General features: G+C 41.1%; 3 protein-coding genes across 4 annotated transcripts; 1 reads left to right on the top strand and 2 right to left on the bottom strand.

The window, feature by feature from the left end:
* Positions 1-11,693: 11,693 nt before the first annotated feature.
* LOC110497790 (glucosamine-6-phosphate isomerase 2) lies at positions 11,694-18,126 on the top strand. The gene is made up of 7 exons (XM_021574154.2): positions 11,694-12,122; positions 12,428-12,575; positions 12,701-12,802; positions 13,526-13,708; positions 15,362-15,546; positions 15,772-15,946; positions 16,079-18,126. The coding sequence occupies exons 2-7, from the start codon at positions 12,452-12,454 to the stop codon at positions 16,135-16,137; spliced, it is 828 nt and encodes a 275-aa protein (XP_021429829.1). The 5' UTR covers positions 11,694-12,122; positions 12,428-12,451; the 3' UTR covers positions 16,138-18,126.
* Positions 18,127-60,093: 41,967 nt separating this feature from the next.
* Positions 60,094-73,576, bottom strand: gabrg1 (gamma-aminobutyric acid type A receptor subunit gamma1). 2 transcript variants are annotated; one of them, XM_021574153.2, is made up of 9 exons: positions 73,283-73,575; positions 70,558-70,721; positions 69,748-69,815; positions 68,911-69,131; positions 68,523-68,605; positions 67,818-67,955; positions 67,541-67,693; positions 67,214-67,413; positions 60,094-63,783 (listed from the first exon to the last, which is right to left on the bottom strand). In XM_021574153.2, the coding sequence occupies exons 1-9, from the start codon at positions 73,381-73,383 to the stop codon at positions 63,505-63,507; spliced, it is 1,407 nt and encodes a 468-aa protein (XP_021429828.1). In that variant the 5' UTR covers positions 73,384-73,575; the 3' UTR covers positions 60,094-63,504. The 2 variants fall into 2 exon arrangements, with proteins under 2 accessions (XP_021429828.1, XP_036810646.1); XM_036954751.1 differs by lacking the exon at positions 70,558-70,721 and having other exon boundaries at positions 73,283-73,576.
* Positions 73,577-80,017: 6,441 nt separating this feature from the next.
* Positions 80,018-120,292, bottom strand: LOC110497788 (gamma-aminobutyric acid receptor subunit alpha-2). The gene is made up of 10 exons (XM_021574152.2): positions 119,777-120,292; positions 119,309-119,394; positions 118,488-118,609; positions 107,320-107,387; positions 105,169-105,389; positions 104,765-104,847; positions 91,448-91,591; positions 90,993-91,145; positions 84,902-85,104; positions 80,018-82,633 (listed from the first exon to the last, which is right to left on the bottom strand). The coding sequence occupies exons 2-10, from the start codon at positions 119,377-119,379 to the stop codon at positions 82,328-82,330; spliced, it is 1,371 nt and encodes a 456-aa protein (XP_021429827.1). The 5' UTR covers positions 119,380-119,394; positions 119,777-120,292; the 3' UTR covers positions 80,018-82,327.
* Positions 120,293-134,859: the final 14,567 nt, after the last annotated feature.

The following is a 134,859-nucleotide window of genomic DNA, read 5'->3' as shown; positions in this document are numbered from 1 at the left end:
AGGTGCAGGGTTACATAACCGGAAGGAAGCTGCCTAGTGATGGCTATTTAACAGTCTGATGGCCTTGAGATAGAAGCTGTTTTTCAGTCTCTCAGTCCCAGCTTTGATGCACCTGTACTGACCTTGCCTTCTAGATGATAGCGGGGTGAACAGGCAGTGGCTCGGGTGGTTGTTGTCCTTGATGATCTTTTTGGCTTTCCAGTGACATCAGGTGCTGTAGGTGTCCTGGAGGGCAGGTAGTTTGTCGGACTGCCAGATGGTGAAGAGTGATTCATCCCTCCAGAGAACGCGCTTACACCACTCCAGCCGCTGCTCGGCCATGGAATCCCATTTCATGAAGCTCCCGACGAAAAAGTTATAGTGCTGACGTTACTTCCAGAGGAAGTTTGGAACTTGGTAGTGAGTGTTGCAACCGAGGACAGATTACTTTTACATGCTACGTGCTTCAGCACTCGACAGTCCCGTTCGGTAAGCTTGTGTGGTCTGCCACTTAGCGGCTGAGCCATTATTGCGTCTAGACGTTTCCACTTCCTAACAACAGCACTTACAGTTGACCGGGGCAGTTCTAGCAGGGCAGGAATTTGACAAACTGACTTGTTGGAATGGTGGCATCCTGTGATGGTGCCACGTTCAAAGTCACTGAGCTCTTCAGTAAGGCTCTCTTGACAATTTTTGTCTATGGAGATTGCATGGTGGTATGGCAATGGGTGTGGCTGAAATAGCAAAATCCACTCATTTGAAGGGGTGTTCACATACTTTCGTATATATAGTGAATCTTAAAAATGTAACCATGGTCCAGAAACACTGACATTGGACATAAGCTCTTCTTTGATACACAGCAATGCAGGGGAAAGCTGTAAGGTTGACGTCTAATGTGTCTCAAATTAAATAAAACCACTTTCGTATATTTTGATGTCCCAATAAATAATGGGTGACTTGGGCTGTACCTCAGTAGTCTTAAATATATGTTTTAACTGTTCTCTCATGACCACTGGTAGGGTCTAGAAAGCTTGGTAGGGTAGGACTTTTTTTAAATAAATTTTTATTTTACCGTTATTTTACCAGGTAAGTTGACTGAGAACACGTTCTCATTTACAGCAACGACCCGGGGAATAGTTACAGGGGAGAGGAGGGGGATTAATGAGCCAATTGTAAGCTGGGGATGATTAGGTGACCGTGATGGTATGAGGGACAGCTTGGGAATTTAGCCAGGACACCGGGGTTAACACCCCTACTCTTACGATAAGTGCCATGGGATCTTTATTGACCTCAGAGAGTCAGGACACCCCTTTAACGTCCCATCCTTTTAAAAAGTTGCATAAAGGCCTGATTGGTGAAGTGCTGCAGAGATGGTTGTCCTTCTGGAAGGTTCTCCCATCTCCACAGAGGAACTCTAGAGCTCTGTCAGAACATTGGATTCTTGGTAACCTCCCTGACCAAGGCCCTTCTCCCCCCAATTGCTCAGTTTGGCCGGGCGGCCAGCTCTAGGAAGAGTCTTGGTTGTTCCAAACTTCTTCCATTTAAGAATGATGGAGGGCACTTCTGTTCTTGCGGACCTTCAATGCTGCAGACATTTTTTGGCACACTTCCCCAGATCTGTGCCTCAACACAATCCTATCTCAGAGCTCTACAGACATTTCCTTCGATCTCATGGATGTTTTTTTACTGTGGGACCTTATATAGACAGATGTGTGCCCTTCCAAATCATGTCCAGTCAATTGAATTTGCCACTGGTGGACTCGCATTTAAGTTGTAGAAACATCTCAAGGATGATCAATGGAAACAGGATGTACCTGAGCTCAGTTTCGAGTCTCATAGCAAAGGGTCAGAATACTTATGTAAATAAGGTATTTCTGTTTTTTCAGTTTTATAAATTTGCAACAATTTCTAAAAACCTGTTTTCACTTTGTCGTTATTGGGTATTGTGTGTAGGATTTTTTATTAATTTAATCCATTTCAGAATAAGGCTGTAATGTAACAAAGTGTCAAAAAGGGAAGGGGTCTGAATACTTTCCGAAGGCACTGTAGGCATTATGGTCACTTTTTGCTGGCAATGACGTAGATCCAGGGATTGTAGAAAGTGGAGGACTTGGCAAAGAGAGGAGCGATGATAGCAATGGGGGCAGGACTCTTTTTTGGGGTCCTCAAATGATGCCCATAGACACATTATGGAGTATGGTGACCACGCCACCAGGAACATGACCATTACAATTGACATCTAGCCAGCAACGACAATTCAGAGAAAAAAGATTAATGTAGTTTTAATGGACTGTACATAACCTTCTGCCGATTGCTACTGCTTGTTATAACCATAGAATCCTATAATCAAATCAAATGTTATTTGTCACATGCGCCGAATGCAACAGGTGTGTAGACCTTACAGTGAAATGCTTACTGACAAGCCCTTAACCAACAATGCAGTTTTAAGAAAAATACCTTCAAAAATCATTAAAGAGCAGCAGTAAAATAACAATAGCGAGGCTATATACTGGGGGTACTGGTACAGAGTCAATGTACGGAGGCACCGGTTAGTCGAGGTAAATGAGGTCATGTGTACATGTAAGTAGAGTTATTAAAGTGACTATGCATAGATAATAAACAGAGAGTAGCAGCAGCGTAAAAGAGGGGGTGGGGGGGACAATGCAAATAGTCCCCCCCCACTTGATGAGCCATTTCATGAGCTGTTCAGGAGTCTTATGGCTTGAAAGATTATGTTGCGTGTTGGGGACCATACCCAGCAAAAAGAGATTGTACCTAAGTTAATGCATAGGAGTTCAGACTGTGTAATTTAACGCTTTCATGCTGGTTCAGGATGTGAAGTAGCACATTAAAGAGAATAACACTGTTTCAGGATGTGAAGATGCATGTTAAAGAGAATAACACTGGTTTCCAAATTGCATTTCAGATATGCTTCAGTGGTTAAGAATGTTGAATTACTGTTCATTGGAGAGGGGAAGATGTAGTAAGATGGCCCTTGTGGGTATCCGTACCTACAGTTGAAGTCAGAAGTTTACATACACTTAGGTTGGAGTCATTAAACTCGTTCTTCAACCACTCCACAAATTTCTTGTTAATAAACTATAGTTTTGGCAAGTCGGTTAGGACATCTACTGTGTGCATGACACAAGTAATTATTCCAACAATTGTTTACAGACAGATTATTTCACTTATAATTCACTGTATTACAATTCCAGTGGGTCAGAGGTTTATATACACTAAGTTGACTATGCCTTTAAACAGCTTGGAAAATTCCAGAAAATTATGTCATGGCTTTAGAAGCTTCTGATTGACTCAAATTATGTCAATTAGCCTATTTGAGGTATTACAAGGCCTACCTTCAAACTCAGTGCCTCTTTGCTTGATATGAAGTATTGGGGTGGCAGGTAGCCTAGTGGTAAGAGCGTTGGACTAGTAACTGAAAGTTTGCAAGATCGAATCCCCGAGCTGACAAGGTACAAATTGTCGTTCTACCCCTGAACAAGGCAGTTAACCCACTGTTCCTAGGCCATCATTGAAAATAACAATAGTTCTTAACTGACTTACCTAGTTAAATAAAAAATAAAATAAAAATATCATGGGAAAATCAAAGAAAAAATCTAAAAAATCAGCCAAGACCTCAGAAAGAAAATTGCAGACCTCCACAAGTCTGGTTCATCCTTGGGAGCAATTTCCAAATGCCTGAAGGTACTGCGTTCTTATGTAGAAACAATAGTACGCAAGTATAAACGCCATGGGACCACACAGCTGTCATACCGCTCAGGAAGGAGACGTGTTCTGTCTCCTAGAGATTAATGTACTGGTGTGAAAAGTACAAATCACTCCCAGAACAACAGCAAAGGACATTGTGAAGATGTTGGAGGAAACAGTTACAAAAGTATCTATATCCACAGTAAAACGAGTCCTATGTCGACATAACTTGAAAGGTCGCTCAGCAAGGAAGAAGCCACTGCTCCAAAACCACCATAAAAAAGCCAGACTATGGTTTGCAAATGCACATGGGGACAAAGATTGTACTTTTTGGAAAAATGTCCTCTGGTCTGATGAAACAAAAAATAGAACTGTTTGGCCATAATGACCATCGTTATGTTTGGAGGAGAAAGGGGGAGGCTTGCAAGCCGAAGAACACCATCCCAACCTTGAAGCATGGGGGTGGCAGCATCATGTTGTGGGGGTGCTTTGCTGCAGGAGGATCTGGTGCACTTCACAAAATAGATGGCATCATGAAAAAGGAAAATTATGTGGATATATTGAAGCAACATCTCAAGACATACAGTGGGGCAAAAAAGTATTTAGTCAGCCACCAATTGTGCAAGTTCTCCCACTTAAAAAGATGAGAGAGGCCTGTAATTTTCATCATAGGTACACTTCAACTATGACAGACAAAATTAGAAAGAAAATCACATTGTAGGATTTTTAATGAATTTATTTGCAAATTATGGTGGAAAATAATTATTTGGTCAATAAGAAAAGTTTATCTCAATACTTTGTTATATACCCTTTGTTGACAATGACAGAGGTCAAACGTTTTCGGTAAGTCTTCACAAGGTTTTCACACACTGTTGCTGGTATTTTGGCCCATTCCTCCATGCAGATGTCCTCTAGAGCAGTGATGTTTTGGGGCCATTGCGGGGCAACACGGACTTTCAACTCCCTCCAAAGATTTTCTATGGGGTTGAGATCTGGAGACTGGCTAGGCCACTCCAGGACCTTGAAATGCTTCTTACGAAGCAACTCCTTCGTTGCCCGGGCGGTGTGTTTGGGATCATTGTCATGCTGAAAGACCCAGCCACGTTTCATCTTCAATGCCCTTGCTGATGGAAGGAGGTTTTCACTCAAAATCTCACGATACATGGCCCCATTCTTTCCTTTACACGGATCAGTCGGCCTGGTCCCTTTGCAGAAAAACAGCCCCAAAGCATGATATTTCCACCCCCATGCTTCACAGTAGGTATGGTGTTCTTTGGATGCAACTCAGCATTCTTTGTCCTCCAAACACGACGAGTTGAGTTTTTACCAAAAAGTTATATTTTGGTTTCATCTGACCATATGACATTCTCCCAATCTTCTTCTGGATCATCCAAATGCTCTCTACCAAACTTCAGACGGGCCTGGACATGTACTGGCTTAAGCAGGGGGACACGTCTGGCACTGCAGGATTTGAGTCCCTGGCGGCGTAGTGTGTTACTGATGGTAGGCTTTGTTACTTTGGTCCCAGCTCTCTGCAGGTCATTCCCCTGTGTGGTTCTGGGATTTTTGCTCACTGTTCCTGTGATCATTTTGGCCCCACGGGGAGAGATCTTGCGTGGAGCCCCAGATCGAGGGAGATTATCAGTGGTCTTGTATGTCTTCCATTTCCTAATAATTGCTCCCAAAGTTGATTTCTTCAAACCAAGCTGCTTACCTATTGCAGATTCAGTCTTCCCAGCCTGGTCCAGGTCTACAATTGTGTTTCTGGTGTCCTTTGACAGCTCTTTGGTCTTGGCCATAGTGGAGTTTGGAGTGTGACTGTTTGAGGTTGTGGACAGGTGTCTTTTATACTGATAACAAGTTCAAACAGGTGCCATCAATACAGGTAACGAGTGGAAGTTACAGGTCTGTGAGTGCCAGAAGTCTTGCTTGTTTGTAGGTGACCAAATACTTGTTTTCCACCATAATTTGCAAATAAATTAATTACAAATCCTACAATGTGATTTTCTGGATTTTTTTTCTCATTTTGTCTGTCATAGTTGAAGTGTACCTATGATGAAAATTACAGGCCTCTCTCATCTTTTTAAGTGGGGGAACTTTCACAATTGGTGGCTGACTAAATGCTTTTTTGCCCCACTGTATATTCCAAATAATATCCATAATGTCCACAGAAACACGTCAAAGGTTTTTTATAATCAATCCTCAAGTTGTTTTTAAAATATATATTTGATAATATATCAACCGAGTGTGTAGCTTTTTCAACAACAGCGGGAGAAACAATGGCCGCTTTACTCAGTTGCGCAAAACTCACTCTGAGAGCCCCCACCTCTCCACTTATGCAATGTGATCCTTCACGCTCATTTTTCTAAATAAAAGCCTGAAACTATGTCTAAAGACTGTTGACATCTTAGGGAAGCCATAGAAAAAGGAATCTGGTTTATATCCCTTTAAATAGAGGATAGGCATGCATAGGAACAGAGAGGTTTCAAAATAAGAGGCATTTCCTGATTGGATTTTCCTCAGGCTTTCGCCTGCAATATCAGTTATTTTATACTCACAAACAATATTTTTACAGTTTTGGAAACTTTAGAGTGTTTTCTATCCTAATCTGACAATTATATGCATATTCTAGATTCTGGGGCTGAGAAATAGGCAGTTTCAAATGGGTACTTTTTTTAGCCAAAAACGAAAATAAGTGGTGATCCTAACTGACCTAAGACGGGGAATTTGTATTATGATTAAATGTCAGGAATTGTGAAAAACGGAGTTTAAATGTATTTGGTAAGGTGTTTGTGAACTTCTGACTTAAACTGTATATATGACATGCACAGACTAGACTAGTAAACATGCTGAAGCTAGAAGATCATTGTCGTCATCCTTATTTTAGATGATACTACACTGGCCATCCAAAAGATGTTCAGGACGGCATAGATCTGGAGCATCCCTTATTTCAGAATCTGTTTAGCAGGATTAAAACATTGACTTCATGTGGTCTGAAAACAAAGAGCAAGTGAAATTGAATGGATACCCACTTGGATTTTACTTTCTCATTTCCATTAGAGTCATTGTCAGAGGGGTGGCAACGGCCCCTCTGAAATATGGTTGGCCACCCTTAAGGCGTCCGCATGCTTCCCAGCCGAAACAGTTCAGAGGAGTTCATGCATATATTATGACATTTTGTGACGTTTTTGTTCGTTTTGCACTTCAGTAAGGGTTTTTCGTGCATATATTATGACATTTTGTGACGTTTTTGTTCGTTTTGCACTTCAGTAAGGGTTTTTCTGGCTGTTCGGGCGCAACACTGTTTTTCTAGAGGCAATCTATAGTTCGGAGCCGCAGTCTTTACCCCTTCTTCGGGGATTGGTCAACAGTAGGGATTCTTTAATAAAGTTGTCATTCAATGAGACAACTCCTTTTCATGCTATTTTTTTCGGTGAGAAATACTGCACAAAACATTTTAGTTTGACGTTAAAATTGAGCGACCAAGATCTCATTAGGTCAGAGCGGCGCTGTCAACACGCTAAGATTGGAGAGTAAAAAAAACATGTCTGCTATTATCACTATTAGCGGGTGAGACAAACAGCTGTTTCTATCTTCTTCATACAATCTTTGTCCTAACTTTTGAACGGTTAGAGCTATTCGCTATTATGACCCCAATCCTGAAAAGTAAAAATCTCAGGAACATGTAAGGGAGAACCTACATGTGTAGTTTTTTTCCTATTTCCTCATACACCTTTCAAACCAAGATGTTTTCCCACCAACTTTAGCATCCCAACAACCTTTTTTTCTTTATATATGAAAGTTATTGCCGGTGAAAAAGCCCTTACTTTTATTTCCGCCAACTGACCAAGTCATGATTGCCATAAAGTTCTACCTACAGTTTAGTATGGAATGTAGCCGGAATGCTGTGGTGGCATTGACCAGCACTAAGCTCTTAAACTCTTGATGGTTGCTAGGCAGCGCCCGTTACTACAATCATCCTGGCAGTTCTAAACATTGCTAGGCATGTCACTTTACCCATCTCTTCGCATAGCCCACCACATGTACTGTTTTCTTAACCACAACTAGATGGATCCATAAAGAAATACTGTGGGAATAAATATCACTGAATGACGAAAATATTGGAATAAAGTAGGCTAATGCAATTGATAGCATCAAATTGTTGCTTGCAAAGTCATCCAATTTTTATAATACCCAATACCCTAAGCAATAGCCCACCAGCGTGTGGTCAGCACCGTTTCGCGCTGCTTTGAGAGAAGCGTAGGGTCTTGATAAATAAATAAATGTCAGATTTGTATTTTCCATTTGTATTATCCATTTGGATATTGATTAGGTTACAATTAGGCTGTGGAAAGTTGGCTCATTCATTTGCACTGATCAGAACATTTTGCCAATATGTTATGTAGCTTCACAAGTGGATTATTTTGCTCTTCATTCGTAGTCGCTCAGTAGCCGAGGCCTACTCCCGACCAAAAGCCTGTCTTAATCAATGTGATTTTGTTTCACTGAATCTCCATCTGCATATTTGTTTATTTCTCTGGCTGGGCAAATAAGTGAAGGTTGTATAGCTCATCTATTCGTTTGCTCATCTATCACTGATCAGAAACATTTAGCTTGCAATAAGTGTAGACCTATTCTTTTTTTTTTAGATTAAATGACAGATTAAATGTGAATCAAAAAAGCATGGGCTTGCCTTGGCTTCTGTTTCAAAATATAACTTGGTTTATATGACAGCGGTTCCACACATTACCATGACACAAGTTGTGTGGGGAAAATCAGGGTAGCCTAAGTGTGTCTTGTCTGTTTAATGAACAAAATAACTTTTGATTTCATGTGCATGGCGCAACCATATAGGCTGCACAGACCAGTAACAAAATATGCCATTCTATTCAGTTGAAAATACATTTTATTAATCTTAAAATGTTTCTTAGGACCTGCTTAAAATGTATTAATAATAGATTTCTTTGTGATGGTGAATATTCAATGGATTTATTCAAATAGACGTCCACACACATCCACCCACGTCTACTCCGCTTCTACACTGGCCGGCATCTGCAAGGGAGATATAAAAGGTTTATCCCGGCAAGAATGTGGTAAACATGGGACTGTATGAATGGAGTGGTGAGGAGGAGGCGCTCAGCCACTCTACGTGTCCAGAAGTAATTTAGCCATTCATTGTAGCCATTGGTGCTCTGTAGAGTTTCTCGTGTAAATGACTCATTATACTAATAAAGTCTGATTTAAAAAGATAACTATTGTAAAATACATTGAGTCGATACATCTATATAGTGTGTATAAACTGGAAGTAGAAGTGTTGTTGTCCATTAGTTTACTCCAATTAGGAGAGGGGTGGTAGGGTTAGGGGAAAATAATAAAGGAACATAAAAAAATATGTAAATACACACACAGTACCAGTCAAAAGTTTGGACATCTACTCATTATAGGATTTTTCTTTATTTTTTACTATTTTCTACATCGTATAATAATAGTGAAGACATCAAAACTATGAAATAACACATTTGGAATAATGTAGTAACCAGACAAGTGCTAAACAAATCAAAATATATTTGGTATTTTAGATTCTTCAAAGTAGCCACCCTTTGCCTTGATGACAGCGGCTTTGCAGACTCTTGGTATTCTCTCAACCAGCTTCATGAGGTATGCATTTCAATTAACAGATATGCCTTCTTAAAAGTGAATGTGTGGAATTTCTTTCCTTCTTAATACGTTTGAGCCAATCAGTTGTGTTGTGACAAGGTAGGGGTGGTATACAGAAGATAGCCCTATTTGGTAAAAGACCAAGTCCATATTATGGAAAGATCCCCTCAAATAAGAGAAACAACAGTCCATCATTACTTTAAGACATGAAGGTCAGTCAATCTGGAAAATTTCAAGAACACTTTGAAAGTTTCTTCAAGTTCAGTCGCAAAAACCATCAAGCTGTATGATGAAACTGGCTCTCATGAGGACCGCCACAGGAATGAAAGACCCAGAGTTACCTCTGCTGCAGAGGATCATTTCAATAGAGTAAATAGCCTCAAAAATTGTAGCCCAAATAAATGCTTCAGAGTTCAAGAAACAGACAAATCTCAAAATCAACTGTTCAGAGTATACTGCGTGAATCAGGACTTCATGGTTGAATTGCTGCAAATAAACCACTATTAAAGGGCACCAATAAGAAGAGGAGACTTGCTTGGGCCAAGAAACACAAGCAATGGACATTAGACCGGTGGAAATCTGTCCTTTGGTCTGATGAGTCCAAATTTGAGACTTTTGGTTCCAACCACAGTATCTTTGTGAGACACAGAGTAGGTGAACGGATGATCTCTGCATGTATGGTTCCCACCGTGATAAATGGAGGAGGTGGTGTGATGGTGCTTTGCTGGTGACTCTGTCTGCGATTTATTTAGAATTCAAGGCACACTGTGTAAGTGTTATTTGACCAAGAAGGAGAGTGATGGAGTGCTGCATCAGATGACCTGGCCTCCACAATCACTCGACCTCAACCCAATTGAGATGGTTTGGGATGAGTTGGACCGCAGAGTGAAGGAAAAGCAGCCAACAAGTGATTAGCGTACGTGGGAACTCCTTCAAGACTGTTGGAAAAGCATTCCAGATGAAGCTGGTTGAGAGAATGCAAAGAGTGTGCAAAGCTGTCATCAAGGCAAAGGTGGCTAATTTGAAGAATCTAAAATATATATTGATTTGTTTAACCCTTTTTTGGTTACTACATGATTTCATGTTATTTCATAGTTTTGATGTTAACTATTATTCTACAAAGAAAAACGCTTGAATGAGTAGGTGTCCAAACTTTTGATTGGTACTGTATATATCAAAGGAGTGCCTTTGATTTAACGGCCTGCGCATGTGCAGTTCGATGTGAGATGACCGTTAGACACGATGACGTGTTTGTACGTATGAGCTTTGATAGCCACGTCGCCATGACATCGTCTACAAGTCTGATCGGGGATTTCTACTGGTGAAGCAGTTATTTATACTGTACTACTTTCTTTGACTCAATGTTGTTACGCGCTTCTACATCTGCATTGCTTCCTGTTTGGAGGTTTAGGCTGAGTTTCTGTACAGCACTTTGTGACATCGGCTAATGTAAAAAGAGCTTTATAAATACATTTGATTGACTGACTAACAAATCCCTTGACCAGTTATCAAAACTCAACTCAGCCTCGATATAAGAGAACCTTGAACGTTCCTCAGCTAAAATGGAGGCAGACATTTTGATAGACATTTAGAGAAAATGTGCATATTTTCAAACACTAAACATACAAATATGTATTTACACTAATAAGGAAGATGGAATCTTAGTTTGTCCTTTTATAATTTGATTATACTATATTTAAAAGCATATACGTCATTTCAAGCCTTATCATCATATGGTTTTGTTGAATAGAAAATACATCATAAAATATTTCATATTTTTATCATATTTGTAAGTTACTGTAATCGAGTTTGTGCCTTCAAAAGTGACTACTAGAAAAGTAATATTTTAACCTTTCTTGGAATATGCAGCAATTGTTTATGGCCCTCATGATAAATAATTACTTTTGGGGATTACAAAGATTATATTTTAGATTACATTTAGTTACATTTAACTGGTTTAAAAGTTTTTAAACCATTTAGCAGTATTCTCAATGATAACTTCTCGTTCTTCGCATATCGTTTTTCCAATTCATAAATCCCTCCTTCTTCTTTGGGTTTTATGGTGGACTACAACCCCCAAAAGGTGTATTGCCGCCACCAACTGGACAGGTTGAAAGGTAAAAATAAAATAAATATGTAATTTATGTAACTTCATTTTTTCATCATTCACCGCACGATCACTCCAGGAATATTTTTCATCTCTTCAACATCGACTTCCCACAAGAGGCCAGATACTAACACCTTCATGGGTTCCCTGTTCCGAAGAGACATACACGACACGTCAAACTTCTCAAAGCGGGTGAGACGCAACACACGTTCCTTATGATCAGAGAAGTACGAAAACTCAACGCAAGCACGCCTATCGTGATCCTCACAGCTTTCACTACCCAGCACTTTGGAAATCTCAGTTTGGACATTTGAAATAGATTTTTCAATATTGGTAATCCGATCAGCTGCTCCTCATTAACAAATTGTACAAGATACGAAGGGATATTCTCAGAACTGTACATTACTTCGCTCCGTTCTCCATTCTTTTGGACAATATTCAATATATCCTTGATTCTACCGCCATTACATTCACAATCCACACCAGCTTCCGCTTTCTTTTCCTCCAGAAGTCCCCCTTCACTAAGTAACCAATGAATGAGCACGTACTGGTCGTATGAACAACCGGAGGTGAATAACGTGATCAGTACAGTGTGTTTACATTGTGTCGCCAGAAAGCAAGAAAAAACGGTAAACTTGAAATAGCCCAGATTCACAACGAGACCAAGAGGGTGAGCCTATTTGCTTAATTATTTTACAAGTTCTTCACAAAAAAATTGCTTTTCTGGTTATTTCGTTTTAATGAATGCCAGCACATGTTGCTGATTATAGCGACTGCAAGATGTAAGTTACTGTTTTGGTCGCTAGCTAAGTTAGCTAATACAAGCCAAACTAGCTAGCTAATTAGCTTGTTAGGGCAGATGCTTAACGTTAGCTATCTATCAAACTGTGAGGACGACATTTTATGTATGATTTGGATAGCTAGTTAGCTATATGAATTAGCTTGCCTTATTGGTCCTTGTTGATTCCCTGTTAGATCTCTCCATTCAACACCTCCAAAATGAGACTGGTGATCCTGGAGGACTATGACCTGGCCAGTGAATGGGCAGCCAAATACATCCGCAACAGAATCATCCAGTTCAAGCCCAGTGCTGACAGATACTTCACTTTAGGATTACCCACAGGTAAACTTTGGTTGATTTGCAGGTAAAATAAGTGTATCTGGTAATGATTGTAGCTTGCCAGGGACTAAATGTTAGTTTGCATGTCATGTAGGTATGTAAGTATCATCCATGTCCCTCTCTTTTAGGAAGCACTCCTTTTGGCTGTTACAAAAAGTTGATAGAGTTTCACAAGAATGGGGACCTCTCTTTTAAATATGTGAAGACCTTCAACATGGATGAGTATGTGGGTGAGTTTGAGCCTACAGGTACAAATTACACTCCCAACCACAGATGGGATGAGATTTTTTTTAGCCCAAGCCAAACCCTTAGTAGCATCAAAGGGTCAAATATCAAACAGGGTGTATGATTGTATGATTTTTGGGGAGTAATAGAAGTAGTGATGTAGAATCAGAGTGGTGTAGCCTTGCAGGAAGAAAGAATCTGTCCACTCGGCTCATTTATAACCTGAGGAAGTGGGAGGTGACGCTGGCCGCTACTGGGAGTTAAGCTGACTTGGCTGGATTTTATTAGCAGCGTGATCGAAACTGGCATTTGTTTTTGCTTTAGTCTTTAAATGCAAGAATGTCACATCAAGTTATGGCCCTCTGCCTCAAAAGTCTGAACTTTCTCCTGTTTTAGCAAATTGGTAAGGTGCAGGCAATTAAGTAGAAACAACATTGCCTACTGATTCATCCCCATCTTATTGCATATGCCTTTATACTCCCTTTCTATCAGCAATGATGAGAAAATGTATTGCTCTAACCTGTCTTTCCTACCAAATCAAAGCTTATTTAGTAGCCTATATGCACACAGTACAATGAAATGCTTACTTGCAAGCTCTCCTCTCAAACAGTGCAACTGTTTAAAAAAAAATATATATAAGTAAGTAAGTAAAGCACAAAAGAACACTGTTATAAAATTTGTAAGTATATAACTATAGTAAGAAAAACAATTACTTATATTACTTATAGGCCTGCCCCGGGCCCACCCAGAGAGCTACCACTCCTACATGTGGAACAACTTCTTCAAGCACATTGACATCGATCCAGCTAATGCCAGTATCCTGGATGGCAATATCACTGACCTGGAAGCAGAGTGTGAGGCCTTTGAGAAGAAGATCACCCAGGCTGGGGGAATCGACTTGTTTGTGGGAGGTCAGTTTTTATACGTGCATGCATGCCTGTGGCTTAAATTGGTTTTAATGTGTTTTAACACCCTGAATACAGACTAAACATTCAGAGATGACCCGTAGTGTGTTTCTATTTTATCTTCAATTGATTGAATTTAGGTCCAAAGTCTCAGGGCTACCTTTATGTTAATGCAACTGTCATCTGGTCATTAATCAATTTGTCAATGGTCTATGTTCATTAAAGGAGCTAATGTCTTAAAGGAAAATTCCACCCTAAAACGATATTTTGGTATTTGTTTAATTAGTCCATTGTTGATATAGTCCCAAAATGTTTTGCAATCAAGTTTTCAAGATACACTACATGACCAAAGTATGTGGACACCTGCTCGTTAAACATCTCATTCCAAAATCATGGGCATTAATATGGAGTTGCCCCCCCCCCCCCCCCCCCCCCTTTTGCTGCCAAAACAGCCTTCACTCTTCTGGGAAGGCTTTCCACCAGATATGTTGGAACATTGCTGCGGGGACTTGCTTCCGTTCAGCCACGAGCATTAGTAATGTTGGGCGATTAGGCCAGGCTCGCAGTTGGCATTCCAATTCATCCTGAAGGTGTTCAATGTGGTTGAGGTCAAGGCTCTTTGCAGCCCAGTCAAGTTCTTACACACCGATCTTACCATACCATTTCTGTATGGACCTCGCTTTGTGCACGAGGGCATTGTCATGCTAAAACAGGGAAGGGTCTTCCCCAAGCACAGAATCATCTAGAATGTCAACATATGCTGTAGCGTTAAGATTTCCCTTCACTGGAACTAGGGGGCCTAGCCCGAACAATGAAAGACAGCCCCAGACTATTATTCCTCCACCAAATTTTACAGTTGCCACTATGTATTGGGGCAGGTAGCGTTCTCCTGGCATCCGTGTTTCCGCTGCTCCAGAGTCTAATGGCGGCGAGCTTGACACTGCTCCAACCGACGCTTGGCATTGTGCATGGTGATCTTAGGCTTGTGTGTGGCTGCTCGGCCATGGAACCCCATTTCATGAAGCTCCCGACGAACAGTTATTGTGCTGATGCTGCTTCCAGAGGCAGTTTGGAACTCGGTAGTGAGTGTTATTCAGACTCGGCGGTCCCGTTCTGTGAGCTTGTGTGGCCTACCACTTTGCGGCTGAGCCGTTGTTACTCCTAGACATTTCCACATCACAATAACAGCACTTACAGTTAACCGGGGCAGCTCTAGCAGGGCAGAAAGTTGATGAACTGACTTGTTGGAAAGGTGGCATCCTATGACAGTACCACGTTGGAAGTCACAGCTCTTCAGTAAGGCCGTTCTACTGCCAATGTTTGACAATGGCGATATCATGGTTGCGTGCTCAATTTTAAACACCTGTCAGCAACGTGTGTGGCTGAAATAGCCAAATCCACTAATTTGAAGGGATATCCACATACTTCTGTGTATCTAACTTTCAAAATAGAGAAATACAGCCGGTATGATGTATTTCGCATCATATGTGTTGCAAAACATAAACAAAACATATGATGCAAAATAGCATACCGGCTGTATTTTGAAAGTTTTATATCTTACCTTGATTGTGGACATGCAAAACATTTTGGAACTATGTCAATAATGAACTAATAAAACAAATACCAAAAGATAATTTGAGTTATTAATTCTCTCTCAAGGTATCGGACCAGACGGCCACATTGCCTTCAATGAGCCAGGCTCCAGTCTAGTCTCCAGGACCAGAGTGAAGACTTTAGCAAAGGACACCATCGTGGCCAATGCCCGTTTCTTTGGCAACGACCTGTCAAAGGTCCCCACCATGGCCTTGACTGTGGGTGTGGGGACAGTCATGGATGCCCGAGAGGTAAACTAGGTCTTAACACGATATTCATCTATTTCGTATATTTTCATGGCACAGATATTTTTACACTATGTAGACAAAATAAACTTTTTAACCTAATGTAGATGTACTAATTTTCTTTACAAAAGCTAACTTGTGTTGCAATTTTGAATGTGTTCATTATGATTCTTGTGTCAATAGATGTTTCAATTATAATGATTTTATATTGATTGTGTTTGTTTGTTATAGGTTATGATTCTTATCACTGGAGCCCACAAAGCCTTTGCCCTGTACAAAGCAATAGAGGAGGGGGTCAACCACATGTGGACCGTCTCAGCCTTCCAGCAGCACCCACGCACCATCTTTGTGTGTGACGAGGACGCCACACTGGAGCTCAGAGTCAAAACAGTCAAGTACTTCAAAGGTAAGCATGGAATAGGACAGGGTTTATTATAAAGATAATTGGTTACAACAAAGGTAGTGCACTTTGATACTGGCCAGTTGGTAATTATTACCCACCTAACATGTTTACTATTAATTGTTAATTTCCCTCCAGGTTTGATGCATGTTCACAACCGACTGGTGGACCCAGTACTCAGCATAAAGGACCAATAATGGAGAATAAAACCAAGTCAGAGAATTACAGACCTCAAAATGGTGGATGGACCCAGTTGTTGGTAGGCTACAACCAGCATGACAATGTGCCAGAGAGATTGTTTGTCAGCACTTCAGTTGAGGGGCTGTGGTTTAAGGCTGCCATAACAACTAACCAAGCATTACAGTGCATGAGATTTTCTCAGTTTGTTACATTGCATTAGGATACTATGAAGGCTAACTGTAAATGCCCCCTCAGCTGATATGTTAAAGATGCCATGAATTCTCATATACAACTGTTACCAATATATTATGAGGTCAGAATCTTTGCAGTGTTAGTCTCAAACAGATTTATTTGCCTTCTCGACTACTCTTCTTTCTTCCTTCCTTCTGCACAATCTAGAGACGGGATGGATGAAAGCAAAATGTTTAGACCAGCTTAGATGAAATAAATCCCGTTTGGGTTGTTGAGACCTGTTTAACAGGGAAACATACAACACTATAGTTCCTTTACACTCCATGTCATTTGTAGCTTTGAACACTCCGTAGGTTGGTTTACCTGACAGTCAGTTCTACTTTCCAAGTCGCCACCGCAGTGATTTACACTCAATATACTGTCTTTTGTATCCGAAATGTCATTCTTGGCCATGTTGTATGCTCTCACAAGATTGTATCGGCAATCATTTTATGTCAAGGCATCATGTTAACTTTCAAGCATCTCTAATCAGTCATTAATTTACCTTTTTTTTGTTGTTGTTTTGTAGAACATTCTACCAGAACAAGTATGTTTTCATTTCAATGTAACTCAATTTTTCCCAACTACTGGGCTTACAAGATTACCGAGTCTTTTAGAAATTAATTGTGCACATAATGTACTGTAACTCATAAAAATGCTTCATACCGGCTGTATTTGTACTTTGAAAGTGATGTATCTTGAAAACTTGATTGCTGATATGCAAAACATTTTGGAACTATATCAGCAATGGACTAATGAAACAAATACCAAAATATAGTTTTTCTGAGTTATTATCTCTCAAGGTATCGGACCAGACGGCCACATTGCCTTCAATGAGCCAGGCCCCAGTCTAGTCTCCAGGACCAGAGTGAAGACCTTGGCGAAGGACACCATCGTAGACAATGCCCGTATCTTTGGCAACGACCTGTCAAAGGTCCCCTCATAAATGGTTTAGTTCTATAATTTCAATGAAGATGCTTCTTGTAAAGAAATGTCATTTATTTAGTATTACTTATTCAGAGTTGTATACTCAGGAGTCAGATTTAGGGGGTTATTATTTTATGGAAAGAGGACATATTATCTAGTGCAAATATTGAGTTTTGTTACATTCATTTTTCTGAAATGCATGATACACATGGGAATGAAGGCAACACTATTGGGAGTGAAATATGAATTTCTAGTTTCACTGTTGTACACTAGGTGTCACTCTCTACTAAGATACAAAATCAGAGGGGCCAGTACCAATTGATGAGAGGAATAGTATACAATTTTTCGCATGTTCGTGCTCATCTGAACTGTGCTGGCTCAGATATTTTTAACATTGTCATTCCCAGCATGGCTCCACAAACTTTAGTGGATGCGAAACCAGGCCAGCACTGTACGGCTTGGTTCATTAGACATTTCCTATAGCTTTTCCTTCACTTTGAAAGCATGGAGTAGATATTGTTTACATCTTTCTTTTGAGATTGTCTTTCTACACAGCTTTAGATTTGTCTGCATTAGTTCTATCCAATTTATGCTTATTACTAATGCTTCTGCTAGCAAAACAATACGCTGTAAATGGATTACACCACCTCTTCTGTTTAATTTCTTCATTCATGGTGTTGTTCGGATCTTAGCTAGAAACCTGCCGCCACTAGCAGAGCATAACCTTGACAGAGGGAGACAATCTGGTTTTCACAACTGTAAAACTACCAGACAGATTCCAAGCACAGGTTGATATTTCCTGTTTACTGATTAAGACATCTCTGCTGCATTAAAATTGCTGTGGCTAATTTGATTTAATCTGGTCCTACATAAAACACTAGTTCTGTAAAAATACAAATACAAATCAGTCTGCGTCACAGTTCTAAAGTAGCCCTGTGGCAACTTTAATTATGTCATTTCTGATGTTGATTAGATTTGACATGTAAATACAAAGTAATTGCTTTGTTGATATTATGCAGAGCTTAATTACCCAGCCTGCAGAATGACAAGACGGAGTCAACCTCCTCTGCTCTTTGTTTGTGTGCTAATAGAATGATCTGACAATTTGTTCTGCTTGATGTTAATGGTTTTTCACTCAGTATGCAAAATTAAGGCACTGTTAACCAGTAAACTTAACCAAAACCCCCAAGGAATTGACATAATAGAGAAGCCTAAACTGTATCCATTATCAAGCAGTGCCATCCCTCTGCTTAAACAGTCCCACCAGTCCCAGTACCGTGAGATTATGATGGAGTCTGTTGATCCTATGGATTTAGGCCTTTCTACCCCTAACAACTGGACTAGAGTCAGTTTTGTGGTGCAACTCATAATTTCTTACATTCGGGGAGCGAGTGTTTAGGAGAGGTTTTTGTTCAAAGGGAGTTGGAAGAATTGACCCTAAATCAGTTGTTAAGGGCCACAAATAACTCCATTGAAGTCCATGACAGGATGAGGATCTCCTGATCAAATGCCCACCTAACCGCCCCTTTCATTACTGCCACCTCTGGTGCCGAGTGGTTCTTTTTGCACAGAATATCATGTGATACCCAATGTTCTAACACCCATTTGGGCTTTAGGTCTTTGCTTTGGCAGTAAATGAAAATAAACCGCCACAAATGGAGAGGAAAATTGCCTGTCAGTCGCTAGCCGTCGCTCTTAGTAAAGCAAGTGTGCTAAACTACCCAACGGGGGCAGAATAGCAAAGAAAGCACTAATCAATGCAATCTGAAGACAAACAGTGATACCTTTGCAATGTGTGACAGCTTGTCAGTAGCCTGTGGACTACTTGTTCTGTCAAAATGACTAAAAAAAACCTATTCAGTGTATGGGACTTGCCAGGTTTTCCCTCTAACCTAGTGTAAGACTATAGAAAACACAGAGGACATTTGGGCCTTGTTTTTCCTCCGATGAACATTGACTTTGATACTTGAATGCAGCCCACATAGCTTCCCTCACTCTCTGTCCATCTGCAAGGTTTCCAACACCTCTAGACTGTAGACAGCTTCAGTGCTGTGTGGGAAGGGCTGCCTAATCCATTTCTTAGGGTTCAGTGTACATCCAATCAATCACACCCACCATATAAATATGTATGCACTATCTTTGTGTACTATTAAAATCTTAATTCCTGAGTTAATTGTGTTTGTGTTCATGTTTATGTGTATTGGTGGGTAGTGGGTAGTCAAACTTATTGGATGTGACCACTGGTTAAAAGATCCAAAACAAAGAATGGGGCAATCCTCCTATCTGTCTGCAATGAATCAAGGCTCTGACCGGACAGTCTGTTACTGCTCCAATGATCAAAGACGACACTGACCGTATCTGACATAGCAATGAAACTCCTCTGACCCGCACTCTCCCTGCTGCTACCCCAACACACCGATCAATACCTACTCCCAGGGAGATATTTGATGCTTGAGAACCCCCAAAAAGAAAAATACAGATCCACGATGTAAAGTATTCAATAGAAAACCAATGTATTCTATCTCTTGTAGAAATGTTTCACCCTGTTCAAGCTTCATCAGTGTCAAGCAATAAATTGTTGCAAAAAGACATTTCTCATTATAGCTAGGTGATTATTGGTTTGTATGACCGACTTATGGTTTGAAAAGAAAAGTGAGAACTAAAGACAACAAAAATTGAGAAGCCGTACATAGCCGAGGGTCAGTTTGATCTCCCTCTTAAGAACTGACTGCAATGTGAGGCCTTCAAATACCTTCACACCTTTTATTCTCTCAAACCGCCAAGCTACTGTAGCCTCCTGAGACCCCCCCCCCCCCCCCAAAAAAAAGATTAGAAAAACATTTTATTGTTCTTTTATTGCAAAATGATTCATATTTTAAGTTGAAATTGTCCTCTATAGTGGTCATTAGGACTTAAATATGGAAAAAATTAACACTACAGTCAATGGGCACAGTAGGTAAAAACATAGTTGCAGCATATGGGTGGTCTCTACAGAGGCGATTTCTTGATAAGCTCTTATTTAGCTTTTATTTAATGTGAAAAAAATATTACACAGTCCTGACAATTCACTTAACAATTCTTGAGATATTAATTTCCATGAAATGTACTGATTTGGACGGCAGACATTTTTTTAAGAACCAGGAAGATAAAGTTGGAACATAACACGTGATATCATTGAAAAGCCAAGAATTTCCTCTCAAAGGGACAACAGTACTTAATACAGTGGCTTGTATGGCCTCAGAGATACGGCCCAAGAACTGATGTCCACTAGAGAGGACAAAATTGTCTTGTGTCTCAGGAGGGTAATGACAAAAACGGACAGCAAACTTTTATCTGTTCTTAAAAGTTCAAATTCTTTGTGCTTCTAGGCTTGCAGTTCAGTTGGATCCTTTAAAACTTGTTACCAGAGTGACAAAGGCTAACTAAAGGTGGGTGGGAGAGAAATATCTTACACTGTCAGAGTTATTAGAGGTAAGAAAACAACAGCCATGGAGACAGATTTACAAAGATGTAGGATGGGAGAGGGTCTATGCATTTATCTGGGTGAGATTGAAGCACAAGTTAAAGCTCATCATTTCATACAGGTTGTGTTTTTTTTTCTTCTAATTTGCTTTCTATGTGAATTACATTTAGATGGAATGACAGTTGCCATAATAAATTGGGAGCTACTGAATATTGCTGAATAGTCAAACTAGTTTACTGAATATAAAACATTTAGTTCCTGAATATCTTTATGATTTGGATGGAACATCCTTTGTCCTTTGAAATGAACCATCAGCAAGTAGTCTAATTCCATTGCATCTTAGAAAGGGATGAATGTGGTGACATTCATAAGTGACTCAACTGTGTCCTTTTTTAAAACAAATCTCTTTGTGTTCAATAAAGGCACAATTCTCAACTGCATCTTCCTACTTTGATAGTAGAGCTGGGACTATAAACCAAAAATGATTGACACTAACCATACCGATCACTTATCGCAAGCATTTTGCTGATATCGTTCACTATGATAAGAAGCCTATACTCAGGGGATGTCATGCACCCCCAAAATCTGAGGGGGCACAAAGAACGTGAAGATGGAAGGGGTTGTCTGGAGACATCCCTCCCCCCATACGGAAGTTGGAGGGTTTAGCATTTTTCAAACACCTGAAACTGCCTTTTCATGCAATCTAGAGCCGTAATCATTATGCTTAATTCTATGTCAAAAATATGTTTATGTTTCTGCATATATAAGCATATGTGTTGAGCTGTCTGTATCCTCTTGAATAGTGGTTCCTTTTTTTAAACAAACTAAATGTGCTCTGCATCTCTGCTAAAACCTGGGTAAAAGATTGAAAGGAAGGTGAGTCTTATTCAGTAATTGCTTGCTTTTCTAAAGTCTACCAACCTTGCCAGCAGGCATACCAGCTAAGATACAGTAGTTAGACAAGCTAGATACTCTAACTTGATTAGCTTTGAGGTCGGGAGATTGGGAACCTATGTGCTAGCTAAAGCCAACTTAAAAAATAAATAAAACAAAAATATACATATGTACAGTGGGGCAAAAAAGTATTTAGTCAGCCACCAATTGTGCAAGTTCTCCCACTTAAAAAGATGAGAGAGGCCTGTCATTTTCATCATAGGTACACTTCAACTATGACAGACAAAATGAGAATAAAAATCCAGAAAATCACATTGTAGGATTTTTAATGAATTTATTTGCAAATTATGGTGGAAAATAAGTATTTGGTCACCTACAAACAAGCAAGATTTCTGGCTCCCACAGACCTGTAACTTCTTCTTTAAGAGGCTCCTCTGTCCTCCACTCGTTACCTGTATTAATGGCACCTGTTTGAACTTGCTATCAGTATAAAAGACACCTGTCCACAACCTCAAACAGTCACACTCCAAACTCCACTATGGCCAAGACCAAAGAGCTGTCAAAGGACACCAGAAACAAAATTCTAGACCTGCACCAGGCTGGGAAGACTGAATCTGCAATAGGTAAGCAGCTTGGTTTGAAGAAATCAACTGTGGGAGCAATTATTAGGAAATGGAAGACATACAAGACCACTTATAATCTACCTCGATCTGGGGCTCCACGCAAGATCTCACCCCGTGGGGTCAAAATGATCACAAGAACAGTGAGCAAAAATCCCAGAACCACACGGGGGGACCTAGTGAATGACCTGCAGAGAGCTGGGAAGTAGCCACCCTTTGCACACGCTTGGCATTCTCTTTTTAATTTTTTTAATTTCACCTTTATTTTATCAGGTAGGCCAGTTGAGAACAAGTTCTCATTTACAACTGCGACCTGGCCAAGATAAAGCAAAGCAGTGCGGCACAAACAACAACACAGAGTTACACATGGAATAAACAAACGTACAATCAATAACACAATAGAAAACGTCTATATACAGTGTGTGCAAATGGCGAGGAGGTAAGGTAATAAATAGGCCATAGTAGCGAAATAATTACAATTTAGCAAATTAACACTGGAGTGATAGATGTGCAGATGATGATGTGCAAGTAGAAATACTGGTGTGCAAAAAAGTAAATAAAAACAATATGGGGATGAGGTAGGTAGATTGGATGAGCTATTTACCGATGGGCTGTGTTCAGCTGCAGCGATCAGATAGCTGATGCTTAAAGTTAATGAGGGAGAAATAAGTCTCCAACTTCAGCGATTTTTGCAATTTGTTCCAGTCATTGGCAGCAGAGAACTGGAAGGAAAGGCAGCCAAAGTAGGTGTTGGCTTTAGGGGTGACCAGTGAGATATACCTGCTGGAGCGCGTGCTACTGGTGGGTGCTGCTATGGTGACCAGTGAGCTGAGATAAGGCAGAGCTTTACCTAGCAAAGACTTATAGATGACCTGGAGCCAGTGGGTTTGGCGATGAATATGTAGTGAGGTCCAGCTGACGAGAGCATACAAGTCGCAGTGGTGGGTGGTTTTGGTGACAAAACGGATGGCACTGTGCTAGACTGCATCCAGTTTGCTGAGTAGAGTGTTGGAGGCTATTTTGTAAATGACATCGCTGAAGTCGAGGATCGGTAGGATAGTCAGTTTTACGATGGTATGTTCGGCAGCGTGAGTGAAGGAGGCTTTGTTGCGAAATAGGAAGCCGATTCTAGATTTCATTTTGGATTGGAGATGTTTAATATGAGTCTGGAAGGAAAGTTTACAGTTTAGCCAGACACCTAGGTATTTGTAGTTGTCCACATATTCTAAGTCAGAACCGTCCAGAGTAGTGATGCTGGACGGGCGGGCAGGTGCGGGCAGCGAACGGTTGAAGAGCATGCATTTAGTTTTACTTGCATTTAAGAACAGTTGGAGGCCACAGAATGAGTGTTGTATGTCATTGAAGCTTGTTTGGAGGTTTGTTAACACAGTGTCCAAAGAAGGGCCAGATGTATACAGAATGGTGTCGTCTGAGTAGAGGTGGATCAGGGAATCACCTGCAGCAAGAGCGACATCGTTGATATATACAGAGAAAAGAATCGGTCCGAGAGTCAGCCTGGCTTTCAACCAGCTTCACCTGGAATGCTTTTCCAACACACTCTAAGGAGTTCCCACATATGCTGAGCACTAATTTTCCTTCACTCTGCGGTCCAACTCATCCCAAACCATCTCAAATGGGTTGAGGTCGGGTGATTGTGGAGGCCAGGTCATCTGATGCAGCACTCCATCACTCTCTTCTTGGTCAAATAGCACTTACACAGCCTGGAGGTGTGTTGGGTCATTGTTCTGTTGAAAAACAAATGATATTCCCACTAAGTGCAAACCAGATGGGATGGCGTATCGCTTCAAAATGCTGTGGTAGCCATGCTGGTTAAATGTGCCTTGAATTCTAAGTCACAGACTGTGTCACCGCCAAAGCACCATCACACCTCCTCCGCCATGCTTCACTGTGGGAACCACACATGCAGAGATCTGTTAAACAGTCGTGGCTGAACGACGACACAGATAATATAGATAATCCGTGCACTTACTCTGAAAATAGATGTTCAGCGACGCTCTCATCCAACCTAACAGAGCTTGAGAGGATCTGCAGAGAAAAATGGGAGAAACTCGCCAAATACAGGTGTGCCGGGCTTATAGCGACATACCCAAGAAGACTCGAGGCTCAAATCGCTGCCAAAGGTGATTCAACAAAGTACTGAGTAAAGGATCTGAATAGTTATGGAAAGGGGATATTTCCATTTAATTTTTTATAAATGTACAAACATTTCTACAAACCTGTTTTTTCTTTGCCATTATGGGGTATTGTGTGTAGATTGATGATGGGGGGGGGGGGGGGGGGGACGATTGAATCCATTTTAGAATAAGGCTGTAATGTAACAAAATGTGGAAAAATTGAAGGGTTCTGAATACTTTCCGAATGCACTGTATATTTTAAACAGGATAAATCTGAGAGGGCATATGCCCCTGTGCCCCCTATGGACATGGCATCTCTGCCAATACTAGAGAAATGTGAAGTTTGAAATGAAATAACTTTGCTATTATAGGTGATTGTTAATGGGACAATGGATGGCTACAATTATCAAACTTGTAGTGGTAGTTTAAAGCAGAGGTGCCAAACTCATTCCATGGAGGGCCTAGTGTTTGCGGATTTTAGTTTTTTCCTTTCAATTAAGACCCTGACAACCAGGTGAGGGGAGTTCTTTACCATTTAGTGACCTTAATTAATCTCTGAAGTACAAGAGAGGAGTGAAAACCCGCAGACACTAAACCCTCCGTGGAATGAGTTTGACATGTGGTTTAAAGAATAATTGAATAAAACAGTGGTGCACATTAATGTTATAAACTTATCGTTCTATTTATCGTTATCGTATCAATTCAGGAAATGTATTGCAATTTGGATTTTTGTCTATATCGCCTGTCCTGAAATCTTTAATTGAAATGTCTGTAATCCGTTTGAATGGTTGAGAAAAGTCTGTAGTTGGATTGATCTTGGCAGATAAAGGCCTAGTGTCTATTCTCACAGACACAGTTCACTGTGACTGGATCTTTATTTCAGATAACCACCTATGTAAGGGACGGGAAAATAGTTTCCATAGTAACATGCCTCACCTTAAGATAGCGACACAGCAATACACATGTAGCTATAAAAACAGGTGTATGTCCTTCTGTGCATTATGTATCAGTTACCTACATGTCCTGTAGCCTCATATCACAATGCAAGACCTCACAGAATATCATTGCTTTATAATAACTCACATTTGTAGGCTGTCTTTGTTGCAGATCACATCACTTGACATCACAACCAGAGGAGGCTGGTGGGAGGAGCTATAGGAGGATGGGCTCGTTGTCATGGTTGGAATGGAATAAATGGAAACACGTCAAACATATTAAAACCACAAGTTTGACTCCATTCCATTGATTCCATTCCAGCCATTAAAATGAGTCCATCCTCCTATAGCTCCTCCCACTAGCCTGCTCTGATCACAACACATGTGTGGCAGTATGTGGCAGTGTTCTTCAATCCTGGCCCTAGTGACCCACCCTTGGTGCATATTTTTGTTCTGGCACTGCATTACATCCATTAATCAAGGGCCTGATCATTAGTTGATTAGCTGCATCAGGACAAGGAATGTATTTGTTTAGAGAATGACTATCAATGGTGGAATGGTATTGTTCACAACAAAATGCTGGATAAAATATTCTGTTACATGGTTTTACTTTTTGAAGAGGCTAGCCTCCATTCAGCATTCAACTGACACTGATTGTTAGGGGTGCCCTTAAAATAAAAATGGAAACATTTGAAATGCTAGCATGGTAGCCTACATTCATATTTTTAAGTTAATGTGGAGTGCCCTTATTTTCTTTGGGAGTTCCTTGCAGCCCTGCAATTTGACCCCTCTCTCTCTGTAATTATATTGGGCCAGGAACTGAAAGGTTGCTGGTTCAAATCCCAGAGCTGACTAAATGAAAAAACTGTTGATATGTCCTACAAAGTAGTCATCATTGACGTATCTAGCATTTTCATTAAATGTTATTATTGTCATTATACAGGTACACTCCCTCTCATCACCAGGGGGTCAATGATGTAACCAACGTCATAACCACTCCTGTTGTGTCCCATACCAACCAAATGTAGATAATGTACCTATTGAGATAAAGACTTGATTCACTGAGTTATTTCAAATGTGTGGAAACTGCCTCTTCCTCTTTGAATTTGGGGGTGGCTACCAAAGAATTCAAACCAATCTGTGACATTTAAATTTGCTCAAACCCACCCTATAGTTTACAAAAACAAATACTTATGGCTCAATATTAAATTGACAGAGATTGCCGAGTGTGGCTTTATTAGGCTGCTAAATGATGCTGTAGCTCTTTATCCCCCTCCTCTCCCCTGTAACTATTCCCCAGGTCGTTACTGTAAATGAGAACGTATTCTCTGTCAACTTACCTGGCAAAAAAAATATTATAATAATTGACTGACAGTACTACATTCTGACCCCTGCGCTTCTTTCCCTAACACGTATGATAAGAATTCCCTTTGGAAATGGGGTTGGAAATCCCTTTGGCAGAGTGTGGGCACTGTCATCATGGAAACTGTTAGTCGTACCACTGTGATGAGCCCCAGACAATGTTGTCTCAAACTCTATGGCCATGTGTATCAGCCGTGATAGCACTAGATACCGTAATAATGTTAACGCGTTTGCTTTGAAGAGAATCACTGGAGAAGAATGTCAGTCACAAAAAAAAGCAGAACGTAACAATGTGAAAAGCCCCCCAAATGTTTTGTTATAATTACGTCTTGTCATTGTTTCTGTGTCGGACATGCGTAGATTCTCTGACTCGACATCCACTGTACTTCTATGCTTGTCATGGCCTTGCTGGCCTCCCTGCTCATGGAAACTAAGGAACTAGTTTGATATGAGAAACATGAAAAGAGCAGTGGGCGTGACAGTATAAATAAGAGACAGAAAAAACACAAGCATAATCTATATTTCACAGGAAAATAACAGTTGAGTGACTGTAAGCAAATGTAACTTATGAGTTCTGACCCTCTGAAGTCGACTACTTCTGGTCTCCGAACAAAATAGAACTCTTTCCTATGAAATTAAACAATGAATTGCCTCTTCACAGGGCTACTGTGAATTCAGCTGGAGTTTAATTCCAGCTATTGCCTCACAACAATCCCACATCCGCATTGTATATCTCCTGTGTCCCTCTCAGATCACACTGTCAGATCAGTGAGACTTACTGACCTCAGTGAAAGGTGCTGCTTGACAGAGCATGGATGAAAATGGAGCCGGGAGACAAAACATTAGCCTAAGAGTATATAAGAATGCCAAATCATTGCCTTGGAACGCACACCTGAGGTTCAATCTCGAATTGTCCCAGGAGCCCAAAATATTTACTATTTGTGTTTAGTCCATAGAGGCTCACTATCCTCCCCTGCATATGGTTCTCTACCGTGGCCATTTTAGCATGTAAATCTTGGTTGGGCAAACTCACAAAAAAATAGTTTTTGACGCATGCCAGCAAAGCCACTACACAACACAACACTAAACAATACATTAATTGCACTATAACAGTGAACACAAACTGTTAGGGCCAACATAAAGATTCCCCAACAGCAGTCCCATCACCTTACCACTGCTACACCTGGCTATCAGCGGAGCCTTGTCTGACAAGGAAACAGTTCAATCAGCCTCATTTACTGCCTTTAAAAAAACATTATTTGCTTAAAGAAATGTGGTTTCTACTGACAACTGAGATGTACAAACTATGGCATTAGGGGTCGACGAGCAGATAAGAGGCAATCCGTAATTTCGATTAAGACATTAATGAGCGGACTAGGATGTCCGAAGTCAATATAACTATTTGTTCAGCACTTTTGAGATATACAGCGACAGAATTCAGAACATGGGCCGTTCTTACAGTATTCTCCCTGTACACCAAGTCAGAACTGTAGGATAAATAAAGGGGGTATATAAGCAGACAATGAAAGCTCTTACAATATTCAAAGATGACATTTCTAGGCTACATGTGCACCACCAAGTCAGAACAGTAGGCTACGTTATGAGAGGGATAAGGGACCAAATTATTAAGGTGATGCACATGGGTTACTAACAGTTTACTACACAACATACACTTAGTATTACTTAGCTACACTATACATATCTCCCTGGCATATTACATCATTTATGGAGCAGCAAACAAGACATTTTTGGACTCATCTTGTTGTGCTATGCTCACTTGAACAGGAAGGTGGAGAGTCAGTCCGTTGTGGGCAAATAGCCACCCTTTTTCCAGATGACTACCTGAATGAAGCTGGTTAAGACAATGCCAAGAGTGTGCAAAGCTGTCATCAAGGCAAAAGGTGGCTACTTTGAAGAATCTCAAATATAAATTATATTTTGATTTGTTTAACACTTTTTTGGTTACTACATGATTCCATATGTATTATTTCATAGTTTTGATGTCTGCATTATTATTCTGCAGTGTAGAAAATAGTAAAAGTAAAGAAAAACCCTTAAATGAGTAGCTGTGTCCAAACTTTTGACTGGTACTGTATATATATATTTTTTTAGCTAAACAGTTGGGGCTCAAAACAGGTGGGCCTTTGCCCTAAATGACAGGTTCTCTGCGTCAACCAGTGGCCTCTGCTGTGGAACATTGGCTGCATTTATGTCATAGGAAGACACAGATGCAACTTAGTAGCATTAATGTGAACGCAAGGTGGAAATCTAGGTAGAACATTGTGAATATCAACAACTAGGCATGTATATGAACCAAAGTTAGCTGGCCAACTTATTAACCCTGCTTTGTGATACACCTCCCTGTGTTTTTCTTTTTTGTTTAGTTAAAAAGAAAAACTGAGGCCTCCAATGATACTGTGCCTTTGCAGTGTATGGACTCATTACATTTTTATAGGATTTGATGGAGAGGGATATATTTCACTGAGAATGTCACAAAGGTCAGTTCTCCTACAATGGCTGTAGGGTACAATCAAGGCTACACACACAGAACTCAAATCGGAGCAGGATGGATGTTAGAGCCTATAGTAATGGACTTCAGTATTGGGTGTGTGTGTGCGCATCACAGGAGGTTTGTGGCACTTTAATTGGCGAGGACGGGCTCGTGCTAATGGCTGGTTTCCATGTGTTTGATGCCATTCCATTTGCTCTGTTCCAGCCATTATCATGAGCCGTCCTCCCCTCAGCAGCCTCCACTGGCACGGATTTGTGTGGCGTGATTGATGTTTCCTTGACAATGGACCATAGATTTCCCTTAGTCCATCTCTGAGGTGACTAACAACGATGTCTCAGCGTGTCTGAGGTCTATAATCTGTTATCATTGTGTGTATCATTGTACGCAGATGTTTGATCAGCAAATCCATATTTGGAGCATTGTGGCACAGGCTGCAGGCCATATTTGTGTACAGCATCTTGATTTCAGGAGATTGAACAGGTTGAGCGTATCTTTACAGAAACAGAGCAATAATAGTAAGACAATTGACATCAGTCATGTCAAGACACGTGCTATAGGCCCTTTTTGACAGTACAGAATGTCAACTGCTAAAGGGGGAGAATCTATTGATTTTAGACCGTACTCATCCTGGTATGCCACCGCATATTAATGGTACCTCACCTATGTTATACAGGGCAGTGTCCCCATCACTGCCCTATTACATTTGATAGTAGAAGAAGTAAAAGCAACAGACTAGCAATCATAGCAATAGCAGTAGTAGTACCAACAGTAGTTGTTGCAGGAGAAGGACCCCATGGATCTCCACCTTCTATTGTCGGCATAAAACCTGTCACATCTAAGTCGTGCACCAGCCGTTTCCGAAAGAGGACAAGTGGGAATTGATATGTCATTCCTGCCACAGTAAGGCATTGTAATAATTGATCATTGTAATCAATGCTTGACTTGGACTGAAAGAGGTGTCAGTACTTATTTCAAATCAAATCAAATGTTATTTGTCACATGCTTCGTTAACAAAAGGTGTAGACTAACAGTGAAACGCTTACTTGCGGGCCCTTCCCAACAATGCAGAGAGAAAGAAAATGGAAAAAGTAATAATAATAGAAAAGTAATAACACATAATAATAAATACACAATGAGTAACGATAACTTGTCTATATATATATAGGGTACCAGTACCTAGTTGATGTGCAGGGGTACGAGGTAATTGAGGTAGATATGTACATATAACTACTTGGAATAAAGCAACTAGGCAACAGGATAGATAATAAACAGTAGCAGCAAAAAAGTTAGTGCAAAAAGGGTCAATGAAGATAGTCCGGGTAGCTATTTTGTTAACTATTTACCTAACTATTATGCAGTCTTATGTCTTTTGGGTAGAAGCTGTTCAGGGTCTTGTTGGTTCCAGACTTGGTGCATCGGCAGGAGCAACACAACAATATTGAGCTAATATTCTTTAAGAGGCACAGGAGCTCAAGCAGTAGATGATTTGACGTGCCCGTATTCAGCTCCGGTGAGCTCCTGCCCAAGTCAAGCACTGATTGTAATTACAGATAAATTGTACTCCAGGCAAAAAGTGTAAGCTCTTTCCTTAAAACATGATATGTCTTATGAAGTGAGCCTACAGTCAGAGAATGGTTACAATACACAGTCAAAGAATGGTAATATGGCCACTAAACCACATCATAATAAACCCTTACATGTTCTGTATTTATGTGATCAATAGATCATTATTAGCTGGGTGGTTCGAGCCCTGAATGCTGATTTGCTGACAGCTGTGCTACATCAGACCGTATACCACAGGAATGACAAAACATGTATTTTTACTAATTCATTTGGTAACCCATTTATAATAGCAATAAGGCACCTCGGGGGTTTGTGGTATATGTCCAATATACCACATCTAAGGGTATGTATCCAGGCATTCCACGTTGCATCGTGCATAAGAACAGCCCTTAGCCTTATTGCTTAAATAGAACTGTATGGGATTCCATCAAAACATATTTTTTGCTTCTAATAAAATCTATTCATATTTTCTTAATGCCGGCATAACATCCACTGACTGAGAAGCTTTGTATTCATATTATATTGCACCATGGGGGGTCAAAAGAAGCAGCCAGAGTTCATTCAGACTGTGGTGTGATCTCAAGGCCTCAATTTCACCCACACAATACATTATGATGCCACTATATTACTAATGACTTTTGGTTCTGGATGAGACCCCTGGCCAACCTTCCCATTAAAATGCTGCATTTTGCACAAAATCATCTGCATTTTTATAACTACCCTTACCACTGCACACGATGCACAAACACTGCTGCAGTACCAGCCTTCTATGTGTTTGTGAAGATTTGTTATAGCTGTCGTTATATACGTACAGTATATGTGGCCCTACACTGCTGTTCCTTGAATGTATTATCTTTTATAGTTACCCTATGTGTGAGTTTGTTTGTGTGAGTTTGTTTGTGTGAGTTTGTTTGTGTGAGTTTGTTTGTGTGAGTTTGTTTGTGTGAGTTTGTTTGTGTGAGTTTGTTTGTGTGAGTTTGTTTGTGTGAGTGAGTGTGAATGGAAGACTGATGAAACAAAGAAAAGGCAAGCGCTTGTTTGCGCCTGCTGCAGTTGTGCTTTTGTTGAATTTCCACAAATGGACTAATTTATCAGTCAGGGGTAAGAAATCTCTTTGCATTCCCACAGAGACTGTAGGATAATGACTTGCACAATGTGAGGTCACACGTACAGCAGAGATAAAAAAAAGAAAGAGGCCAATATACACAAAGAAACAAGATACAATTATCTTCCTGACATTACTGTGTTGAAAGCAACGGTATTACCATTTCCAATAAAGTAATATGAGCAGGAAAAAAGGCATGTGAACATACAGCATAGCAAAATACCCTGCCAAACAAAATATCACTTCAAAGAAGAAAGAGAATCCAAAGGAGCTCTGCTCCTGCCATTCATACATACAGTATATCATACATTATTCACTAGGTTTTTCGGTATAAGACAGCCTGGTTTAACTTAACCAAGAACCACTTGAAGACAAACATGGAGCTCAGGTTTAACTGCTGAATTTTTTTACACTTTAAATAGGCTGCTGCTGAGATTAGGTTATTATTTATTAAAAATGACAGATTCTGAATGTCTTCACGAAAAGGCCTCATATCTATCTTTAGCCTTGTGTGTAGAGAAGCAGTCATGCGAGCACAGCACTCGAGGTACCATAGGCAAAGCAGCATTGAGTCGGAATAGACCTCAGGGCCATAGGCTTTTTTCACACGCTTGGGTGCATCCATTGGTCAAGAAGCAAGATTTTGCCAATGTTAAAGATTACACAGTTAACCATCAGAATGTAAATAGAAAGCCACCGTATACTGTTCTAGTCTCACTTCCCTTTGTCAGTGTTCTTGAAGAAAGTTATTCTTTAAAGAGCAACTGCCCCTAAAAACCAAATTCTCATTTAGAAATCGGCCTGTGTGGCATCGATATGAAACATTTATTATACTGACAAAATTTACTACAAAGTGTAAATATGGTAGGATAATATCAGTCTTTTCAAAAACAGAGTTTTATGAGACTTGTAGTTGTGACTGCATCACAATGTAAATGAAGGTCGGTTTTGCTTCAATCCTGCCCACATGCCCACAGCTGGCAGCACACAAGTATGCGACCCAATCGCTGCATGCGACCCAATCGTAATGCCCATGGTAAATTTGAGTTGACTTTGGATATCCCTATATGGCTAGTTAGGGACCATCAGTAAATTACACAATGTACATGGAAAAATATGTTAAAATTCAAATAGCGCCAAATTTCAATGACTTAAAAACCTCAAAACAACTTTAAATTGTGGAAATGTATATACAAATATTGAAAGCATTTAATAAGAAACGTAAAAGGTGTGCAACATTAAAATATTGTCTCATTTACATTGTGTAATTTATTGATGGTCCGTAAGTCAAACCAACTTTGCCACGGTCACACACCAGCTGGCTGAAGCTAATTGGCCAAATCATTTGGCTAACATTTCCCATGTCACGTTTGAATTCAGTCATGGCCGCTAGCATTTCTTAGTGAACTAAATCTAAAACGAGGCCAAATCAGGAAATGCAGTCGCCCTTTCAGTTTGACAATATGCTCTGTTAATTCAGGTTTGAGAGGTAACATGTTTTTCTATGTGTTTTTTTCTCTTCAAAGTTGACTTTCGGGGAGTTCTAAGCTGTTGATAACATCCAATAAATTAATACAAAAGCTAGGGACAATGTCATAATATCTGATTTAAAAAAATTGTCCCAAAAGCCTAAATAGTCCAGAGAGGCCTCTTATGTGACACATACAGAAGTTAACTTTCATAATGAAAAAGTTGCAGAATTATGCAAGATATTCATGATAAACAAAGCTTATTAGAGCTGGGTTTCAATTTTAATTACAGTGCAAGGCTGAGGACACGCCATCAACCACAGTCCCCTTGGGCACAAACAATGTGGCGGTCAGCCTTATCTCCCTCATCAAACACGCTATTTCAGCATAGCAGACCATTGAACTCCAAAGCACTCAAAAAGCCACACAGTCTTGTATGCTCCCAAATGAGCATGCAGTATATATAATGAAAAGTGTTTTTTCACGACAAACCAAATATTAGATTAAACATTGACACGACCTTGAAGACTTAGCGAGAAACTCTTCATCGCGGTGTTCCTGCAGTGTTGCTGTTGGCATAGTGTTGAGTTTTTGTCTGTGGTTCTGTTGCTACTCTGTTGGCATCTGGGTCTCTTTTCACTCCTGTCACATTGACAGACCACTGACTGATTTCTCCTGGGTGAAAAAAAACGAACTCTGTTGTTTACCATTGGGGTTATTACATGGCAACGTTAGAGCATGGACGTCCAAATCTACTCTTCTGAATCAACAAACTTTCAAACAAGATTTGTTTAAGAGTTGTTATTTTCATTTTTGCAGATGGCTTCTTTCCTGAGTTAAATCAGCCAGCTGTAGTTTCCACCTGAGCAGGCCGGTCCAGAATACATGATGCTGAGACTGATTAGGCACATTGACACACAGGCAGTGATATCAACGTATCAACTGAGATTGTTACTGAAGGAAGATAGAGATCCCTGGGGCCAAGAGGATCATGATATATGTACCTCAGCTAGAAAAAATACCAGTCTGTGCTGTGATGATTCAAGCCAGGATTGTGCAGGATTAGTAACTGGAAAACAGTCTGCTTGAGGAGAAGCAAGGGGTTGTTGTCCTGCATATTCCTTCACATTTCCAACAGTGTGGACTTTATGGGGTATTTAACTGTTAAAACCAGAGGATCTACTGTGCCTTCGGAAATGATTCAAACCCCCTCATTCTACATTTTCTACAAATCCTAAATGTATAAATATACTTTTTTTTCTCATCCATCTACCCACAATACCTCACAATGACAAAGTAATATCATGTTTTTATACATTTTTGCAAATTGAATGAAAATGAAATACAGATAGTATATCTTATTTACATAAGTATTCACACCACGGAGTCAAGCGATTACAGCTGTGAGTCTTTCTGGGTAAGTCTCTGAAGGCTTTGCACACCTGGATTGTATTTACATTTTTAATTCTTCAAGCTCTGTCAAGTTGGTTGTTGATCATTGCTAGACATTTACAAGTCTTGCCATAGATTTTTTAGACGATTTTAAGTCACAACTGTAACTAGGCCACTCATGAACATTCAATGTTGTCTTGGTGAGAAACTCCAGTGTATATTTGGCCTTGTGTTTTAGGTTATTTTCCTGCTGAAAGGTGAATTTGTCTCCCAGTGTCTGTTGGAAAGCAGAATGTATCACGTTTACCTGTAGGATTTTGCCTGTGCTTAGCTCTATTCCATTTATTTTTATCATAAAAAAACTCTGTAGTCCTTGTCGATGACAGGCATACCTATAATATGATGCAGCACCACCATGCCTGAAATTATTAAGAATGGTACTCAGTGATGTGTTGTGTTTGATTTGCCCCAAATATAACTCTTTGTATTCATGACATTAAGTTTGTTTCTTTGCCATATTTTTTGCGCTTTTACTTTAGTGCCTTATTGCAAACAGGATGCATGTTTTCACTCTGTCCTTTAAGTTAGTATTGTGGAGTAACTACAATGTTGTTAATCCATTTTCAGCGTTCTCCTATCACAGCTATTAAACTCTGTAACTGTTTTAAAGTCACCATTGGCCTCATGGTGAAATCCCAGAGCGGTTTCCTTCCTCTCTGGTAAATTAGTTAGGATGGATGCCTGTATCATTCTTGTGACTGGCTGTATTGATCCAAAGGTGTAATTAATAACTTCACCGTGCTTAAAGGAATACTCCAAGTCTGCTTTTTTTTAAAAATTACCCCTATTTTGCAAGGCATTGGAAAACCTCTCTGGTCTTTGTGGTTGAATCTGCGTTTTTAAATTCACTGCTCGACTGAGAGACCTTACAGATAATCGTGTGTTGTGACTTGTTAAGCACATTTTTACTCCTCAACGTACTGTATTTAGGCTTGCCATAACAACATTTCAGCTTTCATTTGAATTCATTTGTAAACATTTACCAAAACATTTGAGATTTGAGATTTCCACTTTGAGATTATGGGGGTATTGGGTGTAGGCCAGTGACACAAAATCTAAATGTAATCAATTTTAAATTCAGGATGTAACACAACAATATGTGGAAACAGTCAAGGGGTTTGAATACTTTCTGAAGACACTGTATTTCTTCTCTGTTGCCAAGGAAACTGGGGTGGTTGTTCTCCCAGATTTAGCTTGACATCACGCTAGGGCCGGCAGCTCAGGACATATAGGCCAGGGCTTTTTCATTATCCAGAGGTGTGTGCTTGATTTTTTTGTTGTGCTTTTTGGCCTGGAACACTCAGGAACACTCAGGTGCCCTGAAAGGACAGCATAGACAAAAGTAAACAAGAATGTAAACATTTGTTTGAATTAGACACTGATAAGAAGATGTTTGTTGAATGCTTTGTACAGCAGACAATTTGTCTTTGCTCTGTAAAATGGAACTGAAACGGATTTGGCATCTCCTCCGTTTTTGAAAAATTTAATATTTCATGGTTAGGATATAGAATAAACTAGGATATACAAATAATTGTTTAATTAAATATTAAAGAGATACCAAATAGATGTTCAGATGAGGAATCAGCTACTATAATTAAAGTCAGTCTGATGTTAAAAGAGGTATTGTTTCACCATTACATACGTGGTTCACGTAGCATACAAGCCTCAAAATTATGTCAGTAAACATGGACAATGTTGACAGTTCTTTTAAATCTCCAGTGCTAGCCTCGCTTCGTTTTCTGAGCTCAGAGCCAGTAACCTGGGGGTGAGTGGCAGTTGTCTCTGCCTGCAGCCCAGGCTTCCTGCCATGAAGGCCTGGAGAACCAACACATGGCAGCTTGGCTCGCCTAAGTGACAAACAGGAACCTCAGCAAGTTGGCCCCTTCAAAGCCTTTCACAACTTGGACATTTTGTACAACCTTGTTAGTGCTACTCTGTAAGTATAGATGTCTTACAGGCTGACTACACCGATTGTGTCGTATGCGTGAGCGTTGCAAAATACATTTAGAAAACTATATTATTCAATTGTTGCACCCACACTGCTCGCACGCGCCAACGGCTAAAATAGAAGTCAGTTCTATTTCTGATGCAGATCGCGTTGCAAGTCCTGCCTCTCCCATCTCCTCATTGGTTTATAGAAGCAGGTACCTACGTGCCATATCCTCATTGGTTATACTCACGTGGGTGACTGAAAGAGGAACGAGGTCGGTGGCGATAATGCACCTAATTTAAAAAAGTTGCCAGTCGCAATATAAAGTCAAGAGAAGAAAAATCGTAGAAGGAGGAGAAATTAGTAGAAACAATTCGGTTGACCGTTTTCTGTGTGGATTAACTGTCTGAGTAGAGGACCTTGTGCTTTACAGGTAAACTAACAACTCAATGTTTATATCCCAGGACAAATGATCTAGCAACAGCAAGCTAGCTAGCTAAATTACCATAAAGGTTTAATGCTTTTCGACCTGTCCCCAAATGAATGTAATTGGTTCAGAGTTTGTTTTGATATTTTAACCTGCGTGTCGTGATGGCGTTTGGTGTGGGGGGACAAAATACATTTATGCACGATGGCGCACGACGGAGCACGATGGTGCACGCACGCAGCCGGTTTGGGTTCCGTGTTAGTATGCACTTATGGAGACAGAACTAAATGTATATATACAGTACCAGTGAAAAGTTTGGACAAGCCTACTCATTCAAGGGTTTTTCCCTTTTTCCCATTTATCAATTAACCCGTTTCTCTGTTTCTGATTGTGTGAAGCTGAGGGATGGATAATTTGCATATAAAAATATGCCTGGCTGAGTGAATGGTGCCTTAAGATAGTTTCTAGGCGACACTGTGTCATCCTGAAACACCAATCTGACAGCCTAATCAAATGGCTTCATACTTTCTCCAGCGACTGTATTTACATAAATTGGAACAGGATACACAACCACACGGTAGCATGATAATACATTTCCACTCAGTTATTATTTATGCATACAATAAAGCCCCTTTTCAATTAGATCTAGGGGAAAAAAACGTATTTCCTTTTGATAAGTTCAAACAAATGTTTATTCAAGAGCTTGTGCGGTAAACAAACTGAAGGCACTTACACAGTTCTATCGGGAATCAAGGTAAGACCCAAGTGCAGAATGTGTGAAGTAACAATGTTTATTGTAACAACAGGGGCAGGCAAACGACAGGTCAAGGCAGACAGGGGTCGATAATCCAGAGTAGAGTCCAAGGTACAGGACGACAAGCAAGCTCAGTGTTAGGCCAGGCAGAGGTCAGTAATCCTGAGGTGGAGCAAAGGTACGGGACGGCAGGCAGGCTCAGGCAGAGTGGTCAGGCGGGCGGGTACAGGGTCAGGAGAGGCAAGGATAAAAAGAAACAGGAGGCAGAGAAAACGAGAGACTGGGGAAAACCAGGAGCTGAGACAAAACGCTGGTAGGCTTGAACAAACAAGACAAACTGGCACAGTCAGACAGAAAACAGGTATAAATACCGAGAGGATAAGTGGGGAAGATGGGCAACACCTGGAGGGGGTGGAGACAAGCACAAGGACGGGTGAAACAGATCAGGGCGTGACAAGTTCAGCCATCAAATGCCAAACATGTCTGATTGTTTTGCTTCTCTGTGTTTGTTGGCGCTTGTCTGATTGATTCACTATGCTCAATAGGCATTTGTTGTAGTAACAAATCTGCCCAACGGACCATGATTTAGTGCGCCCCATTTCCACAACAACATGTTTTTATGGAAAAACAGCAACTTGTTGGGTAGTGCTTCTGACTTACTGAGTTTGGCTTTAAATCATGCTAAAATAATACAGTCAAGCCATGCTAAAACAGATCGACCGGAGGGATTATGAGTGGTTGTAATTGCAGTCCAAAATCAAATGTCCAATGCCAATCAACCATGCAGGCCTAAGACAATGATAATTACCCTCATCACTATTATGTCTGCTGTCTGACTCCGTTATTAAAGGTGAATCCGTGGATAAATCAATCACCACTCAAAACCTAGGAGAACAGTCGAGCTGTCGACTCAGAGAACAAACAAATTGTCATGAGAGTAGGGGACGGGCCAACCAGAGCAGGCAGAGCCAAAGGCCGCTATAGGGCTGAGGCCCCACTACTGCTCTAAACCCATTTAACCTGAACACAGTGACAAGAAATCCGCCTTATATGTTGGGTTAGTTGATAAGAAGGTTACAATAGAGGCAGAGTTATCTCTTCAATTACATAATGTATGAAAAGTACTCCAATCCTGTCTGTGTCCCAAAAATGCTGACTGCTCCTGACACAAATACACGTTTTGCTGGCTTTTCATAAGGAGACTTATTTACTGTGTTGCAGGGTCATTTTGTCCTCGGAATTATGGCACATCATTTTCCCATCTTGCTGATGGTTTGAGGACGGCATCTAAATCCTTACACATTCACAGCACCACTGTCTGTCTTTCTTTCCTCTTTTCCTTTCACTCCATCTCTCTTCCATTTCTTTCATCTCTTTATTGGACTTTTACTTTTAACTGTTGTTTACACTGCAGACAAAAACAAACTGCAATATAATGGAATTTAAGTTGTATTGGCTTGTTTTATTATTTTATTTTATTTTATTTTATTTCACCTTTATTTAACCAGGTAGGCCTGTTGAGAACAAGTTCTCATTTACAACTGCGACCTGGCCAAGATAAAGCGACAAAAACAACAACACAGAGTTACACATAAACAAACGTACAGTCAATAACACAATAGGAAAATCTATGTACAGTGTGTGCAAATGTAGAAGATTAGGGAGGTAAGGCGATAAATAGGCCATAGAGGCTAAGTAATTACACTGGAGTGATAGATGTGCAGATGATGATGTGCAAGTAGAGATACTGGGGTGCAAAAGAGCAAGAAGATAAATAACAATATGGGGATGAGGTAGTTGGGTGTGCTATTTACAGATTGGCTGTGTACAGGTACAGTGATCGATAAGCTGCTCTGACAGCTGATGCTTCAAGTTAGAGAGGGAGATATGTCTCCAGCTTCAGTGATTTTTGCAATTCGTTGTGCCCTTGAGCCTTGATTTAGGTTGCTTGTTCTATAGGCTATTACAACAATTACATATCAAATATAGGTACTTGAAAATTCAGCCAAGTCAATCAAGAGTGACGTCGAAATTGGACTTCTGTCCATGTCCTGAGGAATGTCGGGAAATGCCTTCAAAACTGGCCACTTGGGGCAACAGTGAGCGCTATTATCATCAAGTAGGCTTGGCTTTTGCTAAAGTTTCGTTGACAGTGGTGGTGGATGGGTGTAATCCAATGACACTGGATCAGTAGGCTGCGTGTTCAATCCAGTTGCGGACACTTCTATTTTTTTAAAATCCCAAACCTCCTTTTTTAAAATCCCAAACCTTAACCGCTACTTTAACCATTTGGAATGAGTGCCTAAATTTAATGTTTTAATCCCTCTCCCCAACCTTAATCCTTAATTTAACCATTCAGAGTGAGTGCCTCCTAAACTTAACCCTTAACTTCGAAATTTAACCTTTGGAATAGTGGAATGATACAGATACAGAAGCAACAAAAACACTTTGAAAATGGACGCTTGGAGCAACTTTGAAATTGGACGTTTGGAGAACATAGATGAAAGTCTAATTATGCAGTGAGATTGTGAAAGCTTGTTTTGAAAATGAAAATTACACTTTAAGTGCTTGAAAAAGTACTTGAAAGTCCTTGAATTTGCCATGCCAATGCCGGTATGAACCGGGTGTAGGGTAATCTCTCAGCCCACAAATTAAAGATACAATCACCTGCTGTTGGAAATATGCACGCTAAGGTTGGGTGGTATTCAGATTTACATATTGTCATACCATCCTTCATTCATCCCGAAATGTACGGTATTACCAGTTTAGTACACAAGGGGGCTCCAAAAATAATACAATTCTGCGTCTATTACCAGAACGCTAACAAAATTAGCACAAGTAATAGTACATTTCCATGGAGACTGTTAGCTAAATATTAAAAGCATCAAACAAGCTCAGTAGCCTATATATAGTTGATGTTATTAACACAATGCAAGCTTCAATGGTGGAATGAAGACAGCAGTGCAGAATGCCTCAAGATATAAAAATGTAATATTCAATATCTGTACATTTGACTAAATATTAGCACTTCACTGCATGCAATTGGGGGCAATAAGTCGATAAATGATAAATTGGGCATACTTGAACTAGTTAATAAAGATATAAAGGAGTTGAAGGCAAGCCTTGAGATGAGTGATGAAAAAGCTGCGACAATGGAGATAGAAACAAACAAGCCAAAAGGTACAGTCAATTGTATTGAAACTGTCGTTAAAGAACTTAACAAGGAGAACATGTTTCTGGTAGAAGCCTGACTTGGAATACAGACTATATCTATGCAAGAACATCTCGTACTTACTGGTATTAAAGAAAATGGGGGTTATGATCCTGAAAGTGTGGTGAAAGAATTCATTTTTAAAGTGCTACAAATCCCAGGTCATACTGTTGACAAAATCAAACTCTAAAGTGTACACTGTTTCGGGCAGAGAGGACAGCAATACAAGAGCCCAATCGTTGCCAAATTTTAATCCTTTAAAGATAAAATAATGGTTAAACGCCTGGGCAAAAGACTCGCTGGCATGAAAATAGGCATGAATGATCAGTTCCCAAAGGAAATTGGAAAACAGCGCAAAGTTCTATACCAACTCTTCAAGGTGAATAGGGAAATGTGTAGCTCTCGTAGTTGAAAAACTGTACATTGATAACCAAATGTTTTGAGACACCAAGACTACTCCATGGCTATTCTAAATAATACAAAGTTCCCATTGAGGAGTCAAATAATGGAACACGAAAATACTATCCATGGTAGGGATTGTAATAATAAAAACAGGAAAACGATCAAATACAACAATTGATGAAGAAATAAAATACAAATACAAAATACCCTTCAAGACGGGGAATGTTGTAAAATAATTAGTATTCAGCTTTCTATTTATAGTATTTTATAAATAGACAAGACAGCACTAGAAGAAAGGATCATTATTAAAATAATACATCTTCAACTATAAGGAACAAAAAAGTACTCAAAAGCCTGAAATTAGGTAGGAATCAACATGGTAGAGATAAAAACTCAGCAAACAGAGGACATAGAAGGCATGGAAGGTGGGGTGTGTTTTTATGTTGGGGAAAGTGTGGAGTTAAGTGGGTGAAAAGGGACAATGTTTGCAAATGCCAGAGCCCATGTGTGTCTGTGAGCAGGAGTTGTGACAGAGAGAGCTTTCAATTTTGTGCAGATATGGAATATACATTTTAAAATCAAATGTATTTATTGTCCTATCATGATGGAAGGATCCCCAAACCTAATCCCTAAACACCCACCTGAGTGACCCACACATTAAGAAGAAGTCCTTATCTGTTTTATAGGCCTATTGCAAGTAACCTATACGCAGCCAAGACTGAAATATAAACACAATCAGAGACAGACTAAAGCAGCACTGCCCCCTCAAGAGACTGAGTCTGCCTGGCAGGGTTGGTCCAACAAAGCCAAAGCCCCCGAATGGGTGAGTATAATTTCTCAAAGCTGCTAATGATAACCTTGACAACCTTATACCTAGCCGGTGGGAATGGCAATGGCAGTGTTGGCAGCACTAGCTGCAGTAGCCCATGGGGAGGAGGTCACACTCAGACAATCAGAGAGGAGGCAAATTATTGTGACCCTGGTGGCACAAAATAATCAAAAGGTCTGACTGCACAGAGATGCTTGAGAAAATCTATATTTTAGATTTTAGATTCTTCATAGTAGCCACCATTTGCCTTGATGACAGCTTTGCACACTCTTGGCATTCTCTCAACTAGCTTCATGAAGTAGTCACCTGGAAGCATCCCGGAGTCGCCCCTTCACTGTTGACGTTGAGACTGGTGTTTTGCGGGTACTATTTAATGAAGCTGCCAGTTGAAGACTTGTGAGGTGTCTGTTTCTCAAACTAGACACTCTAATGTACTTGTCCTCTTGCTCAGTTGTGCACCGGGGCCTCCTACTCCTCTTTCTATTCTGGTTAGGGTCAATTTGCGCTATTCTGTGAACACAGAATAGTAGTAGTACACAGCGTTGTACGAGATCTTCAGTTTCTTGGCAATTTCTCTCATGGAATAGCCTTCATTTCTCAGAACAAGAACAGACTTTCAGAAGAAAGGTCTTTGTTTCTGGCCATTTTGAGCCTGTAATCGAACCCACAAATGCCTATGCTCCAGATACTCAACTAATCTAATGAAGGCCAGTTTTATGGCTTCCTTAATCAGCACAACAGTTTTCAGCCGTGCTAACATAATTGCAAAAGGGTTTTCTATTGATCAATTAGCCTTTTAAAATGATAAGCTTGGATTAGCTAACACAACGTGCCATTGGAACACAGGAATGATGGTTGCTGATAATGGGCCTCTGTACGCCTGTGTAGATATTACTTAAAAAATCTTCCGTTTCCAGCTACAATAGTCATTTACAACATTAACAATGTCTACACTGTATTTCTGATCAGTTTGATGTCATTTTAATGGACAAAAAAACATGCTTTTCTTTTAAAAACAAGGAAATGTCTAAGTAACCCCAAACTTTTGAATGGTAGTGTAGATACAGCAGATGCCCTTATTGTATGGTACACTTTTAAATGTGCCTTTAGAAGCCATGTAATTCAATACTCATCTTTAAAGCAACTGCAATGTACAGTAGGTCAAAAGAGTTCATATTTACAAAGTAATAAAAACTGTACCATAGAGGCACAGAATATGTTAGAGGTAAAACAAAAACAAATGTAGGAACTTATTCAAGAAAGATCAAGTTGTAATATATTATACAAATAAAGTAAACTAGATGAAATATGGGGAAAAATGCATAAAATTATTTTTATATCTTCAACATAGAAATACTACCAAAAAATAATATACTGAAACTTGTTACAAATGATGGAGTCACCCATGATTCACCCCATAAAATTGAAAGAGGAAGCAAAGTACTTTAAGCATATGTTTTCGTTTCATCTCCACTTTCATGTTTTCCTCCATCTCCACTAACCGGAGTTAAATGTAAGAATTTCTTTCTATTAATAATGTAAAATGAACTGCTGTACAGAAAGACTCATGTGAAGGCCAAATTACAGAGGAGGAACATCTTGATGCAATTAAAGAATTTAAGTCCCGGAAAACCAGTTGAGGTATACCAACAACAAAAAAATATGTACTGAGAGGACCGCTATTAGCATGTTTTAACCACTGCTATAAAAATGTTAGATTATCAGATACTCAACCAGGTCTGATTTCATTATTACTGAAACAGGACCCAAGTGGTAAATATCCAGTCCATTAAAAAAATTGGAGGCCCCTTACACTTCAGTGTTGTGATGCAAAGATGTTCGCAAAATGCAATGCGCATGGAATTTAAAAGGTATTGTTGGATATTATTAATCCAAATCAGACAGGTGTTTTACATGGACTATACATTGGAGATAATATAAGACAAGTAATGGAAACATATGAACACTATCAAAAATCTGGGAAACCAGGCCTGGTATTCATAACTGACTTTGAAAAGGCTCTTGATAAAGTATGACTAGAATTCATATATAAAAGCCTGGAATATTTCAATTAAGGAGAATCTCTTAAACAATGAGGTAAAGTTATGTATAGTAACCCTAGGTAAATTCATAAATAATGGCTTCTTCTCAGAAAGTATTAAACAGTCATGAGGAGTAAAACAAGGGTTGTCCACTATCAGAATATCTATTTATTATGGGCAATAATATCATGGGGCTAGAAATTCAGGGCTTATGAACAAAGGTGTCATTGTACGCTGATGAGTCATGTTTTCTTTTCAATTCACAATTTGGATCCCTCCACAGCCTCATAGAGGATCTAGATCATTTTTCTAACCTCTCTGGATTACAACCGAATTAAGATAACGTATTGGATCACTCAAAAATAAAACTTTTACATTACCGTGTAGTTTACCAATAAAATGGTGTGACGGTGAAGGAGACATACTCTGTATTCATATCCCGAAAGTAAATTCTCTCACTACTATACATTTTAATTGAAAGTTAACAAAAATAGATAAGGTATTGCTACCACGGAAAGAAAAATACCTGTCTATTTGTGTAAAAAAAAAACGCCCTGATTGTAATGGTTTTCCTCCTCTTCGTCTGAAGAGGAGAGGCGAGAAGGATCGGAGGACCAATATGCGGCGTGATAAGTGTCCATAGTTGTTTATTTAAACACATAAACTGAACACTCCATACAAAAACAATAAACGTAACGTGAATAACCGAAACCGAAAACAGTACCGTGTGGTGTAAAACACAGACACGGAAACAATCACCCACAAACAAACAGTGAAACCCAGGCTACCTAAGTATGATTCTCAATCAGAGACAACTAACGACACCTGCCTTTGATTGAGAACCATACTAGGCTGAACACAGAAAACCAACCTAGAAACACAAAACATAGAATGCCCACCCACCTCACGTCCTGACCAATTCAAACAAACAAATAACACAAATACTATGGTCAGAATGTGACAGTACCCCCCTCCCAAGTTGCGGACTCCGGCCGCAAAACCTGAACCTATAGGGGAGGGTCTGGGTGGGCATCTGTCCACGGTGGCGGCTCTGGCGCTGGACCCCACTCCACCATAGTCTTAGTCCGCCTCTGTGGTCTCCTAGGAACGGCGACCCTTGCCGCCGACCCTGACCTGGGAACCCTAAACAACAGGCCCACCGGACTGAGATGGCGCTGGGCAGACGGGCGGCTCAGATGGCGCTGGGCAGACGGGCGGCTCAGATGGCGCTGGGCAGACGGGCGGCTCAGGCGGCACTGGGCAGATGGGTGGCTCAGGCGGCGCTGGGCAGACTGGCGGCTCAGGCGGCGCTGGGCAGACGGGCGGCTCAGGCGGAGCTGGGCAGACGGGCAGCTCAGGCGGCGCTGGGCAGACGGGCAGCTCAGGCGGCGCTGAACAGGAGGAAGGCTCTGGCAGCGCTGGACAGAGGAGCTCTGGCGCCTCTGGACTGAGGGGCTCTGGCGGCTCTGGACTGAGGGGCGGAAGCTCTGGCAGCGCCGGACAGGCGGGAGACTCCGGCAGCGCTGGAGAGGAGGAAGGCTCTGGCAGCGATGGACAGAGGAGCTCTGGCGCCTCTGGACTGAGGGGCTCTGGCGGCTCTGGACAGGTGGGCGGAAGCTCTGGCTGCGCCGGACAGGCGGGAGACTCCGGCAGCGCTGGAGAAGAGGAATGCTCTGGCAGCGCTGGACAGAGGGCCTCTGGCACCTCTGGACTGAGGGGCTCTGGCGCCTCTGGACTGAGGGGCGGAAACTTTGGTAGCGCCGGACAGGCGGGAGCACCTGTATTGATGGGACAGAGAGACAGCCTGGTGCGGGGTGCCGGCACTGGTGGTACCGGGCTGGAGACGCACCACAGGGTGAATGCCTTGCATACTATGCCAAATCAACAGCTCTCTCTCTTCACTCTCCTCCAATTCTATTAACAACTCCTTGAGTGTCTCCTCATCTCCCATCCGTTCACTCTCCTCCAATCTGTCCAATAACTCCTCGACCCTCTCAGACTCAGCCATCAGCTTCGCCAACAGCTCCAAGTGCCCCCGCCAATAAATTTTTGGGGCTGCCTCTCGGGCTTCCTTGCCAGTCGCGTTCCCTCGTATCGATGGCTCCTCTCTCCGGCTGCCTCTGCTCTCCTCAATGCCTCCACCTGTTGCTGCTTTTGCTTCTGCTGCTGCTGCTTCTTCTGCTGTTTCTGTTGCTTCTCCTGCTGCTGCTGCCGCTTCCTCTGCTGCTTCTGTTGCTTCTCCTGCTGCGGCTTTTGCTGCTGCTGCGGTTGCCCCTGCTGCTGCTGCTTCTCCTGCTGCAGCTTGGGACGGCGACACTCCCCTGGCTTTGCCCAGGGTCCTCTCCCGTCGAGGATTTCCTCCCACGTCCAGGAGTCTTGTGTCTTCGGCCGCTGTTGCCGCTTGGTCCTTGTTTGGTGGGTGATTCTGCAATGGTTTTCCTCCTCTTCGTCTGAAGAGGAGAGGCGAGAAGGATCAATATGCGGCGTGGTAAGTGTCCATAGTTGTTTATTTAAACACATAAACTGAACACTCCATACAAAAACGATAAACGTAATGTGAATAACCGAAAACAGTACCGTGTGGTGTAAAACACAGACGCAGAAACAATCACCCACAAACAAACAGTGAAACCCAGGCTACCTAAGTATGATTCTCAATCAGAGACAACTAACGACACCTGCCTCTGATTGAGAACCATACTAGGCCGAACACAGAAAACCAACCTAGAAACACAAAACATAGAATGCCCACCCAACTCACGTCCTGACCAATTCAAACAAACAAATAACACAAATACTATGGTCAGAACGTGACACTGATGAACTATTTAGTCATATCCCAGTGTACCTATTTGCTTATCCCCTTGCCTACACCTCACAACTTGTTTTTTAAATTTTATGAGCAAAAATATTTGTTTAGATTTGGAACGGTAAGCCAGAAAAAAAAATTATGGGCCTATTTATATAATGATTATGAATTCGGAGGGCAGAAATTATTAACTATTAAAGCATTAGACCTCGCACTAAAGGCTTCAGTCATACAGAAGTTATACTTAAATCTGGAATTCTCTAGCAGATGTATTTATTTTTTGATAGTAGAATGGCGCCGGAGAGGATGGCTGATGTTTTACGTGCTACTAACCAACTGTGTTATTTTGTAAAAAAAACTTGCCTTGTTTGTAACTTATTTTTTTACTTATTTTGTACATAATGTTGGTGCTACCGTTTCTTATGACCGAAAATAACTTCTGGACATCAGAACAGCGATTACTTACCACAAACTGGTAGAAGCTTTTCCTTTAACGAGTCCGACGAGTCCGACGTGAAGGATATACTGCTTTTCCGGGAACAGGCCCAAATCCCCATCATTTGCGTAAAGAGAAGACGGAGAAAAATGGGGCGGAGGTCAGACAGCCTTCTGATTCGTAGGCGAGTGAATAAAACCCCACTAGCAATCCGTTCTATTGGCAAACATGCAATATTTGGAAAATAAAATTGATGACCTGCGAGCAAGATTAAACTACCAACGGGACATTAAAAACGGTAATATCTTATGTTTCACCGAGTCGTGGCTGAACGACGACATGAAAAACATACAGCTGGCTGGTTTTACACTGTATCGGCAGGATAGAACAGCAGCCTCTGGTAAGACAAGGGTTGGGGGTCTATGTATATTTGTAAACAACAGCTGGTGCACAATATCTAAGGAAGTCTCAAGGTTTTGCTCGTCTGAGGTAGAGTATCTGATAAGTTGTTGACCACACTATCTACCTAGAGTTTTCATCTGTATGTTTCACAGCTGTCTACATGCCACCACAGAACGATGCTGGCACAAAGACCGTACTCAATGAGCTGTATACCGCCAAAAGCAAACAGGAAAACGCTCCTCCAGAGGAGGTGCTCCTAGTGGCCGGGGACTTTAATGCAGGAAACTTAAATCCGTTTTTCCAAATAAATGTAAAAGTGGGAAAAAACTCTAGACCACCCTTAGTCCACACACAGAGACGCGTACAAAGCTCTCCCGCACCCTTCTTTTGGCAAATCTGACCATAATACTATGCTCCTGATTCCTGCTGACAAGCAAAAATTAAAGCAGGAAGCACCCGTGACTAAATCAATAAAAAGTGGTCAGATGAAGCAGATACTAAGCTAATGGACGGTTTTGCTTGCACCGACTGGAATATGTTCTGTGATTCCTCCGATGGCATTGAGGGGTACACCACATTAGTCACTGGCATCATTAATAAGTGCTTCAATGACGACGTCCCCACCATGACTGTACGTACATACCCCAACCAGAAGCTATAGATTACAGGCAACATCCGCACTGAGCTAAAGGGTAGAGCTTCCGCTTCAAGGAGCGGGACTCTAACCCGGAAGCTTATAAGAAATCCCACTATGCCCTCCGACGAACCATCAAACAGGCAAAGCGTCAATACAGGACTAAGATCGAATCGTACTATACCGGCTCAGATGCTCGTCGGATGTGTCAAGGCTTGCAAAACATTACAGACAACAAAGGGAAGCACTGCTGAGAGCTGCCCATTGACACGAGCATACCAGACAAGCTAAGCTACTTCTATGCTCGCCCAGACGGATTACCAGGACATGTACTCCGAGCATGCGTGGACCAACTGGCAAGTGTCTTCACTGACGTTGTCAACCTCTCCCTGTCTGAGTCTGTAATATCAACATGTTTCAAGCAGACCACCATTGTCCCTGTGCCCAAGAACACTAAGGTAACCTGCCTAAATGACTACCGACCCATAGCACTCACGTCTGTAGCCATGAAGTGCTTTGAAAGGCTGGTCATGGCTCACATCAACACCATTATCCCAGAAACGCTAGACCCACTCAATTTGCATACCGCCTGAACAGATCCACAGATGATGCAATCTCTATTGCACTCCACACTGCCCTTTCCCACCTGGACAAAAGGAACACCTATGTGAGAATGCTATTCATTGACTACAGCTCAGCGTTCAACACCATATTGCCCTCAAAGCTCATCACAAAGCTAAGGACCCTGGGACTAAACATCTCCCTCTGCAACTGGATCCTGGACTTCCTGACGAGCCGCCCCCAAGTAGTAAGGGTAGGTAACAACACATCTGCCAAGCTGATCCTCAACACGGGGGCCCCTCAGGGGTGCATGCTCAGCCCCCTCCTGTACTCCCTGTTCACTCATGACTGCATGGCCAGGGACTACTCCAACACCATCATTAAGTTCGCCGATGACACAACAGTAGTAGACCTGATCACCGACAACGACGAGACAGCCTATAGGGAGGAGGTCAAAGACCTGGCCATGTGGTGCCAGGACAGCAACCTCTCCCTCAACATGATCAAGACAAAGGAGATGATTGTGGACTACAGGAAAAGGAGGACCGAGCATGCCCCCATTCTCATCGAGAATACCCCCATTCTGTAGTGGAGCAGGTTGAGAGCTTCAAGTTCCTTGACATCCACATCACCAACAAACTAACATGGTCCAAGCACACCAAGACAGTCATGAAGAAGGCAAGACAAAACCTATTCCCCCTCAGGAGACTGAAAAGATTTGGTCCTCAGATCCTCAAAAGGTTCTACAGCTGCACCATCGAGAGCATCCTGACGGGTTGCATATGGCAACTGCTCGGCCTCTGACCGCAAGGCAACACAGAGCATAGTGCGTACGGCCCAGTACATCACTGGGGCCAAGCTTCCTGTCATCTGGGGCCTCTATACCAGGTGGTGTCAGAGGAAGGCCCTAAAAATGATCAAAGACTCCAGCCACCCTAGTCATAGACTGTTCTCTCTGCTACCTCATGGCAAGTAGTACCGGAGCGCCAACTCTAGGTCCAAGAGCCTTCTAAACAGCTTCTACCCCCAAGCCATAAGACTTCTGAACATCTAATCAAATGGCTACTCAGACTATTTGCATTGCCCCCCCCCCCCCCCCCGTCTTTTACACTGCTGATACTCTCTGTTATTATCTATGCATAGTCACATTAATATCTCTCCATACATGTACATATTACCTCAATTACCTTGATTAACCGGTGCCCCGCACATTGACTCTGTACAGCCCTGTATATAGCCTCACTATTGTTATTTTACTGCTGTTCTTTAATTATTAGTTACTTTTATTTCTTATTCTTGTTTTTTTTAAGGTATTTAATATCAAATAAAATGTAACTGCATTGTTGGTTAGGGCTTGTAAGTAAGCATTTCATTGTAAGATCTACACCTATTGTATTTGGCGCATGTGACGCATTTGGCGCATTATCCTTAATTTACAATCTTTAGAAACTCTGAGAACTTTTGTGAAACTTCACAGCACAGTTGACAATGTATGGCAAATAGAAATCAAAACTGGATGGTCTTCAGAGATACATAGGAGGGGTTGAGGGTAGCTGAAGGATGGGACTAACAACAAACAAAAGATAACTATTGTAAAATGTATTGTGTCAGTAAAATGTAAATAGTATGTATTTTTTATTTTTATATTTTTATTTCACCTTTATTTAACCAGGTAGGCTAGTTGAGAACAAGTTCTCATTTGCAACTGCGACCTGGCCAAGATAAAGCGTAGCAATTTGACACATACAACAACACAGAGTTACACATGGAATAAACAAAACATACAGTCAATAATACAGTAGAACAGAAGAAAACAAAAAGTCTATATACAGTGGAGGTAGAAGCCTAAGTGTTGTTTTCCACTAGTTTACTCCAATTAGGGGAGGGGTGGTAGGGAAAATTATAAAGGAAAATATGAAAAATATATATACTTTATAAATATTTCTAAATATTGTGCCTCAGGAAAGTATTCAGACCCCTTGACATTTTCCACATTTGTTACGTTGCAGCCTTATTTTAAAACAAAATAAATAAATAAAAGTTCTCAGAAATCTACACACAATAGCCAAAAGTTTAAAAAAAAGCAAAAATAGGATTTTAGACATTTTTGCAAATGTATTTAAAATATAAAAAATAAATACCTTATTTACATAAGTATACAGACCCTTTGGTATACGACTCCAAATTGAGCACAGGTGCATTCTGTTTCCATTGATCATCCTTGAGATGTTTCTACATCTTGATTGGAGTCCACCTGCGGTACATTCCATTGATTGAACATGACATGGAAAGGCACACATCTGTCTATATAAGGTCCCACAATGTCAGAGCAAAAACCAAGCCATGAGGTCGAAGGAATTGTCCGTAGAGCACAGAGACAGGATTGTGTCGAGAAACAGATCTGGGGAAGGGTACCAAAACAATTCTGCAGCATTGAAGGTCCCCAAGAACACAGTGGTCTACATTATTCTTAAATGGAAGGGAGGTGACCAAGAACCCGATGGTCACTCTGACAGAGCTCTAGAGTTCCTCTGTGGACATGGGAGAAGCTTCCAGAAGGGACAACCATCTCTGCGGCACTCCTACAATCCGGCCTTTATAGTAGAGTGGCCAGACGGAAGCCACTCCTCAGTAAAAGGCACATGACAGCCCACTTGGAGTTTGCCAACAGGGACTAAAAGACTCTCAGACTATGAGATACAAGATTATCTGGTCTGATGAAACCAAGATTGAACTCTTTGGCCTGAATGCCAAGCGTCACGTCTGAAGGAAACCTTTCACCATCTCTACGGTGAAGCATGGTGGTGGCATCATGCTGTGGGGATGTTTTTCAGCGGCAGGGACTGGAAGACTACTCAGGATCGAGGGAAAGATAAATGGAGCAATGTATAGAAAGACCTTTGATAAAAACTGGTGCAAAGGTTCACCTTCCAACAGGACAACAACCCTAACAACCCAGCACATAGCCAAGATAACGCAAGAGGGACAAGTCTCTGAATGTCCTTGATTGGCCCATCCAGAGCCCGGACTTGAACCTGATCGAACATTTCTGGAGAGACCTGAACATAGCTGTGCAGCAATGCTCCCCAAATAACCTGACAGAGCTTGAGAGGATCTGCAGAGAAGAATGGGAGAAACTCCCCAAATACAGGTGTGATACAGGTGTGCCCCTCTTGTAGCGTCATACCCACGAAGACTCAAAGACTCAATGTAATCACTGCCAAAGGTGTTTCAACAAAGTACTGAGTAAAGGGTCTGAATACTTACAGTACCAGTCAAACGTTTGGACACACCTACTCATTCCAGGGTTTTTCTTTATTTTTTACTATTTTTGACATTGCAGAATAATAGTGAAGACATCAAAACTATGAAATAACAAATATGGAATCATGTAGTAACCAAAAAAGTGTAAAACAAATCAAATATATTTTAAATTTAACATTTGAGTTTCTTCAAAGTAGCCACCCTTTGTCATGATCACAGCTTTGCACACTCTTGGCATTCTCTCAACCAGCTTCACCTGGAATGCTTTTCCAACAGTCTTTAAGGAGTTCCCACATATGCTGGGATATTTCAGTTTATTTATTTTTTATAAAAAAAATATAAATGTAACGTAACAAAATGTGAAAAAGTCAAGGGGTCTGAATACTTTCTGAAGGAACAGTATATATATATATAAGGGAGATTGGAAATGATGCAAACAATACATTGATGGAAGTCACAATCTATTTGCAATATTAAAGGGGATCTACCCACATAGCGTGTGAATATATAGGTACAAATATTGACGTTTTTTTTTACACTTGACCCCTTTTTCATGATATGTTAATGTCTTCTCCCATTGTTGCAACTCCCATGCTGACTCCGGAGAGGCAAAGGTCAAAAGCCATTAGTCCTCTGAAACACGACCCTGCCAATCCACACTGCTTCTTGACATGCTGCTTGCTTAACCCAGAAGCCAGCCGCACCAGTGTGTCGGAGGAAACACCGTAGAACTGGTCACGGTTGCGACACAGCCCGGGATCGAACCTGGATCTGTAGTGACGCCTCAAGCACTGCAGTGCCTTAGACCGCTGTGCCACTCTGGAGGCCAATACACATTTTACAATTTGTTGTTTGAAAGAACAGACAAATCTCGTACCAATATTTTTTTAAAGTCGAGGACAGCCTTAGTACACGCTGTGTCTGTGTGGAGTCTGGAGTCACTCGGGTAACAGGCCTGCATGCTCTGCTCAGAAAAGATGGGGGAGGAGCAGATGGGCCCAGAAGGGAGAGGAGAAAAATCCAAGGAAATCAAGCTGTACAGATAACTAATCCAAAGGGCTTTGACTTCTCAAACACGGCAGAAAGCTAACACAATACGATGCCCCATCACCTTATTAATTTAGCCACTTACTTAGCAAACTTAGGGGTCACGTTAACTCAGAATCAATGCCATCGGAGGAATCCCGGAATATATTAAAGTCTGTGCTAGCAAAACAGTCCTGTAGCTTAGTATCTGCTTCATCTGACCACTTTTTTTTTTATTGATCTCGTCACTGGTGCCTCCTTCTTTAATTTTTGCTTGTAAGCAGGAATTGGGAGGATAGAATTATGCTCATATTTACCAAATGGAGGGCGAGGGAGAGCTTTGTATGTGTCTCTGTGTGTGGAGTAAAGGTGGTCCAAAGTTTGTTTTCCTCTGGTAAAACGGATTTAAGTTTCCCTGCATTAAAGTCCCCAGCTACTAGGAGCGCTGCCTCTGGGTGAACGTTTTCTTGTTTGCTTATGGAGGAATACAGCTCATTCAATGCTGTCTTAGTGTCAGCCTCTGACTGTGGTGGTATGTAAACAGCTATGAAAAATGCAGATGAAAACTCTCGAGGTAGATAGTGTGGTCTACAGCTTATCATGAGATACTCTACCTCAGGCGAGCAATAGCTCAAGACTTCCTTAGATATCGTGCACCAACTGTTATTTACAAAAATACATAGCCCGCCGCCCCTTGTCTTACCTGCTGGTACAGCTTATAACCAGCCAGTTGTATGTTAATAGTGTTGTTGTTCAGCCACGACTCCGTGAAGCATAAGATATTACAGTTTTGATTGTCCCGTTGGTAGTTTAATCTTCCGCGTATGTCATCTATTTTATTCTCCAGAGACTGCACATTTGCTAGCAGAATGGAAGGAAGTGGGGGTTCATTCGATCGCCTACGAGTTCTCAGAAGGCGGCCCGCACTCTGCCACCTTTTTCTCCGCCTCATCTTCACGCAAATCAATAAACTATACATAATACAAAACAAGAAACATAAACATGTCTGTTTCAGACGTGTTTCACCTGTTCAAACACCTGTATGTCATTATCACACACTATTTAGTTTAGTTCTTTGCACCCCATCATTGTGAGGTATTGTTTGTTTTGTGACACACTTCTAGGTGCTTCAATAATTTAATTTATTTTTGCCTGCCTCAGTAACGACGCCTTTTGCCTATTCCCTATTCCTATTGCCTGTACTTTAGCCTATTGGATTTCCTGTTATCTAATGACCTTTTGCCTGCCCTTGGACCCAGCTACCAACCTCCTCCTGTGGTCCTTTACAATAAACACCTTCTGCGCCCTGCGCTTGAAACCAGCTCTCTGTCTCTCATCATGTTCATTACAATCTCCTAACAATTGCATAAGTTGACTGCAGGTATTTACTTAAAGTAGCTGCAAATATTAAAATATATTTAAAGACTTCAAAGAAATAGTTTCAACCTATGTACGGTATTGAAAAACCATCCCCTGACTATTTCCAAATAGCCCGGTAAACTGTATACAGTTGAAGTTGAAAGTTTACATACACTTAGGTTAGAGTCATTAAAACTCATTTTTAAACAACTCCACAAATTTCTTGTTAACAACCATAGTTTTGGCAAGTCGGTTAGGACATCTACTTTGTGCATGACACAAGTAATTTATCCAACAATTGTTTACACACAGATTATTTCACTTATAATCCACTGTATCGCAATTCCAGTGGGTCAGAAGTTTACATACACTAAGTTGACTGTGCCTTTAAACAGCTTGGAATTCCAGAAAATGATGTCATGACTTTAAAGCTTCTGATAGGCTAATTGACATAATTTGAGTCAGTTGGAGGTGTACCTGTGGATGTATTTCAAGGCCTACCTTCAAACTAACCATGTGTATGTGACAAATAAAATTTGATTTGATTTGAACTCAGTGTCTCTTTGCTTGATATCATGGGAAATCAACAGAAATCAGCCAAGACCTCAGAAAAACATTGCAGACCTAACAAGTCGGGTTCATCCTTGGGAGCAATTTCCAAATGCCTGAAGGTACCACGTTCACCTGTACAAACAATAGTACGCAATTACAAACACCATGGGACCACGCAGCCGTCATACCGCTCAGGAAGGAGACGTGTTCTGTCTCCTAGAGATGAACGTACTTTGGTGTGAAAAGTGCAAATCAATCCCAGAACAACAGCAAAGGACCTTGTGAAGATGCTGGAGGAAATGGGTACAAAAGTATCTACATCCACAGTAAAACAAGTCCTATATCGACATAACCTGAAAGGCCGCTCAGCAAGGAAATAGCCACTGCTCCAAAACCGCCAAAACTGCACATGGGGACGAAGATTGTACTTTTTGGAGAAATGTCCTCTGGTCTGATGAAAAAAATAGAACCGTTTGGTCATAATAACCATCATTATGTTTGGAGGTGAAAGGGGAGGCTTGCAAGCCAAAGAACACCAACCGTGAAGCACGGGTTGGCAGCATCACGTTGTGGGGGTGCTTTGCTGCAGGAGGGACTGGTGCACTTCACAAAATAGATAGCTCCATGAGGAAGGAAAAGTATGTGAATATATTGAAGCAACATATCAAGACATCAGTCAGGAAGATAAAGCTTGGTCGCAAATGGGTCTTCCAAATGGACAGTGACCCCAAGCATTCTCCCAAAGTTGTGGTGAAAAGGACAACAAAGTCAAGTTATTGGAGTGGCCATCACAAAGCCCTGACCTCAATCCCATAGAAAATGTGTGGGCAGACCTGGAAAAGTGTGTGCTCTGTCAGGAAGAATGGGCCAAGGCTACCCGAAACGTTTGACCCAATAAATAAATCCTTCTCTCTACTATTATTCTGACATTTCACATTCTTAAAAAAAGTGGTGTTCCTAACTGACCTAAGACAGGGAATTTTTTACGAGGATTAAATGTCAGGAATTGTGAAAAACTGAGTTTAAATGTATTTGGCTAAGGTGTATGTAAACTTCCGACTTCAGCTGTATATGGTACACTGCCCAAGCCTAATGCATGTATCATTCGCTCTCCTTTCAGATCTTGACCTGGCCTGTATTGTTTTTTTTGGGTCCAGTAGATTTCAGTTGCATGACACTGGCTCTGTGTGATACTGGCAAATTTACAAATTTTCAATCTGGAGTCACTGAGGACACTTTTTTGCTGTTAGGTAATTTGACCCAGGATGAATCATCAGAAATTAAAGAGCCTCCAAACTTTTTTTAAACTTAAAATGTGTTTGTGTGTGTGCGTGTGCGTATGTACATGCGTGCGTGCGTATGTGCATGTGTGTGTGGGAATGAGTGAGGGTGTGCATGTGTGTGGATGCTCACATCATCATTAACAATCCCATTTATGCTGAGTTGTGCAGGCCTTGACTGTGCATGGAGGCGAATGGATTCCTGCTGCTTTGAGTTAGAGCAGACTTGATAGCCATAGCTCTGGTACAGTTGAGTCATAAGAACATGACATTGCTGCTTGGAAGACTTAGGATCAGCATGGTAGTCCACTCTACAGGGCTCACTGGGGTGTAGGCTAAAGGAGACCTGTGTACCTTTCAGTTATGGTGATTTAGGTCCATGATGTACATGGTGCCTGTACCCCTGCATAGGAGACAGCGTTTACAGTGACACACCAGTTTTACACATTATAGTAACACGTTGTTACACAGTATTTCAATAATTGCACTGCAATTATATAATAATGCAGTTGATTGGTTTGTGATTCAATAATGGCTTCAATAATGATAATGCTATTGCCATGGCTTTGATTTTGTGCTGTTTGCCATGACTTTGAATGTGATTCCATTCTGGTTTACATGGCCTTGTTTGGGATGTCATGCTGGCTTCTGTGGCTTTGTTGTATCTCATCTCATTGTATTCAAGTCAACAACATGCTGCATCTCAATGATTCAACACACTGCCAAGTCGAAGCTGCACAGAGACAACATCACCATGGCAACATCATTTTGAAGCCTTTCCCCCACACACACAGTACCAATGTTAATCTGATGATAATGTCACTACATGCATTTATTCCCTGGTAAGGAGAGCATATCCTTAATAAGAGGATGCAGACACAACTGATTTGAAATGTTGGCTAAAAGATTGCAAAGTGGTGCGTGATAAGATAAAAGATGTCGGCTATGTACATGTCGGCTATGCTGTTTTAGAATAAATGTTCCTCTGTCTTCTCTAAGTGGTACTAATGTCTGTTTTTTAAACTTGTTCTATTCAATCCCTAAAAGGAATACTAAGTTCATATTAAATTGACCCGCACTCTAGCATGCCCACATTACAAGACATGCCACCTTCCCCCTCTCCCCACTTCCTACGCCCTCCGCTCACTTTAGACATGATTGACACGACAACAATAAGACTGGCGGTCGTGCGATGGTGGCCGCCTGGAGAGGTTTACACTTCACACCTGCATTAATGACTGTATGTTTGTCTCCCTCTCCTGCAGTGGGAGGCCGTCATTCCCCACGCTCCTCTAAATCCTGTGAAATCCCATCAGCTCTAAAAAGACAGTATATGAAGCTCGGAAGCAAAACTGCAACGAACAACACACACTAAACGAGCCCTGGCATTCAACCTGCCAATGGAGGGTTGTCAACCCGTGATTGAGTTGTCGTTGTTTTCCATTGGTCCTGGGTTTGAAGAGACATTTGGTTTCCCACTTATCTGGACAGTGGGGCTGATTTATAGGGTGTAAAAATGTCTAAGTGTTTTAGTCAGGTGTGTAGCATTGGTGACACTCATTCTGTCCATCTCTCTATTCATCTCTAATTAATTATTGTCATTCTTCCTATTACGCCTAACTCTCAAGTCTACCAAGGCATGGAAAGCATTAACCTGTTGAGCCCTGTAGATTCACAAGATTCACTCAGTACTTTATTACATACTGTAATGTAATTTTCGGCATAGACAAGACCCCTTCCAAATAAAGGAAACAGACCTGCTGTCTCAGTCATTATTTGACACTAATGTTCCCCTGGTAAGGTTCAGTTCCTATCTGATAGACCAGTAGATCGGTCGATATGCTGCTCAAGGACCATCTGATCCCCTGCCGATAATTCACTCTGTCAACAAACCACCCTGAACCCAAACTGACAGCCGGGATTTGTGCCATTTGGTTGAAGGTTCTCTCTCTCTCTTTCTCTCTCTCTCTTTTGCGCTCTCACTCTCCCTCCCCCGCTTTCCCTCTCTCATGTTATGAGTGAGTCGTGTTCTAAAAACATTGTACTGGGTAAATTAAGTGAAGGGGCTGAGCAGCTGAACAAGTCTATCATTGCCAGGATGGAGATGCATATTTTACAGGCCGGCCTCATGTTATATTCATCCCATTTTCGCCCATCTCCTTGTCCTGCTGCACACATCCACTCTCCCCCATTTCTACCTTTCCGTAAGATAGGGTTGGTTTAATCAGGTGAAGGATGAAAAAGCCTGTGAGTGCTGATCTGAAGGCCAGTTTGGTTGGTGTTGTACCTAATACTTAAGGTTAGTTAAATAAAGGTTCAATTTAAATAAATAAATACAAATAGGGATGGTATTGGGGTTTCGTTATTATATTGTATTTTTACGCATCTCATTGTGTCAGGAAATGACACTGGGACATTAATTAATTTATCAGAAACAACAGACTTTTTCTGGCACTGCTGATTTCCTCCCTGACTATGGCAGTCAGCCCAGCTTGTAATTGCTACCTGAGCACAGCAAGAGGCAGGAAGAGAAAGGAGTAGAGGCACGACGACTAAGAAACAGGAGTTTCATATTCCTGAAACAGGAGTTTCATATTCCTGAAACAGGAGTTTCATATTCCTGAAACAGGAGCTTCATATTCCTGAAACAGGAGCTTCATATTCCTGAAACAGGAGTTTCATATTCCTGAAACAGGAGCTTCATATTCCTGAAACAGGAGCTTCATATTCCTAAAACAGGAGTTTCATATTCCTGAAACAGGAGCTTCATATTCCTGAAACAGGAATTTCAGATTCCTGAAACAGGAGCTTCATATTCCCGAAACAGGAGTTTCATATTCCTGAAACAGGAGCTTCATATTCCTGAAACAGGAATTTCATATTCCTAGCACGCAATGGCTACATCAAGCATGTGATTCTACAAACTTGTTGGATGCATTTGCAGTTGAAGTCATTTTTATTGTAGATAAGAATATATGTTTCTAAACACTTCTACATTCATGTGGATGCTACCATGATTACGGATAATCCAGAATAAATTATGAATGATGACGAGTGAGAAAGTTACAGAGGGTCAAACCTATTATATTCTTATTTACAATAAATGTGACTCCAAAATGACACAATGCATTATTTACCAGTCATTTACATTGGGCACAAAATAATCTGAAACACAACCAAAACAAACTGCAAATGCATCCAACAAGTTTGTAGAGTCACAAGCTTGATGTAGTTGGACCAAATACTAAGTATATGGGACCAAATACTATACTTTTGACTTATTTCTAAGAATCGACAGGGGTGTCAAGAATTTGAGAAAACTTGTTAAACAAAGTCTCAAGGGTGTCAGTCATTTCAGACACCGCTGTACATGCACATTAGTCAGAATGCATTTCAGATCAATTTTATTTCCAAAACCAATATCGAAGGAAATGTACTTCAAGAGGAAGATACTTATGTTTTTTTCAGGCACTGTTTTATTCTCTCACAGTGTATTGAGTTCGTTTTCACATAACAACACAGAATCATTTGGAAGGAATGGGGCATTGTACAAAGGTGAAAGACAGGATTAATTATGCCTACGTTTGAACGGTATACAGAGAGGATGTCAATGACAAAACATCAATGTCCGTCAGTGTTATCGAGAACAAACACAAACAATATGCATGTTAACACAGTATTATCATATTAATATCTTTGAGGCTGTCATGATGGAAAAAAATATAGCATATATACATTTTTTAATTTTCAAATACATTAAGGACAATGCAACAATAGTATCTTATAGCTGGGAGGTAAATTACGTTTTCGAGACCCAAAAGGAGGGGAATCATCTGATCTCATCTAATCTCTTCACGTTTCCACTGCAACCACTTCTTATTGATACAGTGCTCTGAACAATATTGCTGCTGTGTGTCACCTCACTTGTGGTGCATGAGCTTAGTTACGACATTACAATACAAAGTGCCTTAAAAGCTGGTGAAAAAGCACTATATAAACGCAATCCATTCTTGTAGTGTAATAATCATATTCTCTTCACATCAGTAAACAAGTAAACACATCACATTTAAAGCTTTATAGGCAGAGTTAACATGTTCAGCAAGCATCACATCTACAAATGTACTTTGTAAAATGGAGGATAACCAGGAGAACGTTTATGTATTATCAAAGATATTCAACGCTATTATTATGGCTATAAATGAGGTTCAGAAGGTTTATCTCCACAATTCACTCCCCTTGTTGACTTTCATTGACTGAATTTCCAATTTGACCATGTTTTATACAGTACAGCTGCAGTTTCAAAGGAGTTGTGATAAATGAATGAGAGAGAATCCTACAAGAGTCAGCATAAAAAGCATCATTTCTTTGTAATGGAACAACTCCCATCTTCACTGAGTGTATAACCATCTTGCCTCACCGATGTTATCTTTACAGTAAATCAAATAATTGTTTTTTCTTGTAATTGGACCGGATGTGGGCAAACTCTATGGGGTAACCTTGCATATGTAAATCAACTCAAATTAAAACTAAAGTCATTTTTCCCTCGTTGATCACTGGACTTTCAAATTTGTAAGGTCTATTTCAGGCTTGGTAATTCATTCTTCTTGACTTTTTCTCTTAAGTATCGCTCAAACATCGGGGTACGGTGAATCACATTGATCTTGAATGTAACATTAAACACACTTATGCTACAAAGTCATTATCAACGTTTCTTTGGTTTTGTGTGGAATAAAGCACTATAAGAGTTTTGCTCTATTTATCAAAAATGTAGTAACCCTTCTCGCTGTTATTAGTAAAGATATTCATGTCTGCTATTGCTTCAGCTAAAATATGCTTAGAAGATTATATCCACAGCTACATTTTATAAAGTGTAAGTACTGCGCCCTTGTCAAGCAAAATAAGTCAAGGGTTTGGGAGCTGCATGAATATTATTCAGTTAGTCTATGTTGTATAAATATGATTTAAATTAGTCTAATATGTCTTTATTAAGTATGCATCGCTAATCAAATTTGATACAATTGCAGCACAATCCGCCTCTGGTTATAAACCTAGAGGAGTGATGGAAAGCTTTGTTCTAGTTTCAATGTAGCCAAATGAAAAGTACATTTTCTTGTCTTGCTTTTTTTGCTGCTTTTATATATGATAATGATGAAGGCTATTTACAGCTGCCAATTTGGGGGAATCACATCAAGAAGGAGATATAATGTGTGTCATTAGAATATAATAATATGAAAATACATGCTATTAATTTCTTGCTTTACTGACTTTGTGTCAATACAGGAGCTAAGTGTGGAATGCCTAATAATGCCTAATTATTATTTCAGACCTCAAATGATGAACTGCCTCAATCAGTATGGAACTAAATTGTGTTGAATCGATCTCTGGTGGAAATGTTGTATTTATTTTGCTTACAGTAAAAATGTGGCACAGAAAACATGACGTCAGATATAATTATTGAAGGGGGAAATGTAGGCCTGTTTATTTTTTTCGCATAGGCATACTTTATTTTATGTATATTTATATTTTCAAATATATTTTGCAATTTCGAATAAGTTAGAGGTTACAAAACCAGGCTGTTGTAAAACACAACCTTTGTGTATCAATTAAGCAATAAGGCTTGCAAATGATGGTGTGAATAGTTTTCGACTAAGGGCTGTTTCCCCGGCCCAACGTGGAGCGGCGGGCCGGGGAAACAGCCATCAGCAGGGTGTTATTTCAAATAATTCCCAGGTTCGAGGGCCTTATTACTTTTATTAACATTTGTAATTTTTAAAGAGAAATTACGTTTTAATTAAAAACTTTATTTGAATTATTACATTTGTTTTATTTCATCCTTCCACCAGAGGACATAGTCCAGGCAATAGCCAATTGTTAGTTCTGAGATTCTGAAGTTGCTAGACAAACGAGCTGGTCGCCCATTTCAAACGTTCTAAGCTAAAAAAGGTTGCCATGCAGTCTAGCTACTAGTAAAGTTAACACACAACCACATTAAAGCAGCTGAAATGACAGCAAACTTTTTGAATTTCCGTTTGTTTCACCTTTGTTTCTTTTGCCATTTATTTTGATATATCAATTACAATGATCCTAATAAATTAATGTGCCTAGCTCAGAGAAGCTGTCAGTCTCATCACGTTCATTCTCTCTATGGCACGGTGCAGATCGCAAAATAAACTGCAACATTGTTGCACAGGTCAGAGAGGCAGGCAGCAAGGTTTAGAGGCTAGACAAACCCTAACTGTTACAAACCAAATGCTAGCCTAGTAGCTTGGGGAAAAAATGTCTACATACTTTTTCCCAGGGGAGTTTATACATTTTTATAAATTGCCTGGCTGGACAGTGGGACAGTGGATGCGCATTGATAATTCAAATTAAACTGTTAACAGGCATTTCCCAGGGATTGTGATGAATAACTCCCTGCTATCAACAAACTAGCATCTAGCATCCAAACAACCCGTTTTATAAAATTCCTTAAATCCATAGAGGTTAGGAACCTAGCATCATGCAATTGCTGGTGGGTATGACCCAGAGTCTCGCCCTGTCCTGACCCTGCTGCCTTCATCTGTGAGCCATCACCTAGAAAAATAGTACAGATACAAACATAGGGAGCTGTTCAAATATTGGTGAGAAGAAGCTATTTTACCCATTCATACCCTGGCTTTAAATTTCAAAGCAGTACACCCACCCCCCTTCCATCTTATCCTCAACAGTGCCAAGAATAGCAAGTAAAGAGAGTAAACAAATATTTTGACCTGTTTTCTCTGAAGTAAAAGGCTATTTCTCCTCTTTTCTAGACTAGATTTATAAGTACAGATACCCGATCCAGTAGACCAGGTTGAAAAGGCCGAAGGCGGTGGGGAAGAATATTCGTGAGTAGGAATCGATCTTTGAAACTCGGACATGCATCCGGTTTTCGCGCCATGCTCCGGAGCGACAGTCGTCGAAGCAGCAGAAGAAGCTGGTGCAGTCCTTCCCATCCAGACACTCGTAGGCGTAATCGTCCTCGTCTTGGTAGGGGGCGATGTTATTCATCTGGAGCAGTGACGTCCCTGGCCTAATGTTCACCAAGCTGCTGGATTTCTGTAGGTAAATATTACAATCGTGGATGAGTTATTCATATCTTTCTAGGAATACACTTCAAGATTGGATTTTTATTTACCATTCACTTTAAGTTGTATGGTGCCTTCGGAAAGTATACAGACACCTTGACTTTTTTCACATTTTGTTATGTTACAGCCTTAATCTAAAATTAATTAAATCGTTTTTTCCCCCTCATCAATCTACACACAATACCCACAATGACAAAGCAAAAACAGTGTTTTAGAAATGTTTGCTAATTTATTTTTCAAAAAAATGGAAATATCACATTTAAAAAGGTATTCAGACCCTTTACTCAGTACTTTGTTGAAGCACCTCTGGCAGAGATTACAAAACGGAGTCTTCTTGGGTATAACGCTATACGCTTGGTACACCTGTATTTGGGGAGTTTCTCCCATTCTTCTCTGCAGATCCTCTCAAGCTTTGTCAGGTTGGATGGGGAGCGTTGCTGCACAGCTAGTTTGAGGTCTCTCAAGAAATGTTCAATCAGGTTCAAGTCCAGGCTCTTGCTGGGCCACTCAAGGACATTCAAAGACTTTTCCCGAAGTCACTCATGCATTGTCTTTGCTGTGTGCTTAGGCTTGGTGTCCTGTTGGATGGTGAACCTTCACCCAAGTCTGAGGTCCTGAGCACTCTGGAGCAGGTTTTCATCAAGGATCTCGCTGTAATTTGCTCTGTTCATCTTTCCCTCAATCCTGACTAGTCTCCCAGTCCCTGCTGCTGAAAAACATCCCTACTTCACCCATAGGAGTGGTGCCAGGTTTCCTCCAGACGTGACGCTTGGCATTCAGACCAAAGAGTTCAATCTTGGTTTCCTCAGACCAGAGAATCTTGTTTCCCATGGTCTGAGAGTCCTTTAGGTGCCTTTTGGCAAACTCCAAGTGGGCAGTCATGTGCCTTTTACTGAAGAGTGGCTTTCGTCTGGCCACTCTATCATGAAGAAATTATTGGTGGAGCGCTGCAGCGATGATTGTCCTTCTGGAAGGTTCTCCCATATCCACAGAGGAACTCTAGAGCTCTGTCAGAGTGACCATCGGGTTCTTGGTCACCTACCTGACCAAGGCCCTTCTTGCTCAGTTTGGCCGGGTGGCCAGCTCTAGGAAGAGTCTTGGTGGTTCCAAACTTCTTCCATTTATGAATGATGGAGGCCACTGTGTTCTTGGGGACCTTTAATGCTGCAGAAATGTTTCCATACCCTTCTCAGATCTGTGCCTTGACACAATCCTGTTTCATAGCTCTACGGACAATTCATTCAACCTCGTGGCTTGTTTTTTGCTCTGACATGCACTGTCACCTGTGGGACCTTATGTAGACAGGTGTGTGCCTTTCCAAATCAAATCAAATCAAATTTTATTGGTCACATACACATGGTTAGCATATGTTAATGCAAGTGTAGCGAAATGCTTGTGCTTCTAGTTCCGACCGTGCAGTAATAACTAACGGGTAATCAAACAATTTCACAACTACCTTATACACACAAGTGTAAAGGAATTAATAAGAATGTGTACATATAAATATATGGATGGGTGATGGCCGTGCATCATAGGCAAGATGCAGTAGATGGTATAGAGTACAGCATATACATATGACATGAGTAATGTAGGGTATGTAAACATTATATAAAGTGGCATTGTTAAAAGTGACTAGTGATACATTTATTACATCCAATTCTTTATTATTAAAGTGGCTAGAGATTTGAGTCGGTATGTTGGCAGCAGCAATTCAATGTTAGTGATGGCTGTTTAACAGTCTGATGGCCTTGAGATAGAAGCTGTTTTTCAGTCTCTCGGTCCCAGCTTTGATGCACCTGTAATGACCTCGCCTTCTGAATGATAGCGGGGTGAACAGGCAGTGGCTTGGGTGGTTGTTGTCCTTGATGATCTTGTTGGCCTTCCTGTGACATCGGGTGCTGTAGGTGTCCTGGAGGGCAGGTAGTTTTCCCCCGGCGATGCATTGTGCAGACCTCACTACCCTCTGGAGAGCCTTTCGGTTGTGGGCGGAGCAGTTGCCGCACCAGGTGGTGATACAGCCCGACAGGATGCTCTCGATTGTGCATCTGTAAAAGTTTGTGAGTGTTTTTGGTGACAAGCCAAATTTCTTCAGCCTCCTGAGGTTGAAGAGGCGCTGTTGCATCTTGTTCAACACCCTGTCTGTGTGGGTGGACCATTTCAGTTTGTCCGTGATGTGTACGCCGAGGAAGGCCTTAAAACTTAGTGGTTTCAAATCATGTCCAATCAATTGAATTTACCACAGGTGGACACCAATCAAGTTGTAGAAACATCTCAAGGATGATCAATAGAAACAGGATGCACCTGAACTCAACTTCGAGACTCATAGCAAAGTGTCTGAATACTTATGTAAATAAGCTATTTCTGTTTTTAATTTTTGATAAATTTGCAACACTTTCTAACAACATGTTTTCACTTTGTCATTATGGGGTGTAGATTGCGGAGGAAATTGTTTTATTTAATCAATTTTTGAATAAGGTTGTAACGTAACAAAATGTGGGGGAAAAAAGTCAAGGGGTCTGAATACTTTCCGAAGGCACTGTAGCTGACAAAACACTTGTGTGGTGAGCATTATCCCACATATTGGATGCCATTCATGGTGAATGAGCGCTGAAGATCATAGATGTATATTATAAATGCAATATATGACATTCAAATTCATCACGGTGGCTGTGGGAATATGCTAGGAAGAGCAGAGTTGTTCAGCCATATTTAGTTAATAAAAAGGCATACAGTCTTTTGGAAATTGGCATAGGCCTTTTTCCACTGCATTTTGTGCCATTTGCTATTTGTAAGAGACGGCGTTGCCATTTGTATTGAGCTTACAGGGATTTCCTTTTCTCTGCTCAATGTCACTGCTTGTCAGTCCCAGTTGGAAGGATGCGTGCCCGTTTACAGCGATGACTTGTGCCCTCTCTGCACTCCCACTCCTCTGCTGAGTGTGTGTTTACTCTCCCACAGAAATCAATTTCTCACAAAGTCTTTAAAACCCGGCTAAATATGATTACAGACATCAGATTAAGGAAATCTACCTTAATGGAAACAAAATAAGGCCTTGAGTTATAGGCAGCATTGTTACTAACGACTTTGACCTTGGAAGTGGCCGTGTTAAAGTTAATTATGTTAATGTTCATGTCAGAGAAAGAAGCTACTGCAGCTTCCTCCATTTGTGTAGCTGATGTATGCAGATTGACTCATTGTCAAGGTTATATGCTGTTATGCACTATTTCGTAGTTCATTACTAAGAAATGGTATGTGCATGTTCACACAACTCATTGAAATCTCCTATTTACATTGCTGTAATTTGATATATATATTTTTTTATTTTTTTTATTCCCATTAAAAAATGTACATCTTCAAATGAAATAGCAGAAGCTACTGGGAAGCAACAGTGGTGTCACTACCTGTGGTTTTTTGTCCGTATCCTTCTTGCTCTGCCTGTTGCTGGTGAAGTAATGTAGAGTCCCATATTCCATCAGAGCAGCAAACGTGAAGATGAAGCAGACAGACACAAACAGGTCCATGGCTGTCACATAGGATACCTTGGGAAGCGACTTCCTGGAGATGGTGCTCAGCGTTGTCATGGTAAGCACCGTGGTGATTCCTGCACAGGAAGTCACAAAGCCAGTTGAATGATTTAGCTGGTTGAGCTGACTTTGTGTGTTCACCTAACTGACAGATTTTTTGTCCGTTATAGAGGGGAGTAAGAAACTACTGAGGTTTAATCATACCTAAGGAGGTTCTGGCAGGGACAGCATCTTTATTGATCCAGAAAGAGACCCATGACAGCACCACAATCATGCTGCAGGGGATGTACGTCTGAATAGTGAAGTAGCCCATTCGCCGACTCAGGTCAAAAAAGATTGTCAAGATGACATATTCACCTAGACATTCAAAAGAGAATCATACACACAGATAAAAGAAGTGAAAATGTTTTGCATAATTTCATAAAACTTAAAAACCAGAGGTAAGAGTGCAGTTTCTAAAAGGATGCATGTCATCCCTTACCTGACTGTGTATGCGCCACATCTGATGTGTTTCGTAAACCGACGAACGCAAACTGGTAGAGTCTCCAGTACCTTTGGTCGGCCACTTCCACAGAACGCTTTTGCCAACGGTACAGAATCTCATTTTTAGGATAGCCATCTAGAAGGGTGTACGGTTGAACACACACAAACACACACATGTAAAATTAGGAACCTCTCAATGTCCAGCCTTGTCCAGCCTTGATTCCACAATCCAGAACACAACAGTGCATCTCAGTACACCACAGGGGCATACTATATGGCCAAGCAGGGGAGCATTCAGGATGGTACACATATTTCCTCTAACCATGGGATGCCCTTCCAGTTTACACTGTAGCGCTCGACAGGGTGTGTGGGGGTTAAGATCATGACAACGAGACATGAGAAGCTGAAGCACAATGCAGGACGGATGGAGAATGACACAGACAGAGCATGAATCAGTTTGGGAGCGCTGCATAATTCATTAGTCTGTCAGAGAATGGTACTTTGTGACCTCCTTTCTCCCCCGGTGGAGCAGATGATAGATCATACAGGCTGAAGGGACAGCCTCAAGCAGATGGGCTTGTGTGGGGCTGGGGCTGGGGCTCAGCTCCTAATGCTGGCCCGCTCTGACGCCCTCTCTGGGCTGGCTACTGAAGCTGAAATTCGAAATGACGGATCAAAACGGGGAGAGTGTTTAAACACCTACAGCTCGAAAACTCCAGCGGACACGAGTGCTCGTCCATAGGAAAGTTATGCAGCTTAAGGTAGCATTCCGCATTAATAGTCAACCTGACAAAAACAGAATTGTGACAGAGAAAAGTTAATGATGTGTTACATTGATTTTGTAATGTGTTTTTTTTTTCCCAAACAGGCTTGATCGTAACAATTACAAACAAAGTGTTTCCCTCTCTTTTATTTAAACAAATGCTAGGGAAAAATAACAATGGCTTCAAGATCATGCTTCGACAAATAGCGGGTGCCTAAAAGAGGGCTACAAGACAAAAGTACAGATGCACAAACTAGAGCTGCACATACCACGAGTACTAAACACAGAGTCCTGGAAAAACAAAGAATTGCAGCCGTCATCCTCCTACCTCAGCGTGTACATCACTCTCCCGTTGTTCCACAGTCGCAGCAGACGGTTCGGAGTAGTGATCCAGTGGGCGTCAGACTTTCTAGAATTCCGGAAGAAGGTGTCAGGAATCCAGATCTTTCCCACCATGTTACTGTTGAGCATCAGGACTTTCATGGAGCTGTTGAACTTAAGGCGACTGTCATACCACGTCTGGGCAAAGAAGATGTCTATGGTGTACTCCTGAAACAAGATGGACACATGGGTTAACCTTGCCATGGAACAGATATTTTACACCAGTGTATTGTGCCACTGCCATGATTATGTTCTGGGCATTGTATTAGATTGTTGCTCTCCTGTATTCCTTCTGTTTCAACGAAGAGCATCAATGCAGTACATGACCAGACAGGACTTACCATGTTTCTTTTTTATATACAGTACCAGTCAAAGGTTTGGACACACCTACTCATTCAAGGTTTTTTTTTTATTTTTACTATTTTCTACATTGTAGAATAATAGTGAAGACATCAAAACTATGAAATAACACATATGGAATCATGTAGTAACCAGAGAAGTGTTAAACAAATCAAAATATATTTGACATTATTCAAAGTAGCCACGATGAACCACATTCTTAACCTGGAATGAGTAGGTGTGTCCAAACTTTTGACTGGTACTGTATATATTTTTTTTAAAGTATTTTGTATGTTTATTGGATAAAGAGAGGTAGAGGTGAAAGGTAGGACAGTGACTGCTGAAAGTGTGCTGGATTCAAACCCATGCTGACAGCTGTACATCTTACATGTGCTCTAGAGGCAGCGGCCTAGACAGCTAGACCCCCCCAGGCCACCAGACTCACCATGTTGATAGGATCGACTGGTCCGATGCTGTTGACATACACCGCTGTCTCAATCACTGTGGGCCTAACTGAAACAAAAAACACAACACCTTTCACCTTTATGAATGTAACCTATCTCTACGGTATAGCCTACCAGGGGCTCTCAAATAATGCAAGTATGTACGAGGTGAAAGAAAGAACCACATTCTTACTGCTTCCATGCTGCTATACACAGTAGGCTATACAGTCCACAATCTCAAACGAATCAAACAACTTTAGGCTACTATGCTTAGAAGTAGAATTTTTTTTTTTATTCGCAAACCATTTGTATCCTCCGTCAGTGTACACGACAATCGAATGAACTGAACTCCTAACAATGACCCAGAGCCTTGCGATCAATCATGATTTGGCTCAGCATTCTATCCACTGTGTGTAATCAATCTGCTTAAAAATAACTTCACATTGGCCTGCACACAGCACAGTTACGTCATTGCCTTGGAGGGATATTTTAGGAAGGAGTAATACACTGGCAATGGGCTGAGTCCTGATTTTGAGATATGCATGCAACTTATTCTACAATTATATACACTCTGAAAATGACTGGTAAGTGCTAAACAATGCTGAGTAAGTTAATGATGATCTATCACAAGCTTACATAATTAATGGGGCACTAAAATGTTTAAAACAAAGCAGATTCCCACTGGCTGCTGTAGAACTACCCCACTGGGTACAGATGTCAATTCAACGTCTATTCCATGTTGGTTCAATGTATTTTCAATGATCAAAGCCATGCAATTCTGATTCAACCAGTGTGGGCCCAATGGGACTTGCCTCCAATGTCAGGTCGGAGTTTGTTGTCATAGCCCTGCAGCAATCTATTTAAGATCAAGGTGACATCGCTCTCATAGACCTTGGGCGATAAAACCCAGGTCTTATTTATGGGGACGTCTTCATAGTCCTCATCCTCCTTTGTACTGGGCCCAAATGACGCCACACTGCGAAGAGAGGAGAGACAGAAAATGATTCAGAGGGAGGGAGGGAGGGAGGGAGGGAGGGAGGGAGGGAGGGAGGGAGGGAGGGAGGGAGGGAGGGAGGGAGGGAGGGAGGGAGGGAGGGAGGGAGGGAGGGAGGGAGGGAGGGAGATATATAGAGAGAGAGTTTGGTTCTGCAGCTGGAACACTGGAATGACTACTAAGCAATTCATTAAGCCAGGTGTTTTGGCAGAAGAGCTGGATAGGAATCTGGGGTAGAGTGGGGCTAAAGGTTGAGGGTTTACAAGACACACACTTACTGGAATTCAGACCAAGGCATGTTATAGGGGAAAAGGTGTCAGTCTGTCCAGATGTACAGCTTCTCTAAAAATGATTTATTTGATAAAGAAGGCCAAAGACCACACTTTGGAGCTTACAGTAGAGTCTTGGGTTTGATTCAGGGAGAAGCTATAGAGGTAGATCTGGGAATTGTACATCCCATTCCATCCGCCCTGTAACTGTGCCACTGTATCTGGCGGTCACAAATGAGCGAGTGCTCCGGTAATACCAAGCCCAGCTACTGTTGTTTCGTGTTAATTAACATGTATCCAATACCGTTAAGAGACCTGAGGACTTGTCACCTCGCCCAGGCCATTCAGCAGTCCCTCCCAGATGCTAGTGCACAACTGCCTTTAAACAGAATCGATATGGCCAGACCCACTTGTCCAGTGCCACTGAATCTGTAATCTCTACAACAATGGTTCACACTCCCAATAACACTGAGTATCCATAACCCGCCATGTTAAACAACCTAAAAGCACTAAATGTCCATAACCCTACTCCACTGTTGGTCCATTAGAAGCAAGTGGGCCCTTTTAGATGATAAGAGATGGCTGAGAGTTTGAAAAGGCAACTTGAGCTAACTCTCAATAAATTCTAACATATAATACATCATATAAATCTGTCAAATAATGACTTTGAATTTTTTATGGATTTATACCACATAATTTGTTTTGTAAACTCACAAATACATCACAACACTACAACTAAGCAAATTGTATGGAAGCATATTATTGAGGGCTGCAAGAATGTTGTGGTGATCAAGAATCGGTGACCAAGACTCTATAGTGTCACAACCAAAGCACAGGTCTAGGATCAGCTTAATCTACCCCAGTGGTCTTGGGTTACTGGTTGTGTAAACTTTTATTCAAGCCCAGCACTAACACACCTTCAACTATTCAAATGCTCATCGAAACCTTCACCAGTTGAATTCTGTTGCTGGCTGGAACAGAACCAGGGTTGGTGACAACTGCTACAGGCCTATTGATTGATCTATTGATTGGAGCCAACTTAACAGAACTGTAACACCCAGAACTGATCCTAGACCAGCACTTGGTACTACCCCTCTAGCTGGCTGCCAGAAGAGATGATGAAAGCGGAGCTGGATGCTCATGGGAAGACAAGGGATCAGTAAATCGGTGGTCAGGGTCTTTGTACTGGAAAACAGTGAGTGAGTTGAGTCAATATAGCTCACTACTATTGGGTACAACGGAAAACCCCAACCCTCAATAAGCATGAAGGACTAATATACTGTGCTGATCAAAGCCATGCAATTCTGATGCAAACTATATTGCAGGGTCAGAACCAATCTACTACAAGGTGACAGATAAGTTTATGACAAAAAGATGTCTGAAGGTTCATGGCGGTTATCAATACAAGGAACAGAGCCAACTGTAGTGACATAGCCTAATAGTCATTCATTCTAACTTCACAGCTAACTTTTTTACCTTGATTTTGTAATTGGTTTATGGCCCACATATATATATTGGTCAATTTGTGGTATTAGTTAATTAAATGTAAGGTTCAAACTCATAAATCATATATCTTGCTCTTGAAGTGACAGCTGATATTGCCATAGACTCAGATTAAGGTCCTTTTTGCCGCATAGGCCTATGTGAAATCTGCTCTATGGGCAAGAATATAGCCAACATGAAATGTATTAAGCAAAATGTACAGTATCTAACATTTTATACGCTAAGCTTAATCATTATATTTTTGAAGTGTTGGCAGGAGTTGGGAATTATGATGCTGAGGCTTAGAATACCTAATGTTTGCTGCTTGAAAAATATTTCTGAACGAGTATTGTGCGATTCGTTTAGAATGAAAACGATAATCTGCAGTAGACTTGGTTTTGCTCAAGGTTGTCCCTCTGATTTAATTGACATTGCCCGCTGAAATAACGGAATAGTATATACTCCCTACAGGCTATAGTCAAGGGTAGGCTATTACACTTGGCATTCTTTACGCTAAACAAATTAGGCTCCGCTAGGTTTCGCAGTTATATGCGTCCAACATAACATTGTAAGACATTTTACAGATTGTGTCGGGATTGTGTTGACAACCGCGCACGAATCCTTCGGCACAATGCTACGGGTAGCAGCTAATCAACACATTCGGTATGATCTTCAACCCCTTTTATCCTTATTTAGTACCATAAACGGACGTCTTGTCGCCTACTGCCCTAATTCAGAACCACCGAAAACTCATCGGTCATTCATATCGCCACTAGTCCAGTGCAAACTTACCAGACTCCGAGAAGAGCTAGCAACAGCCACGCATTCATCGCGTTGCCTTTGACATGTTGCAGCAGAAGCTTGGTACATATTGCGGAAATCCCACAGTTCATTTTCAACAAAAGACACAAAAATATCGGAACTAGGTCTAGAAAATAAACGCGATGTCTCCCTCTTTGTTATTCAGAAGGAATAGGTATGGTTACAGATGTTTCCGAATTTGAGTGATGCATACATTATCTTTATGGTGTTGTGCTCCAGTAAGGTGGGCGAGGATAGGGTAGACAGACCTATAATATGGCTTGAGAGAGCCTGCGTACTCTTTGTCGGGAAAGAAAAATGTTTCAGGGAGTGCTGCACCAGTGGGTTTTTTACGCTCATCTTGCATCTCTAACCTGCTGACACGGCCGTATATACTATATAGCCTATACTGTTCTGCAGTAGATGAACATTTATCAAAAATGTTGTTTGTTTTAGATTTTTTTAAATTACAACATAATCTGAATCTATGCTTCAATATTTCCATAAGCAAACCTGGATATAGTGGGGCTATATCTTTCAATATTCCCACAGTTCAACTAATTGAACAACTGTCCCTCAACATTCCCTCAAACACAGAACCCAACCCATATAATTATGTTATCACAAACCAACCTATGGAGAATGAATAACTCATTGACTGTAAATTACTCTACTTCAATGTTCGCACAACCCAACCAAGCTGAGGACTATCCCTATTTGGCGACTTTGTCACAGGACAGAGTAAAAGGTCAGATGTTACAAACAAGCTGCAACAGCATCGATAAGCGATTCAGCACCACTAAAGTGGACAGCGAAGGAATCGGCATTCGGGAGCTCAGCCCCACAGGACAGTGGACAGCGACCATCTCATGTGCAGCCATTCTAGCCTTGGTGCCGGTCTCTTTGTTTTTATTTTATTTTATGGAACCTTTATTTAACCAGGTAGGCCAGTTGAGAACAAGTTCTCATTTACAACTGCGACCTGGCCAAGATAAAGCAAAGCAGTGCAACACAAACAACAACACAGAATTACACATGGAATAAACAAACGTACAGTCAATAACACTATAGAAAATATATATATACAGTGTGTGCAAATGAGGTAAGATTAGGGAGGTAAGGCAATAAATAGGCCGAAGTGGTGAAATACGCTGTATTACGGGCATTTGTGCTCTTTTGCCAACTCTTTATGGAATTGCATTGCCAAAAATGAGTGACAAGGAGTTGGTATTTGTATTTATTATGGATCCCCATTAGCTGCTTCCATGGCAGCAGCTACTCTTCCCGGGGTCAAGAAAAAACGAAGGCAGTAATATACCTTATAATACAATTTGTAAATACATTTTACAACAGATTTCACAATACATTAAGTGTGTGCCCACCGGCCACTACTCTACTACAACACACAATCCAGGTGTACATGTCTACAGTGTGTATGTTATGTGTGTGTTTGTACCTGTGTGTGTGACTCCAGCCACCCGCCCATGTTCCCACACCAAAACTTATGAAAAGTCTGCCTCACAGAACATTTCTCACTAGATATGCCTCCATTGGACAGTAGCCAACTTTTTATTTTTATTTTTTATTTTTATGCATCCAGTCTTTATCAGTGCAAGTCAATCATTAACCAGATCAATAATGCTAATATGCCACAACTCCTGTAATATTCATCAGATATTTAACCTGTGGAATTTGATGTATAAGAACCAAATTCCCACTTTGTAACTAAAAATTACTGTAGTTTTCTCTGCCAACCCCATTAGATGTGAGTGAATACCTATTATACGCTTGTGTGAATGTTTTTGCATGTCCCACTCCCACTAAGTCACTCTTGGGGGGTGGGGTCACGGCCAGGGATCAGCCATTATTGATGGCGACCCTGGAGCATTTAAGGTTAAGTGTCTTTCCCAAGGACACATTGACAGATTTTTCACTAGTCGGCTCGGGGATTCGAACCAGCGACGTATCAGGAAATAGGACAAATGTAAACACCCACCTAATTATTATTTGTATTATTATTATGATCATAATAGGTGCTGCCTAGGCAGGGGAGAATGAAATGCTAGTCACATTAGTATGCAGACGCACTCCAGAAGTTCTCAATGCAGTAACATGATGGAACTGCATGTCACCATGGCAATGCCCCCATTAGCATTCCAAACTGCTCTGAATCGTCTGGCTGGCTAACATCAGAGACTGTCTCCCTCTGCCAAACAAAGCAACTGATGTACATGTACTTCTTCACTAGGCCCCCTGGGCATGGACAAAGAAAAGGGGAGGGGGTCCAAGCCCCACCCATCCTCTTAAAATGTCAGCCGGCATGTTATACATTTCCTTTTCTGTTTTAGAACTACTATACAGTAATTTCCTGTTGAAAAGCCTATCTCGTTTGAAATGGTTCTGACACCAATGGTCCAAGGTGATGTCTGTCTCTAACAAAATACAATCCATCCCAATAGAAGTCTAATTTCCTTGGAGGATGACATTGAAGGAGAGGCCATGGTAAATAAAAGGCTGAAGGAGTTCACTGAAGATAGACGAAGAGTAGGCAACATGACCCTGCATGGCTGTCTTAGGGGTGACTAACCACTTCTCTTCCCACTCAGCAGTCAAGGTGATGCCTCTCTGTTGGATGGATTACTTTTCACCTCTCACCTGTCTTATCTTATGAAATGATCCTAATGATAATCCACACACACAATCTAGACTCAAAGGGGACCTTCACTTAGTTTTAACATCAAAGCCTCTGTTCGGAGACCTATCCTCTGTTGCTAGGCAACTGTATCAACACCTTGTTCATGCCTGACTGGCGTGCATTTAAAGGGGAATCTCACATCTCCTGGTTTGTCTTCACTGTTTCCTCCTCTTTTTCTCTCTTTACCAGAGCTGTGTCTTTCTGCGTACCCATTAGGAGACCTGTAAGAGAAGACCTCATTCAAATGTAATCACAAGCTTGCTCTATCAGGTTAGCCAAGCCTCTCATGCTAACACCAACGCAGTTCAATTCCATTCCTTCTCATTCCCAGGGTAAATCTTTCCACAGCTTAGAAAAGTAATCATAATAATGTTTTAAAAAATAATAATAAAAGTGAGAACAGACAGAGAACAGTTGGAATTCTAAAGTGGCTGAAAGCTAAGTATTTGAGAAGACCCTGAATAAGTCTGAAGCAGTTCCTAATGCCAGTCTCCGAAGAGGAAAGATTATTTCAGAACAAACACCTTGACTTCTATTTTGAAGGGGCAAGAAGTAGATGAGTGATGAAGGTTAACAGTAAGAGAGAAGGAGAAGAATTGTCTTTGTTCACATTATGAACTTCTCCAGGGCCTAATTAACATGCATCAAAATGAGTAGACTCTGCAGTGACCTTGGCCTACAAATGAATCACATACTGACTATAGATGCAGCTTCTGAATGCATTAGCAGTAATCACACAACAAGGCAAGTATATGTTGGTTCCCAAAATGAACTGTCTGTTTGGTTTCACACACTTTACATAAAAAATAAGAGTAGCCCAAAAGAGTAGGCAGGAGGTACCTAAAACAGAAAAACTGCACTGAGCTCTCTTTGAAGCCAAGGTTACTCATCTTTGGATCTTCTGGCAAAGGAGTCTATTGATTATGTTTGGCGGGATCTGTCGGGTCTGTGTACAAAGAGAGCTAAGGCAGAATTGTGTTCGGTATGTGGTCTGTGCTCACGTATTCACGTATTGTCTGGGTTGGCACTGTGATTGGGATCTCATGTGGTCTCACGTGGCATCAACTTAGTTAAAGGAAATCTGTGCATAAACAGTGAAATGTAACTAACTTTATTGGAGAAGTAAGTTCACCTTAACCTCCCCCCCAAAATAAAGAAAATGATGATGAAAAAATACATCAGTCTCATTTCATGCTCACTAATATACAGGTATAGTCAATCAATCAATCAATCAATAAAATGTATTTATAAAGCCCTTCTTACATCAGCTGATGTCACAAAGTGCTGTACAGAAACCCAGTCTAAAACCCCAAACAGCAGGCAATGTAGGTGTAGAAGCACGGAAGAAGAAACTTTATTCTTACATTATTGCACAGAGGAAGAAAGTGCAAAGAAGCACACAGAAACCGTACACTCACCTGGATGTTTAGTTCTTAATTACAAAACCAGATGACTCTCAGCCATCCATTATTTGGAGTATTTCATCCCTGATTTACATCAAGCTGATAGGACAAGCCCCTACTAAACCAGCACGCGTTTGACTTTTTCTAAGCCATTGTGTATTTTCAGTCTGATACACCAATGATTTTGAGCTCGCATAGTGGGAAGATGAAGACAAGCTCCCTTGACATCTGCAGACAGACACAGGCCAACTGGTTAAGGGGGCACAGTGGGTTGCGGGAGCGGAGATAAGAGTTCTGATGACACGCGACAGCTCTGCCCGCTGGCGATTGGCCTCATAGATCCAGCTTAAAAGAGATCAGGGAAGAGAGATTGTGCTGCTCCTGATGGCCAGGGGGCTAAGTGTGTGTGTGTGTTGACAAATGTAACAGAGCCAAAGAATGGGTGTGTATCAGTGTGTGTCTGTGTACAGTATCTTTTCTTACATGTCCTCATGCTTTGGGGTACCTTCAAACAAAAACATGGTGGTGGGGAGAAATGATTCCGTGAAACGCTGTTCTACGTTTTCAATTGAACTTTTCTGATGGATAGTGCAACACAACCCTAGGCCCTGCCCCAACGCATTGTTCCCATTGAAAAACATTGAGTTGTTCAGTTTTATGCATCAGTTTGTCTGGTTTGAAGGCATCTTTAGTTTATCCGTGTGCATGGGAAAGTGTCCGAGAATTTGTGGAATTTAGACTAGAGAATAGAGAATAAAATAATATAACCCTACTATCTTCTATCACCCTGGTTTATAGAGGGCCTACATTATATTCAGGTTCAACAACCTCATCAAGCACCACTTTACCTTCCAATGCAATTATAGGCTACAAGAGGACCGTACAGTTAATCTGAACAGGTCTTTAACGCAACATTCAAATTGTTGCTAATTTATGGCTAGTGTCTAGGTCTATATGGGTTTCTAGGGAGGTTAATCTTAGTGGAGTTTGCAGTCGACACATTAAAAAGCAGACAAACACAGAAACAGATAAATAGAGAGACAATTTGAGGATTAAGGGCGAGCAGAAAGGAAGAAGCACACAGTGAGGTAATTCTGCTGACAGACAGTGCACTGCTTGCTGTTTTCTTTTATAGCACTATACTGTACAGTCTGCTCTGATATCGATTGTGCCCATTTCAGCAACACTAGGTATTCAGCGGTGTTGGGGTATCAGCAGTGTAAGGATTTCAGCAGTGTTATAATTTTAGCAGCGCTGGGATTTGGTTGCTAGATGTCCTGCTGCTGACAGTCATGTGTTGGCTCTGGAAGTTCTGAGGCTGTCTAAGGGAGGTGTGTGTGTGTGTGTGTGTGTGTGTGTGTGTGTGTGTGTGTGTGTGTGTGTGTGTGTGTGTGTGTGTGTGTGTGTGTGTGTGTGTGTGTGTGTGTGTGTGTGTGTGTGTGTGGTTACACATCCCTTTAATTTGAGCATTTGGGGGTTTGTACAGTATGAAATATCTGCTATATGAATTGATGTGTTGGTGTTGACAGTAAGGGAAACTATTGTTTACTTCATTTAGATCTGTGATTCAGCCACTACACCCAGGCTTGAAGCACCAAGCCAGTAATAATCCGGGACAGGCAAGGGCAGAAGTCAGGTTGGTAACACCCCCTTTCAGGCAATTTAAAATAAAAGTCTAACAGTAATTCAGCCATTTTTGTGAAATATTTTCCTGCTTCATATATTTACTGGCATAAATGTGACATTTTCAATCCTTAGGCATTATGTCACTCTCATGGCAGTGTTATGTTGGTTGTGTGTATGGCTTCCTCAAGTCAAGTGAAAAAGAAATACTGTCTGTTTAACTGAAGCTGGTAGGTTGACGGAGGATGTCTGCACATCATCCTGTTATGTGATTCATCAGCTGGACGCTTTGGGCTACTGTGTGAGTACGCTGACTAAACCCTTAATAGGGCAGCTCAATTCTTGACCATTCATTAAGAGTCTCTTCCAACATCAGGGTGCATGCCTTCAGGATGTCGTAAGGTTCTGTATCATATCTATTTGAAATTTTACGGTTGTTAAACCTCTGCAATCTGTAACCTAAAGTAATAGGATAGGGTATCTACAAGATTTGTTGAAGCTCATGATAAGTATTTTTCATCAGACAGTTTGCAATGTCAAACTGAAATGCCATTAATATGGTAATTCATGGGAATCTGCAAGAAAAACATGTTCAGTTCAAGAGGACACCTTCGAATGGGAGTGAAATCCGATTGTGTGCTGAAAGTTTTGAGAGTATAACTCTTTCTGTGATTTTGACAATATCACCATGGAAAAGCATGAGAATAATAAGAATTCTAGACTTACAGTAAAATGTTAAAATGCATTCATTGGAAAAATACATGACTTTATGATTGTATTGTGTGTGGTATATCATCATAAAGTAAATGTAATGTTTTGTGCCACATTTTTTTATATTCCAAATGGGTGTACAACACAGTAACAAATCCCACTAAACTACATATTTACTTACAATAGAAAATGCAATGGCATGGTACCCACTGCTAAAATAGAAAGAGAAACAGTGATGTGACCAAGAAAAATATCTCACAATGTGATTATATGATCGAGTTGAGTCAAAGAGAAACGAACAGAGACAACCTTGTCCATATGAACTGATTTGTGAACTTTTATTACAATTTGTATTTTAAGCATGCTTATTAACTATTTATGAACTAATTATACAATTCAGGAACCATTTATTATGAGGACATGTAATCATATATACATAATGAATAACAGCTTTATATTGTGCATTAGCTTCAATGTTAACAATTTATGTAATACTGTTTATAAGCAGTTTATAAGCAGACCTTTAAACAAAGTGTTACCTGTTGGACTTGATATGACTACATTAGAAGCACTTACAGTTTGGTCCAAAATGATTGACACCCTTGATAACGATGAATGCCGGTATAAAATAATAATTCAAATATTGAGCTATGTTGTATGCAAAAAAAATTGGTAATCTTATTCATTTATTTACAATTAATCAGAGAAACAGATTTTGGTTAACAACTGATATAACTGTTTTTCTCTCAAAAAGGTAAGGGTCAAAATTATTGACACCCCTGTTTTCAAAACCTTTCAATACCTCACCTTGGGAGGATAACGGCACTGAGACTTAGATTCCTCCATACAGAATCTTTCCAGATCCTTGATATCCTTCATCGACACTTATGGACTGCCCTCTTCAATTCAAACCACAGAATCTCAATGGGTTTCAAGTCAGGAGACTGAAATAGTCATTGCAAAATAATGTCTTTGTGGCCAATTAACAATTTATTTGTGGATTTGGTTTGTGCTTATTGTCTTGGTTATCATCCACTTGCGGCCAAGTTTCAGCCTCCTGGCAGAGGCAACCAGGTTTTTACTAAAATGTCTGGGGAACAATTAAGTACCTTACTGTGATTAAAAAACATTTAAATGGCCAAAAATAAACAAAAATAGCTTCTTAGCAAAGAACAATTTCTCAACTAAGAATTTTGAATGGACGGTCTGGGAGTGGTCTGAGTGGGAAGGGAAAAACGGAAATTGAAATGTTATTAGCAGAGAGGTTTGGAACTCTATTTCTTACTGATCTATTCACACATTTACCGTATGGTGATGTCACCATGGAAGGCCAAAACTCCATCCCACAAAAACTGTCAGAAATTTTAGGTGACCTTTTGAAACAGCTCATACACTAAAAGGACATTATCATAATTTTCTCAATTTCCCAGTATTACTCCAACCTCATAGAGTGGAAATATAAGACACAGAAAAATGTCCCCCCAAATGCATGTAAATGCCTGGAGTTCGCTAAATGGCATTGGCACTTGGATTGGAACCAGTGCTTTGGTCAGATGACATGAAAATAGAGCTCTTTGGCCCCATACCTACTGTAAAATATGGTGGTGGATCTTTGCTTGTCCTGGGGGCCATTTAAGCATATAACATGCATACAATATAGCTCAATTTTTAAATGATTTATTTTATAGTTGTTTTTTCTCCTCTTTATCAATGGTGTCAATCATTTCCAACTCCACTGTATGCATCTGGGTCCTTTGATCTGCATCAGAGAAAAAAAGCTACATTGCATATAAAATGGTGACAACAGGAAATCACATACTTGAGTCATAACTCTATGATAGATAAGTGATATTAAATATTGGCATACAGTACATTCCTGCAAACCTTACTCACACTGTCTATTCACTGTCCTCTGTCACAGTGTCTTTGAGTCTACGATAGGAAGTGATCCTTCATCCATCCCTGAACTTATGGTGAGTCTAGCTGTGTACTGCCGGAACCTGCAGGATCAACACTCATTTGTGTAGATCTGTGTTCACTGTGTGATTGAAAAAATGGTGCAACATGACTGTACGGTCTTTAATTCCAACTTATGAATTTGATCCGATTAAATCGTAAGATATGAAGAGCATGATATAGGTTAATAATGGAACAAAAACAGGAAATTGTTGTCTGTGCTTTCTTATACTGGAGTCTTCAATACAGGGTTATAACTAGGAGTTGGTAACTATTTTTTTGTGTTGAATTAATTATGGCAGTTGGTTTCTTGGAGGTTCAAATATAAGTTAGAGAAAGCACCAGTGGTTTCTTTATTTATGTAACGATAAGATCCTTACATCACTATAAACAAACAATCGTTAAATGTTAACCTCTTTACAAGTATAATCTCTCAAACAAATTACAATTCAACTAGAAGTTAGTAATCATTTACCTGGGTATCTCCTCGTAATGAATGCGCCTACAAAAGAAAGCAACCATATTGACTCCAGTGCATGCCACGGCTCCATGTAACCAAACTCACACACATAAAAGCACACAGATCATCAGTCCTGGGTCAGCTGTGTAAAGTGAATCCTGTCACCTTGCAAAGTGAATATTTTGTATTCATTTGGACGGGACCATGTCCTTTATGACTGGTTCTCTGTTCAGGTAGGTGGCCCAGTAGACCAGGTTAAAACCACTGAAGAGCACAGGGAACATAATCCGGGACATACGGTCGATTTTGCTGACGCTGTTGAAGGTCTTCTTGTTCTGCTCGGGCTTGACCTCTGGCTTGGCCTTGTTGGGGTCAGAGGTGGCACTCTTGGAGATGGTGGGCATACCGCCTTGGTCCTTGATGATGTTTGGAGCGTAGTTTGCCACGGCAACAGCGTAGGCATTGTTCTTCTTCGTGACGGATGCCTCCTTCTTCTGTTGTAGGAGAGAAATAAAATACACATTAGAGATTGGTTGTAATACAATGAGAGACACTACAAGCCAGAGGTAATACTACTATGAAAGCTAACTGATCCTTCAAGTGTTTGATTATTACTAGATCATTGCATCTGTTTTCTCAATACCTCTCACACAGCTAAAAGCTCAGCTCAAGGCACAATACCCAGACACCATAATGTGTTTGAAATTATTCTTCTGATTTGAAAATGGAGCATCTGTTGTACAGTAGCTATTTCACAGTAATTATGATTCTGCCTGTAACCATCTATGATGTATTACCAAAAAAAAGTGTATAATCTGCTAAATTGCCTGTTAAGCCTTATGGAGTTTCATTTCAATATCAATTTGGATTGAAATGAACAGTAACCTTGAGGTCCTTACGGAGTGTGAATCTCTTTGAGGTCTCATGACCATTCTAATTGGCCTCACTTATCAAATCTGTATTATGGCAGGATATGTCTAACGTTTCAACCAGTTCAGTTATTAATAGTTAAGCTGAAGTAAAAGCACACCCATCACTGTCGCTGTCACATACATTCCTCTGAGTATGTGAGTTGTGGGAAGAAAGTGTAATTATCAAAAAATGTGGCAAAGAAATTAACTTTATATCCTGAATACAAAGTGTTATGTTTGGGGCAAATCCAACACTACACTAAGTACCACTCTTCATTTTTTATGGGTATGCCTGCATCATGTTATGGGTATGCTTGTCATCGGCAAAGACTAGGGAGTTTAATAGGGGGGAAACGGAATAGAGCTAAGCATAGGCAAAATCCTAGAGGAAAATCTGGTGCAATCTGCTTTCCAACAGACACTGGGAGATTAATTCACCTTTCAGCAGATCAATAACCTAAAACACAAGGCCAAATTTACACTGGAGTTGCCTACCAAGATGACATTGAATGTTCCTGAACTGCCGAGTTACAGTTGACTTAAATCGGCTTGAACATCAATAATTGAAAATGGCTATCTAGCAATAATCAACAACCAACTTGATGTGGCTTGAATAATTTTTATGCAAATATTGAATAATATGCTAATACTGTACAATTCAGCTGTGCAAAGCTCTTAGAAACTTACCCAGAAAGACTCACAGCCATAATCACTGCCAAAGGTGATTCTAATTGTCACGTTCTGACCTTTATTTCCTTTGTTTTGTCATTATTTAGTATGGTCAGGGCGTGAGTTGGGGTGGGCAGTCTGTTTGTTTTTCTATGTTTTGGGTATTTCTATGTTTCGGCCTAGTATGGTTCTCAATCAGAGGCAGGTGTCATTAGTTGTCTGATTGAGAATCATACTTAGGTAGCCTGGGTTTCACTGTGTGTTTGTGGGTGATTGTTCCTGTCTCCGTGTTTGCACCAGATAGTGCTGTTTTAGGTTCACACGTTTCTTGTTTTTGTTAGTCTGTTTATGTGAAGTGCTTTATTAAAGAACCATGAATAGAAACCACGCTGCGTTTTGGTCCGCCTCTCCTTCACCTCAAGAAAACTGTACTGACTCAGGGGTGTGAATACTTATGTAAATTACATATTTCTGTATGAAATGTTCAATACATTTGCAAAAATGTCTAAAAACATGTTTTCACTTTGTCATTATTGGGTACTGTGTGTAGATCGGTGAGAAAAAAAAAATCTATTTAATCCCATTTTGAATTCAGGCTGTAACAACAAAATGTGGAATAAGTCAAGGGGTGTGAATACTTTCTGAAGGCACTGTAACTGTATCAACCATGTCCTACTTGAGAGATCACAGATCATTTGTGCGTTTCACCTCTGCTTTTGAACACCAACATGCTGCTCCTCATCTCATTTTATCTTCCTTTCTTTCATCCCTCCCTCTCTTTTAATAAGGTACCGCTTCAGATGCAATATCTCAACATGGATATTCAGGCAAACACTGAGTATTAGAGAGCCTGGCTTGCTTTGAATATAATATATGTATTTATATGCATCATAGGTAGGTCTTTGCATTTCCTTTACATTTATCTCTGCAATGCTATGGGGCTGTAGAATCTGTACATTAACCGAATGTATGACATTGTTCAGATTTGTATTTGTCTTGACAGCCGTTGTTCACTTGTTCTGCACATACCTCTTATAGCATTACTGAATGAAAACTGCTATTAGTGAGTACAGTACCATGATAAAGATGCAGTGTTAACTCAAATGCAGGATTGCATGTGACATTCAATTTAATGAACAGCAATATAGGACTGTCAGTGGTCAGTGGGGTTGCCCTGGTTACCTTGACGTTGACCACACTTTTGCCGTCCCAGGCCCAGCCTCTTTTAGTGAAGTAGTTGACTGTAGCAAACTCGATGAGGGCAGAGAACACAAAGGCGTAGCATACTGCGATGAACCAATCCATGGCCGTGGCGTAGGCCACCTTCGGCAGAGAGTTACGGGCACTGATACTGAGAGTCGTCATAGTGAGCACAGTGGTCACACCTGTGTCATCACAATAAGAGAAACATGATCACCATCTAAATCAAAAATGTTGACAATTCATTTCAATGATTAATACTAGTAATTCCATCTGCAGTAAGTGAAGAGTACTGTAGTTTTTTCCTTGTTCACTTGTATTTCCATGTGTAACAGAAAATGGTATTTCCATCCACAATGACAATCGATTATTCATGTGGATGATTCTCTGGTAGGCTAAGTATTCCCACATGTAGTGGCAAACACCTCTATGTGTGTTGAATGAAGCATTCTTTCAAGATGTAACTACTGTGGCTGCTGTTACTGTGAAAACCTGGGGAAAACTCCTCACGCACGAGCATTACAAAGCAAATGCCCATCCCCATACCATGCACAAAAATTAGGGCTGTCAAATTAATACAATAATTTAATAGAGTTAATGGCCCTAAAGAAAGCTTTTTCCACAAATAAAAACTGTGCATTGAGTTGCAGGCATACTCTGCATTGATTGGGGACAGAAACACAAAATTAGACGGTTTTAATTTCATTTTCACAGTAAACACAAGTCACTAACATACAGCTTATTAACACTCCCGATGGTTAAGTAAGCCTACTCCATCTTATCAATATTCTTGAAGTGACACACACACAAACACAGCTTTAAGTACTGTTAAGGCTTCAAACATTCTAAATGAGTGTGACTATAGGAAAAAAGAGCGGGCTCTATGGATACAAAGTACAAAGAGCTTTTAAACTTGTCTAACAATGTTATGAAAGCACTGTTACCATCTGTACTGTTCAGATAACTTTACACCCATAGGCCTATACACTCTCCCGCCTACACCCTCCTCTCGCTCTTGCCGGGCAAGTACATTTTGCATGGCTCAGTGCCCGGGGTGAGCGGAGTTTGAACATTTTAGGCCATTCCGTTGGTCCTTCAGAAATCTCCATTCACCCAGGAAACGGGCCAGGCAAATCGAACTCCCACTTAATCCCGTTCTCATACACATCCTCACTTACACACACACAATCATAAACACCCCACTCTTGAATATGCAGCCTACCTTTAAAGCATCTCTTTGAGTAGCCTATTCCTTTTTGTGATGTATTGATGTCTCTACCTTCTTGCCCTTTGTGCTGTTGTCTGTGCCCAATAATGTTTGCACAATGTTTTGTGCTGCTACCATGTTGTGATGCTGCCATGTTGTTGTCATCATGTTGAAGTCATGTTGTGTTGCTACCATGCTGTGTTGTTTTCTTAGGTCTCTCTTTATGTTATGTTGTGGTGTCTCTTGTCATGATGTGTGTTTTGTCCTAAAAAAAAAGGTTTTATCCAAGTCCCCGTTCCCGCAGGAAGCCTTTTGCCTTTTGGTTGGCCGTCATTGTAAATAAGAATACCTGGTTAAATAATGTTTAAATAAAAAATTAAATGTCAATTCTTCCTGTGGTCAAGTAACATAACTAGCTAGCTAAATATATTTTGTTATCAAACCCCCAAAAATAGTGGCTGGCAAGTGGCCCGTGACTTGCGCACAAATCTGCGGCAGAAAGAAAAACAGCTCTGGTAATATTGGGCATCATTTTTAAATGATTTTGGCTAGAGGCACAAGGTCTTCTGAGATGTAAAGGGGTTTCATGTTAAGGCGCAAGCATTGACTAGGTCATGTCTAGATGGGGTACAATTTGTCAAAAGTAGTTTTTAGATAACCCTACGTTATTTACCCTGCTGCATAAATTCTCCAAAACCTAATATGACAAGTCAATTTTGACAAAATATGTGTCCCTTCTAGAAACACCCATTGATCGTAGCTGTGTTAAGTGTTGTGTTTTGCGCTTAAAAAGGGTCCCTGCGGAAACATGTGCACTTACGCCTTGATTTCCAATGGACCGCTGTGTTTGCCTTGCAGCATTGCATTGAAGAGGCAGTTGCAGTTCGTTCTGTGTGGTGCATACGTTGGATTTATCGAATGTGAACTGCATGTGTAGACGGCTTGATAGAAATGGTAGCAGAAGTTGAATGTTGATCTTATGTTTCACACATATCTTGATGATGCTGCGTACCATTTTGCGCAAAGACGAAGTTGGTGTGATCGATGCGTTAAGATGCTGTGCAGTGAAGATATAAAGATGTGATTAATGGCGTCCCAAAAATGTACGCCGATAAACATGTCACGAGTTAAACGCGTTATTAACGCGTTTACTTTGACAGTCCTAACAAAAATAGTCTTTATATAACAGTCCCGATATATAGATAAATATCTGGAAAAATATGTTTTACTGTTCAATTATCTCAAGTCAAAGGTGAGCTGTTGTCATGACCTTTTATGATGTCTTGCACATCATTTCTATGATGTGTTTAAGGCATTTCGGCAGTGCAGTTCAAGTAAAGTATTACCAACAAGCTGATATGAAGTACTCGGCATGGTGCATAAAGACTATCAGGTGCTGGAGGACATGCGGGAATCCCACCCTATCAAACCACTCCAATGCTTTGAGAGGATAATGTGTTTTCCTTTTGATGATGCATCACTCCAGACCTGTACTCCTACATACACGGGAATACACACAGAAATAACAAAGACATCCACCATATTTCCTCCGCTTCCTTGAGTTTCCTCGTAAATGATCAATAGGTGTCTCTCCCCCTCAAGTCCCTGCTCTATGAATTCAGTCAAAGCAAATACAAAGCATCTTCCTGTCTCTTTATTAATTGCCTGGCCTCATCATTTTCAGAGAGAAAAAATACACTTTGATTACTGCATTGCAGGTGAAGGTGAGAGGATAAACAAGTCTGGAAAACATGTTTTCCATTGACAATCTACACATTGTCATTGTGTACTCTAAACATGCAGACACAGGCATGTAAATAGACAACGAGTTATCATTTCTTCCTTCAAACCTCTGACTAAGATGACATTGACATTGAAATAATGGGTGTATTTTCCCCACATGGCTGCTGATGGATAGGTTTTTGTGGCTTTTTTTCATTGCATTTGAGGAAACATGAAACTACATCAAACATACCGCAGGCTAAAAGGGTAAAATAACAATCCCCCGATTGCGAGGATAAAACGCCTTGTGGGGATATGCTTTGGAGGCTTGAAGTGGTGACTACATAAATAATTTAACCAGAACACCACCACAGAGCAAGATCTCATAGAACTGAGACAACAAGGAACACAGTTCTAAAAGGAATACTTTTCCTTAGATGGCCTTTGCTGAAAATCTGCATTATAGCGCGATTTATTTCCGATTGAGCCAATATATGCACCGTTTACCGTAAATGCAGTCTCCGCGAACACGAGAACAATGCCTTTACATTTCAATTGCACTACAGCGCAGATCTTCAGTGCTATGGATTGAATCAAGCCCTTAATGTTACAGTGTACTTGTGAGATATTTGTTAGGAGTTTGTCGATCATTGTTTATGTAACTCATTCCTAGCTACCACAGTGTTACAAGTTACAGTGTGCCTTTAAAGAGCAACTGAAGGCAATAAATAAGTTCTCTGGTAGAAAACGGCCAATGTGGCATCGATATTAGTCAGAAACAATTATTGTAGTGTCAAAATGTACTACAAAGTGTAAATAGGATCATTTTCGTCATGAAGTCTCATCCAAAACGGAGATTTGCGAGATAATTACAAAAAAAATTGTTTGTCACAGAATGAAGGGTACCGTAACAGTTTTCCTTGGGTTGGATTTATTTCAATCCTGCCCACATGCCCACAGCTGGCAGCACCCAAGAAATCATCAATTCGGAGCGCAGCTGCACGGGACCCGATCGTAATGCCCATGGTCCATTTGGTTAGACATTCGATATCCCTATGGGGCTAGTTAGGGACCATCAGTAAAAGTACATTAGACAATCTTTTAAATGTCAATAGCTCCAAATTTCCATGACTTAAACTCAAACCAACTATACATTTTATAAATTAATATGCAAATATTGAAAGCATTTAATGAGACAACTAAAGATATGCAACCTGAACATATTGCGTAATTTATTGACGGTCCCTAACTAGCCACAGAGCTAGGCTATTCAAAGTCAAATCAACTTTCACATGGTCGCACACCAGCCGGCTGAAGCTAATTGGTGAAAGAAGTTGGTTAGCTTGCTAGCTAGTCTAGCCTATTTCCAGACAAGACCTGGTTAGGTTATCTGGAAGGGTGAATGACTAACTGTGTACTGTTTTGGCAGAGCGAATGTACCATCGCTTCCCACGTTCGAACACACAAAAGAGACACCCACATCAAAGCACGCCTCGTTATCACTGGCATTTCATAATGAGGATAATTGAAACCGAGGCTAGATCAGGAGGTTCAGAGCCCCTTTCAAGCATATTCATAACAACTTCATGAAACCTGTTCACTCTTTCAGTGTAGAATGTGCCAAATCCCAATGAAAAAAAGGAGCAGTCGCCACAGTTCTTTGGCCCTTCTAGAAAGCTGGATTTAACAGCTATTATCTGAATATGAAATGTTTAATAACCTTGCATGAATAGCTAGACCAGGGTTTCCCAAGCTCGGGCCTCAGGACACCAAGGGATGCACGTTTTGGTTTTTGCCCTAGCACTACACAGCTGATTCAAATAATAATCTAATCATCAAGCTTTGATCATTTGAATGAGTTTTGTAGTGTAAGGGCAAAAACCAAAACGTGCACTCCTTGGGGTCCTGAGGACCAAGTTTAGGAAATGCTGAGCTAGACTGTCTCAATGAGTGACATACATGAGAATTATCATTGAACATGTTTAGAATAGTTGTATTAATCTGTTTGATACACTAGAAGACTGAGGGAGAATTGTGAACAAATTAAAAGTATAGACAGAAAATCCTGCAGGTGTTGAATTTGTATGGTGAGTTGACCCCAAAATGTAAACAATAAGAAAAAGAAAGGACTCATAATATAGAAGTATTCAAAGGAAAACAAATAGATGGATATACTATTTCCTAAAACTTTAGAAACTATTCTACAATAATGTAAACCAACAATGCATATAAAGACAAAACTGCTCAAGTTTTTTTTCATATGTTGTCTGTTATGTTGGCAACCACAGGCATTTAGAGTAACTGATCTTTAATATGCCTGTGGTCTGTGTTTACATTGAGGGCTAAAGTGGTAGTTTGATGTTAAGTCAACTTAAAAGCCATGAATTTGCTCCTCTAAAAGGCCTATTAAAAACTATTCCAGTTCCCTTAATGTTAAACCATTCAACTGATACAGAACATAATCTTCATGTCATTAAGGTTGTGAATACACTGACTGGCTCAGAATACATGGAACTCCAATGCATAATTAGCGCTGATTAAATTAGGGGAATCTACATTATGGGTCAGACGGAGAGAGTGTATAAAAGCCCCAGTTTAGAGACCGACAGGTCCCTGACATTTCCAAATAGGATATAAGGGACTGGGCTTTTATTAATTTTTTCTGTGGGTCGACTGGGCTTCTTGTGATAAGCATGCTGTGATGCTCTGATAGCGTTAGCCTGTCAGATGTAACACTCCTGCTCAGGGATAGGAGCGTATGTGCAGCATGTGACTTACTGTATCTGACCATTTGACCAAGCTGTTATTTAAGAGCAGGTGTTTGGCCTGACTGTAGAGTAACAGGTGTTTGAACTAGCTATGGTGGAATGCATTTTATCTGACAAGGGCTGATTGACTAGAAAAATTTAACATATGACGTGTTTGACTTGACCATCAATATGTTTGACCTGAACATTGAGGAGCACTCTCAACCACTAAGGAGCAGAGACTCCCAGTGGAATAATAGGTTTTACTTGACTACATAGGCAAACATGTTCAGCCTGACTAAAGACAAAATCACATATGAGACGTTGCAAACATGGCACCGTTGTGGTAGTATTCGCTATTTGCTGTGATCAAGTAATTGTGTGAGAAAGTGCTTACCAAAGACAGTTCTGGCGGGTACAGACTCTCGGTTGAGCCAGAAGGAGACCTGGGAGAGGATGACGGTCATGATGCAGGGCAGGTAAGTCTGGATCACAAAGTAGCCAATCTTCCTCTTCAGGTGGAAGTGGGCTGTCATGACGGTGTACTCACCTACAGACAGGGAAGAAGCAGAACAAATACAGGTGAGAGTGTGGTGTGCTAATTGTATTTTTTTATTTTTTGGTTCAGGAGATTGTTGTCTCTGCTTGGTGTCGCTGCTCAGATCCAATAATGGGTACTGGTGTAGACTCATCAACTAGAAAACACACACTCACAGGTTACTATTACTTGTGAGTGTGGGTTTTCATTTTCCAGTTGATGTTTCCTTTCCAACCCTTCACCGAAATACTTTTCTTTAAAATACTATTTGATTCGAGCACACCATTTTTTTGATTATTCTGGTCTAGACTCACCTGTGCTTGATTTAATGGTCTCTGTCCCGACAGTTTGGCCCTGAAGGTGATACTGGTTCAGTCTGGATCCATCTCCTGCTACCTCCACTGACGCTGATGCATTTCGAGTCCAAATGTACGTCACTTCAGCCATTGTGTAAGCATCTGCAGAAAGTAATACAGGTCAATAAGTCTGCACAATAAGTCTGGCGCAACAGCTGATTGGCAAATGTACTGTAAATTGATTAATTGTAAATGTGACTAAACTAAACAAAATAAGAAGAAACTGTACTATGAAACAAAGATCAATTATATAAAGGATGATAATAAAAAGTTTTGGAGCACATTAAAAGAAATTTGGGGCAAAAAGGCGAACTCAGCTACATACTGTACTTCATTGAATCAGATAGCTCATTCATCACAAAACCCTCTGATATTGCCAACTACTTTAATGACTTTTTCATTGGCAAGATTAGCAAACTTAGGCATGACATGCCAACAACAAACTCTGAACCTTCAAAGCCAAACATAGCCATCCAAATACACCTCTGCTGTCTTCAACCAGGATCTCAGCGATCACTGCCTCATTGCCTGCGTCCGTAATGGGTCTGCGGTCAAGCGACCATCACTCATTACTGTCTCCCTAAAACACTTCAGCATGCAGGGCTTTCTAAATTGACCTGGCCCGGGTATCCTAGAAGGATATTGACCCTATTCTGTCAGTAGAGGATGCCTGGTTATTCTTTAAAAGGACTTTCCTCACCATCTTAAATAAGGATGCCCCATACAAAAAAGTTAGAACCAGGAACAGATATAGCCCTTGGTTCACTCCAGACCTGACTGCCCTTGACCAGCACAAAAACATCCTGTGGCACACGGCATTAGCATCGAATAGCCCCTGCCATATACAACTTTTCGGGGAAGTTAGGAACCATTATACACAGGCAGTTAGGAAAGCAAAGGCTAGCTTTTTCAAACAGAAATTTGCATCCTGTAGCACTAACTCCAAAAAGTTCTGGGACACTAGAGTCCATGGAGAATAAGAGCACCTCCTCCCAGCTGCCCACTGCACTGAGGCTAGGAAACACTGTCACCACTGATAAATTCGCGAAAATTGAGAATTTCAATAAGCATTTTTCTACGGCTGGCCATGCCTTCCACCTGGCTACCCCTACCCCAGTCAACAGCCCTGCACCCCTCACTGCAACTTGCCCAAGCCTCCCCCATTTCTCCTTCACCCAAATCCAGATAGCTGATGTTCTGAAAGAGCTGCAAAATTTGTGCCACTAGCAGGGCTAGACAATATGGACCCTCTCTTGCTAAAATTATCCACCCGAATTGTTGCAACCCATTTACTAGCTTGTTCAACCTCTTTCGTATTGTCTGAGATCCCCAAAGATTGGAAAGCTGCCGCGGTCATCCCCCTCTTCAAAGGCGGAGACACTCTAGACCCAAACTACTACAGACCTATATCTATCCTACCCTGCCTTTCTAAGGTCTTCGAAAGCCAAGTTAACAAACAGATCACCGACCATTTCGAAACCCACCGTACCTTATCTGCTATGCAATCTGGTTTCCGAGCTGGTCATGGGTGCACCTCAGCCACGCTCAAGGTCCTAAACAATATCATAACCGCCATCGATAAGAAACAATACTGTGCAGCCGTATTCATAGACCTGGCCAAGGCTTTCGACTCTGTCAATCACCACATCCTCATCGGTAGACTCGATAGCCTTGGTTTCTCAAATGATTGCCTCGCCTGGTTCACCAACTACTTCTCTGATAGAGTTCAGTGTGTCAAATTGGAGGGCCTGTTGTCCGGGACTCTGGCAGTCTCTATGGGGGTGACACAGGGTTCAAGTCTCAGGCCGACTCTTTTCTCTGTATACATCAATGATGTCACTCCTGCTGCTGGTGATTCTCTGATCAACCTCTAAGCAGACGACACCATTCTGTATACTTCTGGCCCTTCTTTGGACACTGTGTTAACTAACCTCCAGATGAGCTTCAATGCCATACAACTCTCCTTCCGTGGCCTCCAACTGCTCTTAAATGCAAGCAAAACTAAATGCATGCTCTTCAACCGATCGCTGCCCACACTTACCCACCCGTCTAGCAACACTGCTCTGGACGGTTCTGACTTAGAATATGTGGACAACTACAAATACCTAGGTGTCTGGTTAGACTGTAAACTATCCTTCCAGACTTACATTAAGCATCCCCAATCAAAAATGAAATCTAGAATTTCGCAACAAAGCAGCCTTCACTCACGCTGCCAAACATACCCTAGTAAAACTGACTATCCTACCGATGTCATTTACAAAATAGCCTCCAACACTCGACTCAGCAAATTGGATGCAGTCTATCACAGTGCCATCCGTTTTGTCACCAAAGCCCCATATACTACCACCACCACTGCGACCTGTATGTTCTCGTTGGCTGGCCCTCGCTTCATATCCGTTGTCAAACCCACTGGCTCCAGGTCATCTATAAGTCGTTGCTAGGTAAAACCCCACCTTATCTCAGCTCGCTGGTCACCATAGCAGCACCCACCCACAGCACGCGCTCCAGCAGGTATATTTCACTGGTCACCCCTAAAGCCAATTTCTCCTGCAACTGCCTTTCCTTCCAGTTCTCTGCTGCCAATGACTGGAATGAACTGCAAAGATCACTGAAGCTGCAGACTCATATCTCCCTCACTAGCTTTAAGTACCAGCTGTCAGAGCAGCTCACAGATCACTGCACATAGCCAATCTGAAAATAGCCCATCCAACTACCTCATCACCATATTGTTATTTATTTTGCTCCTTTGCACACTCATCTTCTGCAAATCTATCACCCCAGTGTTTATTTTGACATACTGTAATAATTTCACCACTATGGCCTATTTATTGCCTCACCCCCTTATCCTACCTCATTTGCACACACTGTATATAGACTATTGTATTATTGACTGTGTTTGTTTATTCCATGTGTAACTCTGTGTTGTTGTTTGTGTCGCACTGCTTTGCTTTATCTTGGCCAGGTCGCAGTTGTAAATGAGAACTTGTTATCAGCTAGCCTACCTGGTTAAATAAAGGTGAAATAAAAAAATATATTTAAAAAAAAATACATAACTGACCAAATTATATTAAAATATGAAAGACAAGCATTGTAATTTTGAATTAGGACCAAGTGAAGAGATAGTACTTTTAAAAACGTATTTTTATTTTCATAATCTAGCCAATTTTGACATTATAGCTGGCCTATTTAATGGGAAACCGCTCAGTTCTTCCTCCAGGACAAGACTCTTGGCAATAAAAGTCAACCTGTGATTAAAGTAAGGGATTTGGTTATTAATTGCATACCTCTCTGGCTGTAACGGTCGTCGTGGAAGAAGGTGAGGACCAAAGCGCAGCGTGGTACTTGTTCATGTTATTTATTTAAACTGAACACTATCAAATAAAGAAACAAAAAGCACAACCGAAACAGCTCCGCCAGGTGCAAAACACACTAAACAGAAAATAATCACCCACGAAACACGGGTGGGAAAAGGCTACCTAAGTATGATTCTCAATCAGAGACAACTAAAGACTCCTGCCTCTGATTGAGAACCATACCAGGCCAAACACAAAACACAACATAGAAAAACAAACATAGACAACCCACCCAACTCACACCCTGACCATACTAAAACAAGGTCAGAATGTGACACTGGCTCCCTGTTGCTGTGCGTGCCGTGCCACCTTTGAAATGCCGGAGTTAGATATGCCGGCTTCAGTAACAAGGAAATCCTTGCTCTTTTAGCACATCATTATCACTGGTGCCTCAATATAAGTAGTATAATAAAAAATCCACATCAAAATACGTCAGTTTACGCTAGAGATATGTTTTTTTGCATCATCTGCGAAGGTAGACAAAACCACAGCGGTGTTTGACAGACCATGAAACATCCCGACAATCGCTATAGCATTTCACTCTATGGAAAGGGGAGATTCTCACAAACACTATGGTGTTCTCCATTTTGCTCTATAACCCCCACAAGTGTGACAGAGTCGTCTGAAGGTAACCATACCGGTTAAAATTTGTTATGGAATTTTGGAGGTCATTTTGTGCCTAACAAAAGGGGTTATGTGTAAAAAAAATAAAAAATAAAGTATATATAATTAAGTATAGGACAGATACTTCAAACCCTTATTCCTCATTATCTTTTTTTCCATTTATGGATGTGTTATTTGTGGCGGCAGGTAGCCCAGTGGTTAGAGCGTTGGGCCAGTAACCAAAAGTTTGCTAGATCAAATTCCTGAGCTGACAAGGTAAAACATCTGTTGTTCTACCCCTGAACAAGGCAGTTAACCTGCTGTTCCTAGGCTATTATTGTAAATAAGAATTTTTCTTAAATTACTTGCCTAATAAAATAAAATAAATGGGATGTGGTACTAAAGGCTAAATGTCGTACCCCCCCAAAAAACATTATTATAATTATTAGGACCTGGAAGAGGTTGAGGTTCTTTTCAGAAGGAGGAACCACACAGACTTGGATGAGGTATTTCATCCAAGTCGATGTGGTTACATACATAGGTAAAGATGGGTGGGTTGTGTGTGTATGCAGGTGTTGTGTGTGGGTGTTAAAAAGTAGGGGCAAAACAAACAAATGGCCATCAATCTAATGATCTAATACACTTGTTAGAACAGGTGTCACTGTGCACGCACGCTTATCAGTCTAATTATCTAATAACTCAGTTCAAACAGGTGTCACCTCACGTGCCCACGCACACATCAAGTTTCCACCTGAAAACTTCATACTATAGGCATATGCTCTTCTAAAGGCCATGGTGCATTATGAGCGCAAACAAAAAACTTTCTTGGCTCTGTCACTGACTGCGAAGAGACCTGGGGTTCCTCGATCACACGTCATTGCATTTTGGTACACCAGAAGTACATTAATTTCCAATGGAACGCTGTGCTTGCCTTGCAGCACTGCCTTGCAGAGGTAAATATGTTGAAAAACAGTCAACAAGTGCTCAGCATATGTGGGATCTCCTTCAAGACTGTTGGAAAAGCATTCCAGGTGAAGCTGGTTGAGAGAATGCCAAGAGTGTTTAAAGCTATTATCAAGACAAAGGGTGGCTACATTGACTCATCTGAACTGGTTGGTTGGTTAAACAATTTTCTGGTTTCTACATGATTCCATATGTGTTATTTCATAGTTCTGATGTCTTCACTATTATTCTACAATGTAGAAAATAGTAAAAAGAAAAACCCTTGAATGAGTAGGTGTGTCCAAACTTTTGACTGGTACTGTATGTTGCACACATATCTAGATGATGCTGGGTACCATTTTGCACAATGGTGCTGTAGGTGTGTTCGAGGCATTATGTATTGATCACACCGACAGCGTCATTGCTTAAAATGGTACACAGCATCAATAGGATGTGTGTGCAACAAAAGTTCAACCTTCTGCTGTCATTTCTGTCAAGCCATCTATGCACAGTTTAACGCATATGTTCGATAAATCCAACTATGCACCAGACAAAATACCTCTGCAATGCATTTCTGTAAGGCAAACACCGTGTTACATTGGAAATACATGTATTTCTGGTGTACTAAAATGCAGTGACACTGTCGGTGTGATCAAGGCATTAAGCCTTGTTCACATTACCCCAACGGACTCTGTTACATTGCACCCACAACGGAGTGGAAACGCAACGCGCCCTTGTGATTGAAGGCTCCGTTGCAAGAAGGACAGAGCATACTTTGAAATTGTTCTAACTTTGAGTCATTTTCAGTCCGTCAAAGAACAGGAAGCTACCAAACCATAGAAGCTACCAAACCATATTGATGGCTTTATGGGCTCGCTAGCAACTTTACCCATTACATAAAAGTGAGTAATATTTTAATATAAATGTTAAATAATACCCATTATATTATATGACTTGCCTTCAGTTGAAGTTTATTGTGATGATAATTATTATAAAAACCAAAAGTCATTACTAGGTGAGGTTGCTAGCTACAATGGTACATTCAACCTAGCATTGGCTTTTAGCTAGCTTGACATGCTATAAAGTTAGAGAAACAAGTTGAGGATAAAATAACTAAACAAAACATGTTTTATTATCACCTGAAACAATATATTTACCCTGTCTTGGATAAAAAGGTAATATTTAGCAATCTCCCACAATAAATGCAATCTCTGACGAGAGACAGCGTGGCCTCTATCTTGCATTACAATCACTACACTTGTCTGATCAGTAGTGGGGCGAGACTCCATGAAGATGACATATGCATTACACCATGATATAAAAGGGGTATTAGTCACTGTCAGTCTTCCCTCTGAATTTGATAAAATGTTCTCCTGTGTAGTTTAGGCGAACACCTTGCATAGACTACAGACAGTAGCTTAGAGAGTCTTATAGCTAGGCCTATATGAGAAAATAAAAGTTCAGAATAGAGGGGAATAAAACATCTGTGCATAATGGCAACCATTAATGACCTTATCCATGGTGTTTTACTAACAGTTGTATTTCCTTCTAATGACTATAGGCTAGGCTATGTGAGCACACCCAATTAAACAAATTATCTTGGGATCCTGAAGACCGGGGGCTATGCGTGTATGTGTCTCATGTCAAGCTGCTACAACACCGCTATTTTGCAGCCCATTATAAACCTATAGCACCTGTCTGTGGTAGAAGAGGCATCTCAAGGACCACTCCTTCATGTGCAAAGCAGCTATTCTTAGGCTCTGTTTGAATATATTAATGGATGGATTCTCCCTTTCTTGAAATAATCGTTGATATAAATACAGGCCTATTAGATCAATGAGCATAGGCTATATATAAAGAAATAATCACTGATCTGACATGACTTGGTTGGTAGTCTAGAGTAAAATCTCCTTTCACTATCCATCTATTGGTGATGTCTTCAAGGAAGTGAGGAATGAAGGACACATGGGTAATCCCAAAACAGGGGCATTGTCTCCGTTATAGGCTATTTGCCTCAGCTATATACAGCTAACTTAGGTTACCACTTGTTCACCTTATAGAGGCAAGTGGCTAGACCTATTAGATAATGGACTGTAAAATTGCTGTCTCAGACGGGGCTTTGCCCAAACCCCCTGCCCCGTGACTATGCAAGGTCAATGACAGGGGGTTTGGTGCAGCCATTGAGCCCGACTGAGACGCACAATCCTCCTCCACGCAAACCTTCTCCACGCAATCCGTGACTTACATTCACAAGATTATAAACCTAGGCCTGTGAGATTACTTGGAAGTGTACATAAAATACCATGCCGTTACGCACAAATGTGTAAGTTAATAGAACCATCAGTTCTATTAGCCAATGTGCAATCACTGGAAAACAAAATTGATGATCTACGGTGGAGACTATCCTACCAACGAGACATTAGAAACTGTAATATCTTATGTTTCACCGAGTCATGGCTGAACGACGACACGGATAATATAGAGCTGTCTGGGTTTTCCGTACATCGGCAGTACAGAGCAGCTACGTCTGGTAAGACAAGGGGCGGAGGTGTGTGTCTATTTGTCAATAACTGCTGGTGTGCGATGTCTATATTAAAATAAGTCTTGAGGTATTGCTCGCCTGAGGTAGAGTACCTCATGATAAGCTGTAGACAACACTATCTACCAAGAGAGTTCTGATCTAAATTATTCATAGCAGTCTATTTACCACCACAAACCAATGCTGGCCCTAAGATCACACTCAACAAGCTGTTTAAGGCCATAAGCAAACAAGAAAATGCTCATCCAGAAGCGACACTCCTAGTGGCAGGGGACTTTAATGCAGGCAAACTTAAATCCGTTTTACCTAATTTTTACCAGCATTTCACACGTGCAACCACAGGGAAAAAACTCTAGACCACCTTTACTCCACACACAGAGAAGCATACAAAGCTCTCCCTCGCCCTCCATTTGGCAAATCTGACCATAATTATATCCTCCTAAATCCTGTTTACAAGCAAAAACTAAAGCAGGAAGTGGTCAGAAGATGTGAATGCTAAGCTACAGGACTGTTTTGCAAGCACAGACTGGAATATGTTCTGTGATTCATCCAATGGCATTGAGGAGTATACCCAGGTGGGGACAGCCTAAGGGTAGGCAACAGCCTAAGGGTAGGCAACAACACATCTGCCACGCTGATTCTCAACACCGGGGCCCCTCAGGGGTGCCTGCTCAAATCCCCGAGCTGACAAGGTCAAAATCTGTTGTTCTGCCCCTGAACAAGGCAGGTAACCCACTGTCCCTAGGCTGTCATTGAAAATAAGAATTTGTTCTTAACTGACTTGCCTAGGTAAATTTAAACATTGACGGGGCTGTAGTGGAGTTGGTCGAGAATTTCAAGTTCCTTGGTGTACAGATCACCCACAAACTATCATGGTCCAGACACACCAAGACAGTCATGAAGAGGGCACAACAACACCCTTTCCCCCCCTCAGGAGAGTGAAATTATGAGGCATGGGTCCCCAGATCCTCAAAAAGTACTACAGGTGCACCATTGAGAGCGTCCTGACTGCTCTCAACTGCTCTGCATCCGACCATAAGGCGCTGCAGAGAGTAGGGAGTACGGCCCAATGCATCACTGGGGACAAGCTGGCTGCCCTCCAGGACCTATACTAGGTGGTGTCAGAGGAAGGACGAAAAATTGTCAAAGACTCCAGTCACCCAAGTCATAGACTGTTCTCTCTGCTACCTCATGGCAAGCGGTTCAGCAGCGCCAACTCTAGGTTCAAAAGGCTCCTTAACAGCTTCTACCCCCAAGCTATAAGACTGCTGAACAATTCATCAAATGGCCACGCTGACAATTTACATTGACCCCCCTTTGTTTTTACACTGCTGCTACTCAATGTTTATTATCTATGCATAGTCACTTTACCCCTGCCTAAATGTACAAATTACCTTGACTAACCTGTACCCCTGCACATTGACTCAGTACCGGTACCCCCTGTATATAGCCTCGTTATTGTTATGTCACTATTTATTTTATTTTTTACCATATTTTATTTAGTAAATATTTTCTCTATTTCTTGAACTGCATTGTTGGTTAAGGGCTTGTAAGTAAGCATTCGGCGCACGTGACAAATATTATTTTATTTTACCTTTCGTTTCAACAAATAGGCTGCTGGCCTAGCTGTTACTCTCTAAGATACTATGCAAGGTGGTGGCATACAGAGGGGATTGAGGATAACATTGTAGTGAATTCGAAGGGCACCATGACAGGAAATGATGCACACAACTCCATGTCTCTTCGCAATCAGTGACAGTACCAAGATAGTTAACTTGTGTTCTGACAACGCACTATGCATGGCCGTTAAGAATACAACCCACCCGTCTCTACCTAGGTATGTAACCGCACGGTGTGGTTCCTCCTTCTGAGAATAATCTGTGGCACAACCTCTTCCAGGTCCTAATACTTTTACTAAAGCCAATTCTAAAGTCTAGTTTCACTAGGTCATCTAATGCAAGCATTTCAACAGTGGTGCACAACAGCAACAGGGAGCCAGGAAGACATGCCAATAACCAAATCGAACCAAACTTTATTCTCAAAATTTGATTGAGTTTTTCTTGAATTTTGCCACTTTATTCTCGAAATATTGCCACTTTATTAGATTAATTTAATTTAAACTTTATTCCCAAAAAGTCTACTTTATTCTGAAAGTATTTAAAGTTTTAAAGTACTACACATGTAAAAATAGTAATAATCCAAGTACCAACAGCAATCACATTTATTATTTTGTTCTCTTCACTTGGCCCTAATTCCCTTCCGTAGTGTGTGGTAAAGGTTAAAAAAAGAAAGAAGATTGTTGTCTATCAATAATGACAAACCACCTGGTACTGACAACTTACTGAGGATGGTTGCGTAGTATATTGCCACCCTTTTTTGCCATCTCTTCAGTCTAAGTCTACAGGGAAGTGTGTGCCCTCAGGGAAGCGTAAGTCATTCCGTTACCCAAGAATAGCAAAGCATCCTTTACCGTTTCAAACAGCTGACCAATCAGCCTGGTACCGACCCTTTTTGAGAAAAAATGTGTTGACCAGATACAAAGCAAATTAACAACTGACTTTCACCACGCTTATACTGAAAGGCCGCACAGCAAAAAGAAGCCACTGCTCCAAAACCATCATAAAAAAGCCAGACTATGGTTTGCAACTGCACATGGGGACAAGGATCGTACTTTTTGGAGAAATGTCCTCTAGTCTGATGAAAGAAAAATACAACTGTTTGGCAATAATGACCATCGTTAGGTTTGGAAGAAAAAGGGGGGCGCTTACAAGCCGAAGAACACCATCCCAACCGTGAAGCACGGGGGTGGCAGCATCATGTTGTGGTGGTGCTTTGCTGCAGGAGGCACTGGTGCACATCACAAAATAAATGGCATCATGAGGAAGGAGAATTATGTGAATACATTGAAGCAACATCTCAAGACATCAGTCAGGAAGTGAAAGCTTGGTAGCAAATTGGTCTTCCAAATGGACAGTACCACAAGCATACTTCCAAAGCTGTGGCAAAATGGCTTAAGGACAACAAAGTCAAGGTATTGGAGTGGCCATCACAAAGCCCTGACCTCAATCCCATAGAAAATCTGTGGACAGAACTAAAAAGTGTGTGTGAGCAAGAAGGCCTACAAACCTGACTCAGTTACACCAACTCTGTCAGGAGAAATGGGCCAAAATTCACCCAACTTACTGTGGGAAGCTTGTGGAAGGCTACCCGAAATGTTTGACCCAAGTTAAACAATTTAAAGGCAATGCTACCAAATACTAATTTGGTATGTAAACTTCTGACTCACTGGGAATGTCATGAAAGAAATAAACGCTGAAATAAATCATTCTTTCTACTATTATTCTGACATTTCACATTCTTAAAATAAAGTGGTGATCCAAACTGACCTAAAACAGGGAATTTCTACTAGGATTAAATGTCAGGAATTGTAAAAAACTGAGTTTAAATGCATTTGGCTAAGGTGTATGTAAACTTCCGACTTGAACTGTATGTCGATATTGGACTCTGTGGATATAGATACTTTTGTACCTGTTTCCTCCAGCATCTTCACAAGGTCATTTGCTGTTGTTCTGGGATTAATTTGCACTTTTCGCACCAAAGTACGTTCATCTCTAGGAGACAGAACGCGTCTCCTTCCTGAGTGGTATGATGGCTACGTGGTCCCATGGTGTTTATACTTGTGTACTATTGTTTGTACAGATGAACATGGTACCTTCAGGTGTTTGGAAATTGCTCCCAAGGATGAACCAGACTAGTGGAGGTCAACAAGTTGTTTTCTGAGGTCTTGGCTGAATTCTTTTGATTTTCCAATGATGTCAAGCAAAGAGACACTGAGTTTGAAGGTAGACCTTGAAATACATCCACAGGTACACCACAAATTGACTCAAATGATGTAAATTTGCATATGACATAATGTTCTGGAATTTTCCAAGCTCTATAAAGGCACAGTCAACTTAATGTATGTAAACTTCTGACCCACTGGAATTGTGGTACAGTGAATTATAAGTGAAATAATCTGTCTGTAAACAATTGTTGGAAAAATGACTTGTGTCATGCACAGAGTAGATGCCCTAACTGACTTGCCAAAACTACTTCACATGTGTAAATATTTGTATGAACATAAGATTCAACAACTGAGACATAAACTGAACAAGGTCCACAGACATTGTACTAACAGAAGTTGAATAATGTGTCCCTGAACAAAGGAAGAATCAAAATCAAAATTAACAGTCAATGCAGCTGGTGGCCACACCAGATACTAAGTACTGCAGTGCATCTCCTTCTCATGGACTGCACCAGATTTGCCAGTTCTTGCTGTGAGATGTTACCCCACTCTTCCACCAAGGCACCTGCAAGTTCCCAGACATTTCTGGGGGGAATGGCCCTAGCCCTCACCCTCCGATCCAACAGGTCCCAGACGTGCTCAATGGGATTGAGATCCGGGCTCTTCGCTGACCATGGCAGAACACTGACATTCCTGTCTTGCAGGAAATAACACACAGAACGAGCAGTATGGCTGGTGGCATTGTCATGCTGGAGGGTCATGTCAGGATGAGCCTGCAGGAAGGGTACCACATGAGGGAGGAGGATGCCTTCCCTGTAACGCACAGTGTTGAGATTGCCTGCAATGACAACAAGCTCAGTCCGATGATGCTGTGACACACAGCCCCAGACCATGACGGACCCTCCAATTCCAAATCAATCCCGCACCAGAGTACAGGCCTTGGTGTAACACTCATTGCTTCGACGATTAACACGAAACCAACCATCACCCCTGGTGAGACAAAACCGCGACTCATCAGTGAAGAGCACTTTTTGCCAGTCCTGTCTGGTCCAGCGACGGTGGGTTTGTGCCCATAGACAACATTGTTGCCGGTAATGTCTGGTGAGAACCTGCCTTACAACAGGCCTACAAGCCCTCAGTCCAGCCTCTCTCAGCCTATTGCGGACAGTCTGAGCACTGATGGAGGGATTGTGTGTTCCTGGTGTAAATCGGGCAGTTGTTGTTGCCATTCTGTACCAGGACCGCAGCTTTGATGTTCGGATGTACCGATCCTGTGCAGGTGTTGTTACACATGGTCTGCCACTGCGAGGACGATCAGCTGTCCGTCCCGTCTCCCTGTAGTGCTGTCTTAGGCGTCTCACAGTACGGGCATTGCAATTTATTGCCCTGGCCACATCTGCAGTCTTCATGCCTCCTTGCAGCATGCCTAAGGAACGTTCATGCAGATGAGCAGGGACCCTGGGCATCTTTCTTTTGGTGTTTTTCAGAGTCAGTAGAAAGGCCTCTTTAGTGTCCTAAGTTTTCATAACTGTGACCCTAATTGCCTACCATCTGTAATCTGTTAGTGTCTTAACAACCATTGCACAGGTGCATCTTCATTAATTGTTTATGGTTCATAGAACAATCATGGGAAACAGTGTTTAAACCATTTAAAATGAAGATCTGTGAAGTTTTTGGGGTTTTTCCTAATTATCTTTGAAAGACAGGGTCCTGAAAAAGGGATGTTTTTTTGTTGCTGAGTTTATGTTACTGTGAAATGAGAAAATTACATTGCATAATGAAAGAAAGGTAAGTTCAATCACCTCTAGCAAAACAGTCAATCTGACAGAAGATTGATAGAATTTACGTCAGATACGTCTTTGTAGAGAGGCACATGGCATTGCTGTTTATGAAAAGCCTAATTTTACTTGTGAACTCAGAACGAACCCAACTAACTAGATGTTTCAGTCTCACAGGCAACCAGTTAAATATCCAGCAAGAAACAAAGTTCTGCCTCTAGCTATATCAGTTCCTTACAAAGTAAAATAGAAGCAAGAATGAGGAGATAAGCTTACAGCTGCCAAACTTCAGTGGACAGGAGTGGGAATCCATAGGGAAGTCTTCGAGGTGCATGGGACATTCCGCCTGGACCGTTAACCTGAGTAAATACAAAAATACAGACGCAAGAGTTCACATCACCCCAGAACCTCAGGGCTACTCTCTCAGTGCAGTTGTTTTGTTGTGCTACCATGTTTCTTTTGAATGGCCTCATCTCTCCTCACTTTCAGGCTATGCTGAGACCTTGTATGTACACATACTGTATGGTTTTCATAGGGTGATGCTGACTGCCTGTACAATAGCAGTAGATCTCAATGCTGGCGTTGGCTGCTGCACTGACATCACCTTGTCCTTTGACCTGAGGACAGCTCTTTTAGCTCTCTAATGAAACCAGGGGTAATAAAAAACAAGCACTTGTTACCTCATAGTGTACAACAGTGTTCCATCCTCCATGATCCGGAGCAGTTTGTTGGGCATGGTCATGTTGTGAGCGACAGATTTCTTCCCATTGTGGAAGAAGGTATCTGGCGTCCAGATCTTACTGGCCATCAGGTTGTTCAGCCGCAGGATATTCATTGGCCCATTGAACTTCAGCCGCTCGTCAATCCAGCTCTGACGGAAGAACACGTCCACAGTGTATTCCTGACAAAGAGCAGAGTACAAAAGACTTTAGCACGGGTTGAGATATGGGTAATGAAGAGACTGCAATGGCAGAGGGTGTTATAAAAACAACTTAGATCTGGTAAACCCACTGCTGCATCATAACATGTGTTTTGAATAAATATAGTGAAACCATAAGGGTATTAAAGCTCCTCAATCAATAAAATAAATCAAAAAGTGTGTTCTAAAGTGGTGCCACCTGAGTCAGTGTTTGAGGTTGCACCTGGTTTGTTATGTCTGGGGACATGCAGAGTCAGTGGTGGATGCCTACTCCCTGCCCTCTTGCTAATGTCAGGGTGGATTTACATCAGTACCCCCTATCCCGTCAGCATCTGGCCCTCTGGAGTCTGGTGGGTACAGCCCTCCTTCCCATACGCAAAGCCCCCAGGCTTCTGACCCCCAAGGGCTTTACTGAGCAGTTCATGGGGCCCGTTTACAAGGGTAAATGATTCCTGGACTCTGAAACCCTTTGAATTTGAAGCCCTTAAACAAAAACACATGCTCAAAGACTTCAATGACAACTGTGAAGTTGCAATCCGTTTTTCCCAGAGTAAATTACTTTCTTTGTTAACACACTCCAAGAGCACAAGTTAGCACTGTGATGTCTCACAATGGATGTTAATGGGGTGAGTTACCCCAAACAGAGAAAGCCCTGTGAGAAAGCCTAGAGAAAAGCTCTGTACCAGTCCAATCCACTATTATCACCTGGGTCCAATTTTTTAAAAGTTACCAATACGGATAATTTCAGCTATAGAATTAAATGCATAGAAATAAAATGAACAGAACTGGTGTCCCCATTCAAGTCAATGAGTTGTCCATTCTATTCATTCTATTTCTGTGCATTTAATGTCTGATAGGCAAAATCCAAATAGATAACTTTGGAAAAACTGGGCCCTGGTCAGTCAAATGAAAGTAGTCTAGAAATGTATCGTCCAATATTCGGCCTAATAATGATTTGTTTTATCTAACACTATGACACTGATTCTATGCCCTGTGGAGGGATCCCAATAAGGAGAGAGGAAAATATAGAAGCCATATATTTACAGACACAAAGCATAGGGAGCAGCAGGGATGCTGTCAAATATATGAGAGAGAGCGAGAGAGAGAGAGAGCGAGAGAGAGAGAGAGCGAGAGAGAGAGAGAGAGAGAGAGAGAGAAAGAGAGAGAGAGAGAGAGAGAGAGAGAGAGAGAGAGAGAGAGAGAGAGAGAGAGAGAGAGAGATGCCACTATCAGAGAAACACTATCAAAGCAGAGTGATGGCCCAAGAGTGAAATTATCCACCGTGAGTTGGAAGGAGCCTCTAAATGAATTATACATGTGCCATTTCTTCTTCTTTTTTAAGGCGCTAGTTCGGTAGCAACCATTTCCCCCTCTTCTTTATGGTTTAAATATTTGAGAGCAGGCTGAAATGGAGGGCTGAGAGTGTGATGGAGGGAAACTGAGAAAAGCTTTTAAAGCTCAGCAGGTACGAGCCTGGAGCTTGCAGAACAAGGCCAAAGGAAAGGAAAGGGGCGAGAGGGTGAGACAGAGAAAGAAAAAAAGAAATGGGACACAGAGAGTGAGGACTCTGTGAACATGATACGCCTGTGTATGTACAGTATGTGTGTCTGTCTAAGAAAAAAAAAGTGCAGCTATAACGGCAACAGAGACAGACACAGTAGTGATGCTACCCCAAAATCACATGAAATGTTGATGGACCAATCACAATTTAAAGGGTCAGTCTCTGTCCTACTCAAAATATATGTGAAATACTTAACATATATCAATTTATATCTATTGTTAAACATAAGCTTATATATAAAAAGAAATCTGAAATAAATAATGAATTCATGTATCTTCATAGATGAAAGAAGCTGAATATATTTCACTAAGAGCTTTATCGTAGTAGTCTAATGCCTAGTATAACACTTACCATGTCTGTGTCTGACACTGGACCAAAACTTGTGACATAAATATCAGTCTTCACCTCTGTCACCCGATCTGTAAAATATATGCACACAACAAAATGTTTTAAATGTATTTAAAATAGTTGTTTTTATATAGTCGCAACAACTGATTTTAATGCTTCATTCATGTTTCATATGTATATTTTTAGGTCTATCTGTTCATGTCAACAAGGCATCCATTCGCAAATCCCATGTTAAAACACATGTTTTTGAGAACCGTGAGGTACATCTGGAATGAAATGTGGTTGAGATCAATCCAGCCACTGAAAGCCATGATTTCACATTAAACTTAGATGTCTGTGCTGTCATGGCAACGCTTTGTCCACGATTCCACATTTACATTTTCTCATCGCTCATCTTCCTGCCTCAGACTCCCTGGTGAACAGTGGGATGGGAACATACACTATATCATGTTACGTCTGCGCTGTCCTCATGGGGAAAACACACTCACTCTCCTCACTGCCCTTCAGACACTTTAGGGGCATCTCATTTGGCTAAAGCGGCCTCATTTCCTGGTCCAACTCTCCATGCAAAGGAATTAATTCTGACCTAAGTATAGTAAAAGCAGTGTTGATGTCTACCAGGTCGGAGTTACATATTGATCGTGGGTAGGGTGATTTAATGTACTCCCATATAATCTAAAAGCAATATCCTAGTAAGGGACATATGATAGCTACTGAAAAGTACAATCCAAATCCAATCTAACACGAACGTATCATCAATGATACGGGGCAGCAGGGTAGCCTAGTGGTTAGAGAGTTGGAGTTGCAAGTTCAAACCCCCAAGCTGACAAGGTACAAATCTGTCGTTCTGCCCCTGAACAGGCACTGTTCCTAGGCTGTCATTGAAAATAAGAATTTGTTCTTAACTGACTTGCCTAGTCAAATAAAGGTTTAAAAATATATATATATATATTTTTTTTAAAGATCATTCTTATATATAGTAAATGCATGCGTGCACGCAAATACAGGCCATCACACACATACAGAGGCCATCACACAGATACACTGGCCCTCACACACATACACAGGCCATCGGACACATACACAGGCCATCAGACACATACACAAACACAGGTCCTCACACACAAATACAGTCACACTCATAATTCACAAAAGTGTTCAGGAAGCACCCCAGTGACCAATAACACTGGGCCTTCAGAAATGTCCATATTTTGTTGTGTTAAAGCCTGAAACAAAATTGATTAAATTGGCACTGGCCTACACACCATAGTCACAACAAAGTGGAATTGAGTTTTTCAATTTTTTACAAATTAATTAAAAATGAAAAACTTAAATATCTTGAGTCAATAAGTACTCCACTCCACTGTTTTATGGCAAGCCTAAATTGGTTTAGGAGTAAACATCTGCATGGACTCACTGTGTGCAATAAAAGTGTTTAACATGATTTTTGAATGACTACCTCATCGTTGTACTCCACACATACAATTATCTGTAAGGTCCCTCAGTCAAGCAGTGAATTTCAAACACAGATTCAACCACAAAGACCAGGGAGGTTTTCCAATACCTCGTAAAGAAGGGCACCTATTGTTAGATGGGTAAAAAAAAGCAAACATTGAATATCCCTTTGAGCATGGTGAAATAATAAATTACATTTTTGGATGATGTATCATTACACCCAGTCACTACAAAGATACAGGCATCCTAGCTAACTCAGTTGCTAGAGAGGAAACCATTCAGGGGTTTCACCATTTTTTAAAATTTTACCTTTATTTAACTAGGTCAGTTAAGAACAAATTATTATTTTCCATGATGGCCTAGGAACAGTGGGTTAACTGCCTTGTTCAGGGGCAGAAAGACAGATTTTTACCTTGTCAGCTCAGGGATTCAATCTTGCAACCTTTTGGTTACAAATCAAATCTATATATATAGCCCTTTGTACATCAGCTGATATCTCAAAGTGCTGTACAGAAACCCAGCCTAAAACCCCAAACAGCAAGCAATGCAGGTTTAGAAGCACGGTGGCTAGGAAAAACTCAGTAGAAAGGCCAAAACCTAGGAAGAAACCTAGAGAGGAACCAGTCTATGAGGGGTGGCCAGTCCTCTTCTGGCTGTGCCGGGTGGATATTATAACAGAACATGGCCAAGATGTTCAAATTTTCATAAATTACCAGCTTGGTCAAATAATAATAATCACAGTAGTTGTCGAGGGTGCAGCAAGTCAGCACCTCAGGAGTAAATGTCAGTTGGCTTGTCATAGCCAATCATTTTAAGAGTATCTCTACCACTCCTGCTGTCTCTACAGAGTCTCTAGAGAGTACTAGTCCAAAGCTCTAACCACTAGGCTACCTGTTGCCCAGGCCAATGGTGATTTTAAAGTTACAGGATGGATCAGCAACATTGTAGTTACTCCACAATACGAACCTAATTGACAGAGTGAAAATAAAAATATAGTGGAAATAAAAATATTCCAAAACATGAATCCTTTTTGCAATAAGGCACTTGAGTAATACAGTAAAAAATGTGGCAAAGCAATTAACTTTTGTCCTGAATACAAAATGATATGTTTGGGGAAATCCAACACAACACATCACTGAGTACCACTCTTCATATTTTCAAGCATCGTGGTGTCTGCATCATGTTCTGAATATGCTCGTAATTGTTAAGGACTGGGAAGTTTCAGGATAAAAAATAAACTGAATAGACCTAAGGGGAAAAAAAATCATTGGCAAGGTTAGCAAACTTGGGCAACAACAAATTCTGAACCTACGCAACCATGCATAACTGACCAAATTATAGGATTAACATTTTGAATTCTGTGAAGTGAGGTGGAAGAGGTGAAAAAAAGTATTGTTGTCTATCAACAATGACAAGCCACCTGGGTCTGACAACTTGGAAGGAAGATTACTGAAAATGATAGCGGACGATCTTGCCACTCCTATTTGCCATCTCTTCAATCTAAGCCTACAGGACAGTGTGTGCCCTCAGGCTTGGAGGAAAGCAAAAGTAATTCCACTGCCAAAGGATAGCAAAGCACCCTTTGCAGGCTAAATCGGGCAGTTAGTAAACTTTTGGAAAAGGTTGTTTGACCAGATTCAATGCTATTTCACAGTAAACAAACAACAGATTTTCAGCAGGCTTATAGGCAAGGGCATTAAACATGTACGGCACTTACACAAATGACTGATGATTGGCTGATAGAAATTGATAATAAAAAGATTGTGAGAGCTGTTTTGGTAAGACTTCAGCGGAGCATTTGAGATTATAGATCATAATCTGCTGCTGAAAAAGCATGGCTTACATACCCTGCTTTACATCCCTCATCTAAAAATGTCGCTGGAGAAGGACGTTTTACATGTCCCCAACCGATAGTGTTTTATGGTTCAATTATTTGTGTTTTGTGTAACTTATTTTTTAAACTTATTTTGTACATAATGTTGCTGCTACCGTCTCTTATGACCGAAAATAACTTCTGGGCATCAGTACTGCGATTACTGACCACGGACTAGCAGAATCCTTTTTTTCCTTTAACGAGTCTGATAAACCCGACACGAACAACATACTGCTTTCTCGGGAACAGGCCCAGATCTCCGTGATTTGCGTGAAGACGAAGTGGAGAAAAAGGGGCCAAAGGGCGGGCTGCCTTCTGAGAATTCGTAGGCAATCGAATAAACCCCCACTCCCTTCCATTCTGTTAGCAAACGTGCAATCTCTGGAGAATAAAATAGATGACCTACGTGGAAGATTAAACTACCAACGGGACATTCAAAACTGTAATATCTTATGGCTGGTTATACGCTGCACCGGCAGGATAGAACAGCAGCGTCTGGTAAAACAAGGGGCGGCGGGCTATGTATTATTATTAAAAAAACAGCTAGTTCACGATATCTAAGGAAGTCTCGAGCTATTGCTCGCCTGAGGTAGAGTATCTCATGATAAACTGTAGACCACACTACCTACCTAGATAGTTTTCATCTGTATTTTTCGTAGCTGTTTACATACCACCACAGTCAGAGGCTGGCACTAAGACAGCATTGAATGAGCTGTATTCCTCCATAAGCAAACAAGAAAACGTTCACCCAGAGGCGGCGCTCCTAGTAGCCGGGGACTTTAATGCAGGGAAACTTAAATCCGTATTACCAAATTTCTATCAGCATGTTAACTGTGCAACCAGAGGAAAACAAACTCTGGACAACCTTTACTCCACACACAGCGACGCATACAAAGCTCTCCCTCGTCCTCCATTTGGCAAATCTAACCATAATTCTATCCTCCTGATTCCTGTTTACAAGCAAAAATTAAAGGAGGAAGCACCCGTGACTAGATCAATAAAAAGTGGTCAGATGAAGCAGATGCTAAACTACAGGACTGTTTTGCTAGCACAGACTGGAATATGTTCCGGGATTCCTCCGATGGCATTAAGGAGTACACCACATCAGTCATTGACTTCATCAATAAGTGTATAATTGACGTCCTCCCCACAGTGACTGTACGTACATACCCCAACCAGGCAACGTCCGCTCGAGGCTAGAGCTGCCACTTTCAAGGAGCCGGACTCTAACCTGGAAGCTTATAAGAAATCCCGCTATGCCCCCGACGAACGATCAAACAGCATCATCTGTTCCGGAAGACTGTGTGATCACGCTCTCCACAGCTGATGTGAGTAAGACCTTTAAACAGGTCAACATTCACTAGGCCGCAGGGCCAGTCGGATTACCAGGACGTGTACTGCGAGCATGCGCTGACCAACTGGCAAGTGTCTTCACTGATATTTTCAACCTCTCCCTGTCTGAGTCTGTAATATCAATACGTTTTAAGCAGACCACCATGGTGCCTGTGCCCAAGAACACTAAGGTAACCTGCCTAAATGACTACCGGTAGCACTCACATCTGTAGCCATGAAGTGCTTTGAAAGGCTGGTCTGTGCTCACATCAACACCATTATCCCATAAACCCTGGACCCACATCCAATTGGCATACCGCCCCAACAGATCCATAGATGATGCAATCTCTATTGCATTCCACACTGCCTTTTCCCACCTGGACAAAAGGAACAACAATGTGAGAATGCTATTCATTGACTACAGCTCAGCGTTCAACACCCTAGTGCCCTCAAAGCTCATCAATAAGCTAAGGGCCCTGGGACCAAACACCTCCCTCTGCAACTGGATCCTGGACTTCCTGACGGGCCGCCCCCAGGTAAGAAGGGTAGGTAACAACACATCCGCCACGCTGATCCTCAACACAGGGGCCCCTCAGGTGTGCGTGCTCAGCCCCCTTCCGTACTCCCTGTTCACTCATGACACACGGCCAGGCACGGCTCCAACACCATCATTAAGTTTGCAAATGACACAACAGTGGTAGGCCTAATCACCGACAATGACGAGACAGCCTATAGGGAGGAGGTCAGAGACCTGGCCGTGTAGTGCCAGGACAACAACCTCTCCCTCAACGTGATCAAGACAAGGAGATGATTGTGGACTACAGAAAAAAGAGGACCGAGCATGCCCTCATTCTCATCGACAGGGCTACAGTGGAGCAGGTTGAGAGGTTCAAGTTCCTTGGTGTCCACATCACCAACAAACTAACATGGTCTAAGCACACCAAGACATGAAAAGGGCACAACAAAATCTATTCTCCCTCGGGAGACCTTGAAATATTTGGCATGGGTACTCAGATCCTCAAAAGGTTCTACAGCTGCACCATCGAGAGCATGGCCTCCAACCTCAAGGCAATACAGAGGTTAGTGCGAACGGCCTAGTACATCACTGGGGCCAATCTCCCTGCCATCCAGGACCTCTATACCAGGCGGTGTCAGGAAGGCCCTAAAAATTGTCATAGACTGTTCTCTCTGCTACCGCATGGCAAGCGGTACCGGAGCACCAAGTCTAGGTCCAAGAGGCTTCTCAACAGCTTCTACCCCCAAGCCATAAGACTCCTGAACACCTAATCAAATGGCTACCCAGACTATTTGCATTGCCCCCCCCCCCCCCCCCCCTCTCCCCCACTGCTGCTACTCTCAGTTGTTATCATCTATGCATAGTCACTTTAATAACTCCACCTACATGTACATATTACCTCAATTAACCGGTGCCCCCACACATTGATCCTGTACCAGTAACCTTTATATACTGTCGTCTGCTATTGTTATTTTACTGCTGCTCTTTAATTACCTGTTACTTTTATTTCTTATCCGTATTTTTTAAAACTGCATTGTTGGTTAGGGGCTCATAAGTAAGCATTTCACTCATTTCACTCATTTCACCTGTTGTATTCGGTGCATGTGACTAATAAAATGTGATTTGATATTGTGGATCGAGAGTTAGCTGTCTAACAGAACACAGGGGATGTTCTTTAATGGAAGCCTCTCCAGCATAATCCAGGTAGAGTTAGACATTCCCCAGGGCAGCTGTCATTTTTTCAATCTTTACTAATGACCTGCCACTGGCTCTGAGTAAAGTCTGTGTGTCTATGAAAGCTGATGGCTCAACACATCAGCTACCACAGCAAGTAAAATCACTGCAAATCTTAAAGAGATGCAGTTAAAAAAATGGTGGGAAGAAGTAATTGAGTCCTACATTTTTCAAAAACTAAAAGCATTGTATTTGGGACAAATCATTCACTGAACCCTAAACCTCAACTAAATCTTGTAATGAATAATACGGAAATTGAGCAAGTTGAGGAGACAAAACTGCTTGGAGTAACCTTGGATTGTAAACTATCGTGGTCAAAACACAATGATGCAACAGTAGCTAAGATAGGGAGAGGTCTGTCCATAATAAAGCATTGTTCTGCTTTCTTAACAACACTATCAACAAGGCAGGTCCTCGTTTTGTTGCACCTGGACTACTATCCAGTCATGTGGTCATGTGCCACCAAGAGGGACTTTTGGTGGCACAAAAAATTGCAATAGGCCCAGAACAGGGCAGCACGGTTAGCCCTTAAAATGTACACGGAGAGCTAACATTAATAATATGCATGTCAATCTCCATTGGCTCAAAGTAGAGGAGAGATTGACTGAATCACTACTTATATTTGTGAACGAAATTGACATGTTGAATGCACCGAGCTGTCTGTTTAAAAACTACTAGCACACAGCTCAGACATCAATGCATACCCCACAAGACATGCCACCAGAGGTCTCTCCACAGTCCCCAAATACAGAAAAGACTATGGGCACACAGTACTACATAAAGCCATGACTATATAGAACTCTATTCCACATCAAGTAACTCATGCAAACAGTAAAATTAGATGTAACCTGAACCTGGTTCAGTCTGCTTTCCACCAGACACTGGGAGATGAATGCATCTTTCAGGAGGACACTAACTTAAAACACACGGCCATATCTACACTGGAGCTGCTAACCAAGAAGATAGTCAATGTTCCTTGTTACAGTTTTGACTTAAATCTGCTTGAAAATCTATGGCATGACTTTAAAGTGGTTGTCTAGCAATGATCAACAACCAATTTGACAGAGCTTGAAGAAATTAGAAAATAATATTGTACAATCCAGGTATGCAAAGCTCTTGGAGACTTACCCAGAAAGACTCACAGCTGTAATCACTGCCAAAGGTGATTCTAACATGTATTGAGTCGGGGTGTGAATACTTATGTAAATGAGATATTTCTGTATTTCATTTTCAACACATTTGCAAACATTTTGAGAAATATGTTTTCACTTTTATTAAATACACCATGAACATGGATTATCCTAATACCTGTATGATAACTGGGTGCAGAAACAATGGAGCCCTGGGTAATCTCAAACAAGGTTTACATTGACTTTCACAAATTGTGCAACAACAGTTTTGGTAATTGTTTTGAAAATCATGATCACTTGTTTCAAATTCTTTGTCATCTCAACGCGTCAGAATTCATGTCTGCTATGAGGTTTGCTGAGCTTCTTACATTTTTTTTTGAGGTCAGGAGTGAAAAACAAACAAACAATCTACTTATTTTGAATTGCACTGAATTGTCTACAACTGTAAGCCTTGATTTAAGCCAAACCTGGGAGCTATTGTGCAATTCTAAAATCTCTCAGAGAAAAAATCCCATTTCCCATAAATAAAACAGCCATTTCCCAGTACACATCTGGTGCATCTATCTTCTTTGGTCTCATGGGAAACCAAATTAACATTACTGCCTGACTGTAGAGGGCTTCTGTCATGAAATAATATCTACAACTACAGTAGATAAACATCAACATATATCATAGCACCTTGTAGGCTATTCTAGGATCCATGAAAAGTTAAAACCTCAGTAAGTCCTCAATAAATGAGTCAAGAAAGCATATTCAATCACACAAATGGGATCAGTGACTGTACTGGGATCAGTGTACTGTATAACCATGATCAGTCATCTTTTATGGACCAGGCATTATAAATCACACCACTCACACCTAAAATGGGCTGCTCTTGGATCAGTAAGAAGCCAGAAGCAAAGTACATCCTTGCCAGCAATTCACAATTGGAGCTATAGTACCATTGTAAGGGAAATTACCTCGAAACAAGGCCAGTTGTAAACTGCACATGACTAAAGGGCTGTCCCAAATGTGAATTTGTATCCTTCTGGATGTGAATTTTCAGCAAAGCCTTGTGACACAGTTATCAGGATAATCACATTGGCACAGTAGGCATTTGGTTTTTCGTTATCTTACCTTTTCTAACAAAATGCCCTAGTTGTGACTAAGACTAATCTTTGTACACTACATCCAGTGTCTATGCCGCTCATTAGAACTGGGACAATGGGAGCCTCTCTTGGGAGCCATTGAGGTATTGGGAGCTGTTTTGCATTGTGAGTCATAGGACACTATGAATTAGAGAGTCCACAATCATAATGAAATTGTTGCAATCCCTATTACTAGCCTGTTCAACCTCTCTTTCGTGTCGTCTGAGATTCCCAAAGATTGGAAAGCAGCTGCGGTCATCCCCCTCTTCAAAGGGGGGGAACACTCTTGACCCAAACTGCTACAGACCTATATCTATCCTACCCTGCCTTTCTAAGGTCTTTGAAAGCCAAGTCAACAAACAGATTACCGACCATTTCGAATCCGAGCTGGTCAAGGGTGCACCTCAACCACGCTCAAGGTCCTAAACGACATCTTAACCACCATCGATAAGAAACAATACTGTGCAGCCGTATTCATAGACCTGGCCAAGGCTTTCGACTCTGTCAATCACCACATCCTCATCGGTAGACTCGATAGCCTTGGTTTCTCAAATGATTGCCTCGCCTGGTTCACCAACTACTTATCTGATAGAGTTCAGTGTGTCAAATTGGAGGGCCTGTTGTCCGGGCCTCCGGCAATCTCTATGGGGGTGCCACAGGGTTCAATTCTCAGGCCGACTCTCTTCTCTGTATACATCAATGATGTTGCTCTTGCTGCTGGTGAGTCTCTGATCCACCTCTACGCAGACGACACCATTCTGTATACTTCTGGCCCTTCTTTGGACACTGTGTTAACAACCCTCCAGACGAGCTTCAATGCCATACAACTCTCATTCTGTGGCCTCCAACTGCTCTTAAATACAAGTAAAACCAAATGCATGCTCTTCAACAGATCGCTGCCTGCACATGCCCGCTCGTCCAGCATCACTACTCTAGACGGTTCTGACTTAGAATATGTGGACAACTACAAATACCTAGGTGTCTGGTTAGACTGTAAACTCTCCTTCCAGACTCACATCAAACATCTCCAATCCAAAGTTAAATCTAGAATTGGCTTCCTATTCCTATTTCGAAACAAAGCATCGTTCACTCATGCTGCCAAACATACTCTTGTAACACTGACCATCCTACCGATCCTCGACTTTGTGGATGTCATTTAGCCTCCAATACCCTACTCAATAAATTGGATGCAGTCTATCACAGTGCCATCTGTTTTGTCACCAAAGCCCCATATACTACCCACCACTGCGACCTGTACGCTCTCGTTGGCTGGCCCTTGCTTCATACTCGTCGCCAAACCCACTGGCTCCAGGTCATCTACAAGACCCTGCTAGGTAAAGTCCCCCCTTATCACAGCTCGCTGGTCACCATAGCAGCACGCACCTGTAGCACGCGCTCCAGCAGGTATATTTCTCTGGTCACCCCCAAAACCAATTCTCCCTTTAGCCGCCTCTCCTTCCAGTTCTCTGCTGCCAATGACTGGAACGAACTACAAAAATCCCTGAAACTGGAAACACTTATCTCCCTCACTAGCTTTAAGCACCAGCTGTCAGAGCAGCTCACAGATTACTGCACCTGTACATAGCCCATCTATAATTTAGCCCAAGCAACTACCTCTTCCCCTACTGTATTTATTTATTTATTTTGCTCCTTTGCACCCCATTACTTCTATTTCTACTTCGCACATTCTTCCACTGCAAATCTACCATTCCAGTGTTTTACTTGCTATATTGTATTTAATTCGCCACCATGGCCTTTTTTTTTGCCTTTACCGCCCTTATCTCACCTCATTTGCTCACATCGTATATACAATTATTTTTCTACTGTATTATTGGCTGTATGTTTGTTTTACTCCATGTGTAACTCTGTGTTGTTGTATGTGTCGAACTGCTTTGCTTTATCTTGGCCAGGTCGCAATTGTAAATGAGAACTTGTTCTCAACTTTCCTACCTGGTTAAATAATGGTGAAATAAAATAAAATAAATAATAAAATACACAGCTCAATCATCATGGTGAGCCAGACACACCAAAACAAATAGCGACATTTGAGTATCAACGGTTTAAATGGATGCACGCAAACAAAACTTCAAATTGACTGGGTCAGCCCTAAATAAAACAGCCTAGAATAGCTCTCACAGTATCTCTTCTGTTACAGCAGATAATACTTTCTGTGTTGTTGTCTTGGTGATAAGGGGGATGCAAATGCAAGCTCAGTAACTCATTCTGACACCAGACAAGTTATTTGGGAATTTAAACAAGCTTCTATCTGGGGAAATGCAAGAGATTGACACAAGAACATGTTAAATCTCAAAGATATTTAAAACTTTGAATAAAATATATGTCCTGGAGTCCTACTGGGTGTATAGGCTTTTGCTCCAGCTCTACTCTAACACACCTGATTATATTAATCAAGGTCCTGCTGAGCAGCTGATCAACATTTAAAACCAATTTAACTTTCATTTTATTTAATTTGATATGAAAAGTATGCAATGTTAACTGCTCACCGCCAAGTCCAGGTCGTAATCGGTTGTCATAGCCATCCAGAAGGCTGTCCAAGATCCGGGTGAACAGAGTGATATTGTTTTTGAAGGCTTCTGAAGCATATGCCGATGATTCCACTCTTGATCTATGTAGGTAACATTAAGTAGCAGAAACATCAATGATTAGGAGAGATGTGAGGGGAAAATTGACATATGTGGGAAAAACATTGTTTTTGTGTGTTTTCCTAAGGAACATAAAAACCTAATTCAACCTCTCTCTGCCAACTTCCTCTCTTGAAATTGGACAGAGCACTACGGGAAAAACAATTGTTCTGTAGCCAACTATTAAGGACCACAAAAGTGAATTAATGTGGCTCAGTTGGCTTCTTGCAAAGACAACCAGCCTCTCTCTCTCTCATTTGTTCATTATAGAACAGACAGTTCCACCTCACCAAAGAAATGCCTAAACATTTCCGAAGATAAATGAAGGAAGGCACCAAGAAATCGAGCATCAATCGATTACATTACTAAGTTTTCTTTCTTCAGATTCATACAAATGTTCTAACTTCCTGGAGCTGTGCGCAATCTCCACCTATAGTCTCCTTTTCAGGTCACCGCGCAATTGGTGTCTCCGCTCTCCACACAAATTGTGCCACCATGTTATCACGATAAAAAAAATGTTTTAAAGTAATTTCGCGTGACTGCTTTATTCCAATCTGAGAACCATTTAGAGTGGCCAAAATTGAGAAGATTTAGAACGTGCAGATGCAGTGCACGCAAACACCGCTTACTGTTTTTTCTATTGGTTGTTTCTTTTTTTATAAAGAAAATACAACGAAACTTACCTTGACTGCCACAGTACCATCATCGAGAAGAACACCGCTAGATAATGTGATAAATCCAACCGCTTGCTCATTGCTGAAATCCAAACCTACAGAATGGGAGGATGCCTAATTAAAGGCAATATTCAGAGCCCGAAATTGCATTCATGAAGACATTCGATTAAAATGCTAAGCAATACCATTCATTCTGAATTATTGTCTTATGTTAATTAACAAATTAATGCAAACTAATTCTATAAACCTTTTTCTCTATCCAAAATCAAATAGTCATGCGCTGTATAGTCTATAAAGTCCATGCAAAGACATCAAATGTGATGGCAACATGCAAACACAAATAAATTCGACCACTCCATAACAAACATGATACATGATTTTTTTTTTTTACGTATTGAAGTTATTGAAAACTCCATTATTTTTTGCTGGAATGGAGAGCAAGAAGATGTTTTGAAAACGTTTTGGAAATCATCAAACCTTCAAGGCAACTGTCACTTAGACGCAGAAAAACAATGAGGCGATTGACAGCTAGGCAACCTGACTAGCGCAAGGTATCCCCCCTTTGATTTTCTTTCTGAGAACTCAGCTGTAAAGTTGCGCCCAAGAGCACTGTGCATTATCTAAATTACACCACGGAGATTTGGCAATGTACTCGGAGTGCGCGTAAAAATGTTGATTGTATTCCAAACCCTGAAAAATCCAAAATACCGAATGTAGCTCTGTCCATCTGTATCCAAGTGCCGTGGTTCACAATTATATTCGATATTGGCTCCCGCCTTTCACCTGTAACGGAAGCACCCGCGCGCCCAATTCCGCGTGGCTCGAGCCACGGAGAAAAGTGAGGAAAACGAGCGAGGCAGAAATACTAGGTCCTAGAGATAGCCTCCACCATTTGACCACCAGAATAAATCCCAGATGTGATTTCCAGGGACAAATTTATGTTTGAGGGTTCTGGAAAAGCTCTTTCTCTGCAACACAAAGCACACCACCACCATGTAAAAACTAGAACTGGTCTCAAGTAAAGGAGTTGGATAGATGCTAAGATGTTATTTGAGGCACTTTGGATGCGCTCAAGAGGCTGCGTGACTTCGCCTATCCTAATTAACTCAGAAATGAACATGGTCTCAGGGCAATTGGTATTATTCTGTGACAATCCATTTAGTATGATGCTGTATATTAGGTTACATTATGAATGGAATAGCAGTTGTACAATATCACATGCATTCTAGGACATATACTATATTAGACTGTATCTTACCCGGTTATAAAACAGCATACAAATTGGATGATATAACCTTATTACATTTTAGTCATTTAGCAGACTAAAGTAGTGAGAGCAAACATTTTCATGTTTGTCCGTACTAGTCCCCCATGGGAATCAAACCCACAGCCCTGGCATAATAAGTGCCTTGCTCTACCAACTGAACCACACATGAGCCCGGAAAATAATATTGGCATTAATAAAATAATATTGGCATTAAAAAATTGGCATTTTTGTATATAATGCCAAAATTTGTTAACAACCCAATAAAAATATTTTTGGCTTGAGAGGAGGTATCCCCCTCCTTGAGAGGATCTGCAGGGAAGAATAGGAGAAACTCCCCAAATACCGGTGTGCCAAGCTTGTACCGCCAAACCCAAGAAGACTCAAGGCTGTAATCACTGCCAAAGGTGCTTCAACAAAGTACTGATTAAAGGGTCTGAATACACTTTATGTTTATAAATTAGCAAAAATGATTAAAACCAGTTTTAGCTGTGTCATTGTGGGGTATTGTGTGTAGATTGAAGAGGATAAACAATTTAATCAACTGTTGTAAGGTAACAAAATGTGGAAAAAGTCAAAGGGTCTGAATACTTTCCAAATGCACTGTGTGTAGTATAACCTGCAGCGAATTATGGCCTTGTCTTTTAGATTTGCCACACATTGTTAGATTGAAGTTTATTTTCATGACATCTGTAAACACCATAGCCACCATGCAATAATGACAAGATGTGTGCTCTCAGGGTGGGGTCGGGAAGTGTTTTTATTAGGGGTTCAAGCTGTGTTAAACCCTATTGAATTTCCATACTGTTTTATGTCCACTAATATTATTCCAGTTCTTCTGCCGTTTTGGTAAAAAAGGCAAATTCCTGTGAGATAAGACCTAGGAGGGTACAACCTTGCATGGTGGTCAAGGGTCATGGGCCACACCCTCTCATGCAATACCATGCCAATTGGCCACATGTTGGCGCTATATGAAGTGATTGAAAATGCAACTTTTAAAATCTCATGCCCCTCACCTCTCTTGTCTAGACAGACGGGTTGCCAATGTTCCAGCTTACATGTCTGTACGGATACAACGTCAGTTTGGCGTAGAGGAACTACGTCACTTCCTACATCACTGTTGATGTTGTTGTTCAAATCCCCAGACACAAAATAGTACTTGGCAAGATCAAGATTTTTTATGAGTGAATTTCGCAAGTTTGCAATAACTACTTTCACAAAAAACATTGCAACATTTTTGCCTGCCTACTTTGGTTTTCAATCGCAACATTTTGGCAAGTCTACCATGTGATTTGTTGGGAGAGTTGGCCCTTCCCGGGCGACCCTCCCCGGAAGACGACACTCCCCAGAACATACAGTACCAGTCAAAAGTTTAGACACACCTACTCATTCAAGGGTTTTTCTTTATTTTACATTTTAGAATAATAGTGAAGACATAAAAACTATGATAAACACAAATGGAATCATGTAGTAAACAAAAAAGTGCAAAAATCAACATATTTTTATATTAGAGATACTTCAAAGTAGCCACCCTTTGCCTTGATGACAGCTTTGAACACTCTTGGCATTCTCTCAACCAGCTTCATCTGGAATGCTTTTCCAACAGTCCTGAAGGTGTTTCCCCATATGTTGACCACTTGTTGGCTGCTTTTCCTTCACTCTGCAGTCCAACTCATCCCAAACCATCTCAATTGGGTTGAGGTCGGGGGATTTGTGGAGGCCAGGTCACCTGATGCAGCACTCCATCACTCTCCTTCTTGGTCAAATAGCCCTTACACAGCCTGGAGGTGTGTTGGGTAATTGTCCTGTTGAAAAACAAATTATAGTCCCACTAAGCTCAAACCAGATGGGATGGCGTATCGCTGCAGAATGCTGTGGTAGCCACGCTGTCACGATCGTCGTAATGATGAGACCAAGGCGCAGCGTGAATAGAGTAGCACACATTTTAAATGAACTGAAACTCACCAAAACAAAACCAACTGAACGAACGAACAAACGAACGAACGAACGAACGAACGAACGAACGAACCGTGACGCTACTAGTGTGCACACAGGCACCAAACTGTAGACAAGATCCCACACCAGAAAGTGGGAAAAAGGCCTGCCTAAATATGATCCCCAATCAGAGACAACGATAAACAGCTGTCTTTGATTGGGAACCATATCAGGCCAACATAGATATACAAAAACCACTAGATCTACAAAAACCCTAGACATACAAAAACCCTAGACATACAAAAACCCTAGACATACAAAAAACCCTAGGGTACCCACCCTAGTCACACCCTGACCTAACCAAAATATATAGAAAACAGATATCTAAGGTCAGGGCTTGACACACGCTGGTTAAGTGTGCCTTGAATTTGAAATAAATCACTGACAGTGTCATCAGCAAATTAATCCCCACACCATCTCGCTTCCTCCTCCATGCTTCACGGTGGGAACTACACATACGGAGATCATCCATTCACATACTGTACTCTGCATCTCACAAAGACACATCGGTCTTAACCAGAAATATCAAATTTGGATTCATCAGACCAAAGGACAGATTTCCACCGGCTTCATGTCCATTGCTCGTGTTTCTTGGTCCAAGCAAGTCGCTTCTTCTTATTGGTGTCCTTTAGTAGTGGTTTCTTTGCAGCAATTCGGCAGGGTCGGATTCACACAGTCTCCTCTGAACAGTTGATGTTGAGATGTGTCTCTTTCTTGAACTCTGTGAAACATTTATTTGGGCTGCAATTTCTGAGGCTGGTAACTCTACTGAACATATCCTCTGCGGGAGAGGTAACTCTGGGTCTTCCTTTCCTGTGGCAGTTCTTATGAGAGCCAGTTTCATCATAGTGCTTGATGGTTTTTGCAACTGTCTGTGAAGAAAATGTAAAAGTTCTTGAAATTTTCCGGATTGACTGACCTTCATGTCTTAAAGTAATGATGGACTGTCATTTCTCTTTGCTTATTTGAGCTGTTCTTGCCATAATATGGAATTGGTATTTTACCAAATAGAGCTAGCTATCTTCTGTATACCACCCCTACCTTGTCACAACACAACTAATTGGCTCAGACGCATTAAGAAGGAAAGAAATTCCGCAAATTAACTTTTAACAAGGCACACCTATTAATTGAAATGCATTCCAATATACTTTTTCCAACCTACACTGTGAATGTTGAAATTATGCATTCAATATAGTAAAGAAAAATACAATAATTTGTGTTTAAGCACACTATGTTTGTCTATTGTTGTGATTTAGATAAAGATCTGATCAAATTTGATGACCAATTTACGCAGATATTCAGGAAATTCCAAAGGATTCAAATACTTTTTCTTGCCACTGTAATTGATTATACAACAATTTTGCGACCAAAATAATGTGATGTATATGGGGGGTACAACCATCCCAGCTCTGCAGATTTTGCTACGAAGAGACAGAATTATTAGATCACTTGTTTTGGTGCTGCCCAATGTAGGAATGGCTGAAAAATCACAACGTTTACCTAAAACTCATTCTGAAAATAGCACTGTTGGGCATCTTGAAAATCCATAGTCAATCGATGTATAATATAATAATACTCTTAGTAAAAATGTTAATCTTTAATTTACAATCTGTACAAAATATTAGAATAGAAAGGTTCAGGACTTTTGTGAAACATTACAACACAGTTGAAAAAGAATGGCAAGTAGAAATCAAAACTGGATGGTTTTCAGAGATACAGTACATGGGAGGGGTTGAAGGTAGCTGAAGTGTGGGACTAAAAAAGATAACCAATGTCAAATGTATTGTGTCCCTAAAATGTATATAGTATAAGCTGGAAGTAGAAGTCAAAGTATTGTTGTCCACTAGTTTACTCCAATTAGGGGAGTGGTGGTAAGGTTAGGGAAAATAATAAAGAAGGAAAACATATTTAAATAATAAAAATAACGGAGATTAGAAATTATGCAAAACATTACATTGATAGACCCCACAATCTATCTGCGATATTAAAGCTGATCTACCCCCCAAAATTAAACATTCAGAAGGCCGCAGGGCCAGACGGATTACCAGGACGTGTACTCGGAGCATGCGCTGACCAGCTGACAAGTGTCTAAACTGACATTTTCTACCTCTCCCTGACCCAGTCTGTAATACCGAGACCACTGTGCCCACTGTGCCCACTGTGCCCAAGAAAGCCAAGTTAACCTGTCTAAATGTCTATCGACTCGTAGCACTCACATCTGTAGCCATGAAGTGCTTTGAAAGGCTGGTCAAGGCTCACATCAACACCATCATCACAGACACCCTGGACCCACTCCAATTCACATACTGCCCCAACAGATCCGCAGTTGATGCAATCTCTACTGCACTCCACTTTGTCCTTTCCCACCTGGAGAAGAGGAACACCTACATGTATGTGATAATTCTGTTCACTGACTACAGCTCAGTGTTCTATGCAATAGTGCCCTCCAAGCTCATCACTAAGCCAAGGACCCTGGGACTTCCCACAGGAAGCGGTACCGATACACCAAGTCTGGAATCAACAGGACCCTGAACAGCTTCTACCCAAGAGCAATAAGAATGCTAAATAGTTAGTCCAGGTAACCATCTGCATTGGCCCTTTCACACTAACTTTTTTTGTCTCATCATATACTCTGCTGCGTATTATGTCACTTTATTCCTAGTTATATGTACATTTCTACCTCAATTATCTCATACCCCTGCACATTCACTCAGTACTGGTACCCTGTGTAAATAGCCAAGTTATTGTTACTCATTGTGTATTTTCCTTTTCTATTATCTCCTTTCTCTCTGCATTGCTGGGAAGGGCCCATAAGTAAGCATTTTATTGCAGGTTTTGTTAGTCTACAGTACACAGCACGTGACAAATACAAATGAATTTAAATGTTTAGCATATGCTCTCATCCAGAGCAATTTACTGAAGCAGTTAGCATTAAGAGCCTTGCTCAAGGCCACATTGATAGATTTGTTTCACCTAGTTGGCTCAGGGATTTGACCCAGCAACCTTCCAGTTGCTAGTCCATCGCTCTTAACCACTAGGTTACATGCTGCTCTATGGCAGGTAGCTTGTCATCCTTTACATGAACTTCCTGAACTTATCCCAATAGGCTTTAGCTAAGTGGGTTAACACAGTCTTGAAACATGCAGGAGACCTGGTTTGAACCCAGTCAGTCACAATAGCAAAATGAAATGGAGAGTGGAAAGGCTATCCTTAGAAGGGCTATGACAGGGCTATTTAACTGTATTCTTACGGGGGCCAAATTGCATTTTTTTGTGACATTCCCTTCTAACGCGGACTGTGATCATCAACCATAACCCTTACTCTAACCTTAGCCATAACCCTTACCTAACTCTAACCATACCTTAACCATTTTAAATGTCAACTTCAATGAGATAGCGACATCCCAATGAGCCCGGATAGCACGGACCCATCTGTTTACCACAGCGAGTGTTCGATTCTATCTGTTTTCTTCTACCTTTCCTGGCTGGCAAAGTACCATTGTGTTGTTTCTGGTTTTGATCTGAACATAGAGAACTGAATTTGAAAACTGAATCTGAATGCAACTGAGAAGTTGAATATATGTAACTTTGATCAACTTTAAATGATTGTTTATAAACTTGACACACAGACAATGAATACAATATGTACCATATTGATATTGAATATATAAATGTTGATTTTGAATACTCAATTACTTTGAAATTGAATTGTAAAACGGAATTCAATATTGCGTTTTAAGTCATGAAATACATGTTCAATTTATGACTTCAATGATTAAATGTGTGCGTTACAAATTTAAAAGCATTACATTCAAATTCAATATTGTAATACAAATTCTAAATTATGGAATTCGAATACAATTTCTGTTAGTACTGAAATGGCTCCATTGAATAACATGCCACAAAAATAAAGAGTTTGGGTTATAAAAATTCCCTGCAATGATGTTAGGGTGTTTGATTGAGAATAGGCCAACTCCTTTTCTCAGAGATGAAGGGTTTGGGGACATGCTGCTCTGTTCATAGTGTCTTTTGGCCAGCTTCGCCCTGCCCAGAGAGAAGGGGCAACTAACGCACATGGACCATGGGATGAGATAGGGGCCTGGGAAGAATACCAATCAGTAGTTTAGCAGGAGAATGAGTGACTGAAAGTGCAGTGTGTTCCCTCTGAGGTATGATTCAAACATTTTTTTTTTAGAAAAGGGTAATTTAGGGGATTGCCAGCCACCAGCTGAGAATCTACTTTGTGAATGTGGGGTCACATTAACCTATCACAACAAACTGCACAGAGGTTGGGTCCCATGGGTTTACAAAAACAAGAATTCAATAGTGAGGGACGAAATGTAATAATAACACTATCTTCCACAGCCTTGTTTTTTAACAAGAATTGTTAGTGGCCCACCAACCAGAGAAGAGCGTGTTGTAGTCAAGTCTTTAGTAGCCAGGGAATCTATGAGCAGGGCTCTAAATAAATAAAAAACATTAGTAAAAATGATGCTCCCAACCTTAAAAAGTTAGGAGGACCAAACAGTAATTAACACCATAAAAAGAGATTGATCTAGATATAGCCTAACCTAGGATACCTTTGAAACACTCCCGGTCGAGTAGCTATGAATCATATGAATCAATGGTAACCTAGAATGACTCCATTTAGAAAGAGCTCAAACTTTCCGTCTCTGAATGCTATTGCAGTCCATGGCAGAGCTGAAATAACCTCACAACAGACGCTGTAGAGTTACAGCAGCTTGACCTCTTTTGTCACTGTAAGCGAATGCTCAAATTACTGTAGCATAACCCAGCTGTGGTTGTGACACTGTTGCAGAAGTGTGATTACAATTCAATACAAGTACGCTCAATAGGCACTAAAAATGTTGCTATAGATTACATCTTTACTGTGTTACCCCCTGAAGAATTATTTGAAAGGGACATTTCCCCAATTTGTATCTGTTCCGTATATGACTTGAGTCATTAAGGCAGCAAGATAAAATTCCCAGTCTGACCCTATGAGCAAAAGGCTCTTTACCCTCAGGAGAAATGTGTATACTGCACTGAACACGTCATAACTAATTTGGCTGCTGAGTTGAGCTGCAGGAAAGGCAGCTTGGGATATGTTGGGTCTGGTGACGGAAGCGTCTACAATGTCTGCGGTCTATGAAATAATGACATCACTGTATAAACTTTGTCTAACAGCATCTGACATGCATATAAATATGACAGGATTCAGTATCTAGTTTTTTCAGGACCTTGAATTTTAATATGTGAGGTTTGTGATACTATTATGAGGGCTTCAGGACCTTATGATTGTTAATGACCTAATCTATTTCTAACATTAAGATATTTATATAAAATAATAATAAAAAAAGGAATACACTACATGATCAAAAGTATGTGGACACCTGCGAACATCTCATTCCAAAATCATAAGCATTAATATGGAGTTGGTCCACCCTTTGCTGCTATAACAGTCTCCACTCTTCTGGGAAGGCTTTCCACTAGATGTTGGAACATTGCTGCACAGACTTTCTTCCATTCAGCCACAAGCATTAGTGAGGTTGGACACTGATGCTGGGCGTTTAGGCCTGGCTCGCAGTCAGCGTTCCAATTCATCCCAAAGGTGTTCGATGGGGTTGAGGTCAGGGCTCTGTGTAGGCCAGCCAAGTTCTTCCACACCGATCTCGACAAACCATTTCTGTATGGACCTCACTTTGTGCATGGGTACATTGTCATGAGGAAACAGAAAAGGGCCTTCCCCAAACTGTTGCCACAAAGGTGGAAGCACAGAATCGTCTAGAATGTAATTGTAAATTTCCCTTCACTGGAACTAAGGGGTTCTAGCCCGAACCAGGAAAAACAGCCCCAGACCATTAATCCTCCACCAAACGTTACAGTTGGCACTATGCATTGGGACAGGTAGCGTTCTGCCAAACCCAGATTCGACCATCGGACTGCCAGATGGTGAAACGTGATTCATCACTCCAGAGAACGCGTCTCCACTGCTCCAGAGTCCAATGGCAGTGAGCTTTAAACCCCTCCAGCCGACACTTGGCGTTGCGCATGGCAATCTTAGGCTTGTGTGCGGCTGCTCGGCCATGGAAAACCATTTAATGAAGTTCCAGACGAACAGTTATTGTGCTGATGTTGCTTCAGAGGCAGTTTGGAACTCAGTAGTGAGTGTTGCAACCAAGGACAGAAGATTTTTGAGCGTTACTTGCTTCAGCACTCGTCGGTCCCATTCTGTTAGCTTGTGTGGCCTATCACTTTGTGGCTGAGCCGTTGTAGCTCCTACTGTAGATGTTTCCTATGTCTATGTTGAAAGTCACATAGCTTTTCAGTAAGGCCATTCTACTGCCAATGTTGGTCTATCGAGATTGCATGGCTGTATACTCAATTTTATACACATGTAAATGTAAATCCGGCACACTCAAATTAGTATGATATGTTATGTTTAGTATGGTTGCATAAGGCAAAGATAAAAGTATGGTGGTTGGTGAGGGTTGATTGGTAAGCATATAACACCAATGTCTAGCAACTCAAAGGTTGTGAGTTCTAGTCTCATCAAAGACAACTTTTCAACTACTTGCTACTTTTCAAGTACTTAGCATGTTAGCTTACCCTTCCACTAACCCTAACCTGAACCTTAAGCCACAGGTCTATGATTTCTTAATCTGGCCCTGATAGTATGGCCATGATTCATATAAGCTTGTAGCGGTATTTATTAGAGAGGGGTAAAGAAAGATTTTGTTTGGGCGCCAGGCAGGTATTAACCTTGCCGAAAGGAAAAGAGTAGAATAGAGAGAGTACCACTACCAGACCCACACACATCAGCAGAAGAGACTGCCTAGAGTGTAGCCTGTTTACCAGATAGCCAGTGGAGAGAAAAGAGAATACACACCATATAAAACCCACATCACAGCACAGGGGTAACCCCAAAAAGAATACCTCATACAATAATACTAATACTAATAATGGCAGAGCCATTTAACAGCAACTTCATACAAGAACGAATCCAGTCATCAACAGAGGATTTGCAATAATCTGTATTATCTTCCAGTGGATGAGTGCAGAGGGTATGAATGGGGGTTGTCCATAGACACAACAAAGGCCTTACAAATGTCTACAATCTGATTAGTCAACACAGAAATTGTCATGATCTTGAAACATACCGCATTGTGAAAAATCTGCTTTCACTTGTGACGCATGTAACATGAGTTAAAGAAGGCTAAAGTGGCAAAATGTTGAAATTCACATATTTGGTCATTAAGTATTCATTAGGTATTGTGTATAGGATTAATTTATCTCTGATGGCTTGCCTTCTGTCTCACCTAAACCAATAGTCATTACTCAAGAGGCCATACATATTTAGCATCGTGTGGAAACTGTACCACAGCACAATTAATATGCAAATTTCATGCCAGACAAATATAATAGTTTCCTGTCAGAAAATGAAAATGTTTATTCCAGCTTTCTTCAAGCCTGGTTCTGTGGACCCATAGGGTGTGGGGCTCTTGTTGTCTAATTTCCAAAAGTGTATTACTTTATTTAGTTTTTGTTCATACGAAGTGTGAAAGTATAAATATTACAGAAGTAACTCCCCACACAGAAGTAACTGCGTGCAGACCCTAGTGAGTCCCAGTGAGACACACTGCAATGAAGCTGATTCCTCATGTGTTCAGATAGATAGATAGTTCAGATCCCTTATTCCCTTTTCAAATAACCGCTCCGCCTGAACCTACTCTCAATGCCCTGTTGGGAAAAGGCCGTGGGCAGACATTTGGGAATAACTGGATTATGTTCCTCATGTGTATATCACTCATTTCTGTATTACAAAAGAGCTTAGCACTTTCATGGGACTTGGTGCTTTGCTTAATTATTGTTGGACTGTTTTCACACACTGTACCAAAAAGCTAGTGTTCAGAATTTTGCTGCTTAATTGTTTTCCTATTAGTCCAATCATTTCATAAGGGGAAATATGCTGTTTTATTTGGCCTAGTTAGTATATGACATTTGTTGACATTTTATGACATATAACAAACATCTTCCTCGGATACTCCAAAGCAGCTGTTCTGGTTGAGTGATTGGGACACAAAAAAATCCTGACAACACTGGCATATAAACTTTACAACAACAACCAAGACCCAGGTCTCCATTCTACATTTAGGCATATTAAAGAGGATCAATCAGCACGGAGATGAAAGTCATTGTTTTTGTCCACCACTTGGAGTGGTTGGTTTATTGTGTTTGATTGCCCTGACTGGAATTCACATATAATTCTAGTGAGATGTTTTGATCTGCACCCAAAGCTGCCAAATTAACTACAGTTCTACGATGATCTTCACATTAGATCCAGGCCACAACGCCCCTCACTCTCCTCAGGGAGTCCAGTCTGCCCACTGCTGTATGGATATCCATTGTTGGATGGGTGGAAGGGCATCAGTAAAGCATGCATGGTGGTTTAATGGGTTTGAAATTGGGGACTGATGTGGTTTAAGTGATCGTTCAACAAGTAACATGCAAGGCTGATTGAGTTCAATGCTTGTAAAACATCAATAGGGAATCCATCCCTTAACCCTTGGCTGTAGATGTTATGAATCGGGTGTGGATGACACGTGTGCCTATTATCCTGGTTCATTCACTAAATCCTCATGGGGATGGGAGGTCATTTCAGACCACCAGATTTAAGTAGTTTATTAGGATTTTCACTGGTGCATGCTCAGCATGGGGAAATGATGGTACATTTTAAAAGGTGACTTACTTCTTCTTTCTTGATTCTGCTAAGCTTAGTCATTTAGCAACAGTGGAAGTAGGTCTATGCATCAGATTTATAGACCCACATTTTCTTTTGAATCCAGCAATGATAATACATCCCTTTGGGCTGTGTGTTTCACTTACAATGTGCCTTATTGTCTGTTTATTCTGTCTGCCTTGTCATCCCTTATTTCTCTGTGCTGTCATCACATTTCCTACTGCATTGAATGATTAACATGTTAACCTTTTGTTGTAACTCAGGAGCAGTGCGGCAATGGGTGTGAATTGTTGAGAAGGCATGACCAGACCATGGAGACAAACAGGGAACACATTGAAGTATCACAGCAATTAAAGGAACAGAGGCCATTAGGAGCCGACCCATACGCTAGCCTCTTGAGGCTGGTCCCATGTGGCTCAGTTGGTAGCACATGGGGCTTGCAACACTAGGTGTAAGTCACTCTGGATAAGCGTGTCTGCTAAATGAATAAAATGTAAATATGCAGACCAGATAATCAATTTAGTAGTCATCTCAATAAGGTAATTAAGCCCAAATTAGAAATGCAAGGGCATCCACTGCCTCAATGATGGTTTTCCATTTTTCCAAGAGATTAAAAGTAAAAGTATTACATTACGATGACGCTGCTAATGAAGAGTAACAACATTAGTGACAAGCTGTTATTAACATCTGCACTGTAATTTCCAATAACCATATGCAAATACATATTCTAATTTCTGCAATAGTCTCAACATCAATGTGATAAATTGATAGTTCAATGTTGTATCTGAAAATATCATGAAAAACAGGAAATCAAATCACAACAAATTAACTGTGGTAGCGGTGAGTACACTGTTACCACAATGGGCACATGATAATAACAGCTATGGTTGCATATTTTATATAGGGATATTAAGCAAACTTAGTATGCCATCTTATGGAGAAGTTTAGAAGGACAACTTTTTCAGAGGATTAAACTTGGGATATTTAGTTTTGGTGTTTTTTGCTCAAATTAGTCTCCAGGATTTCTGTATTGATGGCAAATAATCAGAACTACACTGAACAAAATATAAACGCACCATGTAAAGTGTTGGTCCCACGTTTAATGAGCTGAAATAAAAGATCCCAGAAATGTTCTATACTCACAAAAAGCTTATTTCTCAAAAATGTTACATCCCTGTTTACATCCCTGATCATTTCTCCTTTGCCATTATAATCCATAATTCTGACAGGTGTGGCATATCAAGAAGCTGATTAAACAGCATGATCATTATACAAATGCACCTTGTGCTGGGGACAATAAACGGTCGCTCTAAAATGTGCAGTTTTGTCACACAACACAATGCCACAGATGTTTTGAGGGAGCGTGCAATTGGCATGCTGACTGCAGCAACGTCCACCAGAACTGTTGCCAGAGAATTTAATGTTCATAAGCTGCCTCTAACATAGTTTCAGAGAATTTGGCAGTATGTCCAACCAACCTCACAACCGCAGACCACGTCTAACCACACCAGTCCAGCTGATGAAACTGTTTGTTTGCACAACTGAAGAATTTCTGCACAAACTGTCAGAAACCGTCCCAGGGAAGCTCATCTGCGTGTTTGTTGTCCTCACCAGCGTCTTGACCTGACAGCAGTTCGGCGTCGTAACTGACTTCAAGGGGCAAATGCTCACCTTCGATGGCCACTGGCACGCTGGAGAAGTGTACTCTTCAAGGATCATTCCAGGTTTTAATTGTACCGGGCAGATGGCAGACAGCGTGTATGGCATCGTGTGGGCAAGCGGTTTGTTGATGTCAACATTGTGAACAGAGTGCCCCATGGTGGCGGTGGGGTTATGGTATGGCAGGCATAAGCTACGGACAACAAACACAATTTTATCGATGGCAATTTGAATGCACAGAGATACCGTGACAAGATCCTGAGGCCCATTGTCATGCTATTCATCTGTCGCCACCCACCTCCGCACAGGAGACAGGTGCGCTCACTTCTGAACCATGGACAGCTGCATTGGCTGCAGCAAAGTGGAAAGCTCCACTCAGTTCAGCACGTTGGAAGGCTGCACTACCTTCAGCACCAGGCCAGCCGAAGACAGCGCCACGGCTCTGCTTACCCAACACACCTGTGCAGGATAACTATTCGGCACACCTGCAAGGCATTCCCTAATAAACTGATTAGGGAATGCAGGCTGGACCTCACTCAAGAGGAGCAGTTAGGAAGACAGCCACCCTGTGCCTACTCTCCCACTTACAATGTGGTTTTCTCTCCTTCCACATACTCCTCAGGAAGAAAATGACAGACTCTGCCATTGAGGCCACACCGCAAGAGACTACAGGTGGCCACCATCTTTAACCACCCTCTTTCCTGAATGGCTTGTGGACTAGAACGCCAGAGAAACTAAAAGCTAAAGTAAACGCACTCTTGTGTGGTTACTCGTTGTTACTTGTGTAGTTGGGCACACCCCACTCTCCCGACAGCATGATAATGCACAGCCCCGTGTTGCAAGGATCTGTACACAATTTCTGAAAGCTGACAATATCTCAGTGGCCTGAAACTCACCAGACATGTCACCCTTTAAGCATGCTCTGGATCGATGTGACCACCAGTTCCCGCCAATATCCAGGAACTTTACACAGCTATAGAAGAGGAGTGAGACAACATTCCACAGGCCATAATCAACAGCCTGATCAACTCTATGCGAAGGAGATGTGCCGCGTTGCATGAAGCAAACCAGAGACTGACCGCCCCTAACTTTTGTTTTTAGGTGTCTGTGACCAAAAGATGCATATCTGTACACCCAGTCATGTGAAATCCATAGATCAGGGCCTAATTAATACATTTTCTATTGACTGATTTCCTTGTATGAAATGTAACTCAGTAAAAAGAATTGAAATAGTTGCACGTTGCGATTAATTTGTCCCCCATGAATTATGTAACCCTCTTTGGGACAATTGAGATATCATGTGTGACTAACAAATTTCTATTAATTACTATAGCTGCCGCCAATCAGTGTCATTTTGTAAATGCCATATCTCTATGGCAAGACGCATCATTTCAACCACACCACAAATGTCTTGTTAGCAAACTATAGTTTTGGCAAGTCGGTTAGGACATCTACTTTGTGCTTGACACAAGTCATTTTCCAACAATTGTTTATAGACAGATTATTTCACTTATAATTCATGAGGCAGGAAAATGATGTGGATATATTGAAGCAACATCTCAAGACATCAGTCAGGAAGTTAAAGCTTGGTAGCAAATTGGTCTTCCAAATGGACATTGACCTCAAGCATACTTCCGAAGTTGTGGCAAAATGCCTTAAGTACAACAAAGTAAAGTTATTGGAGTGGCCATCACAAAGCCCTGACCTCAATCCCATAGAAAATGTGTGGGCAGAACTGAAAAGGCGTGTGCGAGCAAGGAGGCCTACAAACCTGACTCAGTTACACCAGCTCTGTCAGGAGGAATAGGCCAAAATTCACCCAACTTACTGTGGGATGCTTGTGGGAGGCTACCCGAAACATTTGACCCTAGTTAAACAATTTAAAGACAATGCTACCAAATAC

This window comes from Oncorhynchus mykiss, chromosome 19 (genome assembly GCF_013265735.2).
Source record: "Oncorhynchus mykiss isolate Arlee chromosome 19, USDA_OmykA_1.1, whole genome shotgun sequence".
In the NCBI taxonomy this organism is placed as follows: domain Eukaryota; kingdom Metazoa; phylum Chordata; class Actinopteri; order Salmoniformes; family Salmonidae; genus Oncorhynchus; species Oncorhynchus mykiss.
This window is presented reverse-complemented; position numbering and strand designations above follow the sequence as displayed.

What these genes read in the sequence shown, in the direction of transcription:
- LOC110497790 (XM_021574154.2), top strand. Translation starts at nt 12,452, where the DNA reads ATGAGACTGGTGATCCTGGAGGACTATGACCTGGCCAGTGAATGGGCA. An exon ending in CAACATGGATGAGTATGTGG is followed by an intron (nt 12,803 to 13,525) that starts GTGAGTTTGAGC and finishes TATTACTTATAG; the next exon opens with GCCTGCCCCGGGCCCACCCA. An exon ending in AATCGACTTGTTTGTGGGAG is followed by an intron (nt 13,709 to 15,361) that starts GTCAGTTTTTAT and finishes TTCTCTCTCAAG; the next exon opens with GTATCGGACCAGACGGCCAC.
- gabrg1 (XM_021574153.2), bottom strand. Translation starts at nt 73,383, where the DNA reads ATGAACTGTGGGATTTCCGCAATATGTACCAAGCTTCTGCTGCAACAT. An exon ending in CTAGCTCTTCTCGGAGTCTG is followed by an intron (nt 70,722 to 73,282) that starts GTAAGTTTGCAC and finishes CTCTCTTCGCAG; the next exon opens with TGTGGCGTCATTTGGGCCCA. An exon ending in TCCGCTGGAGTTTTCGAGCT is followed by an intron (nt 67,956 to 68,522) that starts GTAGGTGTTTAA and finishes ACACCCTTCTAG; the next exon opens with ATGGCTATCCTAAAAATGAG.
- LOC110497788 (XM_021574152.2), bottom strand. Translation starts at nt 119,379, where the DNA reads ATGAGCAAGCGGTTGGATTTATCACATTATCTAGCGGTGTTCTTCTCG. An exon ending in ATTACGACCTGGACTTGGCG is followed by an intron (nt 107,388 to 118,487) that starts GTGAGCAGTTAA and finishes TATATTTTACAG; the next exon opens with ATCGGGTGACAGAGGTGAAG. An exon ending in ACCCGCCAGAACTGTCTTTG is followed by an intron (nt 85,105 to 90,992) that starts GTAAGCACTTTC and finishes GTGATGACACAG; the next exon opens with GTGTGACCACTGTGCTCACT.